We start from the raw sequence: 144,179 nt of genomic DNA, 5'->3' as shown, positions 1-144,179 counted from the left end.
CAGACTAGAGACCCCAGATATAAACCCACATATAAATTTGTGGGTTTATAATCGACCATATAAGTGGTCGATTAATTTATGACAAAGGAGCCAAGAATATACAATGAGGAAAGGACAGTCTCCTTAATAAATGGTGTTGGGAAAACTGGACAGCCAAATACAAAAGAGTGAAACTGGACCACTATCTTACACCACACACAAAAATCAACTCAAAATAGATTGAAGACTTGAACATAAGATCTGAAACCATAAGACTTCCAGAAGAAAACAGGGGTGAGCTCCTTGATATCATTCTTGGCAATGATTTTTTTTTTTTGGCCGTGCCACACAGCTTGCAGAATCTTAAATCCCTCGCCAGGGATTGAACACAAACCACGGCAGTAAAAGTACCAAGTCCTAACGCTGGACCACCATTTCCCTGACAATGATTTTTTTGGATTTAACACCAAAAGTAAAGGAAACAAGAGAAAAACAAAGAAGTGGGAATACATCAACTAAAAACTTCTGCATAGCAAAGGGAACCACTAACAAAATGAAAAGGCAACCTACCAAATGGGAGAAAATATTTGCAAATCATGTATCGATAAAGGGTTAATATCCAAAATGTATAAAGAACTCATACAACTCTATAACCAAAAAACCCAAAAAATTCAATTTAAAAATGGGCAGAGGAACTGAATATACATTTTTCCCAAGAAGACATACAAATGGCCAACAGGTGCATGATAATGTGCTCAACATCATAATCATCAGGGAAATGCAAATCAAAATCAAAATGAGATATCACTTGACACATTAGGATGGCTATGATAAAAAAAAGACAGAAATAACAAGGGTTGGTGAGAATGTGGAGAAAATGGAACCCTTGTGCACCTTTGGTGGGAATGTAAATTGGTACAGCTGCTATGGAAAACAGTATGGAGGTTCCTCAAAAATTAAAAATAGAACTATCATATGATTCAGCAATGCCACTTGTTGGTATATATCCAAAGGAAATGAAAACAGGATATCAAAGAGATATCTGCACTCCCATGTTCACTGCAGCATTATTCATAATAGCCAGTATATGGAAACAACCGAAGTATCCATCAATAGGTGAATGGATATATATATATATATATATATATATATATATATATAGCTCCATTCACACACACACACACACACACAAACAATGGAATATTATTCAGTCATGAGACCGAAGGAAATCCTGCCATTTGTGACAACATGGATGGACCTTGAGGGCATTATGCTAGGTAAAATAAGCCAAACAGAGAAAAACAGATGCTGCATGATATCACTTATATGTGGAATCTTTAAAAAAAAAAAGTCAAATTCATAGAAACAGAGAGCAGAAACATGGTTGCCAGGAAGTAGAGATAGGTTGGTAAAAGGGTACAAACTTTCAGCTATAAGATGAATAAGGTCTGAGGATCTAATGTAAAACAGGTGACTATTGTTGATATATAGTATTATATAATTGAAATATACTATTGTATAACTATAGTATTGTATAATTGAAATTTGCCAAGAGAGTAGAACATAAATGTTCTCACCAATAAAAGAAAAAGATGAACATGTGAGGTTATGGATGTGTTAATTAACTAGATGGAGAGAATCCTTTCACAATGTATATGTACATCAAATCACTACGATATATAATTTAAATATCTTACTATTTTATATGTGAATTATATCTCAATAAAGGTGAAATTTAAAAAAAATACTACAAAGGTACAGTAATCAAAAACAGTGTGGCAATGGCATAAAGACAGACATATAGACCAAGGCACAGAATAGAGAGCCCAGAAATAAACCCTTGAATATATGGTCAAGTGATTTTCAACAAGGGTATCAAGACCATTCAATGGGGAAAGAACATCTTTTCAACAAATAGTTCTGGAAAAAATTGGATATCCACATGCAAAGGAATAAAATTGCACCCTAACAAAATTAGGGAATAAAATTGCACCCTAACAAAATTAGGGAATAAAATTGCACCCTAATTTTGATTTTACCTAACACTGTATACAAAAATTAACTCAAACTGGAACAATGGCCTAAATGTAAGAGTTAAAGTATAACACTCCTAGTAGAAAAAATACGGAAAAGCTTTATGACATTGGATTTGGCAATAATTTCTTAAATATGACACCAAAAGCATAGGCAACAACAAAAATAAAAATAGATAAATTAGATTTCATCAAAATTAAAACCATTTGTGCCTCAAAGGATATTATCAACAGAGTGAAAAGGCAACCTACGGAATTGCAAATCATATCTGACAAGGGATTCACATTCAGAATATACAAAGAACTCCTACAACTCAACAACAAAAACAAACAACCCAATTAAAAATGGACAAAGGACTTTGTGATGGTTAAAGTTATGCCTCAGCTTGACTGGGTTACGGGATACCTAGATAGCTGGTAAACACAATTTCTGGGTGTGTCTATGAGGATTTCTTCAGAAGAGATGAGCATTCAAATCAGTAGACTGAATGAAGAAGATCAGTTCTTACCAATGTAGGCTGGCATCATCCAATTCTTTGAGGGCTGGGAAGTCTGTCTTCTTTTGCCATAGGACATGAAATCTCCTGGTTCTCAGGTCTTGAGATTCAGACTGAATTTTACCACTGATTTCCTGGTTCTCCAGCTTGCATACAGCAGATCATGGGACTTCTTGGCCTCCATAGAGCGTGAGCCAATTCCAATAATAAGTCTCCTCTTATATCTGTCTATAATATCCTATTGCTTATTTCTTTAGAGAACCCTAAAATACTTTTTTTTTTTTTTTTATGTTTGGCTGTGTTGGGTCTTCGTTGCTCCAGATAGCCTTTCTCTAGTTGCGGCGAGCGGGGTCTACTCTTCGTTTCAGTGGACTTCTCATTGTGGTGGCTTCTCTTTTTCTCCCGTTGCGGAGCACGGGATCTAGGCACGCAGAGCTTCAGTAGTTGTAGCTCGTGGGCTTAGTTGCTCCGCAGCATGTGGGATCTTCCCAGACCAGGGATCAAACCCGTGACCCCTGCCTTGGCAGGCAGATTCTTAACCACTGTGCTACCAGGGAAGTTCCTGACTAACAGACTTGAATAGACATTTCTACAAAGAAGATATATAGAAGGCCAATAAGCACATGAAAAGATGCTCAACATCACTAATCATTAGGGAAATACAACTCAAAACTACAAAGAGTTACCACTTCACACCCATTAGGATGGCTATTACTATAAAACAAACAAACAAACAAAAACAGAAAATAAATGTTGGTGAGGATATGGAAAAATTGGAACTCTTGGCATTGCTGGTGAGTGTATAAAATGGTACAGCTGCTATGGAAAACAGCATGGGTTTGCACAAAAAATTAAAAATAGAATTACATATGATCCAGCAATGTCACTTCTGAGTATAAACCCAAAAGAATGGAAGCAGGGACTCAGGTATTTTTACACCCAAGTACATAGCAGCATAATACATAAGAGCGAAAAGGTGAAAACAACCTTAATGTCCATTGATGGATGAATGGATACACAAAAAGTGATGTATACATACAATGGAATATTATTCAGCCTTCAAAAGGAAGGAAATTCTGAAACATGCTACAACATGGATGAATCTTGAAGGCATTATACTACATGGGAAGAAAAATAATTTTCCCTCTACCCTTCTGAGTTCTTAGCTGAAACTCCTGTAATAAAAGACAGATTAACAAGAGAAAAAAAAAGTTTATTAACATATATACGTCATTTTTATATGGGAGATAATCAGGGGGAAATGAGTAACTCTCCAAGGTGGCTTTAGAATTCAGGATTTAATACCATCTTAATAGGGAAAGGGGAATCCAGAGGTACAAACCTCCAGTTATATAGTAAATAAGCCATGGGGATGTAATAATGTAGAGCATAAGGAATATGGTTGATACTGTAATAACTTTGGGAACAGACGGTGACTAGACTTATTGTGGTGGTCATTTCATAATGCATGCAAATGTCAAATCACTATGTAGTACACCTGAAACTAATGTAATATTGTCAACTACATTTCAATTTTTTAAAAAATAGGGAAAGGGGAGAGGATATGTAGGCCTCAGAGAGAGTAAATAACTTTTAGGAAAGATGAATGAGCCTTAGAAGAATAGATGGAAGTATGATAGTTTGTGGAGAAGTTTGTCTTCATTTTATCATTCAATTCCACCTAGCCTATGCTCTCAGATAGTTCTCAAACTTTTAGAAGGCATCAGAATCACCTGGAGGGCTTGTTAACACAGCGATTGCTGGGCCCTACCTGCGGAACTTTGATGAAATAGGTCTGGAGTAGGGCCGGACTATTTGCATTTCTAACAAGTTCCCAGCGATGCCCTTGCTGGTCTGGGGACCACACACTGAGGCCGCAGCTCTCTGACCTCAACCTTCTCTAAAGGGAATCTCTTTATTTTATTTTATTATTCCACTGTTCCACCCTAAAGCATATTTTTCAAACCTACACTAATTCCCCCTTGACTCTCTGACTCCTAGGTACAGGCCTTTTAATCCCCTTCTTTTTTTTTTTTTTTTTTTTAAATGCAAAGACTTTATTACAAGGTGCAGCCATTATTAAACGTACTTCACAGATTTGTTCTCAGTCCCCACGGCAGAACCTACTTCACAGATTAGTTATTAACCTACGCAGCAGAACCTTCTATTTTTTTTTTTAACATCTTTATTGGAGTATAATTGCTTTACAATGGTGTGTTAGTTTCTGCTTTATAACAAAGTGAATAAGTTATACATATACATGTGTTCCCATATCTCTTCCCTCTTGCGTCTCCCTCCCTCCTACCCTCCCTATCCCACCCCTCTAGGTGGTCACAAAGCACCGAGCTGATCTCCCTGTGCTATGCGGCTGCTTCCCACTAGCTATCTATTTCACATTTGGTAGTGTATATATGTCCATGCCACTCTCTCACTTTGTCACATCTTACCCTTCCCCCTCCCCATATCCTCAAGTTCATTCTCTAGTAGGTCTGTGTCTTTATTCCCGTCTTGCCACTAGGTTCTTCATGACCTTTTTTTTTTTCCCCTTAGATTCCATATATGTGTGTTAGCATACTGTATTTGTTTTTCTCTTTCTGACTTACTTCACTCTGTATGACAGACTCTAACTCCACCCACCTCACTACAAATAACTCCATTTCGTTTCTTTTTATGGCTGAGTAATATTCCATTGTATATATATGCCACATCTTCTTTAACCATTCATCCGATGATGGACACTTAGGTTGCTTCCATGTCCTGGCTATTGTTAATCCCCTTCTTTGCCTTTGGACCTTACAATAATTTATTGAGTTGTTTCTCCACCTTAACCCAAGAAACTGGCATTATTGTTTATTTTTTTAATTATTTTTAAAAAATTATTATTATTATTATTTTGGCCATGCTGCGAGGCCTGTGGGATCTTAGTTCCCCAATCAGGGACTGAACCCAGGCCCACCACAGTGAAAGCACGAAGTCCTAACCACTGGACTGCCAGGGAATTCCCACATTATTGTTTATTAATAAAACACATTTCTGTTCTTGATCTGGTGGTGGATGTGGGTAGTATTCAGTTTGTAATCATTCACTGAGTGGGTACTCAGGTTTGAGCACTTTTTTGCATGCATGTTATGCTTTAATTTTTTTTTTATGTTTATTAAACACACACACACACACACACACACACACACACACATCCATGCTGATAAGGAAGCCATAGTTTTTGAGTCTCTAAAATCCAAAGCTGCTAATGGCCAGAGGTTATATAATTGGTCAACATGGTGGGCTGTAAATCAACCTGCAGATAAGCCAAATGAATCAGAGAGGTTACTTTCCTGCTTGGCCCTAAAAGCAATGTAAAAAGTGGCCACTTTTCAAACCATATTTCAAGCAGTCAAGGACAGCCCCCTGCACTGCCCCCCTCCACCCCGGCCCGGCCCTGCCCTTCCTACATCAGCAACAAAGCCTGCCACCAGCAGCCCCGGCCCTGCCAGGAGCACGCTCTCTCCTCATGTGTTTTCTGCTCTCCGGGCCAGTCCTGTTATATTGCCCAAGGTTCCAAGTGGTCGGGTTTTTAGAAGGCCACTGTATTACAGTTCTTTATTCCCACCCCAAAACAGGACCAGCTAAAAAAACAGGCAGCAGACCACGGTGTCTGCTTTTTCACTGATAAGCATTGGGCTGGACATGGATTCAAGTCTTTGGCTAAAAGCATTTCAGCCGACAATTAGACAGGGTCAAATTAGATAGGCTCCCTCACTCAGTCACAACTAGTCCTGGAGGACTAGAGCTTGCCACATAGTGGATAACAGGTCAAAATGCAGTGTCCCTGAGAGTCATCAAAAAAGAGAAAAAGGAAAGGACTTAGCTGAGCATGCCCTGTTCTTCCTCCCAAATTCATTAATCCTAGGTGTCCCCTATTCCCATAGAGAGGTGTGGATAAAGGGACAAGGGTGTTACTCAAATTTAATACTGTTTCATTAGAAATATGAAACCAGAAAAAAATGGAGGTTCCCCCAGCATATAGTACGGGTTTACCAGAGTTTAACGATTTCCCTGTTCATGGATATTTAAGTTGTTTCTAATCTTTCCACAGTGAATATCCTCAGGGAAGATCTTGTATATGTTTCATAATGTACATGTGCAAGTTTTCCTCTAGGCTAGCTACCTGGAAGTGAATTTCTAGGTGGAATGTATAAACATTTAAAATTTTAATAAATACTGACAATTTGCTTTCCAAAAAGGCTGTACATGATTTGCATTTGAGCTAGAGTGTGTGCTAATACCTGTTTCCCCACATCTTCATCATTATTGGTTGCTATCGATCTTTTTAATTTTTGTCAATATGGTAGGTAAAAAGGATGTCTCTGTTTTGTTTTGCTATATATGATTCTATCACTGGGGAGAATGAACATCTTTCTATATGTTTGCTGGCCATTTGTATTTCCTTTTCACAGAGTTGCCTGTTCATTTCCTTTGCCCGTATTTCTATTAGGTTATCTTTTCCTTATTAATTTGTAGGCATTCTTTATACATTTTGGATACTAATATTTTGCCTTTTATATTTGTGGCAATTATCCTTTCCAGTCTTTTGCTTGTCTTTTAAGTTGAGTGTGTATCTATGGTAATACAGAAAATTTTATTTTTATGAGGTTACTTTTTTTTTCTTTGCTTCTGCATTTTGTTTCTTGGTTAAGAAAGTCTTCACTATTTCAAGATTCTTCTATATTTTATTCTTCCACAGTTTATTCAAATACTTTTGTTGCTTTGTTTTTGAAATAAATGTAAAAATCCATCTGGAACTTACAAAGGAGTTGTCGACTTAAAGAAAAATGCACAACATGAGAGCTGTGAGTTTAAGTTTTATTCAGGGTCTTACTGAGGACTATTGTCTGGGAGACAGCTCTGACGAATTGCTCCAAAGAGGTAAGGGAAGAGCCAGTATATACCTGCATTTTTTGGCTAGGAAATATGGGCATTCAAGCATACAGCTTGGCAAAAGATTACTGCTCTTCACAAAGAACACATATCTCAAGCTAATGATTTTAGCGCTTTTCTATGTACAGGAAGAGACAAGAATCTGGGGTCATTGAAATTCTTCCTGAGATATACGTCTAACTATCTAGGGGTCCATTTATCTAAAGTACAGAGTGCCTCATCCTGTTTTTTCATCCTGAATTCCCTTCAGGATGCACTACTGGAGGGCCACTGCAGTGGGTTTTGACTTAACCTTTATATAACTGGTTGATGAATGACACTCTTTTGTTCTTTTTTTTTTTTGTTCACAGAGTTAAGGAGGTCAGTTTATTATTTTTTTCCCAAATGAAAATTTTCCATTTGTTCCCTACTGATTTAAAATGCCATCTTTATCAAATAGTGTCTTCCCTTGCATGTATGGGTCTTAACATATGTTTCTTTTTTTAAAATTTATTTTATTTATTTATTTTTGGCTGCATTAGGTCTTCATTGCTGTGCGCAGGCTTTCTGTAGTTGCAGTAATCTGGGGCTACTCTTCATTGCAGTGCGTGGGCTTCTCATTGTGGTGGTTTCTCTTGTTGTGGAGCACTGGCTGTAGGCACACGGGCTTCAGTAGTTGTGGCACGTGGGCTTAGTTGCTCCACGACATGTGGGATCTTCCCGGACCAGGGCTTGAACCTGTTTCCCTGCATTGGCAGGCAGATTCTTAACCACTGCACCACAAGGGAAGCCCCAACATATGTTTCTAATAAAGCTAGATAACTAGGTTCCTTGCCTACCATAGATTGGAAGCAAGGAAATAAATTGAGGAATTTTTTTTTAAGAAATGAATCAAATGATACAAAAAGGAAGTGAAAGCTGAATACAAAAAGAATACAGATAAATAGAGGAGGAGAAATTGTGCTGTGTTGCACAATAATGGGCAAAGATAAATATTCTGAGTCTTAAAAAAAAGGCTGAATTATGTTTAGGCTCATTTGATTTTTAAGACAGGTAATAAATTTTATATTTTAGAACAATTTCTATTTTTAAAAAGTGATAAAAATAAACACTGTTTTGGCACTTGAAGGGGCAAGTTTCCATTACATGGAAATAGCAGTTACGCAGAACCCTGATTCCCATGCAATGTTGGGTACACTGAGTGTTGCTATAATTCTTAGATATAAAAACAAGCCACTGCAGAACCAAGCTCATAAATGCAGAGAAAGGAAGATCTTACCTATAATTTTAAGCAAACCTGAAGAAGACCCAGGTGCTTCTTTTCCCACACCACGCCTGGTTCCTGCATTGGACTGCACAGATATGTAGCCCTTTATCTTACAAGTTGCAAGCTCTGTGTGTTCAAGTCGTCAGCCTTGTGGCTTCCTGCAGGAGATAGAAGTTCATGGTCCTGTAATTTGAGCTTCTGTGGGCTCATATTTAGCCTGGGGGTAAAAATCAAGGAGGCTGGAAATTTAGCCTGGAGGGTAAAATCGAGGAATATGAATCCAAAGTAACAGTAACAAAGGAGCAGTCTTCCGCTGCATGCACTTACCGTTGAGATATCACTCTCCTTGCTCAAGGTAAGGTCTTGTCTCCATGGTAACTCACTTTTGCCTCCAAACAGCCTTGATGGGCCCTGTGGGAGACTGGGTTCCTGCTCCTCTACTCCCTCCCTGCAGTAGAATGAAACATCCACAGCCTTTGCCGTGTGACTTCGTAGGGTCTCCCACTGCAGTACATTTTCATGCCCCATGGATGTGGGGCTTGACTATGTGATTTGTTTGTCAATGGAATATTCATGGACATCACCTAAGCAGAGGTTATAAATGTGCTTGCATGGTTTGGTTTCTTCTTTTTTTTCTTCCAGTTTTATTGAAATATAATTGACATACAGCACTGTATAAGTTTAAGGTGTACAGCATAATGATTTGACTTATGGTTTGACTTCTTGAACTTCTGTCATCCTCCGTGACATGAGAGTCATGAAGCCACAGGCTGAAGCGGAACAACCAGCCTGAGACTGAAGACCTAGAGTGAGAAACATGAATGTGGTGCTGCGGTTGCTGTAAGCCATCGAAATCTGGGTTTGTTTCTTTGCTTAAACAGGATCATTGGGCTTCCCTGCTGGTGCAGTGGTTGAGAATCCGCCTGCCAATGCAGGGGACACGGGTTCGAGCCCTGGTCTGGGAAGATCCCACATGCCGCGGACCAACTAAGCCTGTGCGTCACAACTACTGAGCCTGCGCTCTAGAGCTCGCGAGCCACAACTACTGAGCCTGCGTGCCACAGCTACTGAAGCCCGTGTGCCTAGAGCCCGTGCTCTGCAACAAGAGAAGCCACCGCAATGAGAAGCCTGCGCACCGCAACGAAAAGTAGCCCCCGCTCGCCGCAACTAGAGAAGAGCCCGCGCGCAGCAACAAAGACCCAACGCAGGCAAAAATAAATAAATAAATAAATTTATTTAAAAAAAAAACCCAGAATCATTGCAGTGAAACCTGACTGATCCACTCCCCTTCTTTGGCACCCCCAGACCCAGTGTTGGCCGTGCAGCTCCCCTGTCATTCCAACGGTCACTCCTCACCAGACAGGCACTGTGACGCTTGTGCCTTGGTTTCCACTCTCCCGCTGTGCCAGGCGCCCCCATCAACCCCTCTAAGAGCTCCCATGTCCCTGGGGTCAGAGGCAAGGTACAGCTCCCCTCAGTTGCTGATGAAGTGAAACACTTTCTTCCAACCTCAGTTAAACACTGTGAGGCCATAAAACAGAATCACCCTGGGCTTTATCTACAGCTCTTAAACTTGACTAATTTTTCATTGTAGCACAAGACTCCTCTCCCCAGGAGACAGATACAAGACAGCTGGGCCTAAAGATCATTTGAGATGCTCCTCAGAGATGCATTGGCTCCTGTTGCGGTGAGTTGCTTTCCTTTTAGAACACCACCGAGAAGGTTAAGGTAAAGTCATCGCTCTCTGGTTGAATGTGGATTACAATCCCGGGGGCCAGCTTTCAATCCCAGTGCACCAGGCACCAGGCTCTTGGGAGAAAAAGATCTGTGGGAGCCCGTGTGGAAATTCACATGAGCTCCGTACCTTGCGCCTGCACTCTGGGATGCTAAGTAGACTAAGTGGCTGGTAAACAGTATTTTCACTTCCCTATCCTCTAGAGAAGATAGGTGTGTATCAGACCAGTTCTGGAAGATTCACTCACTAACTCATTCAGAAAATACTTATTCAACTACAGTGCTAAGCACTAGAGATACAAAGGTGAAAGAGACAAAATTCTTGCCCTCATGAAGCTTACATTCCTGGGAGGAGGAGAGGAAGGAAACAGAAAATAAAGAGAAAAACATGTAAATGTGTAATTTCAATCAGTGATAAGTGCTATGAAAATTTCAAAAGCAGGGTAAATGGTGGGAAGAAGTAGGGCTCTTTATATAGGGCAGAGAGAAGGCATCTCTGAAATCCTAACATTTAAGTAGACTCCTAAATCAAGGGGGGAAAAAAGCCATTAGAAGTTTTAAGGAAGGACAATCTAGAATAGAAAAAATGAATATAAAGATCCTGAGGCAGGGCTTCCCTGGTGGCGCAGTGGTTGAGAGTCCGCCTGCAAATGCAGGGGATGCGGGTTCGATCTCTGGTCCGGGAAGATCCCACATGCTGTGAAGCAGCTGGGCCTGTGTGCCACAGCTGCTGAGCCTGCGATCTGGAGCCTGCGAGCCACAACTACTGAGCCCATGCACCTAGAGTCCGTGCTCCGCAACAAGAGAAGCCACTGCAATGAGGAGCCTGCACACCACAACAAAGAGTAGCCCCTGCTCGCCACAACTAGAGAAAGCCCGTCCACATCAATGAAGACCCAATGCAGCCAAAAATAAATAAATGAAATAAATAAATTTATAAGAAAGAAAAAAAAGATCCTGAGGCTGGAGCAAACATTCAAAGACCATCTTGAAGGCCAGTGGCTAGAGGAAAGTGAGCCAAGAAAAGTGGGAAATGGTGGGTGGGCAGGGGCCAGGTCTTAGAGTGGCCTGTCATCCATGCAAGGAATTTGAATTTTATTGTAAGTGAAAAAGGAAGCCAGTAGAGAGAGTTGAGCAGGGGATTGGCTTGTGAATGGATTAATATCTTTAAAACCTAATCTTCACTGATACAAAGGACAAGGTAGAAGCAGCAAGACCAGGTAGAAGGTTACTGCAGTAGCCCAGATGAGACAGACCAGTGGTGTGGATGGAGTGGTAGCAGTAGAGGTGGTCAGAAGTAGTCAGACCTGGGGGATAGTTTGAAGGTAGAGTCAACAGGGCTTAGTAAGTATTTGGATGTGGAGAGTGAAGAGAAGAGAAGAATCAAGGATGACTTCCTAGGCTGGGCAGAGTGAAGTGGGTGTAGGTCTTGAGGAAGCATCCTGAGACCTATTTTACACATGATAACTCAAGATTCACCCCCATCCCCCATCATTTATATGAGAAGGTCCTGAAGACAGTTGGCTATGCAAGTCGAAAGAAAGGCCAGGGCTGCAGGTATGAACCTGGGTGAGTTTGAAGCTATGAAGCAGGATGAATTCTCAAGGGAGAAAATGTAGTGAGAGAAGGGATCTGAGGATGGAGTCCAGTCCATGTCTGGAATCTCACAATTTGGAAGACACCTTGAGAAATATGGATGGTTCTCCTTTTGGATGTAATGGTGGGTCAATGTTCTTGAGGGCAGGGGCCATGTCTTAATCATCTTGGTCACCCTTCCAGATTTTGCTTAAGCTTGGTATCTGGCCCCTAAGTACCAGTGAGTCTTAACTGAGGCTTCAGCTCTGAAACTGAAGGAGCAAGGCCAAATCAGGCTTGAGCTGCAGCCAGAAACCAGGAGTGAGCTACAATTCACTTTGAATTGTGTGTGGTTTCACAATAGTTCTGTGGCCAGGATGTCAATTATGTTGTGTGGGAGAAGGAAAATTGGGATGAAAATTTCTTAGCGTTTGAAATTTTCAGCTATCTTTTGAGAGAACCTCTAAGTTCTTAAAATAAATCTTTCACAGTTGCTGGGGTAGAAATAATCACTGTAACTAAATTGTGCTGGCTATATCATAATTTTTTTAATCTTTTTATTTATGGAGAATTTCTAACTTACACAAAAGTAGTCCAAATAGTATAACAAGCCCTCAATGTACCTATCACCTATCCGAAAACCATCAATCCTACCCCATCCACACCCTGATCCACTTCCTCTCCCCGTGAATTACTTTGAAGCAAATCTCAGACATGACATTATTTCATTCATAAATATTTGAGAACGCTTCTTTAAAAGATACTTTTTTTTTTGGCCGAACCACGGGGCTTGCGGGATCTTAGTTCCCCGACAAGGGATTGAACCCAGGTCCCGGCAGCGAAAGCACCGAGTCCTAACCACTGGACCACTGGGGAATTCCCAAAAGATACATTTTTAAAACGTACCACAATACAATTATCACACTTAAAAAAAAAAACAAACCTTAATAGTGTCAAATGTCCTGTCAGTGTTTAAATTTTCAATTGTCTCCTAAATGCTGTGAATTTTTCTTTTTTCATTTTGTGGAGTTGTTTTTTTTAATGGAATCCAAATAATATCAACACATTGCAAATGGTTGCTGTTTTTAAAATCTCTTTTAATCATAGGTTTTCCCTCCACTTCTTTTTATAACACTTGGAATTTATCTGTTGAAGAAACAAGGTTGTTTATCCTGAATAGTTCCCAATAGTCATAGATTTTGTGTACTGCATCATGTGGTTTACAAATATCTTCCTCTGTATTGTCGATAACAGGTATCAAAAGTTGGAATTAGATCTATTTTAAAAATACAGGCAACCCTCAGTATCTGCCGAGGATTGGTTCCAGGATCCTCACAGATACCAAAATCCTCCAATGCTCAAGTCCCTTATACAAAATGGCGTAGTATTTGCATATAACCTATGCACATCCTCCCATATACTTTAAATTATCTCTAGATTACTTATAATACCTGATACAATGTAAATGCTATGTAAATAGCTGCCTATGTGCAGCAAATTGAAGTTTTGCTTTTTTGAACTTTTTTATTTTATATTAGATCAAATGTTTAATAAAATTGTTCTGTTGATTAGTTTTTATTTTCAACCTGCTAAGATTATATTGAATTTGATTCTCCAATTCATTACATTTTTTGTTTGTTTGGTTGGTTTTTGTTGGGTTTTTTTACATCTTTTTTGGAGTATAATTGCTTTACAATGTTGTGTTAGTTTCTGCTGTATAACAAAGTGAATCAGCTATATGTATACATATATCCCCATATGCCCTCCCTGTTGCATCTTCCTCCCACCCTCCCTATCCCATCCCTCTAAAGCACCGAGCTGATCTCCCTGTGCTATGCAGCTGCTTCCCACTACCTATCTATTTTACATTTGGTAGTGTATATATGTCCATGCCACTCTCTCACTTTGTCCCAGCTTACCCTTCCCCCTCCCCGTGTCCTCAAGTCCATTCTCTATGTCTGCGTCTTTATTCCCATCTGCCCCTAGGTTCATCAGAATCATTTTTTTTTTAAGTTTCTATATATATGTGTTAGCATACAGTATTTGTTTTTCTCTTTCTGACTTACTTCACTCTGTATGACAGACTCTAGATCCACCCAACACACTACAAATAACTCAATTTCATTTCCTTTTATGACTGAGTAATATTCCATTGTATATATGTGCCACATCTTCTTTATCCAGTCATCTGTTTATGACACTTAGGTTGCTTCCATGTCCTGGCTATTATAAATAGTGCTGCAATGAACATTGTGGTACATGTTTTTTTTGAATTATGGTTTTCTCAGGGTATGCCCAGTAGTGGGATTGCTGGGTCATATGGTAGTTCTATTTTTAGTTTTTTTTTTTTTTTTTTTTTTAAGGGCTTGGAACAAAGGAAGGAGTTAACAGATGCTAGCCCCTTTGCCTTCTATATAAAGTTTTTTTTTTTTAATTTATTTATTTATTTATTTATTTTTGGCTGTGTTAGGTCTTCGTTTCTGTGAGAGGGCTTTCTCTAGTTGCGGCAAGTGGGGGCCACTCTTCATCACGGTGCACGGGCCTTTCACTGTCGCAGCCTCTCTTGTTGCGGGGCACAGGCTCCAGACGCGCAGGCTCAGTAGTTGTGGCTCATGGGCCTAGTTGCCCCGCGGCATGTGGGATCTTCCCAGGCCAGGGCTCAAACCCGTGTCCCCTGCATTGGCAGGCAGATTCTCAACCACTGCACCACCAGGGAAACCCTATTTTTAGTTTTTTAAGGAACCTCCGTACTGTTCTCCATAGTGGCTGTATCAATTTACATTCCCACCAATAGTGCAAGAGGGTTCCCTTTTCTCCCCACCCTCTCCAGCATTTATTGTTTGTAGATTTTTTGATGATGGCTATTCCGACTGGTGTGAGGTGATACCTCATCATGGTTTTGATTTACATTTCTCTAATGATTAGAGATGTTGAGCATCCTTTCATGTGTTTGTTGGCAATCTGTATATCTTTTTTGGAGAAATGTCTATTTAGGTCTTCCACTCACTTCTTTTTTTTTTAATTGTTTATTTATTTATTTTTGACTGCGTTGGGTCTTCGTTGCTGCATGCAGGCTTTCTCTGGTTGCAGCGAGCAGGGGCTACTCTTCGCTGTGGTGCGCGGGCTTCTCATTGTAGTGGCTTCTCTTGTTGCAGAGCACAGGCTCTAGGCACGTGGGCTTCAGCAGTTGTGGCATGCGGGCTTCAGCAGTTGTGGCTCACGGGCTCTAGAGCGGAGGCTCAGTAGATGTGGCGCCCAGGCTTAGTTGCTCTGTGGCATGTGGGATCTTCCCAGGCCAGGGATAGAACCCGTATCCCCTGCATTGGCAGGCGGACTCCCAACCACTGTGCCACCAAGGAAGCCCCCTCCACTCATTTTTGGATTGGGTTGTTTGCCTTTTTTGATATTGAGCTGTATGTGCTGCTTGTATATTTTGGAGATTAATCCTTTGTCATTGCTTCATTTGCAAATATTTTCTCCCATTCTGAGGGTTGTCTTTTCATCTTGTTTACAGTTTCCTTTGCTGTGCAAAAGCTTTTAAGTTTCATTAGGTCCCATTTATTTATTTTTGTTTTTACTTCCATTACTCTAGGAGGTGGGTCAAAAAGGATCTCACTGTGATTTATGTCATAGAGTGTTCTGCCTATATTTTCCTCTATGAGTTTTATAGTGTCTCGCCTTACATTTAGGTGTTTAATCCATTTTGAGTTTATTTTTGTGTATGGTGTTAGGAAATGTTCTAATTTCATTCTTTTACATGTAGCTGTCCAGTTTTCGCAGCACCACTTATTGAAGAGGCTGTCTTTTCTCCATTGTATATTCTTGCCTCCTTAGTCAAAGATAAGGTGACCATATGTGCGTGGGTTTATCTCTGGGCTTTCTATCTTGTTCCATTGATCTAGATTTCTGTTTTTGTGCCAGTACCATATTGTCTTGATTACTGTAGCTTTGTAGTATAGTCTGAAGTCAGGGATCCTGATTCCTCCAGCTCCTTTTTTCTTTCTCAAGATTGCTTTGGCTATTTGGAGTCTTGTGTGTTTCCATACAAACTGTAAAATTTTTTGTTCTAGTTCTGTGAAAAATGCCATTGGTAGTTTGATGGGGCTTGCATTGAATCTGTAGATTGCTTTCCATCTGTTTGTGTCATCTTTGATTTCTTTCATCAGTGTCTTATAGTTTTCTGCATACAGGTCTTTTGCCTCCTTAGGTAGGTTTATTCCTAGGCATTTTATTCTTTTTGTTGCTGTGGTAAATGGGAGTGTTTCCTTAATTTCTCTTTCAGATTTTTCATTGTTAGTGTATAGGAATGCAAGAGATTTCTGTGCAGTGATTTTTTATCCTGCTATTTTACCAAATTCATTGGTTAGCTCTAGTAGTATTCTGGAAGCATCTTTAGGATTCTCTCTGTATAGTATCATGTCATCTGCAAACAGTGACTGTTTTACTTCTTCTTTTCTGACTTGGATTCCTTTTATTTCTTTTTCTTCTGTGATTGCCATGGCTAAAACTTCCAAAAGTATGTTGAATAATAGTGGTGAGAGTGGGCACCCTTGTCTTGTTCCTGATCTTAGAGGAAATGGTTTCAGTTTTTCACCATTGAAAATGATGTTTGCTGTGAGTTTGTTGTATATGGCCTTTATTATGTTGAGGTAGGTTCCCTCTGTGTTCACTTTCTGGAGAATTTTTATCATAAATGGGTGTTGAATTTTGTCAATTTTTTGGTGTATCACATTGATTGATTTGTGTATATTTGTGTATATTGAAGAATCCTTGCATTCCTGGGATAAACTCCACTTGATCATGGTGTATGACCCTTTTAATGTGCTGCTGGATTCTATTTGTTAGTATTTTGTTGAGGATTTTTGCATTTATGTTCAACAGTGATAATGGCCTGTAGTTTTCTTTTTTTGTGACATCTTTGTCTGGTTTTGGTATCAGGGTATGGTGGCCTCATAGAATGAGTTTGGGAGTCTTCCTCACTCTGCTATGTTTTGGAAGAGCTTAAGAAGGATAGGTGTTAGCTCTTCTCTAAATGTTTGATAGAGTTCACCTGTGAGGCCCTCTGGTTCTGGGCTTTTGTCTGTTGGAAGATATTTAATCACAATTTCAATTTCAGTGCTTGTGAATGGTCAGTTCATATTTTCAATTTCTTCCTGTTCAGTCTTGGAAGCTTGTACTTTTCTAAGAATTTGTCCATTTCTTCCAGGTTGTCCATTTAATTGGCATATAGTTGCTTGTAGTCATCTCTCATGATCCTTTGTATTTCTGCAGTGTCATTTGTTACTTCTCCTTTTTCATTTCTAATTCTGTTGATTTGAGTCTTCTCCCTTTTTTCCTTGATGATTCTGGCTAATGATTTATCAATTTTCTTTATCTTCTAAGACAACCAGCTTTTCATTTTATTAACCTTTGCTGTTGTTCCCTTCATTTCTTTTTCATTTATTTCTGATCTGATCTTTATGATTTCTTTCCTTCTGCTAACTTGGGAGTTTTTTGTTGTTGTTGTTGTTGTTGTCATTGTTCTTGTTGTTGTTGTTGTTGTTCTTCTTCTTCTTCTTTCTCTAATTGTTTTACGTGTAAGGTTAGGTTGTTTATTTGAGATTTTTCTTGTTTCTTGAGGTAGGATTGTATTGCTATAAACTTCCCTCTTAGAACTGCTTTTGCTGCATCCCATAGGTTTTGGGTCATCATGTTTTCATTGTCATTTGTCTCTAGGTATTTTTTGATTTCCTCTTTGATTTCTTCAGTGATCTCTTGGTTATTTAGTAACATATTGTTTAGCCTCCATGTGTTTGTGTTTCTTATGTTTTTTCCCCCTGTAATTGATATCTACTCTCATGGCGTTGTGGTCAGAAAAGATACTTGATGCGATTTCAATTTTCTTAAATTTACCGAGGCTTGATTTGTGACCCAAGATATGATCTATCCTGCAGAATGTTCCATGAGCACTTGAGAAGAAAGTGTATTCTGTTGTTTTTGGATGGAATGTCCTATAAATATCAATTAAGTCCATCTTGTTTGATGTGTTATTTAAAGCTTGTGTTTCCTTATTTATGTTCATTTTGGATGATCTGTCCATTGGTGTAAGTGGGGTGTTAAAGTCCCCTACTATGATTGTGTTTCTGTCTATTTCCCCTTTTATGGCTGTTAGCATTTGCCATATGTATTGAGGTGCTCCTATGTTGGGTGCGTAAATATTTACAATTTTTATATATTCTTCTTGGATTGATCCCTTGATCATTATGTAGTGTCCTTCTTTGTCTCTTGTAATAGTCTTTATTTTAAAGTCTATTTTTTCTGACATGAGAATTGCTACTCCAGCTTTCTTTTGATTTCCATTTGCATGAAATATCGTTTTCCAACCCCTCACTTTCAGTCTGTATGTGTCCCTAGGTCTGAAGTGGGTCTCTTGTAGACAGAATATATACAGGTCTTGTTTTTGTATCCATTCAGCCAGTCTGTGTCTTTTTTTGATATGTATGTTCAATATAACAGTACATATTGATACGTATGTTCCTATTACCATTTTCTTAATTGTTTTGAGTTTGTTTTTGTAAGTCTTTTCCTTCTCTTGTGTTTCCCGCCTAGAGAAGTTCCTTTAGCATTTGTTGTAAAGCTGCTTTGGTGGTGCTGAATTCTCTTAACTTTTGCTTGTCTGTAAAGGTTTTAATTTCTCCATTGAATCTGAATGAGATCCTTGCTGGGTAGAATAATCTTGGTTGTAGGTTTTTCCCTTTCATCACTTTAAATATGTCTTGCCACTCCCTCTGGCTTGCAGAGTTTCTGCTGAAAGATCAGCTGTTAACCTTTTGGGGATCCCCTTTTATGTTATTTGTTGCTTTTCCCTTGCTGCTTTCAATATTTTTTTCTTTGTATTTAATTTTTGATAGTTTGATTAATATGTGTCTTGGTGTGTTTCTCTTTGGATTTATCCTGTATGGGACTCTCTGCTCTTTCTGGACTTGACTGACTACTTCCTTTCCCGTGTTAGGGTAGTTTTTGACTATAATCTCTTCAAATATTTTCTCAGACCCTTTCTTTTTCTCTTCTTCTTCTGGGACCCCTATAATATGAATGTTGGTGTGTTTTATGTTGTCCCAGAGGTCTCTGACACTGTCCTCAATTCTTTTCATTCTTATTCTTTATTCTGTTCTGTGGCAGTTATTTCCACCATTTTATCTTCCAGGTCACTTATCCTTTCTTCTGCCTGGGTTATTCTGCTATTGATTCCTTCTAGAGTATTTTTAATTTCATTTATTGTGTTGTTCATCATTGTTTGTTTGCTCTTTAGTTCTTCTAGGTCCTTGTTAAACGTTTCTTGAATTTTCTCCATTCTATTTCCGAGATTTTGGATCATCTTTATTATCATTACTCTAAATTCTTTTTCAGGTAGACTGCCTATTTCCTCTTCATTTGTTTGGTCTGGTGGGTTTTTACCGTGCTCTTTAATCTGCTGCATATTTCTCCCTTTTCTCTTGTTTAACTAACTGTGTCTGGGGTCTCCTTTTCGCAGGCTGCAGGTTTGCCGTTCCTGTTGTTTTTGGTGTCTTCCCCCAGTGTGTGAGGTTGGTTCAGTGGCTTGTGTAGGCTTCCTGGTGGCGGAAACTGGTGCCTGTGTTCTGGTGGGTGGGGCTGGATCTTGTTTTTCTGGTGGGCAGCGCCACGCCTGGTGGTGTGTTTTGGAGTGTCTCTGAGCTTAGTATGACTTTAGGCAGCCTCTCTGCTAATGGGTGGGGTTGTGTTCCTGTCTTGCTAGTTGTTTGGCATGGGGCATCCAACACTGGAGCTTGCTGACTATTGTGTGGAGCTCAGTCTTAGTGCTGAGATGGAGATCTCTGGGAGAGCTCTCACCAATTGATATTACATGGGCCCAGGAGGTCCCTGGTGGTCCAATGTCCTGGACTCGGCTCTCCCACCTTGGATGCTCAGGGCCGACACCGGCAGGAGCACAAACACCCTACCAGCTGCACAGCATGGATGAAAAGGAAGAAAAAAAAAAAGAACAGACAGAACCCCAAAACAAATTGTAAAAGCAAAACTGAACAGACAAAAATCACACAAAGAAACATACACATACACACTCACAAAAAGAAAAAAACAAAAAACGAACAGACAGAACCCCAAGACACATGGTAAAAGCAAAACTGAACAGACAAAGTCACACAAAGAAACATACACATACACACTCACAGAAAGAGAAAAATAAAAATAAAAAAGGAAGAGAGCAACCAAACAAATAAACAATCCCACCAGTGAAAACAAGCACTAAAAACTAAACTAAGATAAACATGAAACCAAAAACAAATCAAATTCAGAAAGCAAACCCCAAGTCTACAGTTGCTCCCAAAGTCCACCGCCTCAATTTTGGGAACATTCGTTGTCTATTCAGGTAGTGCACAGATGCAGGGTTTATCAAGGCGACTGTGGGGATTTTATCCACTGTTCCTGAGGCTGCTGGGAGAGATTTCCCTTTCTCTTCTTTGTTCGCACAGCTCCTGGGGTTCAGCTTTGGTCTTGGTGCCGCCTCTGAATGTAGGCCACCCTCAGGCGTCTGTTCCCTGCCCAGACAGGAGGGGGTTAAAGCAGTGGCTGATTAGGGCTCTCTTGCTCACTCAGGCCGTGGGGGAGGGAGGGGTACGGTAGTCATAATTGGAATGCAGGGTGTGCCTGCAGCGGCAGGCCTGCGTGGCATTGCAACAGCCTGATGCATGCCATGTGGTCTCCCAGGGAGGTTGGCCCTGGATCACAGGACCCTGGCAGTGGCGGGCTGCACAGGCTCCCAGGGGGGTGTGGGTAGTGACCTGTGCTTGCACACAGGATTCTTGGTGGCAGCGGCGGCAGCAGTAGTGGTCTGTGCCCGTCTCTGGGGTCCAAGATGATAGCTGTGGCTTGTACCCTTCTCTGGAGCTTGCTTAGGCGGTGCTCTGCCATCTGTGGGCACACGGAGCAGGAAGCCCCTCTCCTCGCGCACCCCGAAACAATGGTTTCTTGCCTCTCTGGCAGCTCCAGACATTTTCCCGGACTCCCTCCCTGCTAGCTGTGGTGCACTATCCCCCTTCAGGCTGTGTTCACGCAGCCAACCCCAGCCCTCTCCCTGGGGTCTGACCTCCAAAGCCCAAGCCTCAGCTCCCAGCCCCACCCCACCCTGGTGGGGGAGCAGACAAGCGTCTTGGGCTGGTGAGCGCTGGTCGCCACGGATCCTCTATGTGGGAATCTCTCCGCTTTTCCCTCTGCACCCCTGTTGCTGCGCTCTCCTCTGTGGTTCCAAAGCTTCCCCCTACCCATCCCCGTTAGTGAAGGGGCTTCCTAGTCTTTGGAAACTTTTCCTCCCTCACATCTCCCTCCCAGAGGTGCAGATCCCGTCCCTATTCTTTTGTCTCTGTTTTTTCTTTTTTCTTTTGCCCTACCCAGGTATGTGGGGATTTTCTTGCCTTTTGGGAAGTCTGAAGTTTTCTGCGAGTGTTCAGTAGATGCTCTGTACGTGTTGTGACACATGTAGATGTACTTCTGATGTATTTGTGAAGAGGGAGGTGATCTCCACGTCTGACTCCTCTGCCATCTTGAAGGTCTCCCCCTGTTGATTAGTTTTTGATCAGATTGTTTTCTTTTTTTTTTAAAGATTTATTTATTAATTTAATTTATTTTTTTTGGCCGCGTTGGGTCTTCGTTGCTGTGTGAGGACTTTCTCTAGTTGTGGCGAGGGGGGGCTACTCTTCATTGCAGTGCACGGCCTTCTCATTGCGGTGGCTTCTTTTGCTGCAGAGCACGGGCTCTAGGCACATGGGCTTCAGTAGCTACAGCATGTGGGACCTTCCGGGACCTGGGATCGAACCCGTGTCCCCTGCATTGGCAGGCAGATTCTTAACCACTGCACCACCAGGGAAGTCCCCAGATTGTTTTCTGATATGGAACTTTCTGAAAAAAATTTTTTGATATCTTCTACCTGTGGTTCATTGAATCTGTGGATTTGGAACTTGCAGATACAGAGGGCTGACTGTATAGATGATTTGGAAAAGCACAAATGGAAGGTAATATAGAAAAGCAACAAAAGAAGAAATACAATTTATTCGAAGTTCGCCACTTTTAACCCTCTTTTTGAATAGTAAAGAGTAAAAATGGGAGTTCTCCCTACCCCTCCTGGAATCCCATCCCTCAAGAGTAACCACAGGTAACAATTTGGGGCTTGGAGGGCATAGTTCAAATTTAAAAATGAAGAAAGGTGTGTTGGTTAATGTATGTGTCAACTTAACTGGGCCATGGGGTCCCCAGACATTTGGTCAAAACTTATTCTGGGTGTGTCTGCAATGTTGTTTTTGGATGAGAGTAACAATTCAATCCATGGACTGAGTAAAGCAGATTGCCTTCCCTAATGTGGGTGCGGTTCATCCAGTCAGTTGAAGGCGTTGAACAGAACAAAAAGATTGACCCTCCCTGGAAAGGGAACTCCTCTTGCCTGATAGCTTGCTGGGACGTTAGTCTTTTTCCACCCTCTGGACCCAAAGTGAAACATTGGCCCTTCTTGGGTCTTGAGCTTGCCAGTTTTTGCACTAGAACTTACACCATCGGCTCTCCTGGTTCCCAAGCCTTCGGACCTGGCCAGGAGCTACACATCGGCTCTCCTGGGCCTCTAGCTTGCTGACTACAGATATTGGGAATTCTTACCTTCCCAATTGCATAAGCCAATTCTTTATAGCTAATTTATATACGTATATTCTGTTTTTATATTCTGGTTCTAGTTGCGGTTCTGGCTCTCTGGAGAACCCTGATTAACACAGAAGACTAAGTGGAGGTGATAGAACTTGAGCTAGGCGGTGAAGGATTGGTGGTATTTCAATGGTTAAAGACAAGGGGAAAGGGTGTGCCAGGAAAGCAAAGTGGAAGAGTCTGGAATATGAATTTGTTATGTGGGTCTCAGTGGGGAGATTGGGCAGACTACAGCTGAGACTTGGGGTTGTTGAGTTACGCAGGGTTTTGGAGGCCAGGGTAAGGAATATGTACACAGTCCTACAGGCAAACAAGAACCATGTCCACTGTCACCAAGATAAGAGGCAAGTGTTGAAGAAATTCGATGTGTATGTAAAACAGCTCAAAGCAGCAGGATTTGCTGGACAAGTTCCATTGTGGAATTCTGAAGGAACCCAAGATTCTCATTATCAACCTGGTGTCAGAAGTCCCACGTGGCACCTTTAAAAACCACATTTGGGAGCCCTCCAAAAGGAAGGTGCAGGGCTGTACAGCATGTACCTCAACACAGTCACACCCTAACTCTCTGACACTCCCTCCTGCTCGCCACCGCATTTGGCTCTCTGGTTCTCAACCTTGAAATGCGCCTGTATCTGTGTCTCCTTGACTTCTGATGCATTCTGGTTCCCAGCACTTGCTCAAAGAGTCAGCTTCGGGTCTATGTTGATCTGCCTGGCTTATGTAAGAGGCAATATAAGGTGCAGAATGTATCTCTGGAGCCATATTGCCAACATTTAAACCCCAGATCTGCCTCTTTAAATAGCTGTGTGACCTGGGGCAAGTGCCTTAAACTTTCTGATCCTGTTTCCTCATCTGTAAAATGAGGAGAGTAATAGCAATTTACATGAGAGTTATTAGGAGGATTAAGTAAGATGGCACATGTAGAGTGCTTAGAACAGGCCTGGCACAATAGTAATAGTTGGGGTTTTTTTAATTAATTGTTTTACTTGTTTAAAATGTTTTATAAGTTTATTTATTTACTTATTTTATTTATTTTTGGCTGCATTGGGTCTTCGTTGCTGAGCGTGGGCTTTCTCTAGTTGTGGTGAGCGGGAGCTACTCTTTGTTGTGGTGAGCAGGCTTTTCCTTGCAGTGGCTTCTGTTGTTGCAGAGCATAGGCTCTAGGGCATGCGGGCTTCAGTAGTTGTGGCTCGCGGGCTCTAGAACGCAGGCTCAGTAGTTGTGGCGCATGGGCTTAGTTGCTCTGCGGCATGTGGGGTTTTCCCAGACCAGGGCTTAAACCCATGTCTCCTGCATTGGCAGGCAGATTCTTAACCACTGGGCCACCAGGGAAGCCCTTTTTAATTAATTTTTATTGGAGTATAGTTGATTTACAATGTTGTGTTAGTTTCTGCAGTACAGCAAAGTGAGTCAGTTATACACATCCATATATCCACTCTTTTTTAGATTCTATTCCCATATATGTCATTACAGAGTATTGAGTAGAGTTCCCTGTGCTAAACAGTTGTTTTTTTATTAAAACATAAAGCACAAGGTCTCTGCTTCCACTGCTCTATCCCCTGTTGAGGTCACCAGTGGCCCTGAATTTCAACCTCTGGACCTCAGAGCTGTGTACTGCACTCTCTCTGAGAACTCCCCCAGGAACACTGGATTTCCACACTGCTAAACTCCCAATCCGGCTCCTTAGCCCTTGCCCCAGCTAGTTAAGCACCTTCATTGGGAGAAGAGATGCATGAGCCCCTACCTGTTCCTGCTCAGCTGTGGGCCCTGAGACCCTTTCCCAGCAGGCTGAGCTGGCCCTGACCAAGAAGGAGGTGCAGTGGGAAAACCTGAGCCACAGTAGAAGGGATCTGGAATCCTTCCATGGCTGCCATATATCTTCTGTGCTTGAGCTTCTCAAACCCCTAAGCCACAGGCATGCCCCACCCTCCAAACCTCTGGGCTCTGCCTCCATTCCCCATTCCTGGTCTAGACCAGGAGTCTTCCCTTTGGCAAACCAGATTTGTGTTTGATACCCTGCCCTGCCCCCTCTGGCCCAAAGAGGCTCTCCTCTGTTTTCCTCTAAAGGCTTTATTGATTTTTCCCTTCACGTTTAAATTTGCAATCCATCTAAAATTGATCCTGCCTCCAGTTTGAATGTTCTGCAGAGAACTGAATTGAAAATGGTTGGTTTTCATTATTTAGGCAGTGGTGTCCATCCAGACTGTTCCTGCCTCTCCTGCTTCCTTATCCTCCAGAGCTGACTGTTCCTGCCCAATTCCAAGCCTGATTTTCCAGCCTTCCTGTTAAGTATATGAGCTTTCTAAAACCTCTTCTAAAGTCCCCTATTAACTTCCCTGGTGGCACAGTGGTTAAGAATCCGCCTGCCAATGCAGGGGACACGGGTTCGATCTCTAATCTGGGAAGATCCCACATGCCATAGAGCAACTAAGCCTGCGAGCCACAACTACTGAGCCTGCATGACGCAACTACTGAAGCCTGCGCACCTAGAGCCCGTGCTCCGCAACAAGAGAAGCCACCGCCACGAGAAGCCTGCGCACTGCAAGGAAGAGTAGCCCCCGCTTGCCGCAACTAGAGAAAGCCCGCGCTCAGCAACGAAGACCCAACACAGCCAAAAATAAAAATAAATAAATAAATATATAATTTTTTTAAAAAGTCCCCTATTAGTTGTATCAGCCATGTTAGTTTCTATTGCTTGCAATTAAAGATCCCTAATTTTTACACCCCAGAGAAGTGGATGGCTCCTGTCTAGCTATCTGGGGTGAAGGTGGTGGAAATGAAGACCTTTTGGGGTATCAAAGGATTACTAACGGTGAAATAGTAATCTGTCACGTTTACTTCCTTTACGCAGGAGACTAGAAATGCCCATCCCCAGGCCTTGCCTAGAAACTGGGCAGTATGGCTAGCCATAAGTTTGTTGGTGGTGGAGACAATGGCCTGGCCATAGGCAGACAAAGATTGCATGTGTGGGGTATTCAGGAAACTGCCAATAGGCTACTGTACATCTCCATAGATTCTGGACTCTTTGGGATAAACCAGGTCTTGTTCTGACAGAAGCAATGCCCCACCAACACTCAGCCTGTCCCATGATGGCTGAGATGATCTACGACACACTCTGTGCACAGAGCCCATGACTAGTTGTTTCAGGCTCTAGAGGTCTGTGAGGGAGCATGTGTGAGAATGTGTCGGGGCTGAGTGGCTAGACACACATGATTTCACTTTTACTGAGAGCACCATAATCATAATTTTGGTGTCCCCTGCAGCCAACATAATCCTTAGTCTGCTACCCAAGCTGGGACCACCTAATCATACCACAGAGAAGGAATGGCAGGTATTGTTTATTGCCTACTTGGCAGGTGTTACGGGCTGAATATGTGTGTCCCCCCAAAATTCACATGTCAGAGACCTAACCCCCAAATATGATAGTATTTGGAGCTGAGAACTTTGGGAGGTAATTAGGGTTAGGTGAGGTCAGGAGGTGGGACCCTCATGATGGGATTAGTGTCCTTATAAGAAGAGATACCAGAGAGCTTGCTCTTTTTCCTCTCTCCTACTGTGTGTCTCTCTCCCAGCACACACCTCAGGAAAGCCACGTGAGCACACAGCAATATGATGGCCATGTCCAAACAGGAAGACAGCCTTCACCAGAAATGAACCCTGCTGGGCCATGATATTGGACTTTTCAGCCTCCAGTTGTCTGTTGTTTAAGCCACCCACTCTATGGAATTTTGTATTAGATGACTAATACAACAGCAATTACCTTTCTTTCCTAACAGAACCCTTATTTTGTAATGGGTGGAAACCTCTCATAACAGAATCCCAGAGGATGAATAATGATTTGTCTAAGGCAATCATTGTAATACCATCCCCCCTTTCCAATACTGGGTTTAAGAGTGGGTATGTCTAGCACAGTCGAGGAAAATTGACACCTGCAGTAACCCATAGGAAATAAACTGTAGAGTTCCATATTCTGGTATTGTGGTTATATTGTTTTATATTAAAAAAGAAAAGAAAAGGATTTTTTTAAATTTTGTTTTTCCCCATCTTGCAAAGTATAGTGACCCCTGTTTCCATTAAATTTGAACAACGACTATTTTTGCTTGACAAAACAAAACAAAAAAAGAATGGGCATGTCAATCAGTTATGACCAATGAGAATCAAAAGAAAGTCAGGATAGAAAGCCATAAAAAATCCTTTTTCCTCTGCCCCTTCCTTTCTCTTGTGCACTTGGCACAGCAGCCGCCATCTTGTAACCAGGAGATAACATACATGAGGAAGCAAAGCTAATACCCTGATGATGGTGAGGCCGAGGATGCTTAGCGATATCACTGAGCCATTTAACCAGCCCTGGGATTTCATGTTGAGTAAGCAACAAATGTCCTTATTGTTCACACTTACCAGTCAGCTTTCTGTTATTTGAAACTGAATGTAATAATCTCATTGATACGGGAGGAGGTCACTGGACTTCTCCCCAGGCAGGCTGAATTCCAAAAGGCATTTAGCCAATGGAAAGCTGTACCACTTCTAGATGTCCAGGATTCAGATCCTTGGCAAAAGCGTATTCTCTCCTGTTGGGGGCAGAATACCATAAAAGTTAAGAGCTCCAGCTTTGGAATCAGATGCATGGGTTCAAATCCTGGCTTTTAAGCTGATTAACTCTGTGACCCTAAGAATGTTACTTAACCTCTCTGTGCCTCAGTTTCCTTCCCCATCAAAACCTAGGAACAATAGTAGTGACTACCTCATAAGGTGGTTGTAAGAATATAATGAGATGATACCTGTGAAGTGCCTAGCACAAGGTTGGTATATAGCCTGGCATATAATAATCACTCAAATATTTGCTATGCTCCATGACAGAAGATGAAATCTTCAGTAGAAGATGAAGGTCTTCAGTGTTTGGCGGACAAGAACGTCCCACGTGGATTCATGCCACTCTTGATTGTACAGGCTGACAAATCAGGGAGACTCTCTGCTCTGGAATGTCTAAGGAGTCATTTATAAAGGGAGTGAGGCTTTTAGGGCAGAGGGAGGGCTACAGCTTGAAATTACAGGCATAATTTTCACCTGTTTATTTAGGAACATTAGTCATCTCCTTATTGGACCTTAACCTCAGGCATCAACTACAGAACACTCAGTTCTTCATTAAGCAAGTACCTTAGAGAGCCTAATTTTGGGACAGATCAGCAGTGCAATGAGCAGAGAGGATTGAAGACCTGAGAGAGTTTATTCAAATTGTTATGCCCATCAGATTACTCTGATGCAGGTACTTCAAGGGTTTCATGAATGAGAACATTAATGGCTTGTAGCCTAGAAGTTACCCTCTACACAGATGGTTCTCCACCAAAGTGACACTGTTCCCGGGGGAACATTGGAAGTTTGTGGATGTTGCAATGACACCCCTGGCATTTAATGGTAAGGGGCCGCGGATGTTAAACATCCTGCAATACACAGGACAGTCCTATAGGACAATGGATTATGTCATTATCAAATTGGACATTCGTGTACATGCAAAGTATGTTTATAAGCGTAGAATCTAAGCCTAGAATCGAAGTTGGCTTTGTTATATAAAAACAAAGTATTTTTACATTTTAACATGCTCTAGATTTGAAAGGAATGTCATTATCGTGGAAATTGAAGGATGGTGGCACTGTGTTCTGTTTAAAATGTTAGCACAGGTTGTTTACCATTTCAGAAAATTCCATCACCAGTGTCTTAGTAATTAACTAGTACATTACCTGATGCCATTTGCACTTGCAAATGTTGCATTCATGGAGATTTTTTTTGGCTGTGTTGGGTCTTTGTTTCTGTGCGAGGGCCTTCTCTAGTTGCGGCGAGCCGGGGCCACTCTTCATCGCGGTGCGCAGGCCTCTCACTATCGCAGCCTCTCTTGTTGCGGAGCGCAGGCTCCAGACGCGCAGGCTCAGTAGTTGTGGCTCACGGGCCTAGTTGCTCCGTGGCATATGGGATCTTCCCAGACCAGGGCTCGAACCCGTGTCCCCTGCATTGGCAGGCAGATTCTCAACCACTGCGCCACCAGGGAAGCCCCTCATGGAGATTTTCACGCTAGGTGCAAGCACCTGTTATACTCAGTGTCTTCCAGAGTAGTCCTGACCAAATATCAACACACTGAAATACACATTATTTTATTATAAAGTTTTTCCCTCTCCTTTTTTTTTTTATATTTCTCCTAAGGCACTATGTTGATTTTAATTATAAAATTAAATTTTTATTTTAAAAAGAAAAAATTTTAATTATACATGTAGTATGTACAATTATCTACAACTTTCATTTCGGGAGAGTACAGAGGATGTCACAAAACATTTGTTATAAAAGGGGGGCATTTGGGTTTGATAAAGTGAAGAACCACCACTCTATGGGGACTATTTTTTTAAAGTAAACTTTACATTGAAATAAACATATATGCAGAAAAATGTAACTTAGTTTATAAATTAAATTTTTATAAGTTACCCATCTCCTCTGATGGACCCTAATATTAGCAGTTCCACAGAGCTCTGCCTCATACTCCTCCCAGTCACGTCCCACTTACTATCCTGACTTATCATACCAGAGATTAATGTTGCCCAACCAGGGACTGAACCCGGGCCATGGCAGTGAAAGCCCGGAATCCTAACCACTAGGCCACCAGGGAACTCCCAATGTTGCCTGTTTTTAATTAAAACTTCATGTTTATGTGAGGTGATGGCTGTGTTAACTAACCTTACTGTGGTAATCATTTCACAATATATACACTATTCAATAAGTGTATCCAGTCATTTCATATGCCTTAAACTTGCACAGCATACTATGTCAATTATATCTCAATAAAACTGGGGGAGGAACTTCCCTGGTGGCGCAGTGGTTAAGAATCCTCCTGTCAATGCAGGGGACACGGGTTCAATCCCTGGTCCAGGAGGATCCCACATGCCGTGGAGCAACTAAGCCGGTGCACCACAACTACTGAGCCTGCGCTCTAGAGCCCGTGAGCCACAACTACAGAGCCTGTGTGCCACAACTACTGAAGCCCATGCGCGTGGAGCCCATGCTCCACAACAGGAGAGGCCACCGCAAGGAGAAGCTGGCACACCGCAACGAAGAGTAGTAGCCCCCGCTAGCCACAACTACAGAAAGCCTGTGTGCATCAAAGAAGACCCAACACAATGAAAAATAAATAAATAAATAAAATTGATTCTTTTAAAAAAAAACTGAGGGGAAAAAAGAAAAAAACTTCATGTAAGTGACATCATAAAATTCTGTATTTATTTATGTGTGGCTTTTTTTCCCTCAGCATTGTATTTGGGAGAACCATCTATGCTGCTACACATATCAGTCATTCATTCTCATTGCTGATACTATTCTTTTTTTTTTTAATAAATTTATTTTATTTTATTTATTTTTGGCTGCGTCGGGTCTTCGTTGCTGCGCGCGGGTTTTCTCTAGTTTTGGCGAGCGGGGGCTCCTCATCGTTGTGGTGCACGGGCTTCTCATTGCGGTGGCCTTTCCTGTTGCGGAGCACAGGCTCTAGGCGCGCGGGCTTCAGTAGTTGTGGCTCGCAGGCTCTAGAGAGCAGGCTCAGTAGCTGTGGCGCACGGGCTTAGTTGCTCCGCAGCATGTGGGATCTTCCCGGACCAGGGCTCGAACCCATGTCTCCTGCGTTGGCAGTCGGATTCTTAACCACTGCGCCACCAGGGAAGCCCTGATACTCTTCTTTTGTACAAATGTAAGAGAATTTATTTTACCCATTTGACTATTGAAGAATATTCCGGTAGTTTCCAATTTTGGACTGTATGAATAGTTGCTTCTCTGAAGATTCTTGTGCATATTTTTTATAAAACATATAAACATGTATATACATATACAGATTTCTGTAAGTGTACCTAGGAGTAGTATTGCTGGATGGTAAGTGTGCATTTGTTGAGCTTTAATGGATTCTGCCAGTTTTCCAAAGTGGTTGAAATGATCTGCACTCTCTCTGAAGCTATGAGAGTTCCACTTGCTCTATATCCTCATATCTAGACATTTAAATGTATTCTTCTAACCCCACCTGACACAGAATCTTGCCCTCCAGGCTTTGAGAAACTAGCAAGGTAGGAAGGTGACCTCCCTCTCTGAATGGGCTCAAGGCTGAGTGTTGCTGAGGGGCATAGCTAGCAAGTGCTATGAGCAAGGCCTTGGCTGAGTGACAGCCAAGCCCCGCCATCTCCGGAGCTCTGGAGCTCCCACTGCATCTCAGGGGGAAGATGACTTCACACCAAGGCCCTTGAGGCAGAGAAGGAGTTTTTCGAATGCCCCTGGCCTCCAGCCTCGTTGGGCCGCACAGGTGGAGCACGGAGTAGGCAGAGGGAAGGGAAATGAGCAGGCTGCCTGTCAGCTGGAAAGCAGACTCAAGGTAGGTGGGAGTGGGGGAAGTCAGGGTACAAATGGCTGCATTTCCAAGGTGTTTGCCAATCAGATATACTTAGAACTAGGTTTTTAATTGAAAAGTTAATTCACTATACAGGGAAAACTTTTTTTTCCCAACCACCACAAGCGGGCATGTAAAAAAAAAAAAAAAGTCTCTTTTGCCTCTTAGATTGCCAATCCTCCAGGCCCCTTCCCCAAAGAAAGGCATGGTCCTCCAGAAGCAGCCTGTGCTTACACAAGAATAGACACAGAGCTATCTTCAATAAGTTACTCAACTTCTCTGGGCTTCATCATCTTCATCCTTAGCATGAAGGGGCTGGGCATAGTGTTCCCCAAAGTTCCTTGTTGATAAGAATCACTTGAGGAAACTTGTTCAACCTATGGTTTCCCAGACCACAGGTCCTGGGATTCTGATTTAGTGGGTCTGCAATTGGATCCAAGAATTTAAATTATTGGAAGACTCCTTAGGTGATTCTTATTATCAGAAAGTTGAGGGGAACACTGGATTTAGAGTAATTTTATTGTAATTTTACTTGGTTTTGCCTGCGGCAAAGGGGTGGTGGGGATGAGGGGTGCCGACCCTAAAGATCCAGCCTCTATTTTTCCTGGTATCCCTGACATAAAGCAAAATAAGGGCACTTAAAACATTTATTTTGCAAAGTTGGGGTTTTATTATTCATACTAATCATGAATAATAAATTTATATGATGAAATGAAACTGGCTTTGGGCTGAAAGTCAGGAGATATATCTGGATGTGGCACTAAGGAGCTGTGTGATCTTGGAAAAGTCACTTAATTCTCTAGACCTGTTTCCTTATGTATGCAGTGGAAGGGTGGATTAATGATTCTAAGGTATGCACATAGTTTGGATTTTGTTTTGTTTTGTTTTGTTTTCATGTTTTGACATCTCTGAACTTGGAATGCATCTTATAATCAATGGTGTCTTACAAATATTATTGGCAGAATTTTTTTCTTTGCTGCTTTCACAATCTATAGCAGATTGGAATCAATTAAACACCATATCTAGAAATTTACTTCTAGCCTGGGAGCCTTCTGGGCCCTGGTAAAGATGGAACACGTTACCATGGGACACCAACTGACTATGAGAACTGTCTGTCATGAACTGGGTATTATCTTACCTTCCAAACTGTAAAACTAAACCCATACAGCAGTCTTCCAAAATAGAAGCAGCATATATATATGAGACCAGGCTGGAGTAGTCCAGAAGGCACAAATAAACTCTCACAAGCTGGTGGCCCAGAATCCCATGTTACCTGCTCCTATTAGCTTACACTCTCTTCCTCCAGCCATCCTTATAGCCCATGGGAATTCCCCATGACCAGTTGAAGAAGGAAGCGAATAAGGAAGAGTCAAACACCTGAATCATTGATTGATCTGCATGGTATACTAGTTCCAGCTGAAATTGGACAACTGCTGCCCTACTGTCCCACTCAGGGTGACCCTGAAATATGGTGGAAAAGAGAAGTCCTCTGAGAGGGCAGGATTTGGGTTGTACACTTTATTGTCTACTTCATATGTAAGTAAAGATAGACTGAGTACAGATCTATACTTATTAATAAGCACTCACAGCTGATCAGGGACTGGGAAAGAACAAGGCTAGAAAATGTGACATGAAGGTCTGGTGGAGAGGTACGTGGATAAACCTTCCAGAATGGTCACTGAATGTGAAAATGTTCATACCTCATGTGCAGTGGGCAGAATAATGGCCCTCAAACCTAATATATGTTCTCTTACATGGCAAAAGGAACTTTGCAGATGTGATTAAGTTAAGGATCTTGAGATGGAGAGATTATCCTGGATTATCTGGGTGGGCCTAATGTAACCACAAGGGTCCTTATAAGAGGAAGACAGCAGTGTCTGAATCAGAGGGAGATGTGAAGATGCTCTGCCGGTGGCTTTGAAGACGAAGGAAGGGGTCGTGAGCCAAGGATTGTAGGTGACCTCTAGAAGCTGGAAAAGGCAAGGAAATGGATTCTCCTCTAGAGCCTTCAGAAGGAATGTGGCCCTGTTGACAATTTGATTTCGGCCCAGTGAGATTTCTGAACTACAGCATTATAATGCATAAATGTGTTGTTTTAAGCCAGGAAGTCAGTGGTAATTTGTTATAGCAGCAATAGGAAACTAATACATCATGTAAATGATCACCAGTGGGTGTTCCCAGAGGATGAGACACTCTATTAATCAGGGGGACAGATGACCCATTTATGGATGTGGGTCAGCCTCTTTCCCCAGCCACCCAAGTGCTAGCTTGATAGACCCATGTACAAAGTGTATATTTAGTCATTTAATCCTCACATCAAATTTACAAGTTAGTACTACTATTATTTTTCCTATTTTATAGATAAGGAGACCAGGGCATAAGGAGTTTAAGTAAATTGGCCAAAGTCATACACTCAGTAAACAGTGGAGCCAGGATTTGAACCTAGATCATCTGACTCTAGTACTGTACTATCCAATATGGTAGTCACTAGCCATATATGGGTATTTAGATTTAAATTAAAGAAAATTAAAATTTTAATTTCTGTCACACTAGCCACATTTCAAGTGCTCAACAGCCACATGAGGCTGGTGGCTACCCTACTGGAGAGCACAGATATAGAACATCTCTATCTTTGAAGAAATTTCTATCGGGCAGTGTTGCTCTAGAGTGTGGGCTCTAAACCAATGCGCCCTTCAGCATCTCCCATTAATGATCATATCAAGCTCTAAATCAGGTCACAGTGTGGCTCAGACTCTTCTCCAGTCCCCTAAATAGCTATTCCTTGTGGCTGCCTTGATTTCTGCAGGTTCTTTGGATTCCAAAGAATATGTTATTGACACAAAGAAACGCTTACAGCACTGACGTTGGATGTTGAGACCTGGCAGCAGATTACATGTGCTAGAGGGTCAAGGTTGCTGGGAGGACTAAAATAGGTTGGCATTTGCTTATGTGCCTGGTACCATGCTGGGTGGCAGTTGGAAGAGGGTGGAGGAAGATACCAAAGATATATCATAAAACCATTGTTCTCAGGAAATGAAGGACACAGGATTAAGCTCATCTATCCCACAAACAGTTATTTAGGGCCTACTATGTTATTGTCATGGTCCTAGGCATTGGGAATTTTGTGGCAGATAAAACAAAGTTCCTGACCCTATGGAACTTACGTTCTTTCCTTGGGGAAAGAAAGACAGAGTAAGAAATAGCAAGTGTGATGTGTGTTAGGAAATACAAAGTATGGCATACTTTGGGATGAAGTAATTAAAGAGCTGATAATATGTGTTCCAGTAGTTTATAAATGAGAAATAGCCACGTACGCTAATAGGACGTGTTCTTACTTTAGGCAGGTAGGAATCTTTGTAACATTTTCAGCAAGGTAGTGACACGTTGGTCAGAGGTGTTCTAGGGAGGTGGTATGTCATGCAGGTTAGGCATTCTGGAATCACGTTGGCCGAGATGTAAATCCTGCCTCTACCACTTATTAACTTCGTGAACTCAGTTTTATCATCTCTAAATGGCATGAGCATAATAGTCCTACCTCATAGGTTTTTTTTTTCTCATAGGTTTTTTTTTTTTAACACCTTTATTGGAGTATAATTGCTTTACAATGGTGTGTTAGTTTCTGCTTTATAACAAAGTGAATCAGCTATACATATACATATATCCCCATATCTCTTCCCTCTTGCGTCTCCCTCCCTCCCACCCTCCCTATCCCACCCCTCTATGTGGTCACAAAGCACCGAGCTGATCTCCCTGTGCTTTGCGGCTGCTTCCCACTAGCTATTGATTTCACATTTGGTAGTGTACACATGTCCATGCCACTCTCTCACTTCGTCCCAGCTTACCCTTCCAACTCCCCGTGTCCTCAAGTCCATTCTCTAGTAGGTCTGCGTCTTTATTCCCGTCCTGCCCCTAGGTTCTTCTCTCATAGGTTTTTATGAAGAATAAATGATTGTAGTGTACATTGATGTTCTTCTTACTATTACTACTATTTTTTAAATTTTATATCCTTTGATAATTTTTAAGAAGATGGGTTTGAGAGAGTTAGATCCTTAGGAAGAGAGATCAATTAGTGGGCTGCTGAAGTGGACCTGGGCAAGAAGCTGTGAAGAGGAGGAGAATTTGAGACGTTTTAAAAAAGTGGTGGTGAAGGGGGGCGGTACTTACCAGCAATCCCATTCAGGAGAATTGAAAGTATATGTCCACACAAAAACTTGTATTAGTCAGGGTTCTCCAGAGAAAAGAACCAATAAGATATACAGTGATATGTATAAGAGATTTATTACAGGAAGTGGCTCATGCTGTCACGGAGGCTGAGAAGTCCCTTGATATGCCATCTGCAAGTTGGAGAACCAGGAAAACTGACGATGAAATTCAGTCCAAGACCGAAGGCCTGAGAATCAGAACCAACAGTGTAAGTCCCTGTTGGAGTCAAAAGGCCTAAGAACCAGGAACTCCAAGTCCGAGGGCAGGGGAAGATGGATGTCTCAGCTCCGGCAGAGAGTGAATTCGCCCAGCCTCCACCTTTTTGCTGTATTCAGGGCCTCAATGGATTGGATGGTGGTCACCCACAGTAGTGAGGGCATCTACTGATTCAAATGCTAATCTTTTCCAGAGACACCCTCACAGACACGCCCAGAAAAAAACTGTTCAACTAGCTATCTGGGCATCCCTTAGCTCAGTCAGATTGACACATATGAATAAATGTTCATAGTAGCATTATTCTTTTCTTTTCTTTTTTTTTTTGATGTGGACCATTTTAAAGTCTTTATTGAGTTTGTCACAATATTGCTTCTGTTTTATTTTATTTATGTTTTTTTTTGAATTTTTGAATTTTATTTTTTTATACAGCAGGTCTTTATTAGTTATCTATTTTATACATATTAGTGTATATATGTCAATCCCAATCTCCCAATTCATCACAGAACCACCAATGCCCCCCCGCCACTTTCCCCCCTTGGTGTCCATACGTTTGTTCTCTACATCTGTGTCTCTATTTCTGCCCTGCAAACCAGTTCATCTGTACCATTTTTCTAGATTCCACATATATACATTAATATACGATATTTGTTTTTCTCTTTCTGACTTACTTCACTCTGTATGACAGTCTCTAGATCCATCCACATCTCTACAAATGACCCAATTTCGTTCCTTTTTATGGCTGAGTAATATTCCATTGTATATATGTATCACAACTTCTTTATCCATTTGTCTGTCGATGGGCATTTAGGTTGCTTCCATGATCTGGCTATTGTAAATAGTGCTGCAACAAACATTGGGGTGCATGTGTCTTTTTGAATAATGGTTTTCTCTGGGTATATGCCCAGTAGTGGGATTGCTGGGTCATCTGGTAATTCTATTTTTGGTTTTTTAAGGAACCTCCATACTGTTCTCCATAGTGGCTGTATCAATTTACATTCCCACCAACAGTGCAAGAGGGTTCCCTTTTCTCCACACCCTCGCCAGCATTTATTATTTGTAGATTTTCTGATGATGCCCATTCTAACTGGTGTGAGGTGATACATCATTGTGATTTTGATTTGCATTTCTCTAATAATTAGTGATGTTGAGCAGCTTTTCATGTGCTTCTTGGCCATCTGTATGTCTTCTTTGGAGAAATGTCTATTTAGGTCTTCTGCCCATTTTTGGATTGGGTTGTTTGTTTTTTTAATATTGAGCTGCATGAGCTGCTTGTATATTTTGGAGATTAATCCTTTGTCAGTTGATTCATTTGCAAATATTTTCTCCCATTCTGAGGGTTGTCTTTTCATCTTCTTTGTAGTTTCCTTTGCTTTGCAAAAGATATTAAATTTCATTAGGTCCCATTTGTTTATTTTTGTTTTTATTTCCTTTACTCTAGGAGGTGGATCAAAAAAGATATTGCTGTGATTTATGTCGAAGAGTGTTCTTCCTATGTTTTCCTCTAAGAGTTTTATAGTGTCCGGTCTTACATTTAGGTCTCTAATCCATTTTGAGTTTATTTTTGTGTGTGGTGTTAGGGATTGTTCTAATTTCATTCTTTTACATGTAGCCGTCCAGTTTTCCCAGCACCACTTATTGAAGAGACTGTCTTTTCTCCATTGTATATCCTTGCCTCCTTTGTCATAGATTGGTTGACCATAGGTGCATGGGTTTTTCTCTGGGCTTCCTATCCCATTCCATTGATCTGTATTTCTGTTTTTATGCCAGTACGATATTGTTTTGATTACTGTAGATTTGTAGTATAGTCGGAAGTTGGGGAGTCTGATTGCTCCAGCTCCATTTTTTTCCCTCAAGACTACTTTGGCTATTCGGGGTCTTTTGTGTCTCCATACAGATTTTAAGATTTTTTTGTTCTAGTTCTGTAAAAAATGCCACTGATAATTTGATAGGGATTGCATTGAATCTGTAGCTTGCTTTGGGTAGTATAGTCATTTTCATAATATTGATTCTTCCAGTCCAAGGACATGGTATATCTCTCCATCTGTTTGTGTCATCTTTGATTTCTTTCATCAGTGTCTTATAGTTTTCTGAGTACAGGTCTTTTACCTCCTTAGTTAGGTTTATTCTTAGGTATTTTATTGTTTTTGTTACAATGGTGAATGGGATTGTTTCCTTAATTTCTCTTTCTGATCTTTCGTTGTTAGCGTATAGGAATGCAAGAGATTTCTGTGCATTAATTTTGTATCCTGCAACTTTACCAAATTCATCGATTAGGTCTAGTAGTTTTCTGGTGGCATCTTTAGGATTCTCTATGTATAGTATCATGTCATCTGCAAACAGTGACAGTTTTACTTCTTCTTTTCCAATTTGTATTCCTTTATTTCTTTTTCTTCTCTGATTGCCGTGGCTAGGACTTCCACAACTATGTTGAATAATAGTGGTGAGAGTGGACATCCTTGTCTTGTTCCTGATCTTAGAGGAAATGCTTTCAGTTTCTCACCATTGAGAATGATGTTTGCTGTGGGTTTGTCATATATGGCCTTTATTATGTTGAGGTAGGTTCCCACTATTCCCACTTTCTGGAGAGTTATTATCATAAATGGGTGTTGAATTTTGTCAATAGCTTTTTCTGCACCTATTGGGATGATCATATGGTTTTTATTCTTCAATTTGTTAATATGGTGTATCACACTGATTGATTTGCATATACTGAAGAATCCTTGCATCCCTGGGATAAATCCCACTTGATCGTGGTGTATGATCCTTTTAATGTGTTGTTGGATTCTGTTTACTAGTATTTTGTTAAGGATTTTTGCATCTATATTCATCAGTGATATTGGTCTGTAATTTTCTTTTTTTGTAATATCTTTGTCCGGTTTTGGTATCAGGGTGATTGTGGCCTCATAGAATGAGTTTGGGAGTGTTCCTTCCTCTGCAATTTTTTGGAAGAGTTTGAGAAGGATGGCTGTTAGCTGTTCTCTAAATGTTTGATGGAGTTCACCTGTGAAGCCCTCTGGTCCTGGGCTTTTGTTTCTTGGAAGATTTTTAATCACAGTTTCAATTTCATTACTTGTGATTGGTCTGTTCATATTTTCTATTTCTTCCTGGTTCAGTCTTGGAAGGTTATACCTTTCTAAGAATTTGTCCATTTCTTCCAGGTTGTCCATTTTATTGGCATAGAGTTGCTTGTAGTAGTATCTTATGATGCTTTGTATTTCTCCTGAGTCTGTTGTAACTTTTTCATTTCTAATTTTATTGATTTGAGTCCTCTCCCTCTTTTTCTTGATGAATCTGGCTAAAGGTTTATCAATTTTGTTTATCTTCTCAAAGAACCAGCTTTTAGTTTTATTGATCTTTGCTATTGTTTTCTTTGTTTCTATTTCATTTATTTCTGCTCTGATCTTTATGATTTCTTTCCTTCTGCTAACTTTGGGTTTTGTGTCTTCTTCTTTCTCTAGTTCCTTTAGGTGTAAGATTAGATTGTTTATTTGAGATTTTTCTTGTTTCTTGAGGTAGGCTTGTATTGCTATAAACTTCCCTCTTAGAACTGCTCTTGCTGCATCCCATAAGTTTTGGATTGTTGTGTTTTCGTTGTCATTTGTCTCTAGGTATTTTTGGATTTCCTCTTTGATTTCTTCAGTGATCTCTTGGTTATTTAGTAACGTATTGTTTAGCCTCCATGTGTTTGTGTTTCTTACGTTTTTTCCCCCTGTAATTGGTTTCTAATCTCATAGCATTGTGGTCGGAAAAGATGCTTGATATGATTTCAATTTTCTTAAATTTACCGAGGCTTGATTTGTGACCCAAGATATGATCTATCCTGGAGAATGTTCTGTGTGCACTTGAGAAGAAAGTGTAATCTGCTGTTTTTGGATGGAATGTCCTATAAATATCAGTTAAATCTATCTGGTCTATTGTGTCATTTAAAGCTTGTGTTTCCTTATTAATTTTCTATCTGGATGATCTATCCATTGATGTAAGTAAGGTGTTAAAGTCCCTCACTATTATTGTGTTACTGTCAATTTCCTCTTTTATAGCTGTTAGCAGTTGCCTTATGTATTGAGGTGCTCCTGTGTTGGGTGCATATATATTTATAATTGTTATATCTTCTTCTTGGATTGATCTCTTGATCATTATGCAGTGTTCTTCCTTGTCTCTTGTAACATTCTTTATTTTAAAGTCTATTTTATCTGATATGAGTATTGCTACTCCAGCTTTCTTTTGATTTCCATCTGCATGGAATATCTTTTTCCATCCCCTCACTTTCAGTTTGTATGTGTCCCTAGGTCTGAAGTGGGTCTCTTGTAGACAGCATATATATGGGTCTTGTTTTTGTATCCATTCAGCAAGCCTGTGTCTTTTGGTTGGAGCATTTAATCCATTCACGTTTAAGGTAATTATCGATATGTATGTTCCTATGACCATTTTCTTAATTGTTATGGGTGTGTTTTTGTAGGTCCTTTTCTTCTCTTGTGTTTCCCACTTAGAGAAGTTCCTTTAGCATTTGTTGTAGAGCTGGTTTGGTAGTGCTGAATTCTCTTAGCTTTTGCTTGTGTGTAAAGCTTTTGATTTCTCTGTCGAATCTGAATGAGATCCTTGCTGGGTAGACTAATCTTGGTTGTAGGTTCTTCCCTTTCATCACTTTAAATATATTTTGCCATTCCCTTCTGGCTTGTAGAGTTTCTGCTGAGAAATCAGCTGTTAACCTTATGGGAGTTCCCTTGTATGTTATTTGCTGTTTTTCCCTTGCTGCTTTCAATAATTTTCCTTTGCCTTTAATTTTTGTCAGTTTGATTGCTCTGTGTCTTGGCGTGTTTCTCCTTGGGTTTATCCTGCCTGGGACTCTCTGTGCTTCCTGGACTTGGGCGGCTATATCCTATCCCATGTTAGGGAAGTTTTCGACTGTAATATCTTCAGATATTTTCTCGAGTCCTTTCTCTCTCTCTTCTCCTTCTGGGACCTCTATACTGCGAATGTTGCTGCATTTAATGTTGTCCCAGATGTGTCTTAGGCTGTCTTCATTTTCTTTCATTCTTTTTTCTTTATTCTGTTCTGCAGCAGTGAATTCCACCATTCTGTCTTCCAGGTCACTTATGCATTCTTCTGCCTCAGTTATTCTGCTATAGAGTCCTTCTAGTGTATTTTTCATTTCAGTTCTTGTATTTTTCATCTCTGTTTGTTTGTTCTTCAATTCTTCTAGGTCTTTGTTCTTTAATTCTTCTAGGTCTTTGTTCTTTAATTCTTCTAGGTCTTTGTTAAACATTTCTTGCATCTTCTCAATCTTTGCCCCCATTCTTTTTCTGAGGTCCTGGATCATCTTCACTATCATTATTCTGAATTCTTTTTCTGGAAGGTTGCCTATCTCCACGTCATTTAGTTATTTTTCTGGGGTTTTATCTTGTTCCTTCATCTGGTACAAAGTCCTCTGCCTTTTCATTTTGTCTATGTTTCTGTGAATGTGGTTTTCCTTCCACAGGCTGCAGAATTGTAGTTCTTCTTGCTTCTGCTGTCTGCCCTCTGGTGGATGAGGCTATCTAAGAGACTTCTGCAGGCTTCATGATGGGAGGGACTGGTGGTGGGTAGAGCTGGCTGTTGCTCTGGTGGGCAGAGGTCAGTAAAACTTTAATCTGCTTGTCTGCTGATGGGTGGGGCTGGGTTCCCTCCCTGTTGGTTGTTTGGCCTGAGGCAAACCAGCACTGGAGCCTACCAGGCTCTTTGGTGAGGCTAATGGCGGACACTGCGAGGGCTCACGCCAAGGAGTACTTCCCAGAACTTCGGCTGCCAGTGTCCTTGTCCCCATGGTGAGCCACAGCCACCCCCCACCGCTACAGGAGACCCTCCAACACTAGCACGTAGGTCTGTTTCAGTCTCCTATGGGGTCACTGCTCCTTCCCCTGGGTCCTGATGTGCACACTACTTTGTGTGTGCCCTCCAAGAGTGGAGTCTCTGTTTCCCCCAGTCCTGTTGAAGTCCTGCAGTGAAATCCCGCTAGTCTTCAAAGTCTGCTTCTCTAGGAATTCCTCCTCCCATTGCCAGACCCCCAGGTTGGGAAGCCTGATAAGTGTTTTCCAGTTTGTGAATCACCCACCCAGCAGTTATAAGATTTGATTTTATTGTGATTGTGCCCCTCCTACCGTCTCACTGTGGCTTCTCCTTTGTCTTTGGATGTGGGGTATCTTTTTTGGTGAGTTCCAGTGTCTTCCTGTTAGTGATTGTTCAGCAGTTAGTTGTGATTCCCATGCCCTCGCAAGAGGGAGTGAGCACACGTCCCTCTACTTTGCCATCTTGAACAAATCTAGTAGCATTATTCTTAAATAGCCAAATAGTGGAAACAAACCAAACGTCCAGCAACTTATGAATGATAAACAAGATGTGGTATATCCAAACAATGGAATATTATTGTCATAAAAAAGGAATGAAGTACTAATGCATGCTACAACATAGATGAAACTTGAAAACATAAGACTAAATGAAAGAAGCCAGCTAAAAAAGCCACATATTGTATAAGTCCATTTATATTAAAAGTCCAGTATAGGCAGATCCACAAAGACAGAAAGGAGATTTGTGGTTTCCAGCGACTCAGAGGAGGGGCATAGGAAGTGACTGCTAATGGGTACAGGATTTATTATTGGGGTGATGAAAATGTTCTGAAATTAGACAGTCGTGAGAGTTGCACAATTTTGTGAATCTACAAAAAGCCACTGAATTGAATATTTTAAAAGGGTGAATCTTATGGTATGTGAGTTATATCTCAAAAAATTAAATTGAAAAAAGTTAGTATAATAGGGTGAGAGAAATCAGAGACTGTCTATGTCAAGAAATCCTTTAATATCTATTCTGTCTGGTATTAACCAAAAGGATTGCATTGAGCACTTGCCATGTGCCAAGTAATGCTCCCGGAACTTTACATGTATTCATTCATGTAATGCCCACAACAATCATATAAACTAGGCGTCATTAGTTCCTGAAGAAACTGAGGTCCAGAGAGGTTATATAAATTGCCCTAGATCTACACAACTAGTAAGTGGTGCAGGTAGGATTTGAACCTGTAAAACCTGGTCCTAGGGCCTTCCCTGGTGGTGCAGTGGTTAGGAATCCACCTGACAATGCAGGGTACACGGGTTCAAGCCCTGGTCCGGGAAGATCCCACATGCTGCGGAGCAAGTAAGCCTGTGCGCCACAACTACTGAGCCTGTGCTCTAGAGCCCGCGAGCCACAACTACTGAAGCCCACGCGTAGAGCCCGTGCTCCACAAAAAGAGAAGCCACCGCAATGTGAAGCCCGCACACCGCAACAAAGAGTAGCCCCTGCTCACCGCAACTAGGGAAAGCCTGCGCTCAGCAATGAAGACCCAACACAGCCAAAAATAAATAAATAAATTTATTTATTTAAAAAAAATAACCTGGCCCTAGAAGAAACCACTATATCATAAACTCTCTTATTGAGATAAATACATCATCTTCTGCACTAAATTTCCCTTTCACACCAGCAGCTGTCACTGTGTTTATCAAGGATACATGTTATCTCTGTGGATTACCCTACTATCTGATCCTGGATCACGGTTCTCAGTTTGTTCCTTAATTCTTTTAAAGGCCTTCATGTATCCATCAATCTATCCACCATCCACCATCCATTGGCCAAAACTCAAGAAAAAACTTCAACTGGATTCTAAAGAATATCTCTCAGCATATCTCCTAGACCACAGAGTTATTCCTCCAAGGGAGAGGAGGAGAGCAGAGGGGAAGGGAGGGGGAAGAAGGAGAGAAGAAGGGGTGGGGAGGGAAGAATTTAGATGGGCCTGCTTCCTGGTCTTTCACCTTCACACCCCACCAGCTGGAATGGGTCCTTCTGATAAGGATTTCCTAAACAGAGTCAGAGATTTTCCTTTGAACTGTGAGCACTGTCCTACCCCCATTTGGCCCTTAGGAACTAATCGGACAGCTGGGTCAGTTCCCTAGCCTGGCCCTGTTGTCCTCCACATGCTATCCCCTCCCTCCCTACCACCTGCTATCCCCTCGCCCCCTACCACCTGCCTGTGCTGGTAAGGTTCCAGAATGCCTGGAGTCTGAGCCTCATTTCCCTACCTTTATTTATTAGTCCCAAGTGCAATGACTGTAATTATCTCTCCTGGGAGAGGATTACAGGTTCCACATGAGCTTCCTGGCCTCCTCGCTCTGTCCCTGGGCTGCAGGACCAAGGAGGAAGCAGCAGCTGCTTGTCCCTCACCTCCCCTTTCATGCTTCCCTATCTAGCTACCTCCTATTTTATGCCCTGTGGGCTTGGTCTCTCTGTCCCCCTACAAAAAATATTCCCATCCTTTGGCTCATTTATGATTGTAATAAGAATGGGTGGTGGTTGGAATAATAGCCAACACTCACGAAGTGCTTATAGTGGGCAGGCACTAATCTAGGAGCTTCACATCTAGGACGATGTTAAGCCCTACCAACAACCCCCTGCTGTAGGTAGTACTTTCATCATCTCTATTTACAGAGGAGAAAAATGAGGCACAAAGAGGTTGTGACTGAGGTGAGTTACAGCACTGAGTGACAGAGCTGAGATCTGAAGCCAGCTGAGTCCAGCATCAGAGTCTTTTTCACTATGCCATACTCCTCGTAGTACAGAGTAGCTTCTATATTATTCTTTCTGGCTGACATGTTTGTATTGTAAGAAGGCCTTTCAGGATACCAGTTCTTGACTCAAAGGTGTGAGGAAAGGCAAACAGATATATTTTGGGTGAGTTTAGGTGCAGGCCTTCTCAGGCTAGCTCCACCTATTCTGGGTCTGCCAACTGACATTTCCTCATTTGGCCTCAGATGCTAATTAAGGTTTCTCGTGATGACGCTGAGGCAGGCACTACAGGTTCCTGAACTGCCTTCTGAATCATCCAAGAAAGATTAAGCTGTGCGCAGCCTGGTTCATTCATTAAATAAGTTCTATCACCAGGCACCCAATATTAGCGCCCTGCCTTCAACAAGCTGCAGTTTGATGGGGGAAGTACATATGAATCAAATAATCATGCGATAAGTGTAAGATTGCAACTGTGACAAAGGCAACTAAGTGTGAAGCATAATAAGGGTCTGATCCATTCAGGGGGTCAGGGAATTGACTGAGGCTGAGGAGTTGACTGAGTGGAGATCTTTTTTTAAAATAAATTTATTTATTTATTTATTTATGGCTGTGTTGGGTCTTCGTTGCTGCTCATGGGCTTTCTCTAGTTGCGGAGAGCAGGGGCTACTCTTCATTGCAGTGCACGGGCTTCTCATTGCGGTGGCTTCTCTTGTTGCAGAGCATGGGCTCTAGGCGCGCAGCCTTCAGTAGTTGTGGCGCGCGGGCTCTAGAGCGCAGGCTCAGTATTTGTGGCGCATGGGCTTAGGTGCTCCGCGGCATGTGGGATCTTCCGGGACCAGGGCTCGAACCCGTGTCCCCTGCATTGGCAGGCGGATTCTTAACCACTGCGCCACCAGGGAAGTCCCGAGTAGAGATCTTGAAGTACAAGGGTCAACTAGGTGAAGAGAGGAGGGAAGAACATTATAGGCAGGGAGAACATGCAAAGCCCTGGGGTGGGACAGAGCATGGTAAATAGGAGGCCAAGGAAGCTGGAATGGAGAGAATAAAGAGGAAGATGCTGAAAAGGTGGGGAGGACAAACTACACAGGGCTTGTAGACCACATGTGGAAGTTTTGCTTTATGCTAAGAGGGCGGTGAAGCACAGAAGCGTTTGATCAGATTTTCATTTTGAACTCATCACTCTGGCTGAAGTGTGAATGACTGTTGTTTTACAGAAATGCTACCTCATTTAATCCCCACCACAATCCTGTGAGCGTTATTGTTATTCCTGTCATACAGGTTCAGAAAGGTTAAATAATGTACCCAGGTCATTCCACTACTAAATGCCCAGGAAAAGCACCCGAGTTTTCTTGATTCCAAGCCCTGTCCAAAACTCCTTCCTTAAAGAATCCCAAATCAGGGGCAGATTGAGGCCATTCCTGCTGCCACACCTACCCTGACCCCTAGGAACAGTTACCAAAGAGAAGAGGCACGCCTCCCTCTTTCTAGTTACCTGACTGCTCACTGGGGTGTGCCTGCAGCCCTCTTTCCATCCTCTAAATGCCTGCCAAGCAACCAAGCACAAAATTGGCCGAAAAAGAATCTTCTTGGGCAGGTGATTAACACCTGTCTTTTCTCCTCCAGTTTTAGTCAAATAGCCTAGTAACTAATAGTGCAAATTTATCAAAGCAGTTACAGTCAGCGCCTTGAAGGCTTGATTGCTCCATGAAGTTCAAGGCAAATTACCTTTAAAATGCAGTTCTAATATCTTATGTGTAGGAGATGTTTGGTTTTTTTTCCCCTAGCAACACACTTGGAGCACAGATAACTTTTGCCTGGAGAAACATCAGTATTCTGAAAAACAGTGACATTGATTTTTCTCAAATATTCTACATTTTCTCTCTTTTGAAATGAATAAGAGGATAATTCAGACAGGATTTTAGAAACTGTACCTTTGTAGGAGGTATGGGGGAGCAGGGTTGGCACAAATAAGAACTGAGGTACTGTCTCTGCTCTGGCATGAGAAGGTGGGATAAGGCCCTAAACTTAGTGAGTCAGTTCTGATTCACCCTTCGTGTTTCTTTTTAATGCTCATATCCAGCTCAGATCCAATACAGAGAGGCGAGTAGCAGAGGGTCCGGGGGATGGCTGTGGACAAGGTGAGGAAGAGGTGAAATGGAGCACTTAGGCACTGATGGAAGGCAGGAAAGAAGTAAGGTGGGAGAAGTAGTCAGAAGGGCGACTGCAAGAGGAAAGAGAATGCTTGAAAATGCACAGGGAAAGTAAAGAGAAAACAGTGAGAAAGCAGAGGGAACAAAGACACGCCTGCACGGTGGGGAGAGTATCCTTCTGTCCTTACCATGAAAGATTCACCACTCTTACCAAGAACTTCTGTGATCTGGACCCCCCCGTCACTCGACTCCAGCCAGCCTAACCTCCTCGCTGCTCTCGAGCACGCCTGCCATTGGACCCTCCATTTTCTGTCTCTTCCCCCGACTGTCAGCCAGGTTTGCCCCCTCACCCCCTTCACGACTCTATCCGTTGGCTGCACTATCCACGCCCTACATAAAGGAGCACGTCCCTCGCTCTCTTCTTTACCACGCTTTATTCTTCAAGCTGCAATCACCAGCCGACGTCGTATTTATTTGGCTATTGTCGGAACCTCCCGCCGCCCACTCTCCCCTTTCCCAGAAAGTAAATTCCGTGTGAACAAGGACTTTGTTTTGTTCACTGCTCTATCTCCAGCACCCAGAAGAGGGCCTGGCGCTTTGTCAGGGCTCCATACACGCTGTAGGAATCAAGGGGTGGGTGCGGGTGGGAGAAGGGACCAGAAGAGAAGTGCTCGGAAGGGGTATCCAACGCAATAGCACACCTGCCGTTCTTTTTCTCTTTCTCTTCTCCCCGTCTTTCCTTCTCCACTTTAAAGGCTAAGGACAAGAAGCGGGAATGCGAGAAATAAGGAAAAATCCAAATTAGTCCAGCTCAAGTCCTGGTGAAAAGTGCACGGTGGAGAAGAGCGAAAGGGAGAGAACAAATGCACACGCCAAAGTGAAAGAAGTGAAAAGTAAGAAAAGGCTGGCAGACGTCACTCTCTCGGGTCACTCTCCCCGATTCCCTCTCCCGGCCGGCGCGGCTCGGCTCGCCTTCGCCACCACAGCGGAGGAGACCAAGCCCGCCTCCTCCGGAGGGCGTCCCAGGCCCGCCTCGGCCGAGTCCCGGCACGCGCCCGTCAGAGCCGCGAAGGCGGCGGGACTACAGCTCCCAGGGTGCCGAGCGCGGGGGCGCCTGCGCAGTGCGGCGGGAGGCGGCGGTCGGTTCTCCGCTGAGGAGGAGCGGGGCAGAGGAGGGAGGCAGCGGGTGAGAGTTCAGAGTTCAGCAGCAGCAGCCCGAGCCCATGATTCCCATATGCCCTGTAGTTTCTTTCACCTATGGTGAGTATAATGTGCCCCGTCGGGGTCCCTGCGTGGCCCCTTCCCCGGCCCGGGGCGGCGGGGAGGCGCGGGGGGTTGGGGCAGGCCCTGGGGAGGAGGCGGCGGCCGCCACCGGGGCGTGCGAGTGAGTGAGGGAGTGCGAGGCGGGAGGGGGAGGCGGCGCGGCCGCGGCCCGGCCCGGCGAGGGCAGCTTCTCACGGCGCCTCTCTCTCTCTCTCTCTCCCCTTCCCTCCCTCGGCGTCTCTGCCCCTCCGCGCCTCTTCTCCCGCCATGGGACCCGACTCTCCGTGCCCGCCGCAGTGCCCAGCCGGCTGGGGGAAGATGCCAAAATGGCGACCGGCAACTACTTTGGATTCACCCACAGCGGGGCGGCGGCGGCGGCGGCTGCGGCCCAGTATAGGTAACGGCTCCCCGTCCTCTCTCTCCTCTCCCCCTGCTCGCCCCTCCGCCCGGATCCCGCCGACACGACGCCCACACGCCCGCCGCCCCCCCGCGCCCCCCCCCTCCGAGCGCCGGCCGGCGGCAGGCCGAGCCCCGCGGCCTCGCCCGGCCCGGGGCGGACAGCGGCCCCGGTGGGGGCGGGAGCGGGAGACGGTGAGGCGGGGTCCACGGAGGGCCTCCCGGGCCTTCGGCGGCCTCGCAGCTAAAATGGCCTCCCGCGGCCTCGCAGCCGAGCCGCCACCCCCGCCGGGCTGGGAGGGAGGGAGCCGAGGCCGCGGCCCCTGCGGAGCCTCCGGTCTCCGCCCCCGCCGGGCCGGTCCCCACCTCCGACCCCCCTCCCACTTGGGGAAAGAGACGGTGGGCGAGGGCACCTTTCGGGGAGTGCGGAGTCGCGCCGCCGCCCGGGCACCGGTCCTCGCCCGGTGCTCCGGCCCCCCGATCCCAGATAACGTGTTGTTTTCTCGGGTTCCTTCTCCTGCGTCCCGTGGTCTCCCCTGGCCCTCCACCCGATCCCCGCAAACAGACTGTGGGTGTCATCGCATTCGTTTGGTTCCTTTAGTTCTCCCTGCAAGGAGAGAGGTGAACACACCAACCACCTGTGAATTGTGTAGCTGGTAGACTGGAAGAGATGTGCGAAGTTTCTAGTGCTGATAAATGAGTCCACAGCTTTGTTCTAGCTGTTGCGTTTAGGCTGCAGGTGGGCCAGTAATTTCCCTTGGCGGGTCTTTCCCCTCCAGGGAAATGAAAAGTGCAAGTGAGGTACCGAGTTAGTGATTCTGTTGTTACTTTTGAGTCAGTCTGAGACAGTCTCTTTAGACTCAGGCCATAAGGGTTCAGGGCTCCTAAGTGATCAGCTTTTTATAGAGAGAGAGAGTATATTAGATATCTGTGTACTAGGTAAATTAGCTATTGGTTGATAAACCCAGGTAGTTTTCTCACCTCATTCACTTCAGGCGGCGGGTTGTCTAATGGAAAGGACATCACTGGGAACCAGAAGACCTGGGTTCCAGTCTTTTTTGCTCCGGATTTTAATGACGTTGGGGACATCTCTTATTTGGTTTTTCATTTTCCTCATCTGTAAAATTGGGCTATCATTTTCGGTTAAAACTTGTAATTCTGAGGAACAGAGTTGCCATATTTCATGGAATTATAAGATACCATTTATTGTAAAGGAAGGGTATCATTATTTTATGTATCACTAAAAAAACACTACCAGTTAAAATATGACTCAGTGCTTAAGACCGCGTTGATTTTTAAGAGATGTTAAAATGTATAAATGTGTTTTATTGATGAAATTAATATTCTACTAATTGTCAAATGCGTTGAACGCATGGGGCATTTTTTTACAAGTCTCTTTTACCTTGAAGCTTATTTCCAGAAAAAGAACTGAGATGACAAATTATTGGGGCACGATCTTGGGGCTTTTCAAACTTTTTAAAAATTCTTTGCTTACAAATTGTGATAAACAACTAACAAAGTCTCAGCCACTTTAATAAAGAGCAGATAATTTTCGTGGAGAGAGAGAAAAATCAAGCCATTTTCTTTTTCTGGGAAACAAGATATAGCTAATCAGCACTGTGCCATAAATCTACTGCTACCAAGTACTGTGTGTCCTACACAAGGCTGTATCGAACCATTTAAGTTTTAATTGTTTTACACAGTATTTTTCTGTTACTGTGGACAGAGTGATAGATTTGTTGGATTATTAACTGTTTACTGAAAATGTAGTGGGTTTGTTCTTTGTGGCAGTTTTGAAATATTTTTTCTAATGCAAACCTATAGATAGAAATGAGGGGAGGAAATGCCAATTTAAAGATAATCATTTTTTGATCAAATATTTGCATGTATGTATTTTATCCCAGTATAGGAAGCTATTACAGAATTTCTGTACCTAGTTTTTCTTTGGCTTTGAATCTTATAAAGTTTCAGTAAACTGTAACAGCAATCCAAAGTATTAAATTGCTTGTTATATGTGTGTCTAATGAGAAAAGACTAGTTTTTTGACATTACTTTGTTAAGATGCTCTGTCCTTGTATATAACATACTATATAGAATTGTTTGTTTTTAATGGAAAGAAATCAGGTCCAATAATGCTAATACCTTGGTTCAAGGAAGATGAACAAATAGCATTAATAATAAAAGCATATGCAAAAGATGCAGTGATGGTGCTCCTCTTTCTTCCTGTCTAGAAATCATTAAAATTTAACTTTGAGACATGGAAGACCAAGGCTTACTTTGCAAAAAAAAATTTTTTTTGAAGGATGTAAACTCAAGGAGATCTTAAACATTTACCTGTAGATTATGTGAATAGTTGCTTCACCTGTCGTTGAGTACAGATAACTAAGAGTAACTATTCTAAGTCTAGATTTAATTCCAGTTCTTAGTTTTCTTGGTTACAACTATGTGAGCTATTTGATTAAATTTATTTTAAATTTAGACTTTCTTTTTGCTTGTTAATATTTGAGATTTATAATGGCATACTAAGTATCAAAGTTCTTTAAGAGATGTTGTAAAGATCTCTTATAAGTTCTACTACTAATAACCTTTAGATAAACCAGGTTTTTCTTTTGTATAATACATATTAAATACTTTTGTGGTAAGCATTTATTCAGTCCTTGTGCTACGCGTTCCATCAGCTACTGATTGCTTTTCTTCCTGCTTTCTGTATTTTTTTAAGGCTAGTAAATAAACCTATTGCGCCATTTGCCACTATTGCAAATGTAATCTTCATTTTCTTACCTTTCATGTGCTTTTTTCCCCTTGGCAATGACAAAATCAGAAAGGTTTTAAGTATTAATTATTGTGTTTATAAGTATATATTTCTGGTAGAATGTTAATTTGGGGTGTGTAGGACAAGGCAGATCTCAAGCGTGAGGAAAAAATAAGAATGGCTTCATGGCAGAAAGGGAACTTGGTTAGATAGGTACCTACTTCAGTAGAGTACCTTTTTTGTTTGAGAAGATATACTTAAAAACTTTTAGGCGGACATTAATTTTATAATAAATCTTGAAAAAAATGATTTCAACAGTTGTAAGAACTTAGGGTAGCAAAGAATGTGAGAAAGATAATTCTCAGTGGAAAAAACTTTCTAATTAATAGTATCATAGGATCAAATCAGTTTTTTTGTCTCCTTCATTGGCAGTTTTACAGAAGTTCTCATAGGAGTTCTTCAGTTTTTGAAGGGGATTTGTGGCATAAACAAATATGTATATGTAATATAAACTAAAGTAATTCCATTATATCCCACTATGAATAGGACATAACTTTTTCTTTGAGAGTTTTAAACAGCCAGTTTCTCGTATTCTTTAGAAAAGCCTTGGTCATATCGTTCTTGTCACCTCTCTATCTACTCAAGACGCTTGTCTGTTAACTTGCATAACCTAAATGTTTAGCTTGTGCTTAAACTAATTTTCTTTGTTCTATCTATAGCTCTTAGTGTATCATTGGTATCTGAATGTTATTCTACCTTCAATAAAGTTAGCTATTTAAAATAATCATTCGACAACTTTTTTTTACCCTTTTAATATCTAGAATTAATTGAGTTCAAAAACTTTATAGAGTAATGATTGTATAAAGGTACAAAATAATTGCCCACATATTCTTAGAATCTCAGCAAATGTTGTTAAATGATAAATGTTTAAGTGGATTTCGACTGTTGTCTGGACATTAGCTTAAATTAAGCATCTGTTAGTCAAAAGAAGGCATCTCATCTAGTGATTCTTGAGATGTCTTTAGGACATCTGTTCCTAAAGGATAAATATCTTTTCACATCACTAAGATAACTTGGGTAGGTTGATTGGCCAGTGAATTTTCCTTTTTTTCCTTCTCTTTTTTGCTTTTTATTTGAATGTAGAGTTAAGAATATTGTATCTTGAAGGAAAGAATAAAAGTAACGCTAGTAAGGTAGAAAGAAGTAATGACTAACTGAGATGGTGAAAAAACCAGGTGAACAGGTTTTTGAAACCGATCTTAGTGATGGAAATTTACTGGCTCTACCAAAAAAAAATTTACTGCAACTGCTAATTATATCAGCTCTTCCATTGTTGAATCAGAGATCTTAGGATTCATATTGCATGAATGAATTTGAAATAATGAAAATTTTCTTTCCAAAAGGATTAGTGCTTTTACAATGATGATATATCCTGTATGTGTTATTAATAACCTTAAGAGTAGGATGAGGGAGAATAGCCCTGTATAGAATGCTTAAGGTGTATGCTTGACTGTGTTTTTATAACCTGCCTCACAGTATACTGTAATGAAAAGGGCCTGAGCTAGTCAGACTTTGGATTTGAATCTCAACTCTATCTCTTTAGACGCTTGTGCAAGTCACCTAATCTTTCTACAACTCAGTTTCCTCAACTAACTTGCTTTGAGGTGAAGTTATTAAATATAAAACTTCCTAGCCTAGTGCTTGATTTTCAGTAGGCATTTAACCAATGCTAGTTTTCTATAGAGATTTGTATAATAATACTAAAAGGGTTTTAAAAGCTCTCCTTAGTTGATGGCTATCACACACTTTATATATAGAGCTTCATAATCTCAAATGTTTTAAAAGTAGGTACTTGAGTATCAATTGGAGGCCTCAGTTTCAGTGTCCGTTTAATAGGGACCTCCAAGTTTTTAATTATTTGCAAGCAACATGATTATAATCAACAGACTAATATGAGAAATAATAAGAGTTCAAATTTTCTGGATCTAAGATCACTCCTGTTTCAGCAATGTTGAATTAGATTATCAAATTTCAAATAAGTCCTTTTTATATAGCCACAAAATCTATTAAGTAGAAATAAAACTAATGAGATATGCAAAACACTTTAAGAAAAAAATGCAATAGGCTATAAAGGACATAAAAGAAGACAAATAATTGAAGATGGGCTGTGTTCATACAGTGAAAAAAAATCAATACTATCAAATTATGGATTTTCTCCTAAGTAGTCTATATGTTTAATGTAATTGCAGTAAAAATCACAACAGCCTTTTTGGGGTAACTTGATAAAGGAGTTCTCATGTTGATAGTGAAGAGAGTATTTGTCCAAAAGTAGTCATGACAGTCTTGTAAGATATCGTAAGGAAGGTCTTGTATTAGCAGGGACCAAAAGATGTTATTAAACAGGAAAATGTGGTATTGGTAGAGGGATAGACAAATAGATCATTGGCTTAAAATAGAGAGCCCAGAAATAGATGTATGCTTATGGGCAGTTGGATTAGAATATATAGCTGTTTAAATAGAGGTATTTGTCAAAAAAAGCAAATCAACCAAATTATTATTCAGAAGTACACCATCAGGATAATCAGAAGACAGTCCTTGGGCTTATAAATGTAGTAATTGACGAAGTATGTTAGAATTACTAGAATGAGATTAAAGGTGAGGAGTGCGCCAACAACATTGTCCTTGGCATCACTCTATCAGAATTAGGGTCGTTATTCTGAGTATAACATTTCTTAGTGTTTTGTGAAAGCTGTGTGCAGTGCAGCTCTTAATTCATCCTTACAGAGGGCGAATTAATGAAGCAAAGAACACTGGGCTTTTTTTGTTTTAGTATTAGTCTCCTCATGTAATATATACATTAAAATACGTTCATAGGGAGTAACTTACAGTATGCATAGTCCCTGCTTTCAAGGAGTTTACAGTCTTGGGGGGTGAGGGTAGGGGCAGGTATACCTACAGGTAACTATGCCATGATAGCGATCATAACTGAGTTTTAATGAAATACTAAAATAGGGAATTGGAGGATTCTGAGTATGGAGTTTGAGGTAGGCTTCATGGTCTTTAATTCTGAAAATAGAGGGAAGGTCATTTTAGACAAAATGTGTTGAGCCAAGATAGGAATGAATTAAATCCACCCCCACCCCCGCATGCTGCACTGCGTGGCACGCGGGATCTTAGTTCCCAGACCAGGGATTGAACCCGAGCCCTCGGCAGTGAAAGCGCAGAGTCCTAACCACTGGACTGCCAGGGAATTATCTGAATTAAATTCTTGATGTGGTTGGTAGTTGGTAGGTTCTGTAGTCAGGCTAGCTGAGCTGAATCCAGGATCCCTCTACTATTTGTCATGTGACATTGGGCAAACAGTCCTTTGGTACTTGAGTTTCTTCATCTATAAATTAGAGATAATACTAATAATTACCTCATAGGATTGAAATTTTAAAAAAATTCTCCGTCGAAGTATGGTATATATAAAAAGAACTGCACATATAATAAGAATATAGCTTGATGAAGTGTCATAAGCTGGACACACCTGTATAACCAGCACCCAGATCAAAAAAACAACACTATCAGCATCCCTGGAGGCCTCTACAGTCTCCATTGTGATTTGAGAATTCAATGAGATAAAATTTGTAAAGTGCTCAGAGTAGCCCCTGCATACATATATCTCCATCGATGTTAATATTATATTCAGTGGACATTTGGAAATGGAGCTCAGAAGAGGGATAAGGGTCGTAGTGTAAATCCGAATATCATCCATATGGTGGTGATCCACCATTATAGCTGTGAGCATGGATGAAGCCAGAGAAAGTACAGTGCCTGTCATACATCAAACATTTAGTAAACGTTTTTTGAATGAGTGGAAAAAAAAAATAGAACAGAGCCATAGTTACAAACTTGGGGGACATCGGTGTTTAAAGTAGGGCCAAAGAAAGAAGCAAATACTGGGACAGGGTCGGGGTGGGCAGAGCTGAAAGAATGTAGTGTTCATAAAAACCAAAAGAAGATGGAGTAATCAGCAATGTTAGGGCTTTAGAGAGGCTGGATAAAGGATTGATAGTTAGCAAAATCTTTGGTATAATTTTCATGGGCAGCCAGTATAGAAAAACTAGAATCTGATCGTTTGGAGCTACAGAAAGACAAGCATAAAATTTTGCATAAGACAGGTTTTGTAGTCTAATTTAGTATTCAAATAAAATTTTTTGTTGCTGTAGTTGACGTGCAGTTGATTTACAGTGTTGTGTGAATTTCTGCTGTATAGCAAAGCAGCTCAGTTACACACACGTATACATTCTTTTTCACATTCTTTTCCATTATGGTTTATCCCAGGATATTGAATGTAGTTCCCTGTGCTATACAGTTGTTTATCCACCAATAAATTCTTGAGGGTCCTAGAGGTTAAATGGGCTTAAAGTATTCGGAAGCACTGTTTTTGAAGATCAATTAAATGAAAATAAAAATTTTAATTCATTTTTTATTTCTGGGAAAAGATAATATATTGTATAAAGTGCATTACGTTCGTATGGTAGTCAGCATTAAATGGGCAGAAAACTTCCTTGAAAAGAGGTTTGAGGAAATCTGACACTTGATAGAAAAAAGAAAAACAGTAAGAAAGCCTTTTAAAAAGTAATCATATAGATGAGGGCAAAGAGTGATGTGATTTATGAAGATGGCTTTATTGCTTCTCTCACTCCCCCAGTCCCACTCATCCCAAACCATTTTTTACTATAAGCAGAATGGTCACTATAAAATGTAAATTTAATCCCAACACTCTTCTGCTTAAAATCCTTCATTTGCTATCCATTACTTTCAGAATATCTGGTTATCCTAGCTCTGTATTTAGAGGATTTGGGGATCTTATTGTACAGGCTTAATTCCTTATTCACATTTATGAAATCCAAAAAATTCTGAAAACGCTGCTAGTAAGTTTGCAAAAAAAAAACTTGACAGTAGGAACTAACATGAAGGGGGGGAGGCTATTTTTAATTTTTTATTTTCATCTCAGTGTGAATATTCATACCTTTCTCTGAAGAAATGTTAATATGTTTGAGACATAATGAAAGGTGTGTTTTTGTTGAGTATAGAAAGTTATAGAGCACTTTGGTTTAATTAATTTATGGTATCCATCAGCTTTAATTGTACCCAATAGTTTGTTTCTTTTTTGAGTAATTCTGTTCACAAATATTTACAAGGATTAACATTGCATGACTTTTTCTTTCTTAGAGGTCTTCCAAAGAAAACAATTTGCTTATTTTTCAAAATGGAATAAAATTCATTTTATCTTAATTACCATATAGATCCACTGGATCTTTTTTTATAAGTCTAAGATTTAGAGTATGGAATCTTAGTGATCTTATTTTTCTGTATCTTGAAACATTTTACTATTTCATGATCCTAGGAATTATTTCCTCTTTACTCATCACTTATTCCTAACTATGTTAAAAGAAGACTAATACAATAGGAAAATGGTGTTGGAAGCACCTAGAACAGGGGTCCCCAACTCCCGGGCCGCGGACCGGTCCCGGTCCATGGCCTGTTAGGAACCGGGCCTCACAGCAGGAGGTGAGCGGCGGGCAAGCGAGCGAAGCTTTATCTGCTGCTCCCATTGCTCGCATTACTGCGTGAACCACCCCCTCCCGTCCATGGAAAAATTGTCTTCCACGAAACCAGTCCCTGGTGCCAAAAAGGTTGGGGACCACTGACCTAGAAGGATAGTACAATAGTGAAATAATTGGAGGATGTTGCATTGCCTAAAGTATTGCATCGTCTTTCAAGAAGGTATGAAAGAAAGGAGAGATGCTGTCTTTAATAGTTGGCTTTTAGTTTTCCTTCAGCACAGTTGAGGAGTCAGAATTACTCATTCTCTGTTCATACTGGCAAAGAGAAGAAAGTTAACACAAGACAATATTTGACAACTCTTAGGTAAATAAGATGAATACAAAAATAGCACCACTCTAGACAAATGATAATGGTGAAATGGATTGTATAAGCAAAATCTCAGCCTAAGAGTCTATAGATACAATGTCCTAGATGATTTTTTTCAAACTGAAGAATCAGTGAGTGAACAATATAAGGATAAAAAAGGAAAGTAAGGTATTCTCATCTAGTTAACAGGAAGGACTTCATTATGTAATATTCTGTGACAAGTTCCAGAACATCCCATTTTGCTAAAAGTATATGTGGCAGAAATCTTTCATGTTTTGTGATGTTTGTGAACCAAAATTTACTCGATATGGTTCATTAGTGGACAGATGCTTAAGGCAGCTATGTATACAAAGGTAGTTGGAAGGAAATAGATGGTGTAGAAATTAAAAGATTCTTTAGATCATTCCAAAGCAAAAACACTGACAATGTTTTACAGTTATGGAGCAAAGTAAATGACCATCTCTCTTCAACAAAATATGAGCCATAAAACATTTCAAAACTTCTTTAAGCATTGCATTTTGACAATTCAAATGCAGGAAGATGAACCAAAAGTAATGGTAAGTTAGAACTCATTAGAGAAATATATGAAATGTGGAATTAGCATTTATGGGATGGACATGTTCCATGTTCATGCATGAAAGTTGATGAGCAGTTATGTTCAGAGAACATGGTCCATTTTGTGTATATGTGGAATAAAAATTGGGGTTTACTGTACTTTGTATTTAAAATTTTCTAATAGTATTTTCATTATTCCTTATTCTTATGTAAATCGTCAAATGACCTCAAAAATACAGAAAATGTAAGCGGTCCAATGGACCCAAATGATATTTCTCCTGGTATGTTGAGAGTTAAAAGATGTCAAGAAAACTGTCAGTGGTTTTCATATATTTAACCACCCTCCCTCCCTTGTAGTCTACCCATCTAAAGAGTTGGTAGAAATTGTAGGATTAGTTATTTTATTTATTCTAGTTTTTAAGAAGAAAATAGAGCCTGAATTTAAATTTCTTCTAAAATTCTACAATGATGCAGTTATTGTTTTAATAGCACTGTGAAGGTTAATGGGAGCATGACATTACAATAACAAGTTTAAGGAATATTTAAAGGTGGTTTGTCTTTGGGGTGATTCTGTGAGAAAGTTTAATTTTGCATCATTCTCAACATTATAAAATACTAAATGTAAAGATAAATTTGTCAGTGATTTTGTAGATACGTAAAGTGCCATAATTTGACCTAGAAAAGTCCAACAGTGTTGAGCATTAAATTTGGACTAATGGAAAGGTTAAATTGTGTTTTGTGTGCCAAGAGAAAGACAGAAATAAAAAAGTTTTATCAGTTACTCTACCATTTTATGCAAAATTGAAACAAACACATACAAAGTATGTTTTTCCAGGGGGTAAGAAGCACATTTAATAATGTAAGTGACAGGAGCTGCCTACATTTTCTTGACTGAGACTTGTTTCCCTCATGGCCTTTCAGAAATGAAACATTCCGCATTTGTCCTATAGTGGTTCCTCCAGAAATTTAGCATATTTCACTTAGTCTAAAGTTAATCATTACCTTTACTCTCCTAAACAATACCAGGACTTAAAATGTTTTAACTTTGGTCAGTCCCCTCCTGATTTTTGTGCTTTTGTTGTACTATATTTCAGATGTTCTTAACCCCACAACCGTTGTTGAACAAAATTATTGTTTTATGTAGCTAGTGAGTATTTAAATTTGCCTTCGTATTTACCACTTTTTTTAAAATTATTATTTAACATTCATTCACTCTGAGATCATTTTCGTTCTTCCTAAAGTAAATCTTTGAGAATGTCCTTTAATGTGGGTCTACTGATAACAATGTTTTTTTGGTTTTTCTCTCTTTTTTAATCTCAAAATATCTTCATTTCACCCTTCTCATTCTTGAGAAGTCATCACTTAATTTCTAGGGATTTTTTTTCCTCAAGCTACTTGTGCTTCTCTCTCTTTGGTGTTTACAGTTTCACTCAGATGCGTATTGGTGAGAATTCCTTATTTAATCCTACTTAGGGTTAGTTGGGGGCTCCTGGATCTGAGGATTGTTATATCAGACATTCTATTTAGATGTTTCCTCTCTCCCTTTTTCTTCATTTGCAACTCCAGTGAGTTGTTAAGTTACCATTTTTTATTCTTTTCTCCTGGTCTTTTAACCTCTTTAATATCTTTCATCTCTTTGTGTGCCTTCTGAGTAATTTTTATAGATTTTTTTTTGCCAGCTATGTCTAATCAGTTACATAATGCCTTTCTGAGTTTCTGATTATAATTTTTATATACTGTATTTCATTTCTGGAAATTCTGTTTTTTTTTTAATTCATCTGGTTGTTTTTGATTGAACTCTTAGTTCTTGGTCTTGGTTTCCATAGTCTCTTTACTTCTTTAAGTGTACTTATTTTATATTTCATATCCAATACTAATACTTGTAGTCTTTCTTTTTTTTTTCAAACTCTTGCTCCTAGTATCTTGTTTCCTTATGGGTTTTGTTTGTGATTTTTGATTGAGATCTCCTCTTTTTTGGAACATGGTAGCGTTAGAGAGGAATGAGCATTTTGTGGTACCTGGAAGAAAATAAATAAGTAAATAAATGCCAAACCAAGTAGTTAGTTTTCCTGGTTAGCTAATGTGAATTCCAGAGCCCAAAGTAGGGGAGTGCTGGCCTGTTGTTAAGAATTATCAGGAGAGGCTTCTCTCCTTTACTTGGAGCCAAGGCTGAGACAGGAAAGTTTCCTTACAGTTCTCCCTTAAAGGAGGAAGTGGGCTTTTTCCTAATTCACCTTCTGTTAGTTTTGTGTGGGAGTTCCAAAATTCTAAGCCATTACTTCCCTATGCCTTTGATGTCTCTGCTAACTTAGAAAATAATATTTGTACAGCAGCACACCGGGTAAACTGGGAGGAGATTTGGAGCCCTAGATAAGACTATTACACAGCTGTAAGCAGCAGACTTAGGGCTCTGGCCACTTTTGCAGTGCTCATTTTACCTGAGAGCAAGTACTGTTTCCATGTCATAAGATAGAAGGAAACATTTTGCTTGAAGGGGCAGTAAGTAAAGAGCAGGAAAATGAATGGTGAATACCATTACAGACTCTAAGTTAATGTTCTGTATCATAAAATGGTGGTTCTCAAACTTTTTGGTTTGGGGACCCTTCTAACTTCTGATTATTAAAAACCCCCAAAAGCTTTTGCTTATGTGGATTATACTAATATTTACTATTTTAGAAATTTTAAAAATATTTAGATTGTTTTAAAATAGTAAAAAAAACCACTACATGCTAACCAAAAATATCTTTATGAAAAATAACTATATTCCAACCACTGAGAAAGTAGTAAGATGAGAAGCATTGTTTAACATTTTTACAAATCTTTTTAATATCTCAATTAAGGTGGATTCTCATACCTGCTTCTGCATTTAGTCTGTTGCAATAAATTGTTCGGATTAAAATATATGAAGGCAATCTGTAATTGAAAAGGGAGAACCAACCTCCTGAGCCCTCTGAAACGGTCTTAGGGACGCTCAGCGGTCCTTGGATCACATTTTGAGAACCACTGTTGTATAGGAACTAACGGAGGTGTAGGATGCCGCGTATGCGGACAAGCCATTTGTACACGTAAGTTATTTTAATTTCAGTAGTGACTATAAATTTAGTAGTGTAGTATAAAGCCAGGTCATATTAATGGAATTCAAAAGCACTTAAAGATGGGCCTAAAGTTGGATATAGATTAGGGTTGAGGCCAGAAATGTAGATATTAGAGTTGTGTTGGGATAACTAGAAAGGAGTATTTAAATTCGGGGTTGGTTTGTTGGTCATTGAAGTTGCCAGTTTGAGAATTCTATTCTGTTATCTTTCTGCTTATCTTTCATTACTCAGAGTAATGCATTAATTAATTGAAAATAGTATAGAAGGGCTTAATGAAAACAACAGTCCCTTATTTTCCTTCTCCCTGCCTCCCAATTCCCCACCTTTAACACATTTTGGTTTCATTTCTAACCTCCATATCACTAAATAGTATGCTGCTTTTTTATGTCTTAATTTATCAACTTTATGCATTATAGTTTGATTTCTTACAATCATGGTTAGGATTTCATACATGCTCTCTCATGCTTCTCATTTCTGCTCCCAGATTCAGTGATACGGCTATTTCTGTTACTTCAAACAATACACACCAATTCTAGTTCCATCAAAGGTAGACAGTATCTTGGTACTCTCTAAGAATCTTGAAACCCTTGTGCTTTACTTTCCCTCTTTCTCCACCCCATCCCCCAACTCAGCGCTCGTTTTCCTTGTGATGACACTTACATGGTGTTCTGTAATCATAGTTTATCTTCTGTGATTTAGGTTGATTCTAAAACCTTAAAGCAGAAAACTGTTTCATTATTATGACTGTAAATAGTATTTACTCTGGAGCCAAGTACTGTTCTATGATTAGAATTCCTCATGTATTCCATTTTTACAACCCTGTATCACTTAATAGAGAATCTTTGCAGGGTCAAGTTCAAACAGATTTTTCCTTTTTTACACCCTATTAATTGCTCAACTGAGATCATGACTTTTCTTGAGCAGTTTTATATTTCCTGAAGTCTTTCATTACCCTTTTTTTCACCCAAATCTTCTTGGTGCCTTGATTATATCATGAGATTTTCCCAGGCTCTTGGTCTACTGTCTATTGTCCAGTCGTCTGTTTTCCTAGACATCCTTCTCCTGGAGGCTTCTGTCCTTCCTTTGATTTCAGTCTCATAAACTTACTGCGTTTCTGGGCCTGCTGCATAGCTGCCGACCTGGGCTTTTATCTGTCTCCTGAGTTTGAATCCACTGTTTGTGGGATCCCATGATATCTTTCTTGTTTTATATTTTGCTGAAGTATGTTTTCATGTAGCTTCCTAAGAAAAAGCATGTGGGAGGTAAACTCCTTCAGACCTTGAATGTCAAAAATCATTCTTCTGTGTTAATAGTTTAACTGGGTGCAGAATTCTACATTGATAATCATTTTCCCTTGAATTTTGAAGACATTACCCTATTGTCCTCCAGCCACTGGTGTTATCAGTAAGTCTGATTTTCATTTACTTGTCCGTAGGTGATCTGTTTTTCTTCTCTCTAGAGATTTAAAGGATCTTTTTTTTTGTCTTGAGGTGTTATGAAATGCTATCAATGTATGTCTCTCAGTGTTGTTCTTTCATTCTGTTTTGCACTCCGTAGATCTTTGAATTTGAAAATACGGGCCTCCCTTCAAGAGTGGGAAATTTCTTAATTTCTTCCATCTGCTTTTTTTCTTTTCTCTAGAATTCCTTCTTGTTGGAGTATTAGACGTGCTATATTTACCCTTTCTCTTTTCTTTTATCTTTATCTTGTCCATGTCCTTCAACTTTATCTTCTAACTAGTGTAAAATTCTTGTTTTATGGATACAAATTAGAGATTTTTAAAGTTCTTATCTGTTGCTTTGAGATATCCATTTCCCATGGGTTCATTCTTATTTCTTTTGCAGTTTATAGTAGGCTTTCTTTAAACATCTGGTGATTTTAGCTGGCTGTTTATTTCAGTAAGGCTTCTGGCTGGCTTCACTTTTTGGTAAGCAAGTAGGGAGCAGACCGTTAACCTCCAGCTTAAGTTCAGAAATATGAAGGATGTTTTTACTCTTCAATATTAGTAATTTCCTAAGTACTCTCCCCCCCACCCCCCGCCAAGAGAAATACCCTTCCATTTTATGTCTGATTGTTTCTTTTTCTTTTTTTGGGGGGGGGGTATCTTTTTGTTTGTTTGTTTATTTTTGGCGGCATTGGGTCTTCGTTGCTGCGCACGGGCTTTCTCTAGTTGTGGCGAGCGGGGGCTGCTCTTCATTGCAGTACACGGGCTTCTCATTGCGGTGGCTTCTCTTGTTGCAGAGCACGGGCTCTAGGCATGCGGGCTTCAGTAGTTGCAGCACGTGGGCTCAGTATTTGTGGCTTGCGGGCTCTAGAGCGCAGGCTCAGTAGTTGTGGCGCACAGGCTTAGTTGCTCCGCGGCATGTGGGATCGTCCCGGACCAGGGCTCAAACCCGTGTCCCCTGCATTGGCAGGCGGATTCTTAACCACTGCGCCACCAGGGAAGTCCCTGTCTGATTGTTTCTTAAACTTTCTTACCCATGTTGTTTTTATATGTTTGTTTCATAATTTATTATTTAATTTGTCCCAGTTTAAAACTGGCTGAAGCTGATTAGATTTAATTTATTCACAAAGGATATTACCATCTAAGTAAAAGCTTCTGCTCTACTGGATGCTTAGTAAATGAAAATCTTCTCATATTTCACAAATTATTTTTTATGGCACAAGATTTGGGATTTTATGTCCTGTTCTATTTAAGAAAAAAAAAAATTTTTTTTTTTTTTTTTGGCCACACGGCTTGTGGGATTTTAGTTCCCCAGCCAGGGGTTGAACTGAGGCCCTCGGTAGTGAGAGCATGGAGTCCTAACCACTGGACCGCCAGGGAATTCCCTATTTAAGAAATTTAAAGACAGTTAAGTCTTACATTTTATGTAGGGATATAATTTAACACCTTTTATTCTCATGCCCCAGACTAGGCAAAAACCTTGATTTGAACTGTTTCAACTTAAGACTAATTTTTATGTAAACTAATTTGAACTTGATGTGAATTTTTAAAAATTAATTTACTTATTTAGACTTAGCTACTTGATATTTAATTCAACGGCTGTAGTCCAGTCTGGTCATCTATGTCATGTGAAAGGCAGTTTTCCTAAAGGTATTTGAAATTGGAAGAGAATTTCCCAGATGGGTCTAAGATAAATCAGAGAATCTTTATTCTGAACAATAGTCAGCTGCCCTAGCCCTTGACCCCCTGGGAACTGGGACTGGATCATCATTCTTCATGATGCTTTGGTGGAGCATGTGGTTCCAGCCCGGATGGTGGTTAGGGACCTGGCTCTACAAAGCAAGTTAGGTTAGACAGCCCTAGGGATGTCTATGGTAGTTGCTAAATGCACTGGCATCTTTTTATATGATTCCTGGGAAGGGTGACTATAAAATTTATTGTTCAAACTGAGACACATAGGAGAGTGAGAATACTATTAATAATTATGCTGGGGCAATAGGCATAAACCAGAGCACGAGGTCATCCCTTCCTGAGTTGCATGGACTTTTAAGGATCAGTGGTAGTATAAGTCAAATTGCCTGCCTAGTGTACTTGACATTCCTATTCTACTCCAACTTTTGTTTTTTGTCCTATAGGACATGTTTTGGGGACCATGAAATGTGGACAGATACTCGATAAAGAGCAGTGGGATGAATGGAAACAGCATAGGAATTCAAGACTGTCTGAATTTTACATAACCATGTAGCCTCTACGTGGGAAATCTTAATCAGTAAACGTTAAATACAAGTTTCACAGAACTGGTGTATTTATATTTTAAACATAATTCTTTTTTTCAGTTCTAGGAATTTTGAAGAAGTATATGTTATTGGAATTTTTCTTAAGGATGTGGAATTATCCATAGAAAATGTCAATGCCCAACCAATTTCCCACCATTACAGTTTAAACTTCCCTTTTCCTGTCTTATAATTGGCATATATGTAGGAAATGTTAGCTAATTTTAATATCAAAACATGGAAAACCTCATCCAAATAGAAATTATAAGAGTTTCTTTGGACTCTGTTCTAAGTTTTTGTTTTTTTTTCTTTTTCATATTGGGCTGAAATCTGCCACCCTTCCATCCATTGGTTCTAGTTCTGTTCTCTGGAGCAGCATGGAGTAAGTCTCTTCTATTAGAAGGCAGCTATCATATCTTCCAAGGTCACCTTTTCTAGACTGAATGTCCCTAGGTCCTCTACTTTTATGTGAAATAATACCCATACTTATAAACTTCATATTGATTCCCTTTGAACACATCCTAATTATCAGTGTTTTCCATAATACAGTTAAAATATGATGGCCCCAGATTTTAATTCTGTGCCATATTTTTTTTTGGTATTGTGCATACCAGTGAAGAATACCCTGTACTATAACCCATGAATCAAACACTCTAGTTTATTAGTGCAGCTTCAGCTTATGTCAGGTATTTTTTTCTTAGCTATTCTTAACTGTTGGCTCATATTAAAACTTACGAGCTAAATAACTGTTGGGGCTCTCCTTTTTTTAAGAAGGCATTTTTCTGCCTTGGTAATATAGCTTTAGCAAGTGTGATTGTGAATGTATTACTTACTCAAGAGAACCTAAAACAACAAAAACATTTTCATATGCTAACATTTGTGGGCCTGGTTTTATGTGATATAGGCTTTCAATTTAAAAATTAAAGTAAATGTTATTTTAAGAAATTTAGCTTGAAGATTCATTTGATGTACAGTTTTAGAAAATGTTTTTGTCTCTCTGAGGTTTAAATGGTTATGATTGCAAAGCATCTGACTTAGGTCTCCTTTTGCAACATGTGCTACTTTTTAAGAGAAAAAGAAATGTGTATAATGAATTGCTGCCTATAACCTGGAAAATTTATCTAAAATAATAGATATTCCATTGTAAGTTCTGTACCTTAGAGCAGGATTTCTCAACCTCAGCACTGTTGACATTCTTTGGATAATTCTTTGTTGTGGATAGCTGTCCTTTATGTAACAGCATTACTGGCCTCTACCCACTAAATACCAGTAGCACACATCACCACCTCCTCCTCCGCAGTTTAACCATCAAAAATATCTTCAGACATGGCCAGATATCTCCTGGAGGGCAAAATCTCCCCTAGCTGAGAACCACTGCCTTACAGCATCAGAAGTATTTCTTAAGTCATCTCGGTAATAGTTTCTACCTGAAATGTTTTCCATAATTGGAGTTAGAATACAATATTTTTCTTGATATGATTTCCTTGTAGAGATTTTTTTTTAACTATAGAACATAATAAAGAACTATACGTATAACAAATACTATTTTAAGTTCCTAGGTTGATCAGTTTTTTCTTTCTTCCTAATACTGCTTCTTATCCCAGTTTGTCCTCCCTGCTTTGTGATATGATCTTTGATCTGAAACATATGTGTGACTATCTAATATAGTCAAATTAAGGAATGAAAATTACGCAACGGTAACAAATAGGGTGTTGGTTAGGTGGTTTATTAAGCTCAAATACCTGTTCTCTTGTAGTCTATGATTAAATTATTGGGAAATGTGCTTTTGATTTAAGTTGATTAAACTCCTAGATTTTAAAAATTAAATTGTATTATGTTTATTCTTCTACTCCACAATATAGCCAGCAGCCAGCTTCGGGTGTAGCCTACTCTCATCCAACTACGGTTGCTAGCTACACTGTCCATCAGGCTCCAGTAGCTGCTCACACAGTTACTGCTGCCTATGCACCAGCAGCCGCCACAGTTGCAGTTGCCAGGCCTGCTCCAGTAGCTGTTGCAGCTGCTGCAACAGCTGCTGCATATGGAGGGTACCCCACTGCACACACAGCGACCGACTATGGTTACACACAGAGGCAACAAGAAGCACCTCCACCACCACCCCCAGCTACTACACAAAACTACCAGGTAAGAAAACTACTTTCATTAGCCTTAACATATAGGTTCAGTGGCTTCAATGTTTAATGTAATGTCCAAGCCAATGCTTCTCAAAGTTGGGTCTTCCAAAATATACCTCTAATGATACAGAAAAGTGAATGTGTATTCCTAGATAATTTGGGGGCATACTCCAAGCATTAAGTTTCCTTGCAGTGAGTTTTATATTAATAATCCCCCAGTGCATTGCACTCCACTCTATATATATGTTTGCTTTAATTAAAAAAATACAGTAATTGGGACTTCCCTGGCAGTCCAGTGGTTAAGACTCCACGCTTCCATTGCAGGGGGTGCGGGTTCGATCCCTGGTCAGGGAACTAAGGTCGCACATGCCACGTGGCGTGGCCAAAAAAAAAAAAAGATACATTAATTACTGGTTAAGTATTTTAATTTTATTACAAGTTTTTGAGAAAAATTAAGACATATAGGGTCTTCTGCCCCCTTTTTAAATTTTTTATTTATTTATTTATTTTAGGGTTTTCTGCCCCTTGTTGGTACTATGGCATTATTTATCCACTTGGGACACCCCTGTGTCTCCTAATTTGAGAACCATGAGCCTCAGCTAAATATGACAAATTACATAGTGTCTTCTTGAAATTTATCAAGGGTGGGAATTCTATTGCCTAAATGTACATTCTTCCCTCAAGGTGTTCTTTCTTAGTTTGTAATAGAAATTGAATTGCTTCTTGTTAGATTTATAGGGACATAAAGATCTAAGTCTGTTTATGATAATATAATTCTCTTTATGTCTGATATGACACTAAATTACTACCTGCTTATTTAATTAAATTTGGTCCTAATCCTTTAACCCATTTTTTTGTTTGCTTTTAGGATCTGTTTTTTAAACTTTGGTCCTTCTGGACTTTGCCTGGTTTTTAAATATTCTTTCTAAAATACAGGGATTTATTTTGTTAACTAAGAAATTGGCATGAATTGGCAATATTGGTATTTGCTATTAATATTTAGCAGGTTACTAAACTCAGGATTACTTTAACATGTGTGATTGTTTTCATTATGTCCAGAGACAGAATATAATAAATTTTATTGTTTTTGATAGGATGTATGAAGCCCGTCATTTTCTGGGCCCTGCCAACTCTTTCAGCCTTTCCTCCTGCATACCTCAGGTGTACCTCCCCAGCTCTCCTCATTATATGCAGTGCCAGAATTCACCCAGCTCACCTTGATCTTCATTGCCTTGGAGATTTATATTTAGCGTTCCTTTCCCCTGGAACCTCTGTTCCCCTTTTCTCCACCTGGAAGCTCCTACTCATCATTATGTTAATGAATAGTAGTAAATAAGGAAGAATGAAAAGAAAGCTGGAACAGTCACAAAGCTTAGAACACCCAGGTGTTCTTTACTGTGGGATCCATCTTTAAGGCAGATCCGCCAAGCAATTTTTTAATAAAATTAATTTTTTAAAAAAAGAATGCTTATTTTAAAATATTGATGATTTTTCTGATTGTAAAAGTTAAGCATACTGCTTAAAATGGTTTTGACCTTATTTGATGATGTCCAAAATGAATGTCCTTTGTATTGAATTTGAATCTTCTGTCTCTGTTCATACATATTTAGGCTTTTGTTTTCTTTTATTGCATTTTTAATATAGTAAAGATGAGGGTTTTTTTCCATCTGCCACTTCACTCATAGCAAGATTTTCTTTCATTCTCTTTCTTTAGGACTCGTACTCATATGTAAGATCCACAGCTCCTGCTGTAGCTTATGATAGTAAGCAGTACTACCAACAACCAACAGCAACTGCAGCTGCTGTAGCTGCTGCCGCCCAGCCTCAGCCTTCTGTTGCTGAGACCTACTATCAGACAGGTGGGTTTTATTAACATATGCCCTTTCATTGTACACTACTGAAACATATTATTCAAGGTGTTTTTTAACGAAAATATGCTTTTGAATCCATCTAAACTCATTGTGTTATATTACCTTGAGGGGCAGGTTCTAAGCATGTCCTTCTCTTTCTCTACAAGAATGGCTTTGAGTCCCAAAGAGAGAAGATCTTGGAGGCAATTCATAATCATGTCCTTCCTTCCTGGAAGTGTATTTCATATCTGTTCTTCAGATTATAGTTCTTTTCCTGTTGAAATAAGCTGTACAAAAGAAGTTGTGGCAATAACTTCTGGCCATCTTCTTCTCTTTGTCCGAAATGCGCAGACATAACTGCTGACTGCCTTTGTAACTAGTGGAGGCCCTAGTATGGTTTCCATTTTGTGGACCCTTTCTTTTTTTTGGCTGTGCCGCGCAGTTTGTGGGATTAATAGTTCCCCAACCAGGGATTGTATCTGGGCCCTCAGCAGTGAAAGTTCGGAGTCTTAACCACTCCGACCACCAGGGAATTCCTGTGGACCCATACTTTTAACTCATCTTTCTGTGATCTGTAATGACAGTTGGTTCCGTTACCAGCCACTGATATTACAGTACATATTAACGGTTTGAAAGCAGGAAGTATTTTGTTTGCAAAGAAACCTACATATTTGTAGTCTTTAAAAGATGGGTTTTTTTCATAGAGATTTAATTGAGAACTTTTAAAGCAAAGCTCTCTTAGTTCTGAAAAGTAGCAACTCCTTTACTTTAATTATTTTTGAAGGACCATGAGAGTGTGGGTAGAGCCTTGGATTAGGAAAGAGTAGAATTGGTTTCTAGCACTGGCATTACCACAATGTGGGCAAGTGATTTTTTACCTCATTTCATCTCTGTTCTCTTATCTGTGAATGGGGTAGTTGACTCAGATCTTTTTTTTTTTTTAATTATATCTTATTTTATTTGATTTATTTTTGAGTAATACTTTATTATTATTTTATTTCATTATATTTTGGCTGCATTGGGTCTTCGTTGCTGTGCACGGGCTTTCTCTAGTTGCAGCGAGCAGGGGCTGCTCTTCATTTTGGTGCACGGGCTTCTCATTGTGGTGGCTTCTCTTGTTGCGGAGCACGGGCTCTAGGCACGCAGGCTTCAGTAGTTGTGGTGCACAGTAGTTGTGGCTCGCAGGCTCTAGAGCTCAGGCTCAGTAGTTGTGGCACACAGGCTTAGTTGCTTCACAGCATGTGGGATCTTCCCAGACCAGGGCTCAAACCCATGTACCCTACATTAGCAGGTGGATTCTTAACCACTGTGCTGCCAGGGAAGTCCTGACTCAGATCTTTCTAGGGTACTTTTAGTTCTAAGATTGATTTTATGAGTCCCTTAAAAGTGGTTTAAAAATATTTTGCATTATAATGACCCTGACTTTTCTTATCGTCTCTTTTCTAATGATTTGTGAGTACAGTGAACTATAATGAACTTCCTGATTAGTTACCAAGGTTAGATAGATTGTGCTTAAGAGTACTGAAGTAATCTAAGAGTAAGAAGACCTTGGTGTAGTCTGAACTCTGACATTGACCATGTGACTTCTGTAAATCATTTAGCTCCTGGACATCAGGGTTTTTTGGTAAAATGTTGTACTCATCTATATGTTGTGTGGATCAAATTTCATACTATGTGTAGGAAAAGTTTTATAAACTCTTAAGTGCTATTTATTTCAAGTACCTTTACTTAACTAGGCATGAAATGAGTTTGGCCCCTGATATTTGGGCCTTTCTCAGAAAATTACATTTGTATGCTTTACTGATCATTAATAAGGGATTAATTATTAATTTAATGATAATAGGTCTCATAAGATTCTTAAAGTATACATTTGTTTTAGTATGTTCGAGGGCAGTGGAAAGTTTAGCAGAGACATTAATGGTAGCCATTTAAGAACAGCTGCACTCATGCTATTGACATTTGAAGAATTAAGTCAGTAGCACCTTGTTGGTTGTAATTAGATTGAAGTTCACTATGGATAAATCAGTAAAATGCCATGAATAGTATATGAACAAGTTCCATGTAATTAAACATTGAAAACTTCACTGTGACTTAAATTATACTTTGAGTCTCTCTGTATTCTGTTCCCAGTATTAAGCATAACTCTCAAGTAGACTGACTAGCCCAAATACACACACACACACACACATACCCTTTTCTAAAAACTTTGTTTATTGCTATCATGTTTTAAATAGTGCTGGTGTTTTAGTTAGTGGCAAATTTTGACAAATGTCATTTTGAAAATCTGTAAAAAGCATATGTGGAGGGATAGTAAATTTATACAGATGCTATATTTTATTAAGTTGGTAATAAGAATTTTATCAAGAATAAATTGCTAACATAAAATGTGCAGTTAATGATGTTTACATTTTTTTTTTTCTAGGATATTGGTACAGTAACTATTTTCTGATGTCTCTTTCCCAATTTAGCCCCTAAAGCAGGTTATAGCCAAGGTGCAACTCAGTATACACAAGCCCAGCAAACTCGACAAGTGACAGCCATAAAACCAGCCACACCAAGTCCAGCTACCACTACTTTCTCCATTTATCCTGTATCCTCCACCGTACAGCCAGTAGCAGCTGCAGCTACTGTGGTGCCGTCCTATACCCAGAGTGCTACTTATAGTACCACGGCAGTTACTTATTCTGGTAAGGCTGATAAACTGTGTTTAAATGAGTAAGCAAATTAAAAAGAGACTCACTAAGAAACTATCTTGATTTTCTGTGGAATGATCTTACTCCCAGTAGCAAGAATTGAATTAATTGATAGGCGTTAATACAAATATATGTGCATAATGTGACAAATGAACCATAATCGAAGTTGTAAGGTTTTTTGTTTGTTTTGTTTGTTTTTTATTAATTAGAGAAAATAACACCTAGTATTCTACAGGGTCATTTCCTGTCTGACTTTTCCAAATGAATTTGAAAGTTCAAAGTTAACTTCAGGAAATACCACTGACAGATTCTTTATATTGTTTTTTTCAGCTCTCAAGGAGCTATATCTTCATATTTATCCTCAGGAATAAGTAACCTTGAAAATATTGGGGGCCTTTATAAACATCCATAAAATGATGGTTATATAACACATCTCTTGGAAGGACAGAGTAGATTTATTTTCCTTAAATAATCATATATTTTCCCAGGAGAAGAATAATTACTAAAACCTTCTTGCTGTGCCCACTGCTCTTCCCAATTTCCCGCTGAGGTACTTTGTATTATTGCAGTGATGAAAGTCACACATGGCTTTTTTGAAGACACTTAGCCTTGTACTACTGTATGGTTTGTTGTTGTTTTGCATTTTATTTATTCCTTAATATGCTGTCTTGTTCCATGGAGGATTTAAGGTGACATAGGCCGTTGCATTTCTTACCTCTTCATGTTTTTGTGGTAGCCTAGCTACTGAATTTCTAAACTATTTTTTTATTTTTTAGAGATTTTTTTTATCTCTTACCCTATGTCAAATCCTGTGCTTGGTGCTAGGGATAGAAATCAGGCAGGCATGATGTATTTGGGATCAACAGTTCATTGTGGCTGGAATACAGGATACATGGGGTAACTATCAGGAGATGAGGCTGGAAATGTCAGTGTGGAAAGTTTTGTAGGGTCTGCTGTGGTGTCTGTCTTTATCTTGTGGGCAGACAGGGTGCCAAACAGGAGATCTCAAGAAGGGGAGCAATGGGAACAGATTTGTAAGTTAATTAAGACAGCCATGTGGAAATGAACTGGCCTGAGGAGATGTTGTTATTCAGGATTGCCCAGATACAACTTTTCTGCCTTTCTCTGATTAGCTAGTTATAACTGTAAATGGAGTTATTTCAATGAAATCTGTTTGGACACTAAAAAAAAAAATCCACATTAGCTTTAACAAAATAAGGAATATGCTGGTACCCTTTCCTATTCCTTGTTTCTCTCTTACCTGTGCTCCTTCTCCCTTTATCTTTTCTCTGTCTCAGTGTTTGTCTCTCTCAGTTGCTTAAATATACCTTACACAGAATGAAGATAATTATTTTTATTTACTGCTTTATTATATAAGTAATCATTTTAAACCTTGAAAGTATGGATTAAAAAAGGAGAAAAAATTAAATTACTAGACATCTACCCCTAGACACTAATTACCATTAACATTTTAGTGCATGTCTTTCTAGACTTTCTTCCATGGGAATATGCATATATAAACATCATGGTTTCTTTATAAAAATGAATTTGTCTTATATCTACTGTAGTGTAAACTCCTTTCCTCATTGTGAATGTCCTTTCTAAGTATAGAGATATACCATTCCTTGGATTCATGTTTTTTCCCCAATTTTAGCAAATTTTAATTCTGCAGAAAAGTGAAAAAATATTATAGTACAACAAATGCCCGTACAACATTTACCTAGACTCACCAAGTATTATTTTGTCACATTTGCTTTATCTCGCCTCTCTTTAAACATATTTTCAAATGGTTCAGCAGTGTTTTATAAGTTGCAGACAACATGGTGCTTTGCCTAGAATTCTTCCACATGTATTTCCTAAGAATAGGGGCATTCTTTTATATAGCCACAATTCAGATAAGGAATTGGACATGGGTATTATCTAATAAATTTTCTCCAGTTGTCCACAAATGTCTTTTATGGCTGGGCTTTCTCTGTGGTTAATGTATTTGTGTTTGTGCTTTGTTTTAAATTTAGGGTCCAGTCAAGGATTATGGGTTGTACTTGGTTTTTAGTTTCAGTTTCCTTTAATGTAGAATAACCCCTATTTTTATCTTGTCTCTCATGACCTTGATGTTTTTGAAGAGTTCAGACCAGTCGTCTTGTAGAATATCCCACAATCTAGATTTACCTGCTTTCTTTATGTTTAGATTCTGGCAGCCTTTTAGTTAATTAAACTACTTGTGTGAGCATTACATTTCAGCACATCAGGTGCACAGAATAATTAATGTCAATTTATTCCTTATTGATGGTGCCAAGTATAATCACTGATTAAAATGGTGACTACCAGATCTTTCCATTGTAAAGATAGCTTTTTCCATTTTATAATTAACCAAGTAATCTGTGGGCCTATTACTCAACTACCTTCCTCTCTAAGGTGTTAGATCCTATGAAAATCTCAGTAACTGAATCAGGTTCTCCAATGGTGAATGCAAAATCCTTTTACTAAGAATCAATGTAAAAGGATTTGGATTCTTAGACATTCTTCCCTAAAGAAGAGTCCCCTCACCCCTTCTTTTTTAGTATTACTGTGGGCTCCTTTTTTATTCAGTGTAGTATCCATTGCTTTCATTTTTCTTTCTGAGGCACACAGTGTCCCAAATTTGGCCAGTGGGATCCTTTTCAAACCAGCTCTGAGTCTTTTGAACTTGGCATCATTTGTCTTTGAGCACTTCTTTCCTTTCTGGCACAGTAAGATGTTATTCTGCCTGATTCACCATTGTATCCCTAGCATCCAGCATAGCATTTGACATAGGGTAAGAGATAAAAAACCTCTGAGAAATAAAAAAATATTTTTAAAATTCAGTAGCTAGGCTTCTAACAGCCAAGATGCAACAAAACATCGAGAGATAAGAACTGAAATTGCCCATATCACCCTAAATCCTGCGCAGAACAAGACAGTGTATTAAGGAATAAATAAAATGCAAAACAACAACAAACTTTGAGCCTTTCCTGCCCTAGACTCACAATTAGCCATGCCACAAAGGAGCCTTGGTTTCTGTATGGCATTGGTATTTAGAAACCAAGATCTATGCTTAGAAAAACATAGTTTTTAATGACTAATACTGTCTTATTGTATGCATGTACCACATTTTAAAGGTTCTTTTTGGGGACATTTAGTTTCATATTAAGGAAAAACTAGAAACGACACTAGGTAAACTAATCCTTTTATGTAAAGATTTGTGTGTTTGCCAGTTGTTTCCCTAGGATAAATTCCTAGATTTGGAACTGTTACATCAGAGTATACACTTTTTAAAGAACATGTGATACACAATGTGAAATTGCCATCCAGAGAGATCATTATTAGGGCTTCTGAATTCTGTATCTGCAATTTTATATCAGCTACAACTTAAGTCAGCTATTCTTTTTATCTCATTAAAAATGAGTTCTAGAGTATTGGTACCTACTAAATGATGACTTGTAGTATGATGCATTTACTGTTGAAGTGATAGTTTTTGTTTCTGATACCATACCTTTAAAAATTATATTTTAACTGCTATAATTATGCAACTTTCTAATTGACAAGTATTTATAATAAAGGTGCTTTTTAAGTGAAACTGTTTTAGCATTTCCAAATTGAGCTTTTACTTAATTTAGAGACACATCCTTATATTTATTTTCCCATAGTGCTTTATAAGAAATGTACGTTTGTTTCCTAGTAGTTATAGGAGATTTAAAGGTGTTCCTTAGCAGAATTCCAGAACCTTCAGCCTACCTTTCAGTTTATGCTTTGATTTTTTTTTAAAAAAGCTAAGTAGTAAGCTATAACTAAGCTTACCTTTTTATTAGTTTTAGACTACATGTGTACAAATGAAGGAGGTTATTTTGTAAATATTATGCTTAATCTAGTGATTTTTGTTAAGTAACACAGAGGACCTTACGATCTCTTAGCCTCAGTTTTTTCATCTCTAAAGTAAGTATAGTAATACCTGCAATACCTAACTTATAGTTCTGTTCTGAGACTTCACTGTGTCTGGAACACTGCCTCCCATAGTGTGGATTCTCAATTTTAAACCTAGGGAGTTCCCTGGCGTTTCCAATGATTAATACTCGGCACGCTCACTGCTGTAGGCCTGGGTTCAATCCCTGGTTGGGGAACTAAGATCCCGCAAGCCGTGAGGTGCTGCCAAAGGAACAAAAAAAAACCTAGAAGTCCTGGTCATCCAACATTGTAGGATGCTGCTGCCCTTATTCACTTTTTTATTTTCTTGATACATAATTCATGAAGTTATATTTTAAGTGGCATGTTTACAGTTCCTACTCACAACTAGTCATTTGGAAATTTTCTGTTAATAAAGATTTCATATAAAAATTATGGTCCTAACCAGTAATAATCCACAAGTAGCTTTGTTATTTTAAAAATCGGACAATTTTATGGTGTTGTTTAAAGAGCGAAATTTAAACTGTACATGTTTCCGACTATAAATGTGGAAGTATTTGGCTGTGAGCTTAATTATATTCTTTTATCACAAACTTCAGTAATAGAGGCCACTGGTAGGACTGACAAGTAAAGAATTTATTGATTTATAGAATTTTTCTTTTAACCAATTATACCAAGTGTTTTCTGATTTTTAAAACTGATCATATGCTTATTATTGATGTTTACCTGCTTCTTCCTACTTTCATTTTTAGGTGTTTTCTTCCATTACCACATTTTCTTTCTTTATATCTTCATAAGCATTTATATAATTTAATAACCTGACATAAAAGTCTACAAAGGCTTTTCATAAAAGTTGCCCAACTACTTCCTCCCTCTCTCTCTCTCTCTCTCTCTCTCTCTCTCTCTCTCTCTCTCTCTCGATCTGTCCAGTTTCAGATTCCTATGATTCTGATTTCCCATGCATCTTAACCTTCACCTTTCCAATTCTTATTTTCTCCCCTGTGTGTGTAAGATATGTTGGAGTCAATGTGTCATAAGTCTTTACTCCTCAGTATAGCAGCCTGCATTTGAGATACCAAAAAGTTCAGTTTTCCTTAAGTAGTTCTCCTGTGCCATCATGGCAACTAGGAATCTCTCTCTTGAGCCTTAACTCTTGGCCCACTCATTTCCACTTTAGGGGAAAGGATGATAATTAGGGAGTCCAACAAATTTCCAGAGATCTTAGTTTAGGAAGCAGTAGGTTTTCCAGTTTTGAGATAGGGTTATAAATAAAATCATCAACTTTGTCACATGTAAAGCTTTTATAGATTTTTACATCTATAAATCATAACATAAACAGCATGTATATATTATATCAATAACTAGTCTAATGTGTTATTCATCAGAGACTTTGAACAATGGAAATGGATAGAATCCATACATTTAACCAGAAAATTCAGTGCTTTTTCACCTTTTGGAAGATGGGAACCAGTGTATTTGGTTCTTTATTTCAGAATCTTTTATTTGTTGTCTTTGATGTTCATCTGAACTCCAACTCCATATTATGGACTTCTGCTAAGCTTTGCCTCTCCAGACCAGCTTCTATCAGCTCCTTGCTTTTATTGGTTGCACAACCCATCAGTCAATCACTGGGATTCAGAATCTTGGTGTCATCTTTGTGTGTTTTCCTCTTCTTTCACATATTTTATCCTCTAAGCCACCAAGCATGTAAAATCTTACTTTCATGACTTTCTTTTTTTTTCCTTTCTAGTATCCTAGTTCAGGCTCTTCCTCAAATCCAGCACTTGCCAAATTATTCAGAGGAATTCTGCTTGGGGAAATACTAATAACAGGTTCCATAACCACATAAGTTTATCAAGCCTGTCACTTCCCTCCAACGGAACTATAAGCCTTCTTGAAAGCAGTGACCAAATCTTATTCTTACTTCATATCTCCGTAACACCTGGCACATATTGCATAAATACTATGTTGGTTGACTTACATTAAAAGGAAGATAAGTGAGATTTTTTTTCCCCAGGTTTTGTGAGATATACTTCATTTGCAAATATGCACATGTAAACCTACCTTTAGCAGCATTTATTGGATTTAAATTCATAGCATTTATCTTGGCCTTTTATAATTACATAACATAACCTTTGTTTGATTTTCTCTGTAAGGTACATCTTATTCAGGTTACGAAGCAGCCGTGTATTCAGCTGCGTCCTCCTACTACCAACAGCAGCAGCAGCAGCAGAAGCAGGCGGCGGCGGCGGCAGCGGCAGCTGCTGCAACAGCTGCTTGGACAGGGACCACCTTCACTAAAAAAGCACCATTCCAAAATAAACAACTGAAACCAAAACAGCCTCCCAAACCACCCCAGATTCACTACTGTGATGTTTGTAAGATCAGCTGTGCTGGACCACAGGTACTTATGTTGTATGCTTTACCATGAGTCTTCAGTGGTTGGGTTTTCTGTGTTTTGTTTCTTTCCTGCTGCTAAACTTAAAATAAGTGATTTAGGGAAGAGTCTGTTTGTAAAATCTAGTGAGTCCAGCTCCCTTCCCAACTTTGTTAATACTTTATTTAAGAGTATCTAGTTTTCATATAAAAATTTGATAAGCAGTTTGGCAGACAAAAGGCATAGTATTTGAAAAGACCAGATTTTGACTCTTTAGTAGTTTCTTCCAGTTACATCCACTCCCACCCTTGCCCAACCTGTGTACCTTCTTTTTAATTTACTAGATTAGTTCTGTCTACTTTTCAAAACAGAATTTGTAGGGTATTTTCAGTTACCAGCATTCGCTGAGTTACACCAAATTAGGGAATATTTTAATATATGTGGCTAGTAACATAAAATCTTTTTTCCTATTTTCAGTATGATAGGAAACAGGTTCATTGTGATTACTTGGTTGGGGGAGAGGAGACAGATGGGGAATGTTTGCAGCAACCCAAGATTAAACCTGAACGGGAACAAGAATGTTGGTTTTAGGATTTGAGGAGTATATCTTACTCAGTAGTGACTGTTTTAAAGGGAATGATGCTATGAGTGGCAAATGCAAACCATAAGAGACTTGTTGAATATGTGGTACCATATAAAAGGATAGAACATGGCTCTAGGGTGATAGGTTAATTGCAGCATTTAGAATGAGTATATATATAAGGCTGACCATTGATTTGGGGGAGCTGGATGGTTACACAAGAACAGGCCAAGGGTACTTCTACAAGTCAGAGGCAGTGCCATAAGGGGTTAATGAACCTTAGAGAAAAATACCATCGAGGTGGTGAGTTAGGGTGAGTTAAGAGTCTAATGCAGACATAAGGAGGGAGAATAAGTTGGTTCAGATACAAGGGGCCATGGTTCCAGTCCTGTCTCTGCAACTAACTTGTGGCCCTGGGCAAGTTGGAGACCTTAACTTCTTTGGGCTTTTGTTTCCTCACTTCTATAATAAGGACTTGTCCTAAATAATTGAGGTTCAAACTGCTTCACGGAGCCACTTTAGACTGCCGCAGATAGAGGAGAATCAGATGGCTAGGTCTTACGCCTTCCTCTTTTGTTTCAAAAACAGTAACTTTCCTTACTTGTGCACAAGATTTCATTTTGAGGAAGGATTCTCTTGTTTAAAATTTAGAAAATTGTTGTTTTAGTTAATCTCCAAAGTCTCATCAAGCTCTGAGATTCTATGCTGTATATATAATTTTACGCTAATCATATGTCTGTATTAAAACAATTTTTTAAATAATACAGGAAAGAGTAACTATCTGGCCCCACTCAAGAAAAAAACAAACTACCCAGCAGTCCTTATTGACCTCCTCTCATTTTAATAAAGCTACCTTCTTCAGTCATCTGCATTGAAGACAATTTTTTTTTAATGGTTTTTTGTTTTGTTTTGTTTTGTTTTTTTGGCTGCATTGGGTCTTTGTTGCTGCGCGTGGGCTTTCTCTAGTTGCGGCGAGCGGGGGCTACTCTTGGTTGCAGTGCGTGGGCTTCTCATTGCGGTAGCTTGTCGTTGCAGAGCACAGGCTCTAGGCGCACGGGCTTCAGCAGTTGTGGCTCGTGGGCTCTAGAGCGCAGGCTCATTAGTTGTGGTGCACGGGCTTAGTTGCTCTGCAGCATGTGGGATCTTCCTGGACCAGGGCTCAAACCCATGTCCCCTGCATTGGCAGGTGGATTCTTAACCACTGCGCCACCAGGGAAGCCCTGAAGACAATTTTTAATATATAATTTCACTATTTTGATGGCTAGTATTACAATAATACTATTTTTCCTTCTAAAGAGATAAAATTTTGGCTGTTAAATATTTTAAATGTGCTTTTGTTCAGGGTGGCATGGATTCTAACCCAGATTCTATGTGAAAATGCATTCTGTGTTTGAAAAAGAAATAAAGTGTTATTAGGTAAATGTATTCTTGGAAAACAAGGTACAGAGAACCACAGATATATCATGTATGTAGGGAAACCACATGCTCTTGTTCAGTTGTGTTTAAAAATGTGTAGTGCTGATTTTTTAATGAGTATTAGAGATTTGAGAATTGAATAATTTCAAATGATGTAGATAGAAAATTAGTGAAGCAAAATTTATTCCTTTTGTTTGAAACAGACTTACAAAGAACATTTAGAAGGGCAGAAACATAAAAAAAAAGAAGCCGCATTGAAAGCTTCACAGAATACCAGCAGCAGCAACAACTCTACTCGTGGGACTCAAAATCAGCTACGTTGTGAGCTCTGCGATGTGTCTTGTACAGGAGCAGATGCATATGCTGCCCACATTCGTGGTGCTAAGCATCAGAAAGTAGGTGTTTTTTTCCCACACACCCTTATGTCTTACTCTGTTTTCTTTTCCTTTTTCAGTGGGGGGTTTAAAGTAAAGGTGGCTTCAAAATTTGAAAACTTTGAGTGCATTATACACCCTGCTTACATGTATATAAAGGTGACATCAAATACTCTTTGCTTAAGGAAAGAAAGACTGGAGACCTTTCTTCTTTAAATTGAACTAGATCGTTTTTTTCCACCAACTGGAAATTGAGTCATGTTATTGTTTTCCGCCTTTTGTCATGCTTACAACTAGGTTGGTAAGCATGTGGCCAAGTCTTTTCCTTACCTGGTGGTAGATGGAATATGTATCCATATCTGCTTCACGGAGATTATTTTGAAAGTAATAAGTTTTTATCTAAAAATGTATAACAAAAAATACAACAAAGAAAAATATAGTTAAGATTTTCATTTTATAGTGTCTTTTAGACATAGTTTTTTAAAAAAATTTACATTCTCTGAGTTTCCTGACAAATAAATATGCTTTTATTTTGTAGGTGGTTAAATTACACACAAAACTTGGCAAACCCATTCCTTCAACAGAACCAAACGTTGTTAGCCAAGCTACTTCTTCAACAGCCGTGTCTGCTTCAAAACCAACTGCCTCTCCTTCAAGCATTGCAGCAAGCAATTGTACTGTGAATACTTCATCAATTGCAACTTCTTCAGTGAAAGGTCTTACAACTACAGGAAACTCGTCTCTTAATAGCACAGCCAACACTAAAGTATCAGCAGTGCCTGCAAATATGGCTGCCAAGAAAACATCTACACCCAAAATAAACTTTGTTGGCAAGTACTGAAGATTCTCTGTGTTCCTTCTAACTCAAAGTGATGTTTCTCCTCCATTCCAGGACTAACCCTTCTACTTTTGCTGTTCTATCAGTCTTCTCCTCCTTTCCTGGGACCTTATTCAATCACATATCTGTATTTTTTTCTTGAAATTTTTTCAGTTCCCTCCCTTTTCTTCAGCCAACAGGTATACCTGTGTCTTTCATAATCTTAAAAAAAAATATGTATATATTTTCCAATTTCTCAGGCTGCTAACCTAATTCTTATTTTCTCTACTTACTGTCCAGTCCTCAGTCTCTTACAGTGTTTCGACTCTACGCTTTTCTGAAACTGCTTTCAGGAGTCACCAAAGACCTACTTGCCTGATTGATTGAGTGGCCAGTTTTCTGTTTCATGCTGTTGACCTCTCTAACATTTGACACAGTTGACTGCTATACCTTAAAGCTTAAGATATGCTTCTGTCTCTCTATTCCATGTCCACTCACCTCTTCCTCGGGTATCTTTATTGGTTCTCCTGCCTTCATGTTCATTAACTGGTAGTGTTCCTAAGATTCTGATTTTGGCCCTCATCTCACTTACCTAGTATTCATGAGTGGTCTCATCTATTCTACTGTGTATGCAGTGAGTTTAAAATCAGTTGGGCCAATTCAAAACCCCCACCTGAGTTCTAGAGCCATATTTTAGGTATTTCCTGGTCACGATCTGTATGGTTCTGTTGATGCCTACTAGTGTCTCATTCTAACTTTTTATCTCGTCACAAGAGTACCGTGAAATAATCTCATAAAACTGCTGCTTTTTCTCATGGAGAACTTCACTGACATGATTTCTTATTTATTGCCTCCTCCAGTTTATCTAGTCCTTTTCTTTCTGTCACTACAGTATTTCTCCAAAAAGTGTCGTTTCCTCTTCACAGCCACTGCCTTGTTTTTAGGCCTTCAAAGTGTCTTCCTCAGAGTGTTGTCTCTTACTGCATCCAGTTTCTCCAACACTTTTGTCAAAGTCATATAAGTATCAAATTGTGTTAGTCTGTTATTTAAAAATTTTCCGTGGCTTTCCCCTTGCATGTAGGGAAAAACTCTGTATTCCTTAATTATGTCATCCAAGGCTCTTCCCAGTTTGACCCCTGTCTCATATCATCACCTCTATCTCGGTAGTAATTCATATTGAATTACTGAGTCTTCTTTGAATTTACCATAGTCTTTTTAACTCCATGTTTTTGTGCTTTTCTTGTACATGCTACTCTTTCTGTTTAGACATCATTCTCTTTTTTTCTGCCTGACAGTTCATACTCATTGCTCTTCTTTCAAAGCCCAGCTCAAGTGTCACACCCTTGGTAAAGCCATTCTTAACTGGGTCAGTTTAAAGGGTTGTGGCTCCTTTCCTTTACATTCCCACAATACTCTGTTAATACTTACAACAGCACTTGCCACATGGTACTCTAATGACTTTTATATTCCCTTAAACTGTCGGCACCTCAAAGACAGCCACACTGTCTTATTCTTATTATATTACTAGAACTTAGGACAGTGCCCCGTTCCATGGCAAAGGGATGTAAGCATGATTTAGGCTTAGACTCTACCATTTCAGGTACTTGCTATTTACTTTTAGGTACTTGATCCCATAAGAGCCATGGTGGGGACAGAGAGCACCATTGGATATTGGGACGTAGAGAAGGGGAAAGAAAATTCAGACATGTATTTAATTAATAGGATAAAAAAGCCAAGTGGTTTACATGGCTCTTCAAACTTCTGACCTGCTCTGTGTCAGGCAGGAGTTTGACAATTGGTAGAAAAGATCAGAACTTTATCTGAAGTTCTTGTTGTATCAGGTCATACATTATACAAAAAGAAAATTTAAATCACTATAATTCTTTTATGCTCTTCTAGGTGGTAATAAGCTGCAATCAACGGGAAATAAAACAGAAGACTTAAAAGGAACCGAATGTGTTAAAAGCACTCCTGTCACTGCTGTACAGATCCCGGAAGTAAAGCCAGACACAGTGTCAGAACCAGTCACACCTGCGTCCCTTGCTGCTTTGCAGAGTGATGTGCAGCCGGTGGGCCATGATTATGTGGAGGAGGTATTGATTTGAGAATACTAGTGCTGTGAGATCAGATAAAGGGAAGACGTGTGTCATTGTTACAAGCATGCTTTACGTGTAAAATTAAATTATATTCAATTATATTTTAGGTTTAGATTACTTAAAAAGGAATATCAAAGGCATCTTCGTTGAAGGTTTTTTTTTTTTTAAGCTTGCCTAAGTGACATCACAATTTTTTTGTTAACTTCTCTCTTTCCCTGCTGACAGCCATCACTGTGGTGTGAAGTAACTTTCCATCTATTTGGCAGGCATTCTTTTAATATAACCCTTCTACTGTTCTTCTGAACATAAAAAGTAATAAAAATTGTGAGCAGCAGAAATGACAAAGACAGCAAATATTTCCTTCCGAACAGTCAGTTTCATGTGTAAAATTAGGGTTGCTGATTTAACAGATACTTTTTATTTGATTTCTCAAGCTGATGAGAAAACTGTTCCTGTTTTACAGACAAAGTAACTCAATAAATGGAGGATGAGGGAACGTCAGAGGGGCTTGATAAATATTTGCTGTTAGCAGAAAGACTAACATACAGTGGTGTAGCCCTACTCTTTACTTTCGCTGTATTGTAGAACAATTATAGAGAACAAGTTCTCTGAGCTTCAGTGTCTACATCTATAAAATTTGGTTATCTCCCAGCAAAGTTATGAAGCTTAGATGAAATAAAGTACCTAGCACAGTGCCTAGCCTACAGTATATTTTTAGCAAATATTTATTTGTTCCTTCATCCTTTTCCGCATCAAGAAAAATTACATATTGAGTTCTTTGTTTACGGGGTGGAAAACTGGGCTATGCAGTTTGAAAGTAGTTCACATACAATTTTAATTTAAAGTTATAGCTCTTGGGAATTCCGTGGCATTCCAGTGATTAAGGCTCCATGCTTCCACTGCAGGGGGCATGGGTTTGATCCCTGGTTGGGGAACTAAGATTCCACAGTGCCGTGCATAGCGTGGCCAAAAAAAAAAAGGACATTTAAAGGTTAATAAACTTCTTTAAAAATTAATTAATTAATTAAAGTTACAGCTCTTAAAAGAGTAAGACTTGGTTGTCTAAAAAAAAAAAAAAAAAAATACAGCCAGAACAGCTTAATTGCCAGTGATGTTGGGTAAAGTAATCTTAAACTTCAGAGAATTGAGTTCAGAACCAATTTTTAAAACTTGCACCATTTGAACTTAGAATTCACTGTAGACTTTTTAATAACATTTTAGCCTACTTGTCTTCCTAACTGGTTGTGCAGTTAGAAAAAAATTGATACTGGTTTTCCATAAAGTTACATGTATGAAGTCTTGGGCTTTATAGAAATAAATGTGAATAATGCCTTTCATCATTTTTATCTCCATTTCCAAGAACAGTACCTGGCCAGTAGCAAGTATTGAGTAAATATTTATTATAGAATTTAAGGTATCTAACTTCATTTAAATCTAAATGCTTACATATAGACAAAAGTATTAAAATAAAAGTTAATTACAAGAGCGAAATACATGCTAACACGTCTTGCATGCTACAGTTAAAAATTCTACCTTTAGTTCATTTCTGTAGATTATCCTTTTTAAAAAGTATAGACATTGCCCCGTTTTTTTCTCACTTCAAATTCTAAAAGTTATTTACAACCCATGAGGATTTATAATTGAAATCTTCAACTGTAACATTCCTGTTGTGATTCTTGAATTTTTTTTTCCACATCAAGGTACGAAATGATGAAGGAAAAGTAATTCGATTCCATTGCAAATTGTGCGAGTGCAGCTTTAATGATCCCAATGCTAAGGAGATGCACTTAAAAGGGCGAAGACACAGACTTCAATATAAAGTGAGTAAAATTTCAGCTATTTTCTCTTTTTATATGGCGTGGAACATTCTAGATGCAAAAACAAGGCCTCTAAATATAACTCACTAAGTCCATGAACTCCCACTCCAGAATTGGCATGTAATGTCTCACATAGAGTCAGATGTTTAGTTTTTATTGACTAGTTTGTTATACTTAGGAAAAAAACGATATCATATTTCATTACTTGTAGTGGCAAAATAAAGCTATAACATTATTTGGATCAAGTAATCATGTAAAGATAACTGCATCACAGGAAGTGTTTGAAAGAAGTGTCAGGTCTCCATTCTTTTCCTTTATCTTGGCAGAATTCCCACTAAAATGAATTATGAGATGAGGAATTCTTCATTGAAAACACTTCAAGTGATAAGTTAAATCTAAATAATGTATTTAAAGTTTTTAATTAGGTTGGACTAATGCGCTAGATTCGTGTTTTCTAAACACAGAAGTGAAAGTTAAAAATAATCTGTTAAAGGACAATACATTTATATGAAAAGAAACTTTTTAACCCCACACTCAGGTATCTAGAATCATTTACTTACAAACAAAGGAAAATTAATATCCATCAGTCTTCTAAGGATTTCTTTTATTGGTTAACACTAAGTTATGTACGTTTTACGTACTAAATGTATAACTTTAAACTTGAACAACTAAGAATTTTGGGGGTGGGAAGGAAAAAAGAATGTTTATGAATGTATTCTGAATTTTTCCTCTGATTCAACTTATTTTACTGCGTTTACTCTTTTTTTTTTTTTAATTTATTTATTTATTTATTTTTGGCTGTGTTGGGTCTTCGTTTCTGTAAGGGCTTTCTCTAGTTGCGGGAAGCGGGGGCTGCTCTTCATCGCGGTGCGCGGGCCTCTCACTGTCGTGGCCTCTCTTGTTGCAGAGCACAGGCTTCAGACGCGCAGGCTCAGTAGTTGTGGCTCACGGGCCCAGTTGCTCCGCGGCATGTGGGATCTTCCCAGACCAGGGCTCGAACCCGTGTCCCCTGCATTAGCAGGCAGATTCTCAACCACTGCGCCACCAGGGAAGCCCGCATTTACTCTTATAATAGGAAATTTGCAAACAAAAGCCCCTATGATGAAAGAATATGTGGGATTTTATGATTTAAAGATACGTGTAGATTGTTGGAGGGGTTGCTGGTTTTTCAAATATCTTGTCTATATTAACAGAAAAAAGTAAATCCAGATCTGCAAGTAGAAGTAAAACCCAGTATTCGAGCAAGAAAGATTCAAGAAGAGAAAATGAGGAAGCAAATGCAGAAAGAGGAGTATTGGCGAAGAAGAGAAGAAGAGGAACGCTGGAGAATGGAAATGAGGTAGTATCTTTAACTTTTAATAGCACAATAAGTGGTTTAGCCTTTCTAAAAAACTTAGCTATTCTGAGTATGTGACATCCATTCAGAGCAATCCAGATTTATTTAATATACTTTTTTTTAGATTTATTTATTATTTTATTTATTTACTTTATTTATTTTTGGCTTCGTCAGGTCTTAGTTGTGGCACACGGGATCTTCGTTGAGGCATGCGGGATCTTCGTTTTGGCGCGTGGGATCTTCATTGTGGCGCACGGGCTTCTCTCTAGTTGTGGTGTGTGGGTTTTCTCTTCTCTGGTTGTGACACACAGGCTCCAGGGCACACGGTCTCTGTAGTTGTGGCGTGCGGGTTCCAGAGCATGTGGGCTCTGTAGTTTGCGGCACACAGGCTCTCTAGTTGAGGCGCGCGAGCTCAGTAGTTGAGGCGTGTGAGCTCAGTAGTTGTGGTGTGCAGGCTTAGTTGCCCCGCGGCATGTGGGATCTTAGTTCCCTGACCAGGGATCGAACCTGCGTACCCTGCATTGTAAGGCGGTTTCTTTACCACTGGACCGCCAGGGAAGTCTCTATTTAATATACTTTTAGTTTTCACTTCTCTGGAAGATCTTAGGTCTAGGAGAGACATGCATTAAAACTAAGTTATTGGCTATTCTAATATTTGACTGTGTCCTTGGTATTAGGAATTATGTTGGAAATGGTATCTTGTATATATTTAAATACACAAAGAAATAGTTTAATACTATAAATAAATGCCTCAATTTAAAACAAGCAAAATAGAACATTTGGTTACATGATAAAAATATCTGGAATATCAGATTTAGTAGCTTCCAGCCATTAATAATGTGTGGGTTTTGGGGTTTTTTTGTTTTGTTTTTGTTTCTCAGGAAACGTCTATTATAAAAACTTTAGAGGCTACAGGGAAGGAGAAATGAGAAACGTGTTCAAGAGATATGTAAATGTTTAGTTTTATTGATACAATTGGCATATCTTTAAATGGTACAATTCACTGGTTTTTATTATATTCGCAGAGTTGTGCAGTCATTACCACAGTCAATTTTAGAACATTTTCATGAGCTGCAAAAGAAACCACAAACCCATTAGCAGTCAATCCTTATTCCCGCCCCACCCCCGCCGCCAACTCCTCCCTCTACCCCTAGGCAACCACTAATAAACTTTGTCTCAATAGATTCACCTATTCTGGAGATTTCATATAAATGGAATCATAAAGTATGTTGTCTTTTGTGTCTGGCTACTTTCACTTAGCATAATGTTTTCAAGGTTCATGCATGTTATAGCATATATCAGTACTTCTTTTTTATAGGTGAATAATATTCCATTACATGTATGTATCACATTTTGTTTATTCATCAGTTGATGGACATTTGTGTCATCTCCACTTTTGGGCTATCATGAATACTGCTGCTATGAGGATTTGTGTACAAGTTTTAAAATATAATTAAGATAAATATAAACAGAAGTGTAATGTATGTGTATTTTATAACCTGTTTTTCATTTACATACCAACTCTTTTAAAAAGTAAGCTAGAATTATTTTTTCTTATTTTCCATGGCTACATAGTATTCTCTTGTGCAGATGTAAAATCTTCCTTATAACCAATTACATATTGTTAGATATTTAGGTTTTTTACAGTATTTCTCCATTATAATTATACATTGACCATCCTTGAGGCTATATTATTGCATAAATCATGATTAGTTGCTAATAATAAAATCCCAGAAATGAACATGTTTGACTGGCAGATACGCATACTTTTTGCCTGTACTAGATAGTTTAACTTACTGGTTCTCAAACTTTTTGGTCTCAGGACCTTTTATACTCAATAATTACAAAACTCCAAAGAGCTTTTGTGTATATGGGTTATAGCTGTCAACATTTACTGTATTAGAAATGAAAACTGAGAAGTTTAAATATTTATGAATTAATTTTAAAATGACTTTGTTTGTTAATATGTAGTTAAATATTGATAATTATAGTATTAGATCAACCATATTTATTAATATAATATGGTGGATAAATATAATATGCTAACTATAAAATAACTATATTTCTCACCCAGAATAATGAGAATGACATTGTTTTATATTTTTTCAAATCTCTTTAATGTCTAGCATAAGGTAGCCTGATTTTCCTATCTACTTCTCTGCTCAACAGGTTGTGATAACACCTTTTGCCTCTGGATAACTCCACTGTACACTCATAAGAGAATGAGAATGGAGAAGGCAAATGTCTTGTTATTATTATGAAAGTAATTTTGATGTCATGGATCCCCCTGAAGGTGTCTCAGGAACCACCTAGGGTCCCTGGACCACACTTTGAGAACTGCTTCTGTAACTTATTAAAATCTCTGCCAATGAGAGAGTGAAACATGAAAGCCAGTTTTGTTTCAACTTTAATTGTATTGCAGGCAAATTAAATTTTATTTCATGCTTAACCACTTACATTTCTTCTGTGGTGAATTGCCTGTTTATTTGTTTAACTTACCTGTTGTTGATTTGTACAGACACTTCTTATATTATAGCTATTAACCCGTTATTAACATGTTACCTTTAAATAATCTTTGTTGTTATGTATGTATCGATTTTTATTTAGGTATCTAAATCTATTTTTCTTATTCTTTATGAAGTTTCTGCCTTTGTAATGCACTGGAAATTTTTCTCTATACCTAGATTATGCAATTACTTCCTCTTTTATTGTTATATCAAATATTTATTAAGCGCTTACAGTTTGCCAGGAAGTAGCACATAGTGTGTTAGACACCAAGTATGAATTGGTAAACAATGGATAAAGGTCCCTGCCCTTATTTAACTTAAACATCTTCAGTAATAACAAAGTATTCAGTACTGGAATGAACATGGTTTTCCAGAGCCTTCAAGCTCAAGACCTAAATAACATAGAAGTATGGTTCTTCCTGTCCTTAGTTGGATGACCTAAAAAGCACTGCTTATTCCCGACTGAAGAAATTGGTGGTTTCTACAGTGCTACTTGAGAAACATACTTCTTTCTTATGTTTTGTGTTAAACAGATTTGTCTAGTAAAAACTTAATTGTTACAAAAATTTGCTATAAAGACAGGACTACCTTGGGAGTTGCTGGTATCCTAGTTTGAAGCTGAAAGCAAAGATAGAACTGAGAAGGAGAGAGTCACATGGTAAAAAAGAAATTAGATTCTGAAAATGTTGACTATTAAAGCAGAGGCTACACACTAGCTGCCCACAGTACAAGTTCAGTCCATGGGTGTTTTATTTGGTACACATGGTATTTTTTGGATATCAACATGAACCAACACTTAAAGACCATGAGATTTCACAAAAATCCTGATGACCTTGGGATTACCATCTGTGTTCCCTTATGGCAATAATTAATAGCTGTGCTGTGGCTCAGAGCATGTGCTTTCTTCTTTACCATAGTTCCTGTCACCCTTAACATGTCCCCAAAAGTGAAACACGATGTGAGTTGCCATTTATCTCAGTTGTTTTTCCTCACTGTAGAGAAGTGTCTTTGTCTCTCTGCCTGTATCAGTTGAGGAAATTAAAGGTAGTCTTCAGAAGTTCTCTCTTAGAAAAAAATAGGAGAGAGCACATTTCTTTGGAGACATGAAGAAAATTTCTGAATGTATGCTTTGAGTCTTTCACTCACACACATTGTTGGTCTGGCCACATTAGGTAGGCATTTAAGTTTACAGTCTCCTGTAAAGAGGGAGAGGTTAGAAGGAACTCTGAGGTTTCTGGTGCTTGTTCTTTCAACCCTGTCTTCAGGCTGTGAAATTTTGTTTTGCTTTTATCTTTGTTTACTTATTTTCTCTTTTCACTGGGATTCACTTCCATTTACTGCTAGTTAAAGCAAATAAAGGTAATCAGATACAGTAGGAGAAAAGAGAGATGTAAGCTAGACTGATTTGGGGTATTTTTTAAATTGCTTTTTATATCATTATTGATATAAATTCTTGGGTTGTATTTTTTTTATAGACTTACAGTATCATTCTCTATGTTTCAGACGTTATGAAGAGGACATGTACTGGAGAAGAATGGAGGAAGAACAGCATCATTGGGATGATCGCCGCCGAATGCCTGACGGAGGCTATCCTCATGGTCCCCCAGGCCCACTAGGCCTTCTGGGAGTCCGACCAGGCATGCCTCCTCAGCCACAGGGGCCGGCAGTGAGTGTCCACTTTGTTTACATAGGGGGTGAAAGTGTAAGACTGGCTCAGCATTGAAAGATAACAGTTTGGGGAGCTAATTTTTTTTTTTTAATTTTTTACTTATTTATTTTTCAATGTAAATTTATTTATTTATTTTTGGCTGCTTTGGGTCTTCGTTGCTGCTCGCAGGCTTTCTCTAGTTGTGTCGAGCAGGGACTACTCTTTGTTGCGGTGCACGGGCTTCTCATTGTCGTGGCTTCTCTTGTTGCGGTGCGTGGGCTCTAGGCGCGCAGCCTTCAGTAGTTGCAGCATGTGGGCTCTAGAGCGCAGGCTCAGTAGTTGTGGCGCACGGGCTTAGTTGCTCCGTGGCATGTCGGCTCTTCCCGGACCAGGGCTCGAACCCATGTCCCCTGCATTGGCAGGTGGATTCTTAACCACTGCACCACCAGGGAAGTCCCGGGGAGCTAATTTTTAGACTTAATAATATCCAAATCTCAATATAAGTTTTTCATCTGATTTAGAATTTTCCCTCCTTTTATTACAGGTTCTCAACTCGTGTCCTTATATATGAGGACTTCGTAGAATTTCCATGCATCTTTCTTACTTTCAGTATAAGCTAAGGGAGCAGAGCTTCTTTTGCCAACTCTTCTTTCACATAAGAGATTTTCTTGCCCTTGTTCTTTAGAGTGTCAAGAACAACTAATTTTGAAAGCAGTTGCTTTGCTTTCAGAATTATTCTTATCTTCCCATTACCAGTGGTTTAGAGTCTTTTTTCCTTTTTCAAATCATGGAAAAAAAAACCTACCACTACTTCTAAATTAAGTGCAGGATAAGGGGTAAGTAAATGGTCCAAGATGAGCACACAGTGGATGTATTAGAACTGTAGGCAAGAGCTGCATCTTGAGAGTTTGTGTTCTGTGGAAGCTAGATAAAAGAAGACATACCTGGGTTATGAGGAATATTTCATGTAAGTTCAGACTACAGAAAACAAGATGTTTTTATTCTTTGTTCTGTTTTCTAGAGGGCACTTAGAAGGAAACAGCAACAAATTCCTGCTCTTTAAACTATTCTTTCTCATTTGTCTTTCCATAGAATAAGTATTCGTGAAACTTGTTTTATTAAAAGCAAAACATTTCAGAGTCACTGGTTGTTAAAGTTGAGTAGAAAGTATTTTTATAACCTTAGATGGTGTGTATTATAATTTTACTTGTTTTGAGGCAAAGCATGTGTACATACGTAGTTACATACTCATTCTTGATAGTGTAACTTTCCATAGTTTACATGTTTGTTTTTACTGAAATGGAAAAAAGGGAGAAGATAGCTTTAAATGGACATTTTGCATAATTGACTTTCTTATTGAAAAGCTGTGACAAACATATGTATAGTTGAAAAATAATAATTTACTTTTGCTTAGGAAGCATCTTTTTTTAATGAAGTTATCTTTTTTGTCTTCTCCAGCCCTTACGTCGTCCTGACTCATCTGATGATCGTTATGTAATGACAAAACATGCAACCATTTATCCAACTGAAGAGGAATTACAGGCAGTTCAGAAAATTGTTTCTATCACTGAACGTGCTTTAAAACTTGTTTCAGACAGCTTGTCTGAACATGAGAAGAGCAAGAGCAAAGAGGGAGATGATAAGAAAGAGGGAGGTAAAGACAGGTGTGTTTTCAGAGTTTTTTACTTTTGTTTACTTTCGGTTTCCCTTATGTGGGCTTCTTATACTTGAAATAAAAGTTACAAAGACTGAAAATTCTCTGTTGTCCGTCTACATGTGTTATGCTTGTGTTAGATATTTAATGTATTCAGCTGTTTTTTGCTGAAATGAAAACAATTTCATACAGTCTCCAACCTTGTAATTTTACTCATTTTATTTAAATTTATATAAAACCTATTTCAAGTCTGTTTTCAAAGCAGCCTTTATAGTTTTCAATTGCATTTAGCTGCTATTCAGTTTTTATTTATTTGTTGCATCTGTTTACTCTTTGTTTTAGCAGCTTCTTTTTCCGTAACACATTGACCCATAAGTGTGAATAAGCTCAACCTTTAGCAACATCTTTCTTATCAAGTTTGCATTATGATCTATAACTTTTCATTTTCCCCATACCATTTGGAAATACCTTTGTATATATTGAACATGACTTTTATTCTAATTTGTAAAGTGAGGCACAGAAAAGTGATAATGACCTTTGCTTTGCAGTTGTCCGTGTGAGAACTTAGCTCTTGATTTATCAATTTATCCATATTTCTTATCTAAGTGAAGGATACTTCTAAAAATATTGAATGTTTTTATACTGTAGTTGATTGAGAATTTTAATGGTGTAAAAGTTACTTCATTTACTATTGTGTGTTGAGAGATTATCGTGGTTCTGGTTGAGAAGGGAAATGTGATAATATAACTTGATTTCACTGCAGAGCTTTAAAAGGAGTTTTGCGAGTGGGAGTATTGGCAAAAGGATTACTTCTCCGAGGAGATAGAAATGTCAACCTTGTTTTGCTGTGCTCAGAGAAACCTTCAAAGACATTATTAAGCCGTATTGCAGAAAACCTACCCAAGCAGCTTGCTGTAAGTATTATGGAAATGTTCATTTTTACCCCTTGTCTGGTTCAAAAGTTTTTGGCAGGACTAACTGTGCTTCAGCTTAATCTTAAGCCAGCCTTTAAAGTTTTGGCTTGACTTTCCAAATTGAATTTTTTGCTTGATTGTACAAATTGGGAGAACTGTTTTCTTCTTTGTCTTTTTAGGTTTTATAGTGCTCCTCTTTGGCATGATGCCATCTTGCTAATTTATTTTAAAATATAAAGTTGCAGCACATGTCCTCTTCCTGTTCTTTTTTCCAAGAGTTGAATCATTAAGAGATAAGACTTTAGGGAAAAAATGGGTTTTTTTTGTTTTGTTTTGTTTTTTAAACAAAGCCCATGTATGTATAGCAAGCTTAAATTTTTAGAATTCATGAACTTCTTGCCTATTTAGTTGAATACATGTTTTTAATAAAGTATAGTAACTAAAATAGAGACTCTTTCTGATTTGAATTTCCCCAGTTTTATTATGATTACTTTCAGTTTTCTACACGTTATAATTGTAGGTATTACCTCTCACTGTCTCTCTTCAGCAAATTGTGGCAGTGCACAATTAATAGAATATCCCCTTTTGGTCCTACAAAAACAAAACTTTTTTAAGTTTGAATTTTTAAAATTTTTATATAGTATCTTGTCAGAATCGCAGACTGGGCTTTAAAATAAAGATTTCTTGAATGATTTAATGTATAAAACTTATTTAGGTATTTGAAATCCAAGAATTGACATTTCATTGGTAATATGTATTCCACAGTAATGTCAGAATAAATAGTACCAGACCACAGCAGAGCAACCGATACCAAAAGGGATAGTGAAGCATGCTATTAAACTTGAGCTCTGACGACTGTGGCACTTACTGTTGTTTGCTTTATGTTACCATTGTTCCAGATGTGAAGTTTCTTACTGTGGATTAGTCTTTTTAAGTATTAGGAGCCAGGAGAATTGTCATTGTGTGTCTACTTGTTACCCTCTGTTGAGGCTGCTAGAGCAATGAAGGGGAGGAGACTCAGAAGAGGTTTGAGGACTTTGAAAAAATTATATAATTTGCGAGAAACATCTTGATCCTAAATTGTGGTGTTTAGTAAATCTACAAAGCAGGGGCGCTTCCCTGGTGGCGTGGTGGTTAAGAATCCGCCTGCCAGTACAGGGGACATGGGTTCGAGCCCTGGTCTGGGAAGATCCCACATGCTGCAGAGCAACTAAGTCCGTGCGCCACAACTACTGAGCCTGCGCTCTAGAGTCCGCGAGCCACGACTACTGAGCCCACATGTTGCAACTACTGAAGCCCACGTGCCTGGAGCCCGTGCTCTGCAGCAAGAGAAGCCACAGCAGTGTGAAGCCCGCACACCACAAGGAAGAATAGCCCCCACTCGCCGCAACTAGAGAAAGCCCACGTGCAGCAATGAAGACCCAACACAGCCCAAAAAAACTACAAAGCAGAAAATACTATATCCTAACTAAATAATTAACAGTTACACTAAAAGCAGCATACTCTTTCCAAATCATTCTATGTACTTATTGTACAAGTGGATAAGCAAGAGAAATAGAATTTATTATCGTCATCATCATTGTCATAGTTAACGTTTATATAATTCTTACTATGTACCAGGCACTGTTTTAAGTGGTTTACATAGTTAATTCATTTATTCTTCCAACAATCCTATAGGTTAGATAAAATTACTGTCCCCATTTTATAAAAACAGGTAAAGGGGAGTTAAATAATTTGCCCATCTTCTTATCATTAGTAAAGTAGCAGAGCTAGGATTTGAACCTAGATACTATGCTGTAAACACTCCACGTAATTTCTATTGAGTCTTCATTTGTTCATACATACTGAGACTTATTTCATGTGTACTGAATTGCAGTGAATCCTGGTTTTTCTTCTGTTGATCAGGACTTTCTGCTCCCTGACAAGGTACACTGGGAATGTTTGCATTATGGCTCCCGTTGGTTTCAGATATCTATTTTAGTCTCATTCATATTCTGCAAGTACTTAACTACCCAAGATGCTATTAGGAAGGTACGGTAATAAATTGGGCAGTGTTTCTTTTATCCAAGAACTCATCATCTAAGAGAGACATACACACATACAAATAACTCATATGATACAAGTAATGGTAAATATTAGTTCAACAAAATTCTAAAAGGAAAGAGGAGCAAGAGATTTATAATATTTGTACATATTGCAAGGCTTCTTGGGGGGAGTAGTATATGATCTAGTCCTTATAAAATGGTTAAGGCAGTGAGAAAATGAAAGAGCCATAGTGCAACTGCTTTGTTTGATAATGTTAAAAGGTCCATCTAATTTCCTGTACTCTTCATTACATAGGTTATAAGTCCTGAGAAGTATGACATAAAATGTGCAGTTTCTGAAGCGGCAATAATTTTGAACTCATGTGTGGAACCCAAAATGCAAGTCACTATCACCCTGACGTCTCCAATTATTCGAGAAGAGAACATGAGGGAAGGAGGTTGGAAAGCCATTAAACATTCTACTTTTTATTAACTTTTTTTTCCCATTTACCTACTCTTTAAGATGGCATTAAGCCCTAGAAGGCAACATGCTGGCATTACATATGAATTTGATAGATTTGACTTATATAGCAACCAGTTTTGCTTAAGATCATTTCCCAGATCTTTTATTAATGTCTTTTTAGCAATGTACTTTTATATAAAACACTCATGGTATTATTGATTTTCTTGATTTTTTTTTTCTTTTCTTGCTAACCTCAGATTTCTGGAAAAAAAAAAAAAGTTCAAAATTATTCTTACCAGCATAGTTGACCCATGAACAAATTAAAGAAATGTTGCTAGTGAGGGGCCACAAATTTAAGTTCTGTTAAGTTCTTGTTCTTGTCTTAAAAAAAGACAAGAGAGTTCCATAAATAAAATTGGTTAAATATTCATAACACAGTTTAAGAGGCATTGTTATATATGTAATCATGGATTTGGCTTGTCCTGAGGTAAATATTTCTGGTTCTCTGAGGTTGCTCTTTGGTTTGAAGCGTTTTCATAAATGCAGAGCATCCTAATGCACGTAGATTTGGGCATCTGACCCCACTATTATACTAGAGATATTGAAAACTAAACGGTGTTGGCATAGTTAGTGAGTTATAGCACAATTCAGGGTTTTTAAACTTACTTTACAATTGTAGAATATGAAATCCTGCTGGTGCCAGCAATGTTGCTTTAGGGACTATTCTGTAACATTTTCAAAGCTTCAAAAGCTTTTAAGCCAAAAAGCATGGTCAGTGTCTGCCGTATGTTGGTTCTGTTGTTTTATGGGTCAGATAAAATTTACTTTGTTTCCTTTCATGTTGTTTTTGTACATCTTAATTTGTTGATATGGAGTTATAGTCTACACTAATATTTCTTTGTGATACAGATAGAGGAGAAAAGAATACTTAAAATTAATTTGTCTAATAGCATAAGTAGGCTCTCAATTACTGTCCCTTTAAATTTGTTTTCTTACAGCAAAGCAATTTTTTTTAAGGCACTGGGCTTTCCACAACCCAGGAAAAGACCATTTTTACTAAAAAATGGGATCATTGGGAGACATGTCTAACTTTGCATACATTATATATACACCATATATCAGGACTTGTATGTTGTGTAAGCTTTGCATCTTAAAAATAAATGGGGTTTGTGTAGAGGATCTTTTATATGAGCATGAGTTCCCACTAAAGGTCTGGCCGTGAATATTGCTGGAAAAACAGTTCCTGAGTCAATCTGGTCAATTCATATGTAGCATATGACTCTTAGGATTTGAAAAAGAAATTTTCGAGATTATGTTATAAATAATAGTTGCTGTATTTCATATGAAATTATACTCATATAACCATTTAACTTTATTTCAGAGCACATCTTGTCCAGTTATATTTAGGCTTACTTAAATTTGTGCAGTATCAAGTAATTTTATTTTGTTGCAAAAGTCTAAAGTTAATAGTATCATATTTGTAGTAGTCTTTAATAAGCTATCCCTTCTAAAGGAAACAAAATTATATTTTTGTCTGACCCAGACTTGAGTTATTGTTCTGAATTTCATAAATATTATGGTGAGAGAAATGGTCAGTCCAAAATCGAAAGATTTTACTTCAAGACACTGAGCTGAAAAGTTGGATGTGCAAAAAGTGTAGAAACATTGATAGTGTTCTTTGCTGCAGATAACTGCAGTAAATCATGTCTTTAGCTTCATTATGAAGATTGCTGCAGAATAACGGTATGTATTCTCTCTCACTGCAGCTCTGAATGCTCTGTGTCTTAAAATCATTTAAAGCCTATAGCTTGCTTTGGGGAGTTAGTACAGGGGTAAGGAAGGCTTTGCCGGAAGAGCACTTGTAAATCATGAGACTGGCAACTTGCGCATAGTTGTGGTAGCCTCTTAATGCGTAATGGTCCTGTTTGATACCAAAAATTATCTAAAGGAGATGATTAAATTGCCCAAATAACTGTTAAACACATTACAGATCTATTTTATGTTACTGTGTTTGACAGTTAAACATTAAGTAAACGTTTAATTGACTTGAAGCTTGAAATGTTCAAAATGCTCTAACCCTTGCTACAGCGTCTCTTCTGTAGCAAGTCAAGTATTGTGTGTTTTTTTTCCCACCTTTAGCTTATCAGGCCCGGTCCAAAGCCTTCTAGCAGAGGGAATTGATTCCTGTCAGGGGTTGCTGCCAAGACATCGGAAGGATTTTTGACCAAGGTTTTCAAAAGCTCAGTGTCACACCTGCCATTTGATTAAGGAGGGATTTTGGATGCAGAGTCTGGCATTTATTGTCCTTTGTGTGGCTGTTTTGTTTGTTTTGTCTTTGTCTCTTCTAGATTTGAGCAGTGTTCACACTAGTTTTTAAATTGTTGGGTGGATTACATATTTTACATAACCATGTTAATTTAAATTAATATATTCCCATTAACTTTTAATCAAAATAGTGTGGACACAGCATGTCTTCTAACTGGTGATTAACCCCTTAAAATTTATGAAATACATTTTTGTAGGGTAAGAATTTGCTTTCTTTTAAATAAATTAACTGATTTTTGTTTTGTTTTGTTAACTGGGTATTAGGAAGCAAGTATGATTTTAGTACAGTATATCTAAGGGGTTAATCCACTTGAAATACAGAATGGGTGCAAAAATCCACACTCTAAATTTGACAGAAATTTCCTACTTATAGATCTTAAGTTGTTTTTAAATTGCAATAGGTGTCTTGGCATCTTTGAAATTGTATCATATTAATTTAAATTTCCAAAGTTATGAATGCTTGTGTGTAAAAGGAAAACTTTTCTTCCGTATTGGAGGAAATTAAAACATGAATTAACATTAAAAATTCAGAAACTTAGAAAGAGATTGCACATTATCACCTATTTGCATTTTAGCTTTAGCAGATAATGTAAATAAATAAGGGACATGGAAAGGGTTCTTCAGCATGTTCTGTAACCTTGCTTTGGGGAGTGGTTTTTTGTTGTTGTTGTTTCTTGCTTTTTTTTTACTTCTTTAATTAGCTGTGCTTTCCTGTGTTCCTTTTCCTTCTCTCAGAATAGCCCATTTCTTATGTTCATTATATTTCTGGATTCAGTAGTTGGTTTTTCAGGTTTTGAGATTGTTTATTAGTTTTTAAAAATTACTAATATTTCTGACTTGATACTTTTCTTTTTAGTACCCAGATTCCTCTTTCAGTGTTCATTTTCAGAATGCCACACAGTGTTCTTTGATTATCTGTAAAATTCCCTTCTAATATGTATTCTGAAAATCTGTGCCATCTGATTATGTAAGGAGTAGGAACTAAGAATAAAAAGCCCAGACGAGGGATGGAATTCTTTATTACTTTTTAAATATGCTTTTTAATATGTCATTACTCAAAATAAGGACAGATATCTTTTAAGATTTCTGAATGCTCATATAAAAATAGACAATCAAATAATTTGCCCAACGTTGCAATAGTACTCTTAAAGTAAAGTCATCTTCATGTTTTCTTTTACCATATATTTCATCTTTTGTCCCACATATTCATTTGGTGCCCTCAATGATTTATAAAATTATATCCTAAATGTCCCATAATTTTGGTGCTTTTTATCTAGAAGACTGTTTTCAATAGATTACTTGCCTGGTATGTAATTTTCCTATATTTAGAAAATATTTTAAAATCACCAAGAGTTGTGAATTAGATTGACTTATACTTACGAATAGTTTGATTAGCAAATTTGATTAGCAACTTTTATACACAGTTAACAGATATGTTTAGATGAACGTAAAGCTGGCCTTTTATGAATGAGAAGTTAACTTCTTGTCCTGATTTAGGTTCAGATTTTCTTCTCAAGTTTTATATAGCTCATTTATGTTTTAATACAATAATCTGATTAAAATCAGTTATTATAACTGACTTTGCAACTTAAAAGATTCTACAGATATATCATCAAACCATTCTGCTTACTGCATCTGTTCTATTTCTATACTTATTCAATTTAACCATGCTAGTTCCTATTGCCCTTTTCTACTTTACTCATTGTTTCTCTCCAATTATTCTTTGAAATACTTCATGGGAACTTTGAATTTTAAAGGGCATTTCATATTCCCTTAATTCTTAAAGCTAAAATTCTCTTGTGGAAGAGAAGTCATTGAACTCTTTAGAAATGCCTATTTTTGGCTCTTTATTTTTTTCTATGATTATTACTGCATTGATCATCCCATATTTATCATTAGTTCTTTGACATATTAGCCCCAGAATAACCTATGACCATTTAAAATACTGAACAAACTCAATAGTTTATTGTACATTCTCATTTATTAAGGTGGATTTTTGTGTTCCCTTTTGTCTTGTCATCTTTGTGCTGGTGCACTGTGTCCAGTAATCCTTCCTTGTGATTTTATTTTGGTGGGTAGGGTTTATATTTGCAGAAATTATTTATTATATTTCTAAAATAAAGAGTTTTAATTCTCATCTTGATCTTCATATTAGATTATGTGAATTTGTTGAAAATAACTCCCTGGGTACTTTAAAGTGTTGACAAACTCTCAAATGGCTCATGTGACACTGATGCTACTTTAAGGAAGTGTCTTGCTCACCTGGTCAAACACCCATTCCTCACTGCATTTTGCCAATTCAATCCATTTTAGATGTAACCTCGGGTATGGTGAAAGACCCACCGGACGTCTTGGACAGGCAAAAATGCCTTGACGCTCTGGCTGCTCTACGCCACGCTAAGTGGTTCCAGGTTCGGAACATCATTTTACTTTTTTCTTGTAGCCTTATGAGAGAGTAGTTCAGTACAACATGTTTAACTGTGTTTAAACATTTCAAAAGATTGCCCAAGCAATACTATTTTAAATTAAATATGAGAAAATGTTAACATAGAAAGCTGGGTATGAAGATCTGCATATTGCAGTTACTATTAATTTGACAATAAACTCAGGTTTTGGGGGTGTTTTGTAGTTTGGGTTTTTTTATTTTTGTTTTTAGTGGCTATATTTAAAGTTGACTTGTTTAGGGACATCACATGTTTGTGTACATATATTATATTCCATAAGGCTGCAGATTAACTTTGCTTTAAATAATGGAATATGTGTTTAAAGCTTCGTGTATAGTTTTAAGATTTCCCCCCCCCCCCTTTCTCTAAGTTAATAAGTGTAGGGAATGAAAGGTGAGGAAGCAGCTGTTTGGTTTAGTGACTTTGCAGTTATGCAAAGGCACAGAAAGGAAACCAAACAGATTTCCTTAATCTTTCAGTCCCTAGACAAACTTTTTAGCTCTTTACTTTTTCTTTTATTTCTAATGTAGGCAGACTTTTTTTTGAAGTTTACTGTTTTAAATGAACACAGGTCAAGGTTCACAGGGGATCAAGAACAATTATTCTTGTATAATCTGTTTACTTTGACCTAAAATATCAGCTTTTAAATACTAACCCTGGCATAAAATATTGCTGTAAATGGCAGCTCATTGAATCCAATTTTAAGCGTGGTTATTTTTGTTTTATTTTTATCTGAGCTTCCATTGAACAGTGGTATTTTAACTTTTTTTTCGTCAAGGGATACTTTCAGTATTTCTAAGATTAATTCAGTTGGTTTTTGTGTTGCTCTCAAGGCTAGAGCTAATGGTCTGCAGTCCTGTGTGATTATCATACGTATTCTCCGGGACCTCTGTCAGCGAGTTCCAACTTGGTCCGATTTTCCAAGCTGGGTGAGTAATATGTAACTGTATGGTGTGAAAAATAAACATATAGGAAATATTTCTGCAGTTTTTTAATACACTCATCTTACGTCTAATTATCAACTTTCTTTTCATTTCCTAAATGTAGTTTTATTCTTCTAGTGAGAAATCCTGGGGTCTTAATTTTCTGAGAATTCCACTTGATTTTCTTTCTGTATTTTCCTCTCCTTTTTTTTTTTTTTAAGTCTTCCCACAGTGTTTATTACTTTCTTTAAAATAGGACCGATTACTAGTTGTACTTACATAAAGGTACAAAGAAAACTAAAAATGAGCTATTAATCTACCTATGCAAGGTTTTGTTGACATTTTAACAAAATAATGTATAAGGAATTTTTAAGATTTAGAAATATACATTATTCAAAAATGCATAAAATTAGGAAATTCAAATAATGCAGAAAGGCACGAAGTAGAAATGAAAGCCTTCTCATCATTTAAAGGCAAGCTATCTTGACACAGCTTGTTGTGATTTCTTTCCTAGGGGAAAAAAATGCATGCATATATATCGTGTATGTTCCTTTTTAAAAAAAAATATTTATTTATTTGGTTGTGCTGGGTCTTAGTTGGGGCTTGCCGGCTCCTTAGTTGCAGCACGCCAGCTCCTTAGTTGCATCACGTGGACTCCTTAGTTGTGGCATGTGAACTCTTAGTTGCAGCATGCATGTGGGATCTAGTTCCCTGACCAGGGATCGAACCCAGGCCCCCTGCATTGGGACCACAGAGTCTTAAACACTGCGCCACAAGGAAGTCCCATGTATGTTCCTATTTTTATTTATGTACACATATCCCTTTGATATTGAACTGTTTGGGTTCCTACAAGAATTCAGATAGAGAGGGATTCATTCAGAAGTATAACTGAAACTACTGATTCCAGAGTTGGGTTAGGGAGAGTTGAATAGCCAGGGTTATTTTAATTCTTTTTTTTAACACAGGAGTGGGTCATACTGTTTACATTGTTTGCATCTTTCAGCTCTTTGAGAGCTGTATTGACTACATGGTGTTGCCTTTGTATGGACATGCAGTATTTTATTCAACTGGTATCCATTTGATGGACAGTTGCATTGTTTGCATTCTTTTGCTATTAAATATTCATTGTATTGTTATCAGGCTTTTATGAGTATTATATACATGTGATAAATGGCTAGGGTCAATTGCTATAGAATTCCAAGGTCAAAGGACATGTGTTGATTGTTACCAGAAAGGTGGATCATTTAAAACTTCCAAAAATTGTTGAACTGATCATTTCCTTCACACCCTCGCTAACTTTGGGATATCATCACACTCCTTTAACACGATAGGTAAAAAAAATGGTGTCTCATTTTTTATTTAGATTTCTTTACGTGATTATTGGCATTTGTAATTATTTTTCTCTTAACTGCCAGTTCCTTTATTATTCATCATTTTCTCAATTTATAACTCTTTCTATAAGAAATTAACTCTTATCTGTATTAAAAAATAATTTTTTCCAGCTTTTATCTGCTTTTCAATTTAATTTTTGCTGTTTTATAAAAGCTTTAAAATCTTTGCAAATTCTAATCCATTAATGTTTTATGACTTAATGGTTTTATTTCTACTTACAAAATTCTTTCATATTTTAGGTTATAAATTATTCACACATGCTTTCTTCTAGATCTTTTTTTTTCCCTCCCATCAAATTATATTTTCTACAGATGCTTGCTTGCTTGCTTGTTTATTTAGTTCTTTAGTCATAATGCATAGCAAACCTCCTGGAAGGATGTATTTCATATTACAACAGTGGTTGTCTCTCAGTAGTGAGTAGTGGGATTAGGTAGAGGTCTGTAATGTTTGGATTTTACTAGGATGAAATATATATTTTATTACTTGTATAATTAAAAATTAATTTAAAAATCATACATGGATTAAAGGTGGATCCAGCTATATGTTTTTCCAGACCAATTACCAATTATTCCACTACCATTTAACATTTTATTTAGTAGTGATGTTTGTTCTCCCAACCCCCATTTTGAAATATCACCATTATCATAAACCAGTGGTTCTCAGCCACCATCAGTTTTGCCCTCTAGGGGACATTTGGCAATGTTTGGGGATAACTTTGGTTGTCAAAACTGGTTATCGGTAGCGCTGAGGAAGAGAAACCCTGTCACAAACCAAAGTTCCTTTTTTGCAGGCCTACTTCTGCAGCCCTCTTTCATTGCTCAGTCTTTTCTAGTACCAAACTCTTTTAATTTTTAAAGCTTCATAGTGTGTTTTAAAATTCTGATTGTCCTCTTCATCAGAAGTCTTCCCTCTTCATTCTCTGCTATTCATTATAAACACCATCTTACACAGAAGATTTTTTTTGGGGGGGGGGTGCTTTTCTATGCTTCTTTTTCTGAAAGAACTTGACTACCATTTTGTTCAGTTTCTCCGAAGTTCTCTTGATGATTTTTAAGTAGCACTGTAGATAATTGGTGGAATGTCATCACTTTTATAATACTGACTCTTCTTTATGGGATGTCCTACTTATTGGAATGAATGTTACACACTTATTTAGATTTGAATGGGTTCTGAGCATAGTTGTTTGTACCTAGGTATTTATCTTTTAGAGTCTTTAAAAATACCATTTTCTGGTTATTGTTTATATATGTTAAATATATTAATTTTGTAACCCACCACCTGACTGCATTCCTTTATTTGTAGTAATTTTTTTCATGTGATTCTCTTGGCTTAGAATCATATCTACCAACCTCTTTTCTAATTTAGTTGGTTGATACTCCTAGAATAATTATGGAATAAAAGAAATAATACTTTACATACATGTTATGTTCTAATTGCTTTGAAAATGTTTCTAGTATGTAAAGTCTGTTAAGCATGGTGGTATAGCCTTTTATTTGAGATATTTCTTTGTAATGTTAGAAATGTCAACCCTCTCTTAGTTTACTAAGTAATTTTGAATGAGGAATGTAAATTGAACTTTATCAGACAATTTTTCAAGGTTTCTTGACATGAATGTATAGTTTTTCTCCTTCACCCTGTTAATATTGTATATTTACAAATATATCTCCTGATATTGAGCTACTTTTGCATTCCAGAGATGATTCTCTTATATTTGAGAATAATCTTAATGAACTGTTGAGTTCTGTTTGCTGATAGTCTAAGGGATAGTCAGTCCCTTCAACCCAGGTGCCCTTGAGGCTATTTCTGTTGTAGTAAGTCTAAGCTTCAGTACTTTTGAGACTGAACTCTCAGGCCACTCCTGGGCTACTCTTGGAGTTTGGAGGTCCAACACTACAGATGGCCCTTTGCCTACACCTTACTTTTCCTCTTTATCAGAGAGAGCCGTAAACTTCAAGGGACCCTCTCTCCTTTGAGGGTGCAGAGATCTAAGAACTGAGTGGAAGAGAGGATGCACAGGTGAAAGGAACTGGGGGAAGATAGGCCATGGCAGGGTTATGATGGGAGAATCAGGGAGGGCAAACAAAGCCGCTGGCCGATCTTTGAAATCATGTACATATACCATAAAATACGCAAGTATTTTGGTAGGTTAAAGCACACCAAAATGTCAGTATTTTGACATTTAAAAATCTCTCCTAGTATTATATCCTTTAGGCAGTAGTTTATCCAATTTATTATTTTTTTCCTCCCCTCAAAGAGCCAGCTCCTTGGACTTAGCTGCCAGATCTGCCATTTTCCTTGTTAGTAATTCATTAATTTCTTATTTCATCTCTAATTTTCTATTTTCCTTGGGTTTATTTTTGTTCTTTTACAAACTTCATGAGTTGGATACTTGTTTCATTCACTCACTCTTTAATTATAGAGGTTTTAAAGCTGTAATTTAAGGCTGGACGTAGGTTTTGGCCATATATACATATATATATACACGTGTGTGTGTGTGTGTATATATATATAATTTTTCTTTTTTTCTATGCAGTCCGAAATTCATTTTAATATTGTCTTTAAGCCAAGAGTAGTTTTGAGGGAATTTTTTAATTCTACATGACTGAAGAAGAGTTGCTTTTGTTTTTGTAAATAACTTCTAGTTTTTATAGCATATAAAAATAATGCAATAAATATATTCTACTATTTGCAATTTTGGGAATTTCAAGTTTTCTTTGTGGTCTCATATGTACAGTTTTTGTAAAGTGTGGGCACTTAAAAAATGTGTTCTCAGCAAGGTATAGCATTTAATATATACCCCTTAGTTCAACTTCATCAATTCTGTTCATATCTTCTATCTCCTTTCCTTCATCTTTTTTGTCTACTTTATCTGTCCATGGACTGACAAAGATAAATTAAAATCTGCTATTTTGTTGTGTTTTCTACAGTTTGTTCTTTATTGTTTTGTTGCAGTAATATTTTGGACATAGACACTTAATACAACTATGTCTTAATTGTGAGTTTGAACCTTTTGCCATTATAAAGGGCATTTAATTAACACTTTCTGCTATTAGTTAATAAGCCTTGTCCATGTATTAATATCAAAACTCTAGCTTTAAAAAAAAGAATTATAACTAACTTACAATATTATATTAGTTTCAGGTGTACAACATAGTGATTTGATATTTTTATACATTATGAAATGATTACTGAAATAATGACCAGTTATGATTTGTTACCAAAGTTATTACAATATTATTGACCATATTCCCTATGTGCACTTACACCGCTCTTACTTACTTATCTTAAAGCTGGAAGTTTGTACCTCTAAATCCCCTTCACTTATTTTGTCTGTACCCCCAGCCTCCTAAACTCTAGCTTTTTATATTAGCATTTGTCTGGTATGATTCTGTTTGTTTCCTTTGTTTTCTTCTGCCCTTTCCCATAATTCTTATCCTTTTCTTGTTCTTTTTTATGTGTAAATGGGTTTCCCTCTAATTATTTATACAATTAGTTGTTGCCCTATTTATAGTTTTTTGTGGTATTTTAATCTGTTTGTTTAACAATTTTAAGCAATGTTTGTTAACCTCTCATCTATAAAAGCTGAGAAAATGATCACTTCTTTGTACTCCTCACATCCTCTTTTGGGTTTTTTGTTATATTTTCTTTTTTTCGTTTGTTTCATTCATTCCTTTAAGTAATGTATTAAAACCTGTTTCTTGATTTATGTCTTAATATATGCTGATTCCACTTAGAACAAGGAAAGTTTACACTTAATGCTTTTTTAAACCTTGAAGGTTTAAAAATAACTACATTTACCTTCTGTAGTCATATTCCCTTTGTTTAATGTTCTGTATCTGAATGGTTTGATGCCAACCATTAGATCTTTTACTGGGGCTTCCTCTTTTTATTTCTTGATTGACTGCATTTTATCATCATATAGTTCTTATCAAAAAGTGTTTTAAGTTTTTAAAATTTCTTTGTTTGAGAATCTTTGCCAGTTACCATTACTTTATTGAGAAATATATTGTTAGGTCACAATTTTTCCTCCTCCATTTATTGGTGTTGCTCCATTATCTTCCAGCACTGAGTATTACTACGTCTAAGTCCAGCCTAATTTTTTTGCCTTTACTTTTTCTACAGGCTGCTGAAAGAATTCTTTATCCTTGAATTTTAGTAACTTAACCAAATTATGTCTTGGAATCTGTTGTTCAGTATCAGCATTTCATTGAAAACTTTGTCCTTTTTGCCCTGCAGATTTGACAAATTATTAATATGATTCTCTATTTTCAGGGATACCAATTATCCTTATATTTCATTGCCTTTGTCCTACATATCTATTATCTTTGTGATTGTTTTAATCTTTGTTCTCTTTCCTCTTTTGTCCCCTATTATTGTCTCTTTGGTAGTAATTTAGTTTCCAACTATGTCCTAATCTTCTTTGCTATTTATAATTCATTATTAGTTCTACAATAATGTTATTTTGCATTTCAGTTTGCTTCCTTAGCTCTGCAGTCTTCCTTTTCATCTCAACTTTGAGCTCTTAATTTTATTGGCTTTTTGTATTTATCAAGTTCTCTATTACTCAGAATGTTAGCAGGTTATATCTTCATTTCCTTAAATTAAGATTCTTCCAGAATAGATTATTTTTTAATAGATATTTTTTAAAGCACTTTTTGGTTCACAGCGAAACTGAGCAGAAAGTACGGAGTTCTCACATACCCTCCTCCACTACACATACATAGCCTCCCCCTCAGTATTTGCACCAGAGTGATACATTTGTTGTTAACAAGTGATACTACTTGTTACAAGCAGTGACATACTATTATTGCTCAAAGTCTGTAGAGAGTAGATTTTTTTTTTTTTTTTTTTTTTTTTTTTATTGGCTGGGTTAGGTCTTCGTTGCTGCATGCAGGCTTTCTCTAGTTGCGGCAAGCAGGGGATGTTCTTTCTCTAGTTACGGTGCACGGGCTTCTCTTGTTGCGGAGCATGGGCTCTAGGCGTGAGGGCTTCAGTAGTGGCTTACGGGCTTCAGACGCGCAGGCTCAGTAGTTGTGGCGCACGGGCTTAGTTGCTCCTCGGCACGTGGGATCTTTCTGGACCAGGACTCGCACCCGTGTCCCCTGCATTGGCAGGCGGATTCTTAACCACCGCACCACCAGGGAAGTCCCAAGAATAGATTTTTCATCTCTATTTTTCATGCTATGTTCCTCCCAAATGCACAGATGTTGTGTCTGGTTTGTTTCAGTTTTTTCATCTCGTTAGTGCTTAGCATTGTCAGTTCCATTACAAAATCATCCTTTTATGCTGAGACAACCAAACGAACTGTATTTGAATGTATCCACACCTTTGAAAATACTTCTCCTTTTTCTTCCCCCATGAGCTCTGCTTTGAGGATTGCTTATGGAAAGGAGTAGGGTTTGGCTGCATGTAAACCTTGGGCTTTTTTTTGGCTGTGCTATGTGGCTTGCGGGATCTTAGTTCCCCGACCAGGGATTGAACCCAGGCCCCAGCAGTGAACGCACTGAGTCCTAACCACTGGACCACCAGGGAATTCCCAGAAATGGGCTTTGTCTCTCCTGTGTCCTGATTGAATGTGCTGTGATAGTCTGTGAGGTGGATTCCATTGGCACACCTTTACACTTCAGGTTTCAAACCCAGGATGGCCTCCTAGAGGCTTTGCCTATGCAGAATCTGCTCTGTTTGTTTCCGAAACCTATTCACCATCTCCTTTCAAGAACAATTTCTATTTCCCTGAACCAACAGAGGGTTTTGGGTATGTGAAGCCGCTTTGGGACACTTGTGTTGAGAATTCACAGCCAACTTTGATATTAATTTTCCCCTGCATCTTACTCCTTTGGAAGATCTTACATTATTTCTTTTTTCTTTTATCTACATGTTAGTCAAATGTCTATTTATTATTAGATATAATTAGATGTGGATAATTGGAATTTTTCTACTCTTCCTTCCCTGTCTTCCACAAAGAGTCTTCAACTTGGTAAATACCATTACAAGCACTTGTCTGTATAAAAGATGTTTTAAGTGATAGAACACTGACATCACAGGGCAAATAACTAACATTCTTTTAGCTTGCAGGAGAATCAGCAAGTTGTACTTGGACTGTATCATCTCACTCACTTTAGCTTAAAAATAATAACTCAGCACTTAGCTACCCCATAACAGAAACCATCTACTTGAGTACATACACATCCCCAAATCACCAAAAGCTGTTAGTAAACTCTTTTTAAGAAGACTTGACAGTTCTGGGACTTCCCTGGTCCAGTGGCTAAGACTCTGTGCTCCCAATGCAGGGGGCCCGGGTTTGATCCCTGCTCAGGGAACTAGATCCCGCATGCTGCAACTAGGAGCCCACATGCTGCAACTTAAAAGATCCCGCATGCCTCAACTAAGACCCAGCATAGCCAAATAAATAAATTTTTTTTAAAAAAAGGACTTCCCTGGTGGCTCACTGGTTAAGAATCCGCCTGCCATTGCAGGGTACATGGGTTCGATCCCTGGTCCGGGAAGATCCCACATGCCGCGGAGCAACTAAACCCTTGTGCCACAACTACTGAAGCCCGCGTGCCTAGAGCCTGTGCTCAGCAACAAGAGGAGCCACCTCAGTGAGAAGCCCGCGCACCGCAATGAAGAGTAGCCCCCGCTTGCCGCAACTAGAGAAAGGCCACGTGCAGCAACGAACACCCAATGTGGCCAAAAATAAATAAATTTAAAAAAAAGAAGAAGGCTTGACAGTTTTTATTAAGAATTGTTGAGTATGAAATAAAGTGCTGTGCATACAACATGTGTATGAGTATGAAATAAAGTGCTGTGCATGTGCAAAAATATAACATCCTACACATGGACTTAGGAGTGGGAAGTTTGTCATGCATGTATCAATCTTCACCTGTGTTCACTGGAATACAGAAATGGCTTTTATACAGACAGGTGCTTGTAATGGTATTCATAAAATCCTATTTTAATAGCATAAACATTTTTATCTGTAAAATTGGAATAATAGTTGTATCTACCACCAAGAGGTGATTATGATGATTAAAATTGGTTAATGCATGTAAAGGCTTAGAACAGTGCTTAGCATATAATTAGCACTCAGTCAGTAAGTGTTAGTTATATAATGATGAAGAGGCTAACTTTACTACTATTACCATTACTTGACCAAACTTCCTAGGGTTTGATGTTTAGATTGTTTCCAGTGCATTGCAGATAAGCAGCTTCACTGAATATTTTTTGTGTTTTCATTAAGTGTAAGAGCCCTATTGTAAATCTTTAGTACTGACATTACTGGGTTCATTAGTATGTGCCTTTGAACTTGCCAACTGTGTGATTTTTTTTTTTAAAGGTTTTACAGGTATACACTACCACCAAATGAAAGTACCTGTGTTACCATAATCTCCCAAAGTATTTTTTTTCCATAGCCCTTTACCTCTATCAGAACTAGAAACTACTATCCAAGGAAACTAGTTAATGTTATCTGTCTGGATCAGTTGTAAAGGATATTTATTGAAATATAGTTGTCTTTTAAAAAAAAAAAAAAAAAAAACAGGTTTGAGTCAGTCAGACCTGGGTTTAAATCCTAGCCCCTTAAGCTTCTAGTTGTATGACCTTTTAATCTCTTTAAGGTTTTCTGATTTTTAATCTTTAAAATTGTGGTATAGTGGCATCTAGTTATGAGAAATTAAATGAAATCATTTATTTAAAAGTGCTTAGCATGGTGCCTGCCCCTTACTAAGCATTGTTCTTCTTACTACTATTAAAGATGGGAAAGAAAAATATATACCACATGAATGTTTTTTAAAGCAAATATTACAATCCTAGGTTTCACATCATCTAATAGGTAATATTTAAGAGAGCTTTTTTCTTTAAATAACTTCAGCCACCAAGATGCTTCACATTGCAACCTAAATAATCATTTTCCTAATTTGATTCTGTTCGTCTTTGATGTTGTCTTTTTACTTGTTTCTTTTTTTCCACATCTTTTTTGGAGTATAAATGCTTTACAATGTTGTGTTAGTTTCTGCTGTACAATAATGTGAATCAGCTATACGTATAAATATATCCCCATATCCCCTCCCTCTTTAGCCTCCCTCCCACCCTCCCTATCCCATCCCTCTAGGTCATCACAAAGCACCAAGCTGATCTCCCTATTCTATGCAGCAGCTTCCCACTAGTCATCCATTTTACATTTGGTAGTGTGTATATGTCAGGGCTACTCTCCCACTTCATCCCAGCTTCCCCTTCCCCACCCTGTGCCCTCAAGTCTGTTCTCTACGTCTGCATCTTTATTCCTGCCCTGCCGCTAGGTTCATCAGTACTGCTTTTTTAAATTCCATATATATGTGTTAGCATATGGTATTTGTTTTTCTCTTTCTGACTTACTTCACTCTGTATGACAGACTCTAGGTCCATCCACCTCACTACAAATAACTCAGTTTCATTTCTTTTTATGGCTGAGTAATATTCCACTGTATATATGTGCCACATTCTTTATCCAGTCATCTGTTGATGGACATTTAGGTTGGTTCCATGTCCTGGCTATTGTAAATAGAGCTGCAGTGAACATTGTGCTACATGACTCTTTTTTTTTTTTTGGCTGTGTTAGGTCTTCGTTTCTGTGCGAGGGCTTTCTCTAGTTGCGGCAAGCGGGGGCCACTCTTCATTGCGGTGCGCAGGCCTCTCACTGTCGTGGCCTCTCTTATTGCGGAGCACAGGCTCCAGACACGCAGGCTTGGTAGTTGTGGCTCACGGGCCCAGTTGCTCCGTGGCATGTGGGATCTTCCCAGACCAGGGCTGGAACCCGTGTCCCCTGCATTGGCAGGCAGATTCTCAACCACTGCGCAACCAGGGAAGCCCTACATGACTCTTTTTGAATTATGGTTGTCTCAGGGTATATGCCCAGTAGTGGGATTGCTGGGTCGTATGGTAGTTCTATTCTTAGTTTTTTAAGGAACCTCCATACTGTTCTCCATAGTGGCTGTATCAATTTACATTCCCACCAGCAGTGCAAGAGGGTTCCCTTTTCTCCACACCCTCTCCAGCATTTATTGTTTCTAGATTTTTTGCTGATGGCCATTCTGACTGGTGTTAGGTGATACCTCATTGTACTTTTGATTTGCATTTCTCTAATGATTAGTGATGTTGAACATCTTTTCATGCATTTGTTGACCATCTGTATGTCTTCTTTGTAGAAATGTCTGTTTAGGTCTTCTGCCCATTTTTAGATTGGGTTGTTTGTTTTTGTGATATTGAGCTACATGAGCTGCTTGTATATTTTGGAGATTAATCCTTTGTCAGTTGCTTTGTTTGCAAATATTTTCTCCCATTCTGAGGATTGTCTTTTCGTCTTGTTTATGGTTTCCTTTGCTGTGCAAAAGCTTTTAAGTTTCATTAGGTCCCATTTGTTTATTTTTGTTTTTATTTCCCTTACTCTAGGAGGTGGGTCAGAAAGGATCTTGCTGTGGTTTATGTCATAGAGTGTTCTGCCTATGTTTTCCTCTAGGAGTTTTATAGTGTCTGGCCTTACATTTAGGTCTTTAGTCCATTTTGGGTTTATTTTTGTGTATGGTGTTAGGGTGTGTTCTAATTTCATTCTTTTATATGTAGCTGTCTATTTTTCCTAGCACCACTTATTGAAGAGGCTGTCTTTTCTCCATTGTATATTCTTGTCTTCTTTGTCAAAGATAAGGTGACCATATGTGTGTGGGTTTATCTCTGGGCTTTCTATCTTGTTCCATTGATTCAGATTTCTGTTTTTGTGCCAGTACCATACTGTCTTGATTACTGTAGCTTTGTAGTATAGTTTGAAGTTGGGGAGCCTGATTTCTCCAGCTCCATTTTTCTTTCTCAAGATTGCTTTGGCTATTCGGGATCTCTTGTGTTTCCATGCAAATTGTAAAATTTCTTATTCTAGTTCTGTGAAAAATAACCATTGGTAGTTTGATAGGGATTGCATTGAACTTGTAGGTGTTTTGGGTAGTATAGTCATTTCCACAATATTGGTTCTTCCTGTCCAGGAGCATGGAATATCTCTCCATCAGTTTATGTTGTCTTTGATTTCTTTCATCAGTGTTTTATAGTTTTCTGAGTACAGGTCTTTTGCCTCCTTAGGTAGGTTTATTCCTAGGTATTTTATTCTTTTTGTTGCGATGGTAAATGGGATTGTTTCCTTAATTTCTCTTTCTGATCTTTCGTTGTTAGTGTATAAGAATGCAAGAGATTTCTGTGCATTACTTTTGTATCCTGCAACCTTACCAAATTCATTGATTTAGTTCTAGTAGTTTTCTAGTGGCATCTTTAGGATTTTCTATGTATAGTGTCATGTCATCGGCAAACTGTGACAGTTTTACTTCTTCTTTTCCAGTTTGTATTCCTTTTATTTTTTTCTTCTCTGATTGCTGTGGCTAGGACTTCCAATACTATATTGAATAAGAGTGGCGAGAGTGGACATCGTTGTCTTGTTCCTGATCTTAGAGGAAATGCTTCCAGTTTTTCACCCTTGAGAACGATGTTTGCTGTGGGTTTGTAGTATATGGCCTTTATTATGTTGAGGTAGGTTCCCTCTTTGCCCACTTTCTGGAGGGTTTTTATCATAAATGGGTGTTGAATTTTGTCAAAAGCTTTTTCTGCATCTGTTGAGATGATCATATGGTTTTTATTCCTTAATTTGTTAATATGGTGTATCACATTGATTGTTTTGCCTATATTGAAGATTCCTTGCATCCCTGGGATAAATCCCACTTGATCATGGTGTATGATCCTTTTAATGTGTTGCTGGATTCTGTTTGCTAGTATTTTGTTGAGGATTTTCGCGTCTATGTTCATCAGTGATTTTGGTCTATAATTTTCTTTTTTTGTGATCTCTTTGTCTGGTTTTGATATCAGGGTGGTGGTGGCCTCGTAGAATGAGTTTGGGGAGTGTTCCTCCCTCTGTAATTTTTTGGAAGGGCTTGAGAAGGATAGGTGTTAACTCTTCTCTAAATGTTTGATAGAATTCGCCTGTGAAGCCATCTGGTCCTGGACTTTTGTTTGTTGGAAGATTTTTAATTACAGTTTCAATTTCATTACCTGTGATTGGCCTGTTTATGTTTTCTAATTCTTCCTGGTTCAGTCTTGGAAGGTTGTACTTTTCCAAGGATTTGTCCATTTCTTTCAGGTTGTCCATTTTATTGGCATATGATTGCTTGTAGTAGTGTCTTAACGATCTTTTGTATTTCTGCGGTGTCAGTTGTGATCTCTCCTTTTTCATTTCTAATTTTATTGATTTGAGTCCTCTCCCTTTTTTTCTTGATGAGTCTGGCTAGAGGTTTATCAATTTTGTTTATCTTCTCAAAGAACCAGCTTTTAGTTTTATTGATCTTTGATATTGTTTTCTTTGTTTCTGTTTCATTTAGTTCTGCTCTGATCTTTTTGATTTCTTTCCTTCTACTAATTCTGGGTTTTCTTTGTTCTTCTTTTTCTACTTGCTTTAGGTTTAAGGTTAGATTGTTTGAGATTTTTCTTGTTTCTTGAGGCGAGCTTGAATTGCTGTATACTTCCCTCTCAGAACTGCTTTTGCTGCATCCCATAGGTTTTGGATCATCGTGTTTTCACTGTCATTTGTCTCTAGGTATTTTTTGATTTCCTCTTTGATTTCTTCAATGATCTCTTTGTCATTTAGCAGCTCACTGTTTAGCCTCCATGTATTTGTGTTTTTTACTGTTTTTTTCTTGTAATTGATTTCTACTCTCATAGTGCTGTAGTTGGAAAAGATGCTTGATACTATTTCAGTTTTCTTAAATTTTCCAAGGTTTGATTTGTGACCCAAAATGTGATCTATTCTGGAGAATGTTCCGTGTGCACTTGAGAAGAAAGTGTATTCTTCCACTTTCGGGTGGAATGTCCTAAAAATATCAATTAAGTCTATCTGGTCTATTGTGTCATTTAAAGCTTCTGTTTGCTTATTTATTTTCTGTCTGGATGATCTGTCTATTGGTATAAGTGGGGTGTTAAAGTCCCCCACTATTACTGTGTTAACTGTCGATTTCTCCTTTTATGGCTGTTAGCATTTGCCTTACGTATTGAGGTGCTCCTGTGTTGGGTGCATAAATATTTATAATTGCTACGTTTTCTTCTTGGTTTGATCCCTTGATCGTTATGTAGTGTCCTTCCTTATCTCTTGTAACAGTCCTTATTTTAAAGTCTATTTTATCTGATATGAGTATTGCTACTCCAGCTTTCTTGTGATTTCCACTTGCATGGAATATCTTTTTCCATCCCCTCACTTTCAGTCTGTATGTGTCCCCAGGTCTGACATGGGTCTCTTGTAGACAGCATATGTAAGGGTCTTGTTTTTGTATCCATTCAGCCAGTCTGTGTCTTTTGGTTGGAGCATTTAATCCATTTACATTCAAGGTGACTATCAATATGTATGTTCCTATTACCATCTTCTTAATTGATTTGGGTTTGTTTTTGTGGGTCTTTTTCTTCTCTTGTGTTCCCTGCTTAGAGAAGTTCCTTTAGCATTTGTTGTAAAGCTGGTTTGGTGGTGCTGAATTCTTGTAGCTTTTGCTTGCGTGTAAAGCATTTGATTTCTCCATCAAATCTGAATGAGATCCTTGCTGGGTAGAGTAATCTTGGTTGTAGGTTCTTCCCTTTCATCCTTTAAATATGTCCTGCCACCCCCTTCTGGCTTGCAGAGTTTCTGCTAAAAGATCAGCTGTTAACCTTATAGAGATTCCCTAGTATGTTATTTGTTGCTTTTCCCTTGCTGCTTTTAATATATTTTCTTTGTATTTAATTTTTGATAGTTTGATTAATGTGTCTAGTCATGTTTCTCTTTGGGCTTATCCTGTATGGGACTCTCTGTGCTTCCTGGACTTGATTGACTATTTCCTTTCCCATGTTAGGGAAGTTTTCGACTATAATCTCTTCAAATATTTTCTCAGACCTTTTCTTTTTCTCTTCTTCTTTGGGACCCCTATAATTCAAATGTTGGTGTGTTTAATGTTGTCCCAGAGGTCTCTGAGACTGTCCTCAATTCCTTTCATTCTTTTTTCTTTATTCTGCTCCCTCACAGTTATTTCCACCATTTTATCTTCCAGCTCTCTTATCCGTTCTTCTGCCTCAGTTATTCTGCTATTAATTCCTTTTAGAGTATTTTTAATTTCATTTATTGTGTTTTTCATCACTGTTTGTTTGCTCTTTAGTTCTTCTAGATCCTTGTTAAGTGTTTCTTGTATTTTCTCCATTCTGTTTCCGAGATTTTGCATCGTCTTTACTATCATTACTCTGAATTCTTTTTCAGATAGGTTGCCTATTTCATCTTTATTTATTTGGTCTTGTAGGTTCTTACCTTGCTCCTTCGTCTGTAACATATCTTTCTGTCGTTTCATTTTTTGTTTTTGTTTTTGTTTTTGTTTTTGATGGGTTGGGCTGTATTCCTGTCTTACTGGTAGTTTGGCGTGAGGCCTCCAGCATTGGAGTTTGCAGGCCGTTGGATAGAGCGGGGTCTTCCTGCTGAGAAGAGGACCTCCGGGAGGCCTCACTCGGATTAATATTCCCTGGGGTCTGAGGTTCTCTGTTAGTCCAGCGGTTTGGACTCGGAGATCCCACCGCAGGAGCTCGGGCCTGACCTCCGGCCTGGGAACCAAGATCCCACAAGCCATGTAGTGCGCCAAAAAAAAAAAAAAAAAGAAAGGAGCAATACAATAACAAAGAATAAAAAACAAAATAAAATCAGAAAAATAAAAAAACATATTAGGAAAAATATAATTGAAACAACCAGTCGCTGGGGGTTCCTCCCGTCCCCTTAGGTGTCTGTGGTCCCTCACCGGTACCTGTTAGGTGCCCTAGTTTTCTGTCCTTTTACTTTTGAATGCGTACATTTCAGAGTATATAAACCTCTTGTGTTCTACTTTTGTTGCTTTCTTAACTGTAGACCTCTGCTTGGAGAACAACCATGTTCCATAGAAAATTAACATTTTTAAATTGCTTCCTTCAGAACAAATGATCTCAGAAGGGAGATAGGTGACTTAGTTTTATTGTGTGATTAGATATACGGACTTTCTGTATTCCATAAATAATTCATTTCTTTCTTGGTATTTAGTTAGTTTCTACCTTAATATATAAGTATAAATTACAAATTTCCACTTCTAAGGTCAGTCAGTAAGCAGATTTTGAAAAAGCTTTGAATTACTTGTAACATTTTATATCTTGACGTAGCTATATTATAGCTGATTATTTAATACTTATTTTTCTCTTAACATTCTCTAAAAGTATTATAAATTTGAGGTATTTTGCGAAAGTTGCATATTTTAGGACATCAATTTTGTATTTTAGTAACTTGTTAATTATAAGCCTTGATTTCTTTTATTAGCAGGATTATTTTCATATTTCTTTCCAAAAGTATTCTGTTTCATAAACATTTATTGAGTGTTTTCATTTATTTATTTACTTACTTACTTCGTTGCCGTGTGCGGGCTTTCTCTAGTTGCAGCTAGTGGGGGCTACTCTTCGTTGTGGTGCGCAGGCTTCTCATTGCGGTGGCTTCTCTTGTTGCGGAGCACAGGCTCTAGGCATGCGGGCTTTGGTAGCTGTGGCACGCGGGCACAGTAGTTGTGGCTCGCGGGCTCTAGAGCACAGACTCAGTAGTTGTGGCGCACAGGCTTAGTTGCTCCGTGGCATGTGGGATCTTCCCAGACCAGGGCTCGAATCCGTGTCCCCTGCATTGGCAGGCAGATTCTTAACCACTGCGCCACCAGGGAAGTCCTATTGAGTATTTTCTACATACTGGCCACTTAGGTTAGGCAGAGGGGTTCAAAATAAATGACATCTGGGGGACTTCCCTGGTGGTCCAGTGGTAAATAATCCACCTTCCAATGCAGGGGACGCAGGTTTGACCCCTGGTTGGGCAAGTAAGATCCCACATGTCACGGGGCACCTAAGCTCGTGCACCTCAACGAGAGAGCCCATGTGCCGCAAACTACAGAGCCCACGCACTCTGGAGCCGCCTGCCCTGTAGCCTGTGCTCCACAACTAGAGGAGAACCCGCACGCCACAACGAAGAGCCCGCACCCAGATGAAAGATCCCATATGCCTCAACGAAGACCCCGCGTGCCGCAACTAAGACCTGACGAAGCCAAAAAAATAAAAAAAATTTTTAAAAATCCAAAATAAATGACACTTGACAATCCTTTAATCTTCAAAGATTTCAGTCTTTTGGACATCTTGAAATAATACTTGACTTGTCTGGAAAGGAAAGGTGTTTATTCTACATTCATAGAGTCATCTAGATAAGTGAAGCTGATTTCTTAAAATACTAAAATTTTAAAATGAAAATCCTTAAAAATTGTCTTGAACATCTTACTGCATTCTTCAGTTGAATAAACTGAACCATCTTAATTTTTTTGTTGTAATTTACATTTATCATTATTAACATTGATTATTCTCAGATGTTTTTAACTTCATGCTTCCAGCTATCATTTTTTATAGCTCTTAATGTGCACTATCTCTTTAAATTCACATCTCTCTTACAATTTATTCCTAATTTGTTTGGGACTGAAGCCTCCAAATGTCCAGCCTTTTAAGAATTATTCTTACTTAAAAGATCTGAGTAATGGCCTCGGGGTGAATAGGTGGATGTAGTTTTTACCTCTGATTAAATTTATGAGTTTTTTAAGTGTACAGGTAAAAATGGATTCTCCCTAAGGTATTTTCAGTTTCAGTATCATTTTAAGGATTTCATTCTAGTTGCAATCTATTTAGTTTCTCTGAAGTGTTATTGGTGGTTTTATTTATAATTTAAGTAAAAGCTACAACTTGGACAAACCTTAAACATTATGCTAAGTGAAAGAAACCAGATACAAAAAGTCACATATTATATGGTTCCATTTGTATGAAGTATCTAGAAGAGGCAAATCTATAGAAATAGAAAGTGGTTTAGTTGTTGCCAGGGGATGGAAGAAAGGGAGGATGGAGAATGCCTGCTAATAGGTATGGAGTTTTTTTGGGGGGTGATGAAAATGTTCTGGAATTAGAGAGTGGTTATGGTTGAACAACTTTGTAAATGTACTAAAAACCACTGAGTTGTACGTTATATCTCAATTTTTAAACTCTAAATGGAAACAAATTTTTCTAATAAGAGACCCATCAGAACACTTTCTGGATCTAAATCTGTACTTTTTTCTTTTATTCATTGGTTTGAGTCTCTCAAGTGTAATTTACAGTGAAAGCATAAGTTGTGTTTTCCTTAAGGATAATAGAAGTATAGTTGTATGTTAAATGAAAATTAGATAATTGTTCGTAAAGAAAACAAGTCTTCTTTACTTAGTAGAATACTGTCTTGCTCTAACTACTTAGTATCATCAGTATGTAGGTATTAAAGAACATATGTATGTGAGTCCTAAATATTTAAAGAATTTTAAGGACTGTCATATTTTAATAGGAAAGGATAACAATAACTAAAAATAACAAAAAATCCTATTAATCTATTTTTCATTAAGCATAAATTATAACATTTTTAAGATGTCAATTATCTAGTCTTATTTTGTTTTCATTACTTATTTAATTTTGATTATTTTTATGTTATATGTAATTTTTTTCTAATTTTGTGACTTGGTCTATGTAACTTTTTCAATCTTTAAAATTTTCAATGACAGTTTTGCAGGTAGTTTGTCATTCTGGTGTTTGAAAATGAATAATTCCTTTGGGCTGTAAGCTGTTCAGCACATTGTTATGTTTCTGCTTGTAGGCTATGGAGTTACTGGTAGAGAAAGCAATCAGTAGTGCTTCTAGTCCGCAGAGTCCTGGAGATGCGCTGAGAAGAGTTTTTGAGTGCATTTCTTCAGGGATTATTCTTAAAGGTAAGTTTTACTTCATTTTTAATGTTTGTTTTTGTGTTTGATGGTTGAATGAGAACTCTTCTTTATTTTACAAATGGATGATGGTAATGCTTTTTTCTCCCTACGGTGATTGCTGTAGGTAGTCCTGGACTTCTGGATCCTTGTGAGAAGGATCCCTTTGATACCTTGGCAACAATGACTGACCAGCAGCGTGAAGACATCACATCCAGTGCACAGGTACCAGTGTCTTCCTAATCCCAAAGCTTTGTTCTATCACTGCCCTTAAAGTTTTGGTTTTTTATAATTGTCCTTTAGAAAAAAATCACTGTAAGTAAACCCTTAGAGAGGATATAATTTAAACTAGATTTCATTAATATACTCTTCAATTTTATTATTTTAACTATGTGCATGTCTCATTAAGTGTATTATATAAATATAAAAATACAGCAGTATTTTCAGTGTCACTAAATCTGGGTATTACGTTGTATATCAAGATCAGTAGAGAAGCTATTTATGTCCTCTGGATGTACAGAAGTGATATGTTGTATGGTTTATGGAAATTTTTGTTATGTTTTAGCCTTTCCTGCCACTGAAAAAGCCAGCTAATGTAGTAATTAAAAGTGTGGGCCCTGAAGTCAAGACTCCCTGAGTTTGAATACCAGCTCTGCCAGCTCATCTGTAAGGGATAAGAGCAGTGTCTGTCTCAAATAGGATTGTTGGGAAGATTAAATAAGTTAATATTTCAATCAGTCTAAAACTGCTATAGCTTTCTTTTTTTGAGTCCAGAAGTGTACCAAGAGGAGAATAAGGTTAATCCGCCCCCTCAAAAAAGGAATTAAGTAACCTTGTCTTCCTTGATATTGTTTAAAAATTCCAAGATGACTTTTTATGGGAATAATTTCAGTATCCTCAAATTTCGTTTGCTGCTAAATAATTTACAATGACACGGTAGAAATCTCTCCTCTTGTTAGAATTTAGGAATGTATATCAATCATATGCAGAACAAGAGCTTACAGAGTGTGCAGTCCATCCTCAGATGCTATTTTAGTTTTCCTTACTGGAGTACTCTTCTATTTAGAAACTCCTAGTATTAGAAAAAGCTGATGATCAGTAGCAATATGTCTGTGGTAGAAGTGTATTACTACTATTCATTATTATACACCAGATATCTTTGGATATTTTCTTTTAATACAGAAGAAAACATTATTCTGTTTGTCTTTGGGAAGGACCCTTTGTAAGTATCTCTAAATAAAGAATTAGTATTCTGTTATGATAAATATTCCTAGTTTCACTTCAGAAAGTGAACAGCCTTATAACTTAGATGAGATAGAGAAGTACCCAGTACTGCCAAAGATCCAGAACTGCAGGCTTACACAGAATGCTGTATCAAGTTCCGACCAAGATGATTTGGGGACTTTTCAAGGTTTGAAAAGCCAGTCAATGTATGAGGAGAGTTCTAAGGAACTAGAATCATCTAATCTGGAAAAAAGTTTTAGAACTGTAAATTCTCACTTGGATGATTGTAGTCAATAATAACTGTATCTCAGCTGAAGAAAATAAACAGGGATTAAAAATAGTCTAAATAGCAGCCACTGTGGAAAACAGTTTGGCACTTCCTCAATAAGTTAAACATAGAGTTACCATATGACCCAGCAGTTTGACTCCTAAGTATATTCAAAGAACTGCAAATACATGTTCACTAAAAAGTTATACACAAAAAATAATAAAAAATAAAAAAGTTTAAAAAAAAGAAATTTATGCACAAATATTCATAGAAGCATTGTGCATAATTGCCAAAAAGTGGTAACATCCCAAGTGTATATCAATTGATAGATAGGTGGATAAACAAATATAGTATATTCATACAGTGGAAAATTACTCAGCCATTAAAAGGAATGAAGTGCTGATACATAATATAATGTAGATGAATCTGAAAACCTTAATGTAAGTAAAAGAAGCCAGACACAAAAAGTCATGTTGTATGATTTTCATTTATATGAAATGTCCATAGTAGACAAATCTATCAAGATAGAAAAGTAGATTAGTGGTTGTGAGGGCCTCAGGGTAGAGGAATTGAGGAATGACTGCTATTGGGCCATGGGGTTTTTTTACGGGTGAGAGGTGGTGATGAAAATGTTCTGGAATTAGAGAGTGGTTATGGTTGAAAAACTTTGTAAGTATACTAAAAAAAACCCACTGAATTGTACGCTTTAAGAGGGCAAATTTTATATGTGAATTATATCTCAAGAAATAGTCTAAACAGTTATATTGAAGGTTTAACTACATAGTGAAAATTGCCATTTAATCAAATGACTGTAAAATTTCCTTATATTAGTTTAAAGGGTATATATCCCCCAGAAAACTGAGAAATTATGTCTCAAATAGCTTGTGACATATAAGGTCTTGTGACATTGATGCCTAACATATTCCTATGTATACATAGCCACATAGTGAAAAATCTTTTTTTTAGTTCATGAAGTAACAAGTTGTAGAAGTATAATCCTCATTTTGTAAACCTGGGGAGAGGTGTGTGTGTTTGTGCACACGTGTACCCCATGCCTGAGCCTGTGTACATGGGCATCCACAGGAAAAGTGGGAAGATGAGTGAATATGAACCAAAGAGATGTTCATTCAATAAGTGAGACACTTTTTCTTTTGCTGTATATTGTTTTAGGATTTTTTTAATGAACATTATACTAATTTTTTTTAAGAATTATTTTTTTAACTTGTGCTTTAAAAAACAAAACAGCATGCACACATTAAAGCCTGAAAATAAAAACATCAGAACATATGGAGTATTTCATTTGTGAAACTTAATATCGTTCAAGATGTTTCTTTCATTAAACATGCTTTTTTATATTGTCATTTGGGGCTATAAACCTAATAAGAATTAATACTGGTTTTTTAAATTAACTAAATTCTGACTCTTTCTTTTGTTGTTGTAGTTTGCATTGAGACTCCTTGCATTCCGCCAGATACACAAAGTTCTGGGCATGGATCCACTACCCCAAATGAGCCAACGTTTTAACATCCACAATAACAGGAAACGAAGAAGGGATAGTGATGGAGTTGATGGATTTGAAGCTGAGGGGAAAAAAGACAAAAAGGATTATGATAACTTTTAAAAAGTTTCTGTAAAATCTGCAGTGTTAAAAGACAACAGGTGCCCATTTGTTGGCTGTTTTTCATTCATAATGATGTCTACTTTGAAAAAATTATCAAGAATTTAAAGAATTTCATGGAAGAACCAAGTTTTTCTATGATATTAAAATCTTTTAATGTACAGTGTTAGGTATTATATGAATGGAAAGACACCCCCCAAAAATTGTGCTCCAACTAGGGGGAAAACAATTGTTCTGATTTTTTTTTCCCATTATTTTTGGTTTTATTTACTGGTTGCCCTAGCTCCCCCTATATTTGTGTCTTTTATTAACTAGTCCTATTAAATCTTTACTATATTTAATGCAGTATTTGTGCTCAGTTGCTATGTGTATTTTGATATTTTTATTTAGAGGTTTTGTTTGCTGTTTGATACTAGTTGTTACTTTGTGTTACAGATATCCTTTACCCCCTCTTAATATTTTACAGCAGTACGTTTTTTTGTAACGTGAGACTGCAGAATTTCTTCCTTTTGCTATTCTTTATGTGATGGATTACAACACAAAAAAGTTATCCTGCCATTTAAGTGCTCAGAACTGAATGTTTCTGCAGATCTTGTGGCATTTGTCTCTCTAGTGTGATATATAAAGGTGTAATTAAGACAGATTTCTGTTAATCTAATCAAGTTTGCTGTTAGTTGTGCATTAGCAGTATAAAAGCTAATATATACTATATGGTCTTGCGACAGTTTTAAAGCCTCTGCATAATTGATAATAAAAATGCATGACATTTTTGTTTTTAATACTTTTAAAATTATAATTTTAGGTTTGACACGTAGATCTTTGTACAGTTGACTTTTTGACATAGCAAGGCCAAAAATAACTTTCTGAATATTTTTTTCTTCTGCATAAGTGGAAAGGGCATTTTTCATATATAAGTGGGCTAACCAATATTTTCAAAAGGAACTGTATCATTGTGCAACTAACAACAGTAACTAGCCCTTAATTATGAAGACAGTTCCTTATTGGTGTGTGTGAGATTACCCTAGCGACTATTACAGTATAATAATAGTTGAATGATCCCTCCCCCCTGTCCCCACACCCCATCACCCAGATAATTTACAGTTCTGTTAACAGTGAGGTTGATAGAGTATTGCTGATTAAAAAAAATTAAGGTTATCTAAGGAAAAAAAAACAGAAAATTATTTGGTGTGGCCATCTTACCTGCTTATGTGTCCTACAAAAAGCTAAATATTCTAGCAGTGGTGTAATGAAAAGTTACATCTTACTGTTGATATATGTATGCTCTGGTACACAAATGTCATTTTGTTGTCACAGCACTACAGTGAAATACACAAATAAAAACTTAAATTCATATAATGACTTAAATGTATTATATGTTAGAATTGACATAAATACTTCTGCTTTGAAATGACGTATGCTTCAGTAAAACCATATTCAAATTTATTGGCTACTTACATCTTGTTATTTCTGACAAATGATGTTTCCTGGGCACATAATTTCCAGAAAATTCAATGGTAATTCAATACCATATTGGTTCAGTTTCTTGCTTGGGTCAGAATCTTCCCCCAGGCTCTTAGAGGACCAGGAGACTGTAGGAGACAGCCGCTGGGGAAATAGAACAGGAGACTCTGGTTCTTCTCCCAGATGTGTCACATACTGTCTTTGTAACTCGAGCAAGCATCTTTTCTTTTTTTTTTTTTAATCTTTCCGGGTCTCATTTTAGTCACCCAGTAAAAAATTTGGAATTTTGTTTCTCACAGTTCTCTTACTTAAGAGAAGAAAAGAACTGACATTTATCACTCACTAATGACAGACACCATGCTAGGTCTTACACACGTTTTCCTGTTTAAAACTATCATAACAAATTAAGAATAAGTGAAGGTGCTGTATTTCTTATTTTTTAGGTGAGGAAACTAAAGCCCAGAGTGGCTAATTAAAGTTAATACATCAATTTAGTGACAGAGTTGAAATTGAAAGTCAGGTATCAAAGTTTATGCTCAGCACTTTGCCAGCCTGCTCCCTTCATCTTGCAATTAATTATGTTCTAAAAATGTTCTCAGCCCAAGTTCCAAATTTTTGCATTTAGTTTCAGGTGTCTTCATCCAGATATACAAGTGGTGCCACTTAAATTTTTTTACGAAGATAATTATTTCAGTATTATTTATTTTTGGCACAGCTTAATGGTTTTCACAGCTGTAGCTAGATCCACATTAACCATCTTATATGAAATAAAGTTGACTTGAGTATTTGTTAGTATCTCTTCTTCTGCTTTGACAGTTTTTAAAGAAAACTATAAACTTTCTAGTCAAAAGAAGCATTGGTTATCATGCTAATGCATTCTTGAACCAGTTGTTTTGGCAACTAATTTACTTACCAGTTTTCTCTGCATCTCAGACTAGCTCTCCTTGTTATTATAGTGCATGCTTATGTTTCAGTAATGATAACGCAGATAAAACAAATTGATTCCTCTCAGCCATCCCCCAATTACATGATGCATTACAAATTAGATTTTTGTCTTCACCACTATTGTTTCTTCTATTTCTTTAAATAAGCTAGTATTAAAAATGAAAACTTCATCTCTATCCAAAATGATTGTTCCCTTTCTTGTCCAATATCTGTCCTCAAGATTGAGGAGTATCAACGAAAAGGGTGGAGTGAAACTGAGTGAGGCCCTGTAGGGCTTTTGTACTGAATTTGGCAGAGCTAACTTAAAAATTTTTTCCCAATAAAGGGCAAATTTTATAGTGTCATAGATAATATTCATAGCAGTGATCTCAAATTTGTTCATGAGAGTCATGTGGGGAACATTCTAAAAATTAAGATTCCTAAACCCTAATTCCAGAAATTCTGACTAAGGAGGGCCAGAATAAGCCTGAGAATGTGCATTCTAAGATGACTTTCTCTTAGTTGTTTGAACGGATTGTTCATAACATGTTACAAAAGTCAAAAATTGTAAAGGGGTTTACGGCATAAAATACCTTCTGCCTCCCCTTGTTTTCCCATTACATGGTTCCCCTTTCCAGAGGTAGTGTTATCCATTTGTATATCCTTCCACACGTGGTCTGTGCACATGTCAACATAAACCTGTGCTCCCCTTTGTCTTTATACAAATGGCTGGATGCTGCGTACATTGTTCTGAACCTTGCCTTTTCTCATTTAATGTATCTTGGAGTCTTGGAGGTTGTTCTGTATCAGTACACATAGGGAAACTGCATTTTTAACAAGCACTGTAGGATCATCCCAAATCAATTTTTTTCTTCAATCATAGGTGGTTCTGATGCAAGTTGTACATGGATCATGCTTTAATAAACATGCTTTACAGTTCAGAATTAAATTATATTTTAAGTTTAGTATTAAAGGTATTTTATGATCAGCTATACAATATGGCAATAAGTTTATTGCAGTATTTAGCAAATCATAATATCCCTATTCCCTAAGCAATTTTACTGATTAGTAGTTGTCTAGGTAATTTTAGTAAGCTCTAGTCTAGTTAATTTTAGTCCTCCTTTGTCTTTTTTTTTTCATACTAATCTCTATTTATTCACACATTTGATAAAAATGTCACAGGCAGGAGTGAAATCGTTACAATGAGGTAAGTTCAGACCAACCCCAAGTGCAGAGTCAAATGGCCAAAAAGCACATGAGCAGCGCACAGCTCCGTAACGTGTGTACTCACTACTCTCCCCACACCACCCACGTCCCAGCAGTCACAGGCGCTAAGTTCCGTTAGTCCTCCTTTATCTTGCTTAGTGTAATAATAGTAGATGTAAAATAAAATCTGCAAAGAGGAAACAATTCTATAACTAACTTAAAACTTTGAGTAATATTTTTGAACAATGCTTAAACTGGTTCCATGTTAAATACAAAGCTACTCTATTCACTTTAATATAGTAAGATACTGGTACTAGAGACAAAGGGTCTTCAGTTTGGAAAGGACTGTTTAATCAGTAACCTAATGTGAAATATTTTTTTTAAAAGTAAGTAATCTGTTGCATGAAGGTACGAAAAGGCAGTTAAGTTGATCCCAGCTAATTAATCACTCATAAGATACGTTAATGTTAGAGAGTTCACAAGTAGAAAGGGAAAATGGCAGAGAACATAACTAGGGCTTGGATCAATATAGGCCCTATATTAAATAAATACAGGATAATGCAGTATGACAGGTTCCTGATGGGAAAAAGTCCAGAGTGTTGTAATTTACCTTGAGCTTTGCCATAAGCTGTTTAAAAAGAGCAAATTGTACTTCAGTGTGATATAGTGTGCATTATAATGTAGACAAAAACAGAAGGCCTGCCTTTTGCTAATGCATAACGTGCAGGGCTGGAAGGAAGTTAAAACCTGCATTACCAATCACAACTAATTTTAGTGAGCACTGCAAGCCTTTTAACAGCGAAGGCGCATCCTTGTATCCTTTGTCTTAGTGATATCCAAAATTGAGGGAGATGCAGTCCTCCTACACTAGGCATTAGTCACACCATATCTGGAATTTGGTGTTCAGTTCTGGGCATTAATTTTAATGTGATATTCAAAAAAGAATGACCAAGATAGTGAATTTGTTCAAAATTATGGCATGTAGTTGGAACCGCAGAGCAGGAGGGACAAAAGATGATATGGGAGAGAGAAAGGATTATAAGTACCTTCTAATATGAATAGCTATAGGAAAACAAAGAACAATTGAAGAAATGGCTTTTTAAAAATATTAACTGCAACAATAAAATGAATGGGGTTACTTACAAAGAAGTTGTTGCCGACCCCTTACGTTGTTCAGGGATCAGCTGTAGCACTTTCCATGGTTCTATCATTGGCATCTTCTTACATGTACATGCTATTGATGATCTCATCCACCTTCCAAGTTTCATCAGGTACTCCTTTTGTTATGTTTATTTCCAAATCCTTTCTCTCAGTCCAAACTCCAGTCTTGCCTTTTTTCTTTCTGCCTCCAGTCTCTACACTATTCAACCTACAGCCCCCAGAATATTTTTCCTAAAGCACCAATTTGATCATGTCGTTGCTCCTCAAAAGACCTTCAAGCAACTCCACATCACTGTGCTAAAATGGTACATGTGGTTTCATCCTTGGGATATCACTAGGTGATAGGTTTCATTACACATGAGCAAACCAGGGTTTTGAGATTAAGTACTTTGCTGTTGCTATAATAAAGATCATTTGAATATCTCTTCTTGAATGTGTCAGATCATCAGAAAGCTGCGTACTTGGAGAGTCCTGTTGACTTCAAATCCTGAACTTTTAACCTTTATGCTATGTACCTCCTATAGATTTGTCCCTTTTTTTTAAAAAATATTTTCAATTGAAGTACAGTTGATTTACAAAGTGTTAATTTTTGCTTTAGTCAAACCTCTGCAGAACTTTAATGCTTAAGATGTAATGTACAAATAGATCTTAAGTATCCCAATTTTGGTCAACTCCAAAGACCTGCCCATTAGCCTTTTTTTCTCCTCGTAATTCTAAAGAACCTACAAAGCTGTAGCTCTTTCAAAGGTCAATGCTTAAGTAAGGATAGGAAAAAAGGATGAAAACTTTTACCTGAGCCAAGAGTCAAAAATGATATCTAATATACTATACCCAGGATGTAGCTGTGTCTCATTTGGCCCAAAGACTATTAGAAACTTTGAGCCAATATTAAAGATTTCACATGAAAATACCAATTTGACTTCTCTTGAAAAACTGGAAGATCTGATGACACAGAGCATGTGTTCCTGTGATGAGAGTAATGGCTACTCCCTCTAGAGGATAAATTTAAGACAAAGCCTGTTCTGGACAGTTTACCAAAACCTCTACTGTTCCCTATTTTGTCTACCAGGCTGGCCCTGTGGGCATTTGGTTTTATTGTATTTCAGATCGTGGACATTTTACCTATGGACTCTTCCAATCTGCATGTGCAACCACATACGTTAAACTGAGGGGCAGACCATCTCTAAAATTACTGTCAGTTCCAAAATTCTTTGATTCTGTAATCATGTGTTTCTCTCCTATATACTAGGATACGTGATGTCTCCCACACCTAATGTAAAGGACAGTCGTAAACACTTGATGCACTTCCTTCATTGACTGTTTCAAGAGAAATGTCAGGAAGGAGGCCTGAAATTGAAGCAAGCTACAGCCTCAAAGGAATCCTTTATGTCAGAGCAGAGATCAAAACCTATCTCCTAAAAATCTCACAGTAACATTGGAGCAGCCTGCCTGTCTTCCTGTTTGCTCTTTGGTTGGATTAAGAGAGGGAGGGAGAAGATTCTAGATGGCAAAATTCTTAATTATATGGGTTCTTAATTTTTTCCTTTTTATGAAAAAGTGCACATCAAAAGAGATAAAAAAGGAGAAGGCTTAGTATATGGTGAAGTGGAAGGGGAGCTACAACTAAATTATTAATTGAAAACAAATTTATGAGTTCCAGGTCCTGATAAGATGAAGTAAACACCATCCTCCCTATCTCTTCCTCGGAATTCAACTATAAAATCTGGGTAAAATGCATGGAACAGCAATTTGAGGACCCTGAACCATAGTTAGTAGCAGGCAGATTGGAGAAGACCAGAACTGAAGTATATCAAACTGACAATTTTGCCATGTTTCCCCCTCCAGCAGTAAACTCACTGCTTAGCCTTGGACATGAATACAGCCATAGAAGTGTCTGGTAGAATACAATAATTAAAGCTGCAGATTTCTGGCCAGAGGATTGAAAAACGGAGTCCTGGGGAACTGAACACACTGGGCAGATTGGGGAGAGGAAGGAGCTAGGGCAAGTGACCCCATAAAGTTATTTATGAATAATACTATAATAATTACAGTAATTTTTTTTTTCTGGAGCTCAACCCCGACTTACTTTATGAGGCCAACAGTACCCTGATACCAAAACTAGGTAGAAACAGTTCAAAGAAACTCAGACCAATATACCTGATGAAATTAGACTGAAGAATCCTTAACAGAAGATTTATCAAATCAAATCTAGCAATATATATAAAGAATAACCACAACCAAGTGGAGTCTATCTTGGGAATGCAAGGCTGGTTCAATATGAAAATCAATATGTGAATTTTAGTACTAAAAATATAAAACTATAAAATTTAAAGACAAATAACTGGGGAAACCATTATAATATATCAGAGTTGATATTAACAAATATGTTCAAATCATTTTTAAAATAAATTTTTATTTTTATTTTTGGCTGCATTGGGTCTTTGTTGCTGCATGCAGGCTTTCTCTAGTTGCAGTGAGCGGGGGCTACTCTTCGTTGCGGTGCGCGGGCTTCTGATTGCAGTGGCCTCTCCTGCTGCGGAGCACGGGCTCTAGGCACGTGGGCTTCAGTAGTTGCAGCACGTGGGCTCAGTAGTTGTGGCTCACGGGCCCAGTTGCCCCGTGGCATGTGGGATCTTCCCAGACCAGGGATCGAACCTGTGTCCCCTGCATTGGCAGGTGGATTCCCAACCACTGCGCCACCAGGGAAGTCCCTGTTCAAATCATTTGAATCTGATTCCACTAAGAAAAGAATTGGACACAGGCATAAAGATTTACTACCTGAATTGTCAAGGATTAGAAAAATGGGACACCTGTGTAGTGGATCATTACAAATAATAATGTAGCTGTGTGTTTATTGACATACTGAGATTTTCATAAATCATATATGTAAAACCAATATCTGTATAAAAGTCCACATCTGTGGGCTTCCCTGGTGGCGCAGTGATTAAGAATCCGCCTGCCAATGCCCAGGACACGTTTTCGAGCCCTGGTCCAGGAAAACCCCACATGTCGCAGAGCAACTAAGCCCATGCGCCACAACTACTGAGCCTGCACTCTAGAGCCCACGAGCCACAACTACTGAAGCCCGCGTGCCTAGAGACCATGCTCTGCAACAAGAGAAGCCACTGCAATGAGAAGCCCGTGCACCGCAACAAAGAGTAGCCCCTGCTCGCCACAACTAGAGAAAGCCCGCGCCCAGCAAGGAAGACACAACGTAGCTAAAAATAAATAAATAAATAGATTTTTTTTTAAAAGTCCACATTTATGATACATGCATCCACATATGCAGACACACACACACACACACACACACACACACACAAAGTCCTAACTCAAAACTATTACATTGGTTATATGTATAACTGAATCACTTGGCTGTACACCTGAAACTAATACAATATTGTAAATCTGCTATTCTCCAATATAAAATAAAAAAATTTTTTTAAACTATTAACATTGGTTATCTCTGGATTACGAGCTATTGAGTGACTTTTTCCACCGATTCAGACTTTTTCCATGATTTGACAATGAATATGGAATACCTTGGTAATAAATTATAAGATATAATCTTCTTTCTTTAAAAGGGTAAGTGAGCAATGTACATGGCTGGACAATTCTTAAGAAATATATATTCTCAAAAGAAATATAAATAGCCAATAGCCATATGAAAACAAAATTTCAACTTTACTAGTAATCAAATAAATACAAATTTTTAAAAAGTAATAAGCTTTTGTCAACCAGATTGACAAAGATTATAAAGATTGAAAATATCAAGTAATACCAAGATCTCAAAGGCAAAGGCAAGGGCACCAGCTCAGTCAACATCTGAATTATCTTTTTTTTAAATGCAAATATACAGAGAGAGATTTTGACCCAGCAACTGAACTTCAAATAAGTTATCTTAAAGTATTAAATCTAGGAAACAGTTCTCGGAGTTTTCTGAGATGCTGTTCGTGGTTTATAATCCTCAAATTTGGCTCGAACAGAATTTTCCACTTCTTTCATGAAAAAAAAGAATTAAACCTAACCAGATAAGTATAGAAAACTATAAATTCAAATATATTTACAGAAGCATTATTAGCAAGTGGGTAAGATTAGAAACAAAATGTCCAGTAAGTATTTTAATGAAATACAGCTCAATCACCTAAGTGATGTTATAGACCAGTGATTCTTTTTTTTTTTTTTAATTATTTATTTATTTATTTATTTTTGGCTGCGTTGGGTCTTCGTTGCTGAGCGTGGGCTTTCTCCAGTTGCGTTGAGCGGGGGCTCCTCTTTGCTGCGGTGCACGGGCCTCTCACTGCAGTGGCCTCTCTCGCTGCGGAGCACGGGCTCTAAGTGCACGGGCTTCAGTAGTTGTGGCGCACGGGTTCAGTTGCTCTGCGGCACGTGGGATCTTCCCAGACCAGGGATCAGATCAAACCCGTGTCCCCTGCATTGGCAGGCGGATTCTTAACCACTGCACTACCAGGGAAGTCCCTAGACCGGTGATTCTAAAGAGGAGTGCCCCCTCCTCAAAAACCACTCATTCAGGGCTTCCCTGGTGGCGCAGTGGTTAGGAATCCACCTGCTAATGCAGGAGACACGGTTCGAGCCCTGGTCCGGGAAGATCCCACATGTCGCCGAGCAACGAAGCCCGTGCGCCACAACTACTGAGCCTGCGCTCTAGAGCCCACGAGCCACAACTACTGAAGCCCGCGTGCCAGAACTACTGAAGCCTGTGCGCCTAGAGCCCGTGCTCCACAACAAGAGAAGCCACTGCAGTAAGAAGCCCACACACCCCAACGAAGAGTAGCCCCCGCTCACTGCAACTAAAGAAAGCCTGCGCGCAGCAACGAAGACCCAACGCAGCCAAAAATAAAAATAAATAAATAAATTTATTAAAAAAAACATTCATTCAACCCCTGCTACCCATGATACTCATGAGATGGTGTTAGTTCCCTGAAGAATGTTAGGTCACGAAAAAAGCTGAAAATAACTATGTAGGAGCCTAACACATAAAGAAAGTTACTTCATAATGTTTAATGAAAAAAATCAGACTATAAAACCATGTGTGAAGAATGATCCCTTATTGTTTTAATAGAAAAGCATGTATATATAGCCCATTCTTCCCCAAAATGTTTCCAGTGGTTATCCCTGTGAAGCATGATTATGACCTGTTCAGTTTGGGATTTTTATTTCTATTTGATTAGGAGATTAGCTACTCTCTATACTTCTATAATAACTTTTACTATGTAATAGGAAATGATTACTTAATAATCCTTAAATAATTACTACATAATAATTCTTTAAAAAGAAAAAAATGGTGTAAACCGCTTCCCCCTCCCCCCATTAGCTCCACACGCCTAGGATAAATGCTGAAGTCCTTAGCATGGCATTCAGGGCCCATAAACTATACCTCCGGCCTGTCCCTCAAGCCTCCTGTCCCGCCACTCCCCGTACCAGGCCCTGCCCTCTCACCAGTGGAGCAAAGCGCTTGCTCTCACCTCTCCATGTAGTGCATGTCCTGCTCCCTTTGAGGTCACCTTCATAGGCTTATGAGGGGCTCCTTCTATGACCGAGAGGGACAGAGCCCTTCCTTTGGGATGAAGAAGGTGTCACCCTGGTAATATGAGCAAACCAGGAAAAAGGCAGAGCAGAGAGCTTCTTTCTAAAAATGAATTGACTATTTTTCTGAGCATATAAGTGGTTCCAAATTAAGTTTCTCTTCGTATGTTCTCTTTACTTGATGTTGTCTCACATGAGGTGAGAGAATGAATTGCTTTTTTTTCCCCTCTCTTTCTGGGTCCCCAGTTCAGCTGAGCTGTAAAACTTCTTTTCAGGTTGCTTAAACCTGCGTCAGATATTTGCAAAGTCTGAGATTGCCTTGCTTGGTGCTTTACTTGGCTGCCCTCAGATTCTCTTCCAGAGATCAGGTGAATGAATGGTGAATAGACTCCAGTGTTCTGGGGGGAAATGGGGAAATGGGGAAATGGCCAATTATTAACAGTACTCAAGCAGAAAATTTACTCTAAAAGATATTGAGATGTTTCTTTGAAGCTCAGCCATTTCCATTCCTTACGCTATATTTTTGTTGCCTTTGGACAGAAAGGATTTTTAAAAAACAATTTTGATTACATTTTAACCTTGGGACAGATGACTATTTCCAACAGAAAACAGTGGGCCTTTCACACCCTCTGTGTCCTTTTATGGCACCTGAACAATAACCCTTTCAGGTTTTCAGTGAGTGCGGATAGGTTAGCCAAGCTCAGAAGAGGGCTGGCTGCACTTTGAGCAAAGCTCAAATAACCCATTGAGGAAGCATGCTTGCCTGTTCTTTTTTTTTTTTTAACATCTTTATTGGAGTATAATTGCTTTACAATGGTGTGTTAGTTTCTGCTTTATAACAAAGTGAATCAGCTGTACATATACATATATCCCCATATCTCTTCCCTCTTGCGTTCCCCTCCCATCCTCCCTATCCCACCCTTCTAGGTGGTCACAAAGCACCGAGCTGATCTCCCTGTGCTATGCGGCTGCTTCCCACGATCTATTTTACATTTGGTAGTGTATATATGTCCATGCCACTCTCCCACTTTGTCACAGCTTACCCTTCCCCCTCCCCGTGTCCTCAAGTCCATTCTCTAGTAGGTCTGTGTCTTTATTCCCATCTTACCCCTAGGTTCTTCATGACTTTTTTTTTTTTTCTTAGATTCCATATATGTGTTAGCATACGGTATTTGTTTTTCTCTTTCTGACTTACTTCACTCTGTATGACAGACTCTAGGTCCATCCACCTCACTACAAATAACTCAATTTCGTTTCTTTTTATGGCTGAGTAATATTCCATTGTATATATGTGCCACATCTTCTTTATCCATTCATCTGTCGATGGACACTTAGGTTGCTTCCATGTCCTGGCTATTGTAAATAGAGCTGCAATGAACATTTTGGTACATGACTCTTTTTGAATTATGGTTTTCTCAGGGTATATGCCCAGTAGTGGGATTGCTGGGTCATATGGTAATTCTATTTTTAGTTTTTTAAGGAACCTCCATACTGTTCTCCATAGTGGCTGTATCAATTTACATTCCCACCAACAGTGTAAGAGGGTTCCCTTTTCTCCACACCCTCTCCAGCATTTATTGTTTCTAGATTTTTTGATGATGGCCATTCTGACCGGTGTGAGATGATATCTCATTGTAGTTTTGATTTGCATTTCTCTAATGATTAATGATGTTGAGCATTCTTTCATGTGTTTGTTGGCAATCTGTATATCTTCTTTGGAGAAATGTCTATTTAGGTCTTCTGCCCATTTTTGGATTGGGTTGTTTGTTTTTTTGATATTGAGCTGCATGAGCTGCTTGTAAATTTTGGAGATTAATCTTTTGTCAGTTGCTTCATTTGCAAATATTTTCTCCCATTCTGAGGGTTGTCTTTTCGTCTTGTTTATGGTTTCCTTTGCTGTGCAAAAGCTTTTAAGTTTCATTAGGTCCCATTTGTTTATTTTTGTTTTTATTTCCATTTCTCTAGGAGGTGGGTCAAAAAGGATCTTGCTGTGATTTATGTCATAGAGTGTTCTGCCTATGTTTTCCTCTAAGAGTTTGATAGTGTCTGACCTTACTTTAGGTCTTTAATCCATTTTGAGTTTATTTTTGTGTATGGTGTTAGGGAGTGTTCTAATTTCATACTTTTACATGTACCTGTCCAGTTTTCCCAGCACCACTTATTGAAGAGGCTGTCTTTTCTCCACTGTATATTCTTGCCTCCTTTATCAAAGATAAGGTGACCATATGTGAGTGGGTTTATCTCTGGGCCTGTTCTTATTTGAGAAGTTCTCCCGGCCCTTATGACAGCAACAGCTTCCTTCTTCCCTCTGAGATCATTAGGCTCCAAATGCGAGTGGCCCTCCTCTCTGGAATAGAGGTGTCTTCCCACTGTTCAACCGGATTTTCAAACCAGATTCAGCCCCAAGCAAAACTTGGAAGGAAGAGAAGATTCTCTCAGTGCCATCTTCCTTCAAATTAGAGAATAAACAGCCTGGATGCCAGGTCCCTCGTTTCTCCCCAACCAGCTCTGAAGTACCAGAAATTCTAAGATCTAAACTTAATACTTTGATCTCAGTTAAAATTCAAGAAGGAATAACACACACTTTTTATTTTGTGATATCCAGCCTTTGAGACACTGACAGGTTTTTTTCATTGTTCTCTCCTGGAGATCATCCCTGAATCAGATGCCAGATCTTGATTTCTACTATCCTGGAATGAGTCAAGAGAAATTTGAAATGAAAAGCCAACCAAAATAACAGGTTTTTCTGCTTGCTGCTTCCTCCCTCCCACTCCAGACACACACACACACACACACACACACACACACACACACACCCAGAGCTCTGAGCTGGGAAGAGACTAGCTTGGGAGCAAAAGAACGGAGTGAGCCGTGGGAAGTGTCCCTGCACTTACCCCAGCCCACCCCCTGCCCCACCTACCCTATCGTTCAGGGGACCTGAGAGAAGAGTGGGCCTGGGTCCAGCCACCCTGCATGGGACTTCTGGCGTGTGGAAGCCCTGCCGATGCTCTCCCTTCCCCTGACCCCAGGGAATGGAGTAGTTGAAATGGTGGCATGGCCTCTCCAGGTGCTGGAGAGCTTGCAGAAGCCCCTTGGCTCTTCTAGTCTCCCAAGGGGTTTGGAAGTGACCACAGTTTTCCATGGCTCCCAAGTGAGACTTAAAAAGTAATTAGGAGAGAGAGCCAAGGTGCTGCTGGGAGGCTGCCCGGCAGAGGAAATGGGCACCCCCATTCGAGGATAGGGCACAAACCATCCCAGGGATGGGGACTTCACTTCATCTCTGAGGGATCGCCGTGCCAGCCACCCGCGCAGGGGCAGGATAAAGTGACGGCAGCCCCGAGCTGACACCCTCTGAACCAGGCACCTTCCGTGCTCAGGGACACACAGGCCACGCAATGGGACCAGGTCAGGAGATGGGCAGCCTGCCCTGCCCCACCCCAGGCCTGCCTGGGGCTTTGTGCACACGGAGCTCCAAGTCAGGCCAGAGAGCAGGGGAGAAACATGGAAGGGAGCTCTGAGTTGGACTGTGAGTGGCTTAGGAGACCTGAAGTGGCCAAGATGAAGGTCAGTAACGACTAGGTTACGTTGCCTGCGTCAGGGCGCTGTGGTTTAAAACTCATGTTCAGAAATCAGCTTGCGTGACAGAAGTAAGTCCCAGGGCGGCACTGACCAGCAGTGTGATCTTGGGCAGGTTGTTTTATTTCTCTGGGTTTTGTGACAACTCCTCCCCACCCCCGACCCCCATGACTCTTCAAAATGAAATTTTTCCAGCTCTGGGAGTCTTTCTACAGCCTCTGGGGGTGGCCCAGCCGCTGACCCAAGCCGAGTTTCTACTGCATGTTTCATGCGGTCGTGGATTCGGAAAATGAGTCCATGGGTGGAGGAGGACAGCGTGTTGGTGGGCTCTGCCTCTTCCTCTGTCATTTCCCTTCATCCCGTGCCCCAGCTCCCCAGCGGAGGGAACTCCCCGCCCTACGCTGGGAACGCCTGCCGCATCACCACTTTTAAAATAGTCCTGTAGAGGGCACAGTTTCCTTGTCCAGAGGCTGCCAGGGTTCAGCCAGGTCCTGAAGCCTCTTCCATCCATCCATCCAATAATCTCGTCAAAGCACCGAGGATAGCACTGCAGGGAATATGGAGAAGCATGGGGACCACCTCTGACTGCAACAAGCTCCTGGCACAGCTCTAGGGAAGAAGACAAAGACGCGGACCCATTGCACTGACTCCAGGACATATTCAAGTCAAGGCAGCATACAGATTCCAGGTGCTTAGAAATTCAGAAGACGTCTAGACTGGTGCCAACAGTCTCCAAGGAAGATGTCAAAATGTGGTGGCACTGGAAGTAGACCTCGATGGATTTGGAGACCAATGCCAAGCCAACAGAGACAGAAAATGGCAAGGTCTTATTAAAAACTCTTATTTTTAAATTGAAATTCAATGTGTTTTAATTGTTCACTTTAAAATGTCTAATTTTATGTTATGGACTTTCACTTTAAAAAAATTACATGAGGGCTTCCCTGGTGGCGCAGTGGTTGAGAATCTGCCTGCCAATGCAGGGGACACGGGTTCGAGCCCTGGTCTGGGAAGATCCCACCTGCCGCGGAGCAACTCGGCCCGTGAGCCACAATTACTGAGCCTGCGCGTCTGGAGCCTGTGCTCGGCAACGAGAGGCCGCGATAGTGAGAGGCCCGCGCACCGCGATGAAGAGTGGCCCCCGCTCGCCGCAACTAGAGAAAGCCCTCGCACAGAAACGAAGACCCAACACAGCCATACATACATATAAAGAATGTAAGCAGACAAGAATAGCATTAAAAAAAAAAAAAAAAAATTTAAAAAAATTACATGAGATAGTTCTGTGTGTGTGTGCATATATATACATATATATATATGCGCACACACATATATATGTTTTAATTTATTTATTGTTGCACTAGGTAATAATTCTCATGGTTCAAAATCCAAAGATAAAAGGAGTGTACAGTAAAAACTCTTCTTTCAGTCTTTCCTCCAAATGCCCACTTTCCCCTTCCAAAACAACGAATGCCATAGTTCCTTTTGTATCTATCCAAAGATGTTCTATGGAAACATAAAGAGCTGGGTATATGTAGTCTTTATTTCCATTCTTTTCTACACAAACGGTAGCCTACTCTGTATACTTTTGGGCACCTTGCTTTGATCACTGAATGTACATTCATACCTTATGTACCAACTCTCTAAACACTTTATATTTATTAACTTATTTAATCATCACAACATGTCTATGATACATCATCTACAGATGCCACTATAATCTTCATCACCTTCATTATTTTTTTAATTTATTTTTGGCTGCACTGGGTCTTTGTTTCTGCCTGTAGGCTTTCTCTAGTTGCGGCGAGCGGGGGCTACTCTTCCTCGCAGTGCGTGGGCTTCTCATCGCAGTCGCTTCTCTTGTTGCGGAGCACAGGCTCTGGGTGCGCTGGCTTCAGTAGTTGATGCGGGCTCTAGAGCGCAGGCTCAGTAGTCGTGGTGCACAGGCTTAGTTGCTTTGTGACATGTGGGATCGTCCCGGACCAGGGCTCCAACCCATGTCCCCTGCATTGGCAGGCGGATTCTTAACCACTGCGCCACCGGGGAAGCCCATCCTCATTTTTATAGGCAAGAAAATTGAGGTCCAAGAAGATAAATACCTACAGGTCATGCATCTAGTAACTGGGGGAGGCAGGACTTAAACCCAGGAAGTTTGACTCCAGAATATTTGTTTTTTTAAAAAAATTTAATTTATTGGAGTATAGTTGATTTACAGTGTTGTGTTAATTTCTACTGTACAGCAAAGTGATTCAGTTATACATATATATATATACATTCTTTTTCATCAGAATATTTGCTTTTAACCACTCAACTTTACAACTTCTACCTAAAGAGCTTTCTCATTCTTTTTTACAGATGCATAGTGTCCCATTCTATGGCTGTACCATAATTTATTCAACCTAACTCTACTGATGAACATTTAGGTTTTTCCCCAATCTTCTGCTGTTACAAAAATTGCTGCAGTGAGTAAGCTTGGATAAATGGCATTTCACTTGTGTGACTCTTCATGATACATTTTTAGAAGTGAAATTCCTAACACAATTTTTGATGGCTATTGCACAATTGCCCTCCTTCTTGCCCAGGAGTTATAGAGGAGACCATCCCTCCTTTCAAGAACTTCCAGTCTTATTGGGAGAGGCTGGGAGACAAGTCACGACAGACCATCAGTAAGCCCTTATTTAATGAATAAATGAGGATTAAAGACCTAAATGTAAGGCCAGACACTATAAAACTCTTAGAGGAAAACATAGGCAGAACACTCTATGACATAAATCACAGCAAGATCCTTTTTGACCCACCTCCTAGAGAAATGGAAATAAAAGCATAAATAAACAAATGGGACCTAATGAAACTTCAAGACAAAAAGACAACCTCAGAATGGGAGAAAATGTTTGCAAATGAAGCAACTGACAAAGGCTTAATCTCCAAAATATACAAGCAGCTCATGCAGCTCAATATCAAAAAAACAAACAACCCAATCCAAAAATGGGCAAAAAACCTAAATAGACATTTCTCCAAAGAAGATATACAAATTGCCAGCAGACACATGAAAGGATGCTCAACATCACTAATCATTAGAGAAATGCAAATCAAAACTACAATGAGGTCACCTCACACCACTCAGAATGGCCATCATCAAAAAATCTAGAAACAATAAATGCTGGAGAGGGTGTGGAGAAAAGGGAACCCTCTTGCACTGTTGGTGGGAATGTAAATTGATGCAGTCACTATGGAGAACAGTATGGAGGTTCCTTAAAAAACTAAAAATAGAATTACCATATGACCCAGCAATCCCACTACTGGGCATATAACCTGAGAAAACCATAATTCAAAAAGAGTCATGTACCACAGTGTTCATCGCAACTCTGTTTACAATAGCCAGGTCATGGAAGCAACCTAAGTGTCCATCAACAGATGAATGGATAAAGAAGATGTGGCACATATATACAATAGAATATTACTCAGCCATAAAAAGAAACGAAATTGAGTTATTTGTAGTGAGGTGGATGGACCTAGAGTCTGTCATACAGAGTGAAGTAAGTCAGAAAGAGAAAAACAAATACCGTATGCTAACACATATATACGGAATCTAAAAAAAAAAAAAAAAAAAACGGTTCTGAAGAACCTAGGGGCAGGACAGGAATAAAGACACAGACCTACTAGAGGATGGACTTGAGGACACGGGGAGGGGGAAGGGTAAGCTGGGACGAAGTGAGAGAGTGGCATGGACATATATACACTACCAAACGTAAAATAGGTAGCTAGTGGGAAGCAGCCGCATAGCACAGGGAGATCAGCTTGGTGCTTTGTGACCACCTAGAAGGGTGGGATAGGGAGGATGGGAGGGGAACGCAAGAGGGAAGAGATATGGGGATATATGTATATGTACAGCTGATTCACTTTGTTATAAAGCAGAAACTAACACACCATTGTAAAGCAATTATACTCCAATAAAGATGTTAAAAATCAATCAATCAATCAATCAATCAATCAATCAATCAGACTGTTTACCTGTGTATTTGTTACCAACCCAGGTTCTTGGACTCTTTAAGCAATAGAAGTTGATAAGAGACCAGACGAGAGGGCGAGAACAAGTAACAGGTTCTCTTGCTCGCCCCCTGAGTGGGTGGTGAGCTGGTCCTGTAAATGGGGTGAGGGCAGCGATGGGTGGGTGGGTAGCCAGAGGGGTAGCTTAGGTGGTCTGCCCACCCCCTTGGTGGTGCTGTGTGTAGAGTGCATGCGCAGAACCCTGCTTTTGCTTCTGCCACCTCAGAAGTGGCAGTTGGGTTTTGGCCTTTTTGTATTTTGTTCATAATTTGCCCCAACTGCCCATGCAGGTAGTTGTTTTTAGTCCCTTAACATTTCTTTGTATTCAGATCCACGAGGAGATGTTTGTCCAGGTGCAAGCGCTGCAGTAAAGGGTCCCAGGTCCCAGCCTGTCTCGTTTTGAAGAAGACGGAATACAGATCGTAGAGTAGGTTCACCAGGCCCCCTACCATGTGGCCAGTTTAGGCTGTGTGTTTGTGAAAGAAAAAAAATCACCAGGAAGCCCTTGTTCACAATCACTGAGTCTCCCCAGCAGGCCCTCATTTTATTGCACCACAAGGTGGAGAACGATTCAAATGCTTCTTAATCCAGATCTGTTCCTCACCATCTTCAGGGGAGGGTTGGAAGATGCATGGATGCAGCAAGAGGTTAAGGAATTTTCTATTTTCAGTGAAAGAAGAAGGCAAGTCTTCGCCATTTGCTAAAATTGGAATTTGGCAAGTGGCCATTAAATAACACCTGCATTTTAGTCCTCCTTGAATTTTATTTATTCATTCATTCATTCATTCATTTTTATTTTTTAAAAAATCAGGTCTGGGACTTCCCTGGTGGTCCAGTGGTAAAGAATTGGCCTTCCAATGCAGGGGACATGGGTTCGATCCCTGGTCAGGGCACTAAGATCCCATATGCCATGGGGCAACTAAGCCCACGTGCCACAACTACTGAGCCCACGTGCCTCAACTAGAGAGACTGCGTGCCACAAACTATAGAGCCAACGTGCTCTGGAGCCTGTGCGCCACAACTAGAGAAGAGAAAACCTGCACACCACAACTAGAGAGAAGCCCGTGTGCCGCAACGAAAGATCCCATGTGCCTCAACGAAGATCCCATGTGCCGCAACTAAGACCCGATGCAGCCAAACAAACAAACAAATAAATAAATAAATCTTAAAAAAAAATCAGGTCTTAGTTTGTATCCAAGCGATTTTAAAAGTGCAGGCTCTAACCCGGGTGCTAGAGTTTGAATTCTTGCTTCCCCTTCTTACTAATCAATTGCTGCCCAGGCTGCTTTTCAGCTAATACCCTTTCACTCAGGTGCAAATATTTATTGAATCCCTACTATGCTCCTGGTACCTATCAGATAAAGATGAATAGAACACACAAGTAGGCTGCTTCAAGTGACTCCCAGGAGGAGGAAATGCAAATATCCAGGCTTAACTACCTGCCCGAGGAAAAATGTTCCCCCCTTGTGGGAGTACACACTTGGCTTCAGTTTGTGGGAAGAAACGGCACTGTCTTTGGTCTGGCACTCATTTCTTTGTGAGCTAAGATTTGTTCCTATTTATAATTCTCCAAGAGAGCTCAGGGCAGCATTAGGAGAAAGGAGTGACCTTAAACCAATATGTGTAAATTAAAATATTTCAAGGTCTAGGGGCCACCATCTGCGGTTATTAATAGATGGAGAATTATTTGACCTCAGCATGGCAGGGATTTTTCAGTCAGTTGGGAGGGACTCTCCCAAGGAGATTTGATCCACACCCTAAAGATCAAGTGAAAAATGTGCTGATAGCTGGAGAACCTTAAGAGGAAGATGGAAACAGATGTTAGCTTATTCTCTGTCCTCACCCCCTTCCTGCTCCTTAAAGAAAGTGCGGGTTTTCATCAGTGAGCAGAAAACACCCCCGGAAGCAGCAGCCACCCTCCATCTTTAACACCGTTCCTCACTTGCTGGCTATGATTTCTGAGACTGTATGGACGCAGTGGCTGCATCAAGTTTCCAGAGTCATCACGTTGCAAACCCATTGGATGCTCAAGAGCTGGATAAAGTAATTATTATACCGCAGGATGGTTTCAGGACAATTTGATGTGGTGGATTAAAAATAAAAGCCGTTATCTCTAGTCCAAGGATTGGGCCAGAGGTTAAAAACAAAAACAAACAAGGACACAAACAAAACCCCTTTGTTTAACAAGGTGCCACAGATCATCATCGGGAGAAGTCACTTTTCTTCTCCTTCTACAGTCCTGGAAAAGGGGTAAATTATGTCCTGCTTGGTGGGATTGTACCGTCAGCCAGCACCTGTTTAGTTCTTGCTGCCTACCAGGCATCGCCTGGATTACCTCGTTTAATCTGCATAACAATCCTCAGCCACATTGACATAGTTATTATTGTTGTTATTATCATCCCAGACAGAATCACAGGCACAGAGGGATGAAGTAACCTGCCCAAGATCACAGATAATAAAGGGCATAGTTATGGAGCTGCCAACCTAGGGCAGGGATGGCTGCTTACCCCACCCAGAGACATGGGAAGGGGTTGGGGGGCTGTGCCTGACCCTGATCATCTCCTTGTCAGTGTCCAGGCACCCGTTGGGGGGAGAGGTGGATGGTGATGGCGGAACACAAGACTTCCCGCTCACTACTCCTCCTCTGATGATGAGGCCAGGTTGCCGCCCCGACAGAGGTAAGCAGGAGTCTTAGGTTTGGCTGGGGAGGGCCAGGGTGCCAGGGCAGAGTGGGCACTCAAGAGGACTGCGCAGGAGCTGAGGCTCCAAGACCCCTGGGCTTGTTCCATCGTCCCATCACATTTCACTTAAAAAACACAAATCTGAAGATAAAATGATTCAGAATTTGAAGGCCGCAGCCGCAGAGCATTAAGCCCCAAGCCCTTCTAAGTGCGGGCCTGTGTGACTGCACTAGTTGCATGTCCAGGAAGCAAGCCCTGGCCACAGGCACCCACGCCAACATACTGACTATGGTCAGTGGAAGATCATGGAAAACTGAAAAGTCAGAATGTAAAGATTTGTTCAGACTGTAAAAATCTGCCCTGCCATTTCACTTTGAAAAGTAAAAACTGCTGTGAAATATAAAGTGATACTATTCGTCCCCACAAATAACTTCATTCCCGACACCTCCCTAAGGAGCGTCTTTCTTTATGAAGCCTGACTTGGCCTTCCTAAATAGAATTGACCACTCTTTTATTGTGCTCCTTCCTAATTTGTGTAATTATAATAATGTTCGGATCTTGGGCTTAGGAATCGGACACACCAGGGTTGGAATCCCGGCTCTGTCAGTGACCTGTTGTGAGACCGGGGCAAATTACTTGCTTCTGCTCTTCTTCTTGAGGATGGGGATAGTGCGACTCTGGTAGCTGCCGCCATGCTGTACTGGATAGGCTGAAGGATGGCGGTCAGCTTGAAATGAGACCACAGGACTTGTCCTGACCTATGTTTTCAAAAGTAAGCACATTCGGGGATATGGGGACGTGTGTATGCATATGGCTGATTCGCTTTGTTGTGCAACAGAAACTAACACAGTATTGTGAAGCAATTATACTCCAATAAAGATCTATTAAAAATAAATAAATAAAAGCTTGGGAGATGAAAAAAAAAAGTAAGCACATTCGTTTTCACTCAGATTTTATGTTTATTTGGCCTGGCTTTGGTGCGCGGGAGGGGGGAGTGGGCGGTCATGGAGATGAAGAGGGTAAAGGGCATTAGCCATTGATGAGACTAATGCTTACCAGGGTCTGACACGGAGAAAATTAACTGCAAATATTTATTATTAGTTTTTTCCACTAGACTGAGTTTCTTTTTTTTTTTTTAATAAATTTATTTATTTATTTATTTATTGGCTGCGTTGGGTCTTCGTTTCTGTGTGCCGGCTTTCTCTAGTTGCGGCACGCTGGGGCTACTCTTTGTTACGGTGCGCGGGCTTCTCATTGCGGTGGCTTCTCATTGTTGCGGAGCGCAGGCTCTAGGCACGCAGGCTGCAGTAGTTGTGGCGCACGGGCTTAGTTGCTCCGCGGCATGTGGGATCTTCGGGGACCAGGGCTGGAACCCGTGTCCCCTGCACTGGCAGGCGGATTCTTAACCACTGCACCACCAGGGAAGCCCCAAGACTGAGTTTCTTGAGAGCTGGGTCCCTGTATTATTCATCTGTGTCTAACATAATGTTTGGTACCAAATGTCGAATTTAAATGAATTTTCTTTGCAATCTGCACTAAAAATGAGGGTTTTATCGATAACTTGGGAGGGTGAATAAAAGAAACCTCTTAAGGCCTTTTGATATTCTGTTAGAAACAGAAAGATTAAAAACAAAAAAGTTTCGGAAAATTAGGTCGACAAGGCCTTTTATGATCAAACATTCAAACCCATTCCTAAGTGCCTAGCACTTGGTTTGTCTCATTTTTGTCTGCACTTACAATAGTAAGCCCGAACATCATTGATAGGGGTTTTAAACTCATTCGTTGAGATTCGATACACTACACTTTCAGAAGTTTTATTCCAAAACGGCAAGGAAAAAGAAGAGAACGACTGCAGGGAACCAATGCTCACAACTTAGTGACCGCAGGATCACTTGGCGAAGGCGACATTCTTGCTATCCAATCGCCGGGGAGTCCGGAGAGAACGCTCTCTGGATTGGTCAGAAGAAACATCTGTCCAGGTTCATTCAAGAAGGGACTTGACGTA

At 38.9% G+C, this 144,179-nt stretch overlaps 1 protein-coding gene across 2 annotated transcripts; it reads left to right on the top strand.

Annotated features, from left to right (window-relative positions):
- The first annotated feature begins 47,373 nt into the window (after positions 1-47,373).
- ZFR (zinc finger RNA binding protein) lies at positions 47,374-122,956 on the top strand. 2 transcript variants are annotated; one of them, XM_061189159.1, is made up of 20 exons: positions 47,374-47,501; positions 47,802-47,901; positions 65,804-66,086; positions 67,791-67,935; positions 70,395-70,613; positions 76,694-76,941; positions 79,114-79,305; positions 79,823-80,114; positions 82,001-82,194; positions 83,898-84,017; positions 85,208-85,353; positions 89,361-89,523; positions 90,964-91,169; positions 91,923-92,073; positions 94,414-94,555; positions 99,199-99,296; positions 100,163-100,258; positions 118,365-118,476; positions 118,595-118,692; positions 121,401-122,956. In XM_061189159.1, exons 1-20 carry the CDS (start codon positions 47,465-47,467, stop codon positions 121,578-121,580), a joined length of 3,222 nt encoding a protein of 1,073 aa, XP_061045142.1. In that variant the 5' UTR covers positions 47,374-47,464; the 3' UTR covers positions 121,581-122,956. The 2 variants fall into 2 exon arrangements, with proteins under 2 accessions (XP_061045142.1, XP_061045143.1); XM_061189160.1 differs by lacking the exons at positions 99,199-99,296; positions 118,365-118,476; positions 118,595-118,692; positions 121,401-122,956 and having other exon boundaries at positions 100,163-100,242.
- Positions 122,957-144,179: the final 21,223 nt, after the last annotated feature.

The sequence above is a fragment of the Eubalaena glacialis genome, chromosome 4 (genome assembly GCF_028564815.1).
Source record: "Eubalaena glacialis isolate mEubGla1 chromosome 4, mEubGla1.1.hap2.+ XY, whole genome shotgun sequence".
Classification (NCBI taxonomy): Eukaryota; Metazoa; Chordata; class Mammalia; order Artiodactyla; family Balaenidae; genus Eubalaena; species Eubalaena glacialis.
Note: the sequence above shows the minus strand (reverse complement) of the source record. Positions and strands in the feature narration are given on the sequence as shown.

Excerpts from the sequence above, each read along its gene's own strand:
- ZFR (XM_061189159.1), top strand. The coding sequence starts at position 47,465 with ATGATTCCCATATGCCCTGTAGTTTCTTTCACCTATG. Across the intron at positions 67,936-70,394 it reads TGAGACCTACTATCAGACAG|CCCCTAAAGCAGGTTATAGC; the intron begins GTGGGTTTTATT and ends TTCCCAATTTAG. Across the intron at positions 79,306-79,822 it reads GTGGTGCTAAGCATCAGAAA|GTGGTTAAATTACACACAAA; the intron begins GTAGGTGTTTTT and ends TTTATTTTGTAG.